This window comes from Mytilus californianus, unplaced genomic scaffold, assembly GCF_021869535.1.
Source record: "Mytilus californianus isolate M0D057914Y unplaced genomic scaffold, xbMytCali1.0.p SCAF_15, whole genome shotgun sequence".
Lineage (NCBI taxonomy): Eukaryota > Metazoa > Mollusca > Bivalvia > Mytilida > Mytilidae > Mytilus > Mytilus californianus.
In genome coordinates, this window is record NW_026262637.1 from 19,309,489 (window position 1) to 19,429,697 (window position 120,209).

Genomic DNA, 120,209 nt, shown 5'->3' on the forward strand with positions numbered 1-120,209 from the left:
GGGGCAAGCTGAAGGACGCCTCCGGGTGCGGGAGTTTCTCGCTGCATTGAAGACCCATTGGTGGCCTTCGGTTGTTGTCTGCTCTATGGTCGGGTTGTTGTCTCTTTGACACATTCCCCATTTCCATTCTCAATTTTATTTGTATTTATGTACATCATAAAAGACTGTGATATCAATTTTCCTAGGAAAAAAAGTCCGTTTAATAATAAAAAAATCACCCCATGATATTTTAATAAAAATGTAAATTATTTCTTTCATTACAAATTTTCCTATATATAAAAATAAAGGACACACACATTTTTACCCAGGAATAGTAATGACCTGGACATGAATTCCTTGATTCTCTGATGAATTCCTAGGAAAATTAGTCTGGGCACATACATTTTATTAAAATATTAATGCATAACTCTTAAACAACATTAAAACATACAATAAAAAATTTAATTGTTAACATGTAAATGATTTCTTTCATTACAAATTTTCTTATTAAAATAAAGGACATATGGACGTTTTTACCTAGCAATATTAATGACCTGGACATGCATTCTTAGGAAAATCAGTCTCGACACATACATTCTATAAAAGATTAATTCACTACTGTTTAACAACATTCAAACATAAGAATTAAAAAAAATCAAAAATTTAATTGTTTATATGTAAATGCTTTCTTTTATTGCACATTTTTCTAGAAAAATCAAGGACATGGACATTTTTATCTAGGAATATTGATGACATGGACAAAATTCATAGGAAAATTTGTCTGGGGACATAAATTACTGACATCGGACCAAATATACTAGTAAATTCTGTAAACATGGACTTTTTATACTAATAATATTTTTCCGCCCGGACAAATTTTACCAGGACCAAATTATCTCTTACAATTCCTCCTAAAAGAAGAACTTTTTTTAAAATAAAAGTGTCATGTAACTTTAACTTCCAATACCAACAAACAACCAAACCAACTAGATGTAGAGATTCTGACACCCCACATACCCTTGATTTATTGATCACAAATGAGGAAGAATTGATATCCAACCTGGAATATATGAGCCCGCTTGGAAAAATTGACCATTGCGTCTTATGTTTTGATTTTATTTGTTATGTAAATATAAAAAGAAGGCATAAAACAATACAATTATATACATATATCGCTCAGAAAATTAGTTTTTACAGAATAACAAACACACCATCAAATTCTTCAAACAATTCACCAAAGAGAAGAAAAATTAATAATGAAAATCATACTTGCAAATCTGAAGGGTTATTTCCCTTTGAACAGAACTATGGTTTAATTAACATAGTACTCTAACATTTCATATATAATTATTAGTAATGTAATTAACTTCAAAATATCTATCTCTTAAAAACCTATAAAACTTATCTTATTATCTTCAAAGTGTCTAACAATGAACAGTAAATTTCAAACTTCATTTATACAGTCCTACTAGTAAATTTCAAACTTTATATATACAGTCCTACAGATCTTATCAGGAAACAGAAAATTTTCAAATAAATCTGTCACTCCAATTATTATCATATGCTAAGATATTTCCCAGATCTAATTAATAATGAAAATCATACTTGTAAATCTAAAGGGTTATTTCCCTTTGAACAGAACTATGGTTTAACATAGTACTCTAACATTACATATATAATAAATTATATTAGTAATGTTATTAACTTCAAAATGTCCAATAATATAGCTTATAATCATCACCACTTAGGAAATAGAAAATTTTCAAATAAATCTGTCACTCCAATTATAATTGTGAGATAAGACATTTACCATATGCTTATAATTACAAGAGAAAAATATTTAAAACTATGATACCAATTTTGGATATTAAAAATGGCAATAACTCAAAAAGGAGAAATACTACAATCGTGAAAATTGAACTTGACCTTCATTTAGTCACGAGGAACAACATATCTAAATTTGAAAAAAAAATCATCACAGCGTTTTCATGTTATTGAAGAGACACTGTTTGGCAGCCGCCCGCCCGCCGTACATCCCCAAATCAATAACCGATATTTCCTTCGAAAATCCGGTTAATAACAAAACAGTATAATCATGGAAACTACAATGATTTTAACGAAGAATTAAACAACCGATAAATAATTAATTGGCATAGCAAACTGAATGCTGAAAATTCCGTTGATACAAATTGGAACTGGTTTTAAACCTTTTTAAAGGACCTTGAACACAGATTTGTACCAGATTTGTGCAAGGGGAAGTTCTTCCTCCTAAACTTTTTTCGTTATATGTCAGTGACTTTGAAATGGAATTCCTACGTAATAGTAATATACCATATATGAAGTACAAGACTTATCATTATTTTTTACTTATGTACGCTGATGACATGATTTTATTTTCTGATTCATGCAGTCATTGGCTTGCAAGATATGTTAGATACACCTTTATTATATACATTGTACTTTTAAATGGAGTTTGACTGTAAGTATTTTCTAAACAAAAAATATGGTATTTAGAAACGGAGGTTTCGTGAAAGACGATGAAATCTGGTATTATGATGGCAATAATATTGACATAGTTGATACATTTTGTTACCTTGGTGTACTGTTAACTTTTAACGATAATTTTGCTATTTTAAAGCTCAAAGACATTTAGCTAAGCAAAGTAGAAAAGCTGAATTTCGTTTAAAGTCGAAGGTTTCATCATTGTATTTGAATGTTTTTACATATTTGAATTTGTTTGATACTTATATAAGTAGTATATTATGTTATGGTTGTGAAATATGGGGCTTCCATAAAGCTCCAAATATTGAAAAAATACAGCTAGATATTTGCAAAATTATTTTAGGTGTCAAACAGTGTACAACAAATGTTATGGTCTATTTCGAATTGGGTCGATATCCTTTGATATATTTTAGAATGTATAAGATAGTGAAGTACTGGTTAAAATTATTATTCACAAGCAACTGTATTTTTAAAAGCTTCTATAGGGAACAACTGTATATTTTTTGTAATAATAGAAGCAGTTGGATTTATCAACTTCAATTGAATACCATTGAAGATGAATTTCATTTTGTATTACAATGTGAATCCTATAGAGATTTAAGGAGACAGTTTATTAGACCTAATTATTATAGGCGTCCATCGTCGTTCAAATTAGTTCAACTTCTCAGCACTGAAAATGTTAAAGATTTGCGTAATTTGTGTAAATTCTTATCTAATGCACTTAATCATAGGACTGAACTGTTAATGGTCAATAATTGATGATTATTTGCTTCTCTGATGTATTATGCCATTTTATGTTATAAATATGAACTTGTATTTATTCTTGTATTGATAAGCATAATGTGCTTAAAGTAATAAAGAATTGAATTGAAATAATACATTAATGTTTCAATGGTTTATAAATGCAATGAAATAATAAAATTAAAGTTTTAAATTATTTTCAGTTAATACTTAACCATGTTTTGGAAACTGTTCGATTTAAAATATAAAAATGTCCCCTAAATACTTAAATTCAGCTGAAAAAAGTTCGTACGCGTTATGACCTGAGATATTCTTCTTCAGTGCAGGCCATGACCTGCATTTTCATTTTAATAGGTTTGACAGGTATCTGAACCCTTAAGCTTAATTTTCAGCCAATCGTTAACCAATTATGCAGTCCCTAAAGAATGTGAAAATGCTCTAGTGAGTACTATTTTCAAAAAAGGGAATAAATCACAAACTAAAAGCTACAGTCTGTAAGTATTACTTGAGTTGTTTGTAAAATTATGGAAAAATCACAGAGAGCATAAAATTAGTCACATGTAACTTAATAAACTATTCTCAAACAAACAGTACGGCTTTATTTCGGGAAAAAAGGGGACAAAATACAAACCCGTAAATTACTGGCCAATATCTTTAACCTGCATATGTTGCAAGCTCATGGAGCATATCATTACAAGTAGTATCATGTCTCATCTAGAAAAACATCATATATTATACGATCTTCAGCATGGCTTCAGAAAATCAAGGTCGTGTGAAACACAGTTAATAGAATTTATTCAAGAACTAGCACAAACAAATAATACCAACACACAAACTGACTTAATCATAATTATGGAATTCGCTAAAGCGTTCGACAAAGTCTCACATCGTCGCCTCCTATACAAGCTCAACTACTATGGTATTGAAAATAACACACTAAATTGGATTCGGGCATTTCTACATGACAGAACACAAACAGTCGTCATCAATGGCATTTCTTCCACCTCAGTACCCGTAACATCTGGTGTACCACAAGGAACAGTATTGGGCCCAATACTGTTCCTCATCTATATAAATGACCTACCTGAATATTTACAACACAGCAAGCTAAGACTCTTTGCAGATGACAGCATAATTTACAGGGAAATAAAAACACAAGATGATTGTCATAAACTGCAACTAGATCTAGACTCAGCAGCACGATGGGAGTCAGATTGGCTCATGGCATTTCACCCTGATAAATGTACCAACCTTACCATCTCACAAAAGAAAAATAACTACCGGCATAATTACATCCTCCACAACCACATTTTCGAATCGGTAACATCTGCAAAATACCTCGGCAAGCATGTAGACAGTATAGTATCAAATGGAAACAGATCACTTGGTTTTTTAAAAAGAAATTTAAAAGTTAAAAACACAGAAATAAAATCAAGGGCATACCAGGCACAAGTAAGACCCAAACTGGAATATAGTTGTAGTGTCTGGGACCCCCATACGAAAGAACAACAGATAAAATTAGAAAAGGTGCAGAGACGAGCTGCTCGTTATGTACACAACAACAGTTACTACGATTACACGAGCAGTGGCACAAACATGCTAAATCAGTTGAAATGGCCACCACTAGCTGAGAGACGCCTAAAAACCCGACTTATTTTATTTTATAAAGTAATACACTGTCTTGTAGCCATTCCATCGCATATTCTTGAACAAACAGACAGCAGAACAAGACAAAACCATACTCAGACATACAGACACATCCAAACTTCCAAGGACACATACAAATGGTCGTACTTCCCGCGAACAATTATTCAATGGAACTTACTACCACAAACTGTTATTGAAACCACCACTGTTGACAGCTTTAAAGATCAGCTAACACCAGCTGTTCTCTCTAGCTTCAAATAAACAAATCCAAACCAAAACATGTACATAAAACGCATATTTTTTAATCACAATCTGTATATAAAAACACTTAAACTGTTATTAAATATTTTTTTATTAATTTATAATAAATTTTTGTCAATCACGCATGCGCAACAACATGTATTCTTCAATATTGTAGCCTTGTTGACCTAAAAGAAGAAGAAGAAGGAAGATCAACTGCTCCACAACTATTAGGAGTAATCGATAAATGGACAGAAGCCTTAGATAATTGATACCAGGTAGACTGCATAATATACAGACTTCATGAACCCTTCGACAAAGTACCACACAGGGCTCATAAAGAAAATTGAAATAAACTGCTTCGCCGAGCGCAGCTGGATACGACCGCAGAGGTCCAACCCTGAACAGTTGGGGCAAACATGGACACAATATTCAAGCTTGATACAGGTCTGAATTTGGATTGAAATTAAATATTTGACACATTATAGGTTTCTGACACAGAATAAATGTGTCAAAGAACTTGAAATTGGTTGTATGATTTGAATTTATATTCAATTGAAGATTTCTTGCTGTTGTGCAATACACTGTGCTGTTGCGCAAGTAACTTAGTAAATCTGTTTTCAGACTATATACAAAGAAATAGCAAAATAAATTGTGACCCCCATTTTTTTTCTTTGGAAAAATGACAATTTCTTAAATCTTGAGTGGGGAAAAATTGCCCCCCCCCCCCCACAAAAAATTTTTTTTTTTTTTTACCCCCCAATATTTGTTTTTACCCCCCACCCCCAAAAAAAATAAATTGCCCTCCCCCCCTTTTTCAAAAAAAAATTAATTTTGAAGAAATTTTCTTTTTGTAAAATGTGGTACAAATTAAGAGACATCCATACACTTAAACACAAGTTATTGTCTGAAAACTAGAAAAATGCTTGTTTTAGACCCTTTTTGGCCCCTAATTCCTGAACGGTTTGGGCAATTACCCCCAAAATGTATCCCAACCTTCTACTTGTGGTATTGAACCTTGTGGTACAATTTCAGAGCAATCAAAATACTTATACACAAGTTATTGTCCTGAAACTAGAAAAATGCTTGTTTTGTCCCCTTTTTGGCCCCTAATTCCTAAACGGTTGGGACCATCACCCCCAAAAACAATCCCAACCAGACCTATCTTTTGTGGTATTGAACCTTTTGGTTAAATTTCATAGAGATCCATACACCCAAACTAAAGTTATTGTCGGGAACCAAATGTCTTCGGACGACGCTGATGCCGACGACGCTGATGCCGACGCCGCCGCCGACGACGACGTGATACCAATATACGACCGCAAAAAATTTTTGCGGTCGTATAAAAATCGGTATAATTAATCATTAATCCAATTTCAGATTGGATTACAGATTTTCTAACATATAGAAAACAAAGAGTTTCAGTGAATGGGGAAACCTCAGACTGGAAGGAGGTAACATCAGGTGTACCCCCAAGGCTCAGTCTTAGGCCACCTGCAGTGGCCGCGATCCGTGGGGGGGGGGGGGGCGGTTTCCGGGGTTTGGACCCCCCTTTTTTTTACGATCAATGCTTTTGAATGGGGACATATGTTTGGAACAGCCCCTGGGTTGGAATCCCCCTTTTAAAAATGGCTGGATCCCCTGACCTGTTATTTGTTCTCAGTCTGGTTGAAATATAGATCTCTGATTTCGTTATCCTCATGTGAGATATATACGAGCACGCGAGCTGTTATAGGTCTGAATTTTAATCAGATTGATTTGTTCTTTATATAAATGACCTACCAGATTGTGTTAAATCAGATGCCTGTTTATTTGCTGATGACACTAAAATTTTCAGGATCATAGAAGATAACAACAGTGACCGAGATATATTACAAATTTGTATGACGCATAAAACAACCTCTTGACGAGTTTGTCATATCAGCAAATAGACGCTGTCCGAATTGGTCAACTAATTTCTGTTTTATTTCTTTTTTAATATTCGAACTTTTGATAACACCCTGTGCATTCCAGACAAAGGAAAATCCTGTATCATCTAATATTTGTTTCAGAGAAGATAACCATTTAAACGAGTATTGACCTTAATTATGTAAGTTATACATTAACTGATACAAAATCCCGGATAATTTGCTACTACCGATTTGCACTAACCTTGACCAAAAGCAAAGTAATTTAGTTTTAATATTAATTATTAACGGAAATCTGCCAGTTTCCCCATAGACCATATAATTTGGTGTTGTTGATCTTACATTCAAGACCCTCTTAAGTGCGCCTTTTCAATCATTTCAACATTCTCATGACCCCATATTTCCGAGCCATAAAGTAAAATTGGAGAGACCATACAATCAAATAGTCGAAATTGCAGATCTGAAGGAATGTTTACATTTCTTAACTTGTAGTATAATGCGTACAGTTCTTTTTGTGACTGTTCAACCAGTTTTTTCTTTGATAGATTAAAATTACAATTGTATCTTATTAATAATCCCAGATAATTATAACTGTCCGTGCATGAGCTGTATAAACTCCTCGCCTCTTAACATAAATCTCAGATTTCTTTGACGCTTCGCCTTCTCAAAAACCATTACTTTTGTCTTATCAATGTTTACATTTAATTTCCAGTTTAATAGCACAGTATTCATCAAACTTATTTTACATTCTTTGTAAATCGTCAGCTGATTCTGCCAGTAATATTGTATCATCAGCATATAATAATCAAAAAATTCTAATATACATGCCAAGTTCACTTAGACAGTATTCATTTACCTTTTCTAAACATGTTATATCATGCTGAATAAAATAGCTTTCAAGATCATTAATGAAAAGAGCAAACAGAAAGGGCGATAAGTTTTCACCTTGTCTAACTATAACTTTGCACGGAAAGAAATTTGAACAACCCAAGTTTTGACTTACACATGATTTGATATTAGAATAGAGGTTATAAATAGAGTTAAATATTTTGCCTGTTATGTTACTAGAAATATGAAGCTTAGGCTTCCGACGTTGTCATAAAGAAGAGTCAGAGGGGACATATAAGATACTGAATGGAAAATAAGACGCAGAAACAAGTACATTTCTAAAAAAAAAACAGAAAATAGACATATAGCACAAGAGTTAATAGTAACAAAATCATTCACCAACGATTCAAAACAAGTAACTTTGAGGAAAAATAGCTTTGCAAATTCGGCCAATAAGAATCGCCGAAATATGGAACAAGCTACCAGATAAAGTTCTAAAAGCCCCATCAATAAACGCATTTAAAAATAGACTGGATAAGCATTTGGGAATTGAAAAAAAAATATTATTCTGATTATCGAGTTGAACTAACCGGAAGCAGCAACAGAAGATATAGAGATCAAAACATAATATATGAGTCTGGTGAAGAGGAACCGTGAGGATCCTGTACCGGAAAACATAATTAAGTAACATTAAGCAAGTAGGTCAATACAGAGGACTTTTATCATTAATAATTTTGAAAACCTCTACTAAGCAACCTTAACAATAGCATACAAACATATTTCATCTCTGGCCAAATGCCTGTTGTTAGTGGAGTCAGGCATCAAGATTCAGTTCTCGGTCCATGGCCTTTTCTAGTTTTCATTAATGACCTCCCAGCAGCAGTAACATTAAAACCCCGCTTGTTTGCAGATGACTGTATTCTTCATAGAACAATAAAAGACAAACAAGATTGTGTCATGTTACAAAATGATATGAACCATTTAGCCAACTACAGGAACGAACTTGGGGAAATGCAATTCCACCCAGAAAAATGTAACTCCCTTACTGTAACAAGATCACAGTCACCATACAAACACAATTACATATGTCATACTGAAAGGCCACATTTAAGAGTCTGTCAACAAATGAAAATACCTTGGTATCACCTTATCCAACAACATGTCATCGAATATCGACATAAATAGCACACTGCAAAAACCCAACAAGCTTTCAGAAACTGCAGGCGCGTCTCCAGCCAATTTAAAGTGGTTCCGCCACTTGCAAGTCATATAAAAAGGGAGGTTCCAACCATTTTTCCCCATACAAAAGCATTAGTTGTCGACTGAACTGAGAGTATTCTATTCTTTGTGTCTTTTGTGCTTCTGTTAGTTGTGATTTGTATCGATCTGTTGAGTTGAGCCATTTTTGGGCCTTTCATAGCTTGCTATATGCGGTATAGGTTTTGCTTATTGTTCGGAAGGCGTACGGTGACCTATAGTTGCTTACTTCTACGCCGTTTGGTCTCTGGTGGAGAGTTTTTTCATTGGCAGTCATACAATATCTTCTTATTTAAGATCTCAGGCTTTTTTAAACGAAATCTAAAAATTAATCAGGAAGAAACAAAAAGTTTGGAATATAAATATATGGTACGATCTACCTTAGAATATTGTTCATCACTCATTTTGGTCCTCGAACACTCAAAAACAGAGAAATAACATAAAAAAGTATAGAAAAGTGCTGCACGCTTCGTTATCAACAGATACACACTACGTTACCAACAGATATATCATAACTGTTACACCAGCGTCACTTCCATGACTGACCATCTTAATTTTAAAATGGAATACCATACCCCTTATTCGGCCCATTCCATTTCATATGGACATTTAATTTTTGTTTTTAAACCAGCACCGTATTACGGTGAGAAGAATTAATATGGGATATTTTTAAGTCACTTTAGATTTTTTTTTTTATTTTTTTTTTTTATTTTTAAAGAGGATATGACAAAAAAAGGCCTTGTGACAACAAAGGCATCGCCACAAATCTGTTGCGTTGGGTAAAAAAATATAAGTAGCATAAATCCAGTTACAAATCATCATCTCCGAGGTTTTAAAACACCCTTTTGTAGTTATTAGTAGTTAGTTTTAGTTATTTAATTTGTACATGTACCTAGTCATACAATTTTACAATAACAGTACTTTATACGTGCTGTCCCTCTAGTCTAATGTTGAAAATGAGAACAGAGGGACAGCCCATTCAAACTATTATTATTGTTTTATACGGACGAAAAAGTCGACAGGATAGATGCACTTTAAACTGACTCTAGAGAAGGCAAGATAACAGATACATCGAGATTCAGACAAGACAATATTTGAAAGAAAAGGGTTTAAGTATTTCAGTGAGTCCCGATTTTGGTTCGAAGCAGGAGCAGTGTATTCTTGCGAAGGAAATTAGGATTTATTCGAAAAATACCTATATGGTCCAAATACTCATATGGTATGGCCTGTTAATAACCAAACGAGTATATACTCATATGGTCATGACCATACGCGTATGGTCCAAATACTCGTATGGTGCGGAACATATATTTATGTATGTTTGGGAAAGATTGACATAGATAACCCTCACTAAGACAAGATGAAATGAATCCTCAAATATGTAATAATTATGTAAGTATGTTTTGTGCGAAATAATCATGATAATTGTTCACGTGACAATTAAAATAAATTGTTGTGCAGTAAAGTCTCACAAAATTAAATATCAGCATTAATTAACCATTTGATTTCGGGGAGTAAGGTTGCCTGGATGCTTTTGACAATTAATATATTGGCCTGATAGCATAATTTTCCCAAAGACAAAATTTAAATGAAAACCATCCAGTATGTAAGAATGATTTGCAGGAAAGTATTGTGTACAAAATCATATAAATAGCTTTACCACAGCTTAATACAAATATCGTCCGAGGATGAAAATTAATATCCCAGTCCAAGCATGTAGATTTATATATAAAAATAAGCAGATGACCCATCATGTGGTATGATTGTCAATGAGATAACTATTCACAAGTGTTCAAATGATGTGGATATTTATGTTTGTTTGGGAAAGCTTAACATATACAACCTTCACTTTGAAAGACAAGATGAAATGAATCTTCACATATGTATATGTTTTGTGCGATAATTGTATACAAAATCAAAAATAGATATTTTCGCAATTTAGCCTCACAAAAATAAATAGCCGACCTAGCAAAACGTGAAGATTAATGTTTTGTCAGTTAAATGCAGTTGTCTAGGCAGAAATCATGTTCAAAGATGGCACTAAATGACAAAAGACTCAACAATGTGTGAAGTATTGTCATAAATTTTACTCCGTCGTCTTCGGTAAACTTTGATTGGAAAATATATCATGTTTAAGCATAGAATCGTCAAAATTGTTTTAGCCTCGCTAAACTCGGCGGTATTTCTTCTATTTTATTGGATTACTCCTCTTTGAAAATCCTGGATCCGCCCCTCACGGTAAGAATTCTTTTGAACTGTGCAGTATATCGGAGGTAATTAATGCACACCTTAGCTGTGCATTATCCAGATTAAAGCACAGTCAGAACAAAGAGATTTTACCTGTCTCATAAGTTCATTCTCAGAAACCATCTCCAACATTTAAACAAAATCTTGCAATAAAGATACAATTAAGGATTATCCTATACATATAAGTATTGTTATAATTTGTAAGTTTCTTTTTTGCCAAACCAAATAAATATTAATGACCACCATGTGGCAACATAATAGAAACATATTGGACGAACATGCAAACAACTCATAACAAAACATTAAAAACAGATGATGGAAAAATGTACGAAGGTAATTTTGAGCTCTTGGTGCTTATCTAATAAAATCAAAGATGGATACCACTGGGGAACATAATTTAACGAATAATTATATTTGTATTGCATTCAAATAGCTCCTTCTTTGAAACTGTCTCAAACAATTAACTAAATTTTGAATAAATGATACAAAGGTGATTATATATAAATTTTGAGTATTTGGTGCCAATCTGAAATCCAAAAGGGTTGTCACCAATGGAAACAGTTAATCAAAGAACTCAATAAGAAAGACATTCAAACCAAAGTATGCACAAATTCTACTAGGGTGGTGAACACCATATTAAACATACATTGAAGATAAGCCCACAAATTCAATAAAAATATCTGTTAAGTTCTGCTAAAAAAGGGAACAAATATAGTAATATCTCCATAATATTAATATTTGTATCATGCATATCGTGCAATCTTCAGTATGAAAGTCACAAAGTACCATGAATCAAACCAAACTATAACTATCCACACTGATCTGTGTCCACACTTGTTAAAGTTAAAAAAAAAACAACAACAAAATAGCATGTATACACGTATTTTGTTGTTTACATCTGGTTCCATGGTCATTTAAAGTTTATTGCAGACGTATGATTCGAGCTTTTGCTACGTTATACATGTACGTGTATATGTTACAGTGAATTTGACAATCTAGATAAGGATAAAGTTAATTCGTTTGTCACCAAATTCAGCAATTTTTTTATTGATAGTGCAAAAAATACTTTTGGTTCCCGAAATGTTACGCGAAAGCGAAAATCTACTAATAAGAAGCCTAAGGGAGATAAACCGTGGTTTAACGAAGAATGTAAATTCGAAAGACAAAACTATCGTAAACTTAAAAGAAAGCTTAAGTTTAGAAAAACAGATAAACTTAAACAAGAGGTTTCAAAAGCAGAGAAACGATATAAAAAAACACTCGATGCGAATAGTAAAAAGTATAGGAAGCAAATTCGTAGTAAGCTTAAATATATGAAAATTGCCGACCCGAAAGAGTATTGGAATCTTTTAAATAGGGGTAAACAGAAAAAGCAACCGAATCTTCCACTTGAGGACTTGTTCACCTTTTTTAAAAAATTGAACCAAACGGGCGAAGAACCCTCTATTCGAGAAATCTTCAATACAGATATATTTGATAATGTTTACATTGATCATTTGAACGATGAAATTAATGCCTAAATTACCAAAGAAGAAATAGCTAAATGCATTAAAACATCTGAAGAACAACAAAGCCTGTGGTGAAGATTATGTAGTAAATGAATTCATTAAATCTACTGCAGATTTATTTCTTCCGATTTCTGAGATGTTATTTAACCTCATATTTGACTCTGGCTTATTGGAAATATAAAACCTATATATAAAGGTAAAGGCAACAAGTTTGATCCAAAAAACTTCCGTCCGATAACCATCTTGAGTTGCCTTGGTAAATTATTTACAGCTATACTTAATGAAAGATTATGTCGCTTTCTGAAGAAACACTCTTGTTGAATGAAAATCAATTTGGATTTCGAAAATCATACTCGACAACTGATAGTCTATTTGCTTTATACTCATTTTTTGAAATTTTGAAAATAGAAATAAAAAGCTGTTCTGCGCATTTGTCGACTTTGATAAGGCGTTCGACACGGTTTGGAGAGAGGCTCTCGTATAAACTACTTTTAAATTGTATTAAAGAGGAAATATATAATGTCATTCTAAATATGTATAAAGATATTAAATCTTGTATTACATATAATAATCAGAAATCAGACTATTTCTCATGTGATATTTGGGTACGGCAAGGTCAGGATTTGTCGCCTTTTCTGTTTGCTTTATTTTTGAATGATTTACAAGATTTTTTAGAAACGGAAAATCTTGAGGGAATTAACGAGATTTCAGATCTACTCGAAGATAAATTGAACATTTACCTGAAACTTTTTTGTGCTCCTTTATGCAGACGACACGGTCCTTATGTCTGAATCAAAAGAAGACTTACAAAAAATATTAAGAGTACTGTAATATATGGAGACTGAAGACAAATGTTAATAAAACTAAAGTCATGGTATTTTCAAAGGGGAAGGCCTAGTGCTGATTTAAAATTTTCTTTAAATGGGGCAGATATAGAGATAGTTCATGAATTCAACTATCTGGGAATAATATTTAGCAGGACCGGCAATTTCGGTAAAGCAATAAAAAAAGCAAGCAGAGAAGGCAACACAAGCAATGTATGAGGTTTTAAAAAGAGGTCGCATTCATAATTTATCAATCGAATGTCAAGTACTACTGTTTAATAAAATGGTATTTTGTAAATTGTTACTTATTATGTTGAAATCATCCACCCCTAACTATATGATTTATGGTGAACTTGGCATTTTTCCTATTCAACTAAATATCAAACTTAAAATGATTGCATATTGGACACGACTTTTATCTGGAAAGGATTCCAAACTGTCTTATTTAGCGTATCAATTATTATACAAATTGTCAAACGACAATCATTTTGAATCGCCGTGGTTAAAGTTTATAAGAAAAGTGTATAATTTATATATATTCATAATTACTCTAAATATCAGCACAACAATGTTAAATCTGCAAATTTGCGGAAGCAAATTTTTGTTCTTCCCTCGCCGGGATTCGAACACATGCTTTTGAGATATCCGGAGACAACGCCACCTGCACTGTGCCCATCGCTCTAGACCACTAGGCCACCTAGACTGAAAACTATTCAGCTTTCGGTGGCCTTGTGTTACCTTTCCTCGTCAGTAGAATGTACAGTACTGTTGTCACAAAGTACATGATATATTAGGCATGAAGATGGAATTGAATGCAGATTAGCTAAATTATGATATCTATCGTTGAGGATCGTAAGATGCAGTCACAGAAATAATTATTTGATAAGTACGTCTAAACAAGTGACAACTCTACGACAGATCCATCCATTGGATCACGAGTGAAGGTCATATACACGGCTGAAAACACACATTATATTCATAATTACTCTAAATATTAGCACAACAATGTTAAATCTGCAAATTTGCGGAAGCAAATTTTTGTTCTTCCCTCGCCGGGATTCGAACTCATACTATTGGCATATCTTGACAACACCGCCTGCACTGTGTCCAGCGCTCTAGACCACTCGGCCACCTAGACTGAATTAAAAATTCAGCTTTCGGTGGCCTAGTGTTACCTTTCCTCGTCAGTAGAATTTAGAGTTGTAACACAGTACATGATATATTAGACATGAAGATGGAGTTGATTGCAGATTAGCTAAATTATCTGTCGAAAAGGATCGTCGTATCACCTTCACTGGAACATCATTTCTTGGATAAGCTAAACAGTGGCAACATGATCATAAAGCTGAAATGAATATGTGTGTAAGTGAGACAGCACCCAATCCAAGGACACAAATAAGAAAAAGACATCTAGAGGTCAACATATAGTCTTGAACGATTAACAGGCGTCTATATATGCTAAATCGTCCCCAGTCTCAGAAAGTTGAGAATAGATCCGTAAATTATCAAAGAATTGCCATCAACATAAAATCCTCTAAATAAGATTAAAACTAGCCAAAGTGATGCCCCCGCACTCCACTCTGAAGTAACTATATTATAACAATGTAGGATCGACTTTCTTTGAGATATTATTATTTCTGGGAGACACAAATGATGACCCGGCAGATGCAAAGTGTTATAATTTAAAATACACAAAGTTGAGCATGGGAGCACATAGGTCTAGGGTTCACTGTCGGAGGAGTTATCCGGTAACGCTATACACCTCTTATGCAAGTAAATTAATACATGTACTCCTAAAATGACAACTTGAAGTTCAACTATCTCCCAAAAGAGAAAATATGAATAAAAATCAAAACCCTGACCACATGCACACCTTCAATATATGTACAAACAGCCAGCAAAGTGAAAACTTCCTAGCATTCAAACTGTAGGAAGTTATCCGGAAACGCTATGCACCTCTTCTGCAAGTATATACTCCAAAAATGACAAAGTTCAACTATCTCTCAAAAGAGCATATATCAATAAAAATCAAAACACTGACCACATGCACACCTTCAATATATGTACAAAGTTGAAACAGCCAGCAAGGTGAAAACTTCCTACCATTCAAACTGTAGGAGTTATCTGGAATAACTATATACCCATAATGGGACGGACGGACGGAAGGACCGTCACGGACGGACAGGGGTAAAACAATATGCTCCAAACTTTTAGTTGCAGGGGAGCATAAAAAAACATATTTGGATCAGACACAAGACAGGCACACAGATTTGTGGAGGGTTTATAACTAGTTGTTTGAAATCTTAATTAATCGGCCTTCACTACCTAGTTCACTTAAAATCTTAATCATTAACCAAACAAAAGGTACAAAACGAACATTATTTTAACAGGTAGTTCTTATGTTGTTCTGTTTCACCATTGTCCCAGGTTAGGGGAGGTTTGCACGCTCACCAGCATATTAAACCCATCAAAGTTTTCGGGATGGGGGGTCAGGAGGATTTTGAAAATGAATAACTTGTACTGGTACGAACTGAAATAAATGACTTGGCATAAAGACAGGATGAAAATAAATATCCTGCAACACATAATGTAAGAAATGTTTGTGTACTCAAGTGAACGCAGCGGAAAATGATAAGCACGCACAGCAACAGATGCAAATGATCGATCCCCAACCCCCAATCAAGGAATATCAAACTAAATTGTCCGGCGTCCCCTAGTTTAATTACATGATTTATGTTAATTGTTTTGTCATAAATCAGGCCGGTAGTTTTTTCGTTTGAATTGTTTCCACGTTTTTTCATTGTCGGGGCCTCTATAGCTGACTATACGGTAAGTTTTTTGCTCGTTGAAGGCCGTGACAGTGATGTATAATTATTGCTTAAATCTACGTCATTTGGACTCTATTGGATAGTAATTGGCAATCATACCATATCTCCTTATTTTTAGATGTAATAAAAAGCAATTACAAATTAAAAAAAAATATAAGAATACCAACAGAATTAATATGACCATTGTCAACTTGTAAGCTTTATAAATTAAAGAACCTTAAGTTTACTGATTACGCCTATACTTACCACCACTTTTTGCATACCACTCGCCCCCAATTATCATAAAGGACCAACACTTAATATATTGATCTATTGGCATAGTTTTTTTTACTCTCACGCAATCTAATTAAAATATAGATCTCTGATTTCGTTATACATATGAGCACGCCAGTTAGATCGGAATTTTCATCTGATTAATTTCCAAAAAAATGCGTTTATTCCAAAAGTAGCTATAGGAGGTACAGAACCTCATCCATATGGGTAAAAATGTGTTTTGGGTTTTTTCGGTTGTGCTCTCCGCCCTATTTAAAATCATGACTCCGCCATGATGAACTATTTTTATAAGTGTCAGACAGTGTATTTAATTTACATCATGATGTTATAAATATTTAGGGATAGTCTTTACTTCTAGTGGTCTTTTTCAGCAGGGGAAAGAAGAGCTATTCAAAAAGTCCTTAAAGGCAAAATTTAAACTACAAAAATCCATGTCAGCTTGTAATCCAAGTATTGATACTGCAATCCATTTATATGATCACACAATAAAACCAATTTTATTATATTGTAGTGAAATCTGGGATACCTTTAAGATTAACTCTGCTGCTTGCAAGAAAAAAAGTGATTATCTATTTGAATTAATTTACATAAATGATTATTTGGAAAAATCACATTTCAGGTATCTAAAATATATTCTTGGTGTAAATAAAAAAATCCTCAAATTTGGCAGTGTTATCAGAGGTTGCAAGATTTCCTCTTTATTTTTCTGTCATTATATCTATGGTAAAATATATACACAGGCTTAACAAATTGGACGATGGGTTACTTTATGATGCTTATGTTTGTAATAAAATTTTAGATGCAGGAAACATTAATTGTTGGTATTCATCTATGAGATATGTCCTTCAATCACTTGATATACAAAATTTGAATACAAAGCTCAATAAATTAATTAAATTTGTAAAATGTAAACTGTGTAACAGTTTTAAAACATTTTGGGGGGTCAAAAGATCTGATACCTTATCACAAGGTAATAGTAAATTAGAAAATTATTTCAACCTCAAGACTGATTTCGTAAAGGAGGCTTATTTATCAATTAAAGATTTTAATATAAGAAGAGCTATATGTAAATTGAGAATAAGTGCACATGATCTTAAAATTGAGAAAGATAGATATAGTAAAAAAATACATAGAGAGAAGTCAGCGTCTATGTCATCACTACCTATCACATGGATCAAATTCTATTGAAGATGAGACCCATTTCACAGTAAGTTGTCCTTTATATAACGAACAGAGAAAATTATTATGGGATAAAGTAAACAGTTTTTGTAATAATTTTAAAGAATTACCCAAGGATAAAAAATATTTCTGGCTGTTCACAAATGAGCATTTACCAACTCTTATGTGCCTAGGCAATTATATAATTAAGTGTTTAGAAATAAGATCCAGGTGGATACAAAATATATAAAATAATATTTAATTTTTATGAAATTATTGTTATAGTTATGTAAGACACATGATGTGTTAGGCTCTGATCCTGTCCATAATATGATAGTATTATACTGTAGGATCTAGTTTTTCTTTTTTCCAATCATATTGTGCTTAATATTGTTGTTAACGATGCCATTTATGGGTTCTTGATTAGATTAATAAAATTCTTATCTTATCTTATATGATAATGTTAGTGCAACATCATAGCTTTTAATAAATCATGTAGAGGGGCTTTACGGAAATTGACCTTATTTTAAGATACCTTTAAGCAGGATAAAAATAACATATTACTATATTATGTCCTCATAAAAATACTGACATGTGATATGCACTCAGGATATGCACACATTAGACATATGATCATCTCATATTTATGGTTAATATCTAACTTGCATTTTGGAAGAATCTCTGAGGGAAGAATAAAGTGGAAAAACGTAGTCTGGTAAGATAATTGACTAATCAACAAACATTATCGATTAGACACTGCATATGTTCGTGTGTTTTAATATGTCATCATTTATAATTATATTTACCTTTTAACAGTTTTCTTTGGTAAAAAAAAAAAACAAGATACTGTATAATGTATAAGAATTTTTTGTATAAAATTTCAGAACAGAAAGGCTTATAAAAAGAAGAAACATTTAACTCTTGTCCTGTATCAAAGTGTAGTAACCCGAAGAATGCAATACGGCCTAATTTCTCAACAATTTCTATCATTTTAAGGGATCTTAAAGGGATAGTCACGGTAGGTATAGTGTCCGGCTAGGATCGTGGTTTTTCGAGTGATTTGATCGGGTTTTTTCGAGTGTGACCACTTTTTTTCGAGTGAATATGAACAAAAATGTAAACAAACAGACTTCCTTTCTAACAAGACGTGATATAGACGCTTGAGTTTAATATACAAGGTTATACAATGTATGTTAGTATTTGATATAAAAAGATATTATTAATCCGACATTATTTTTCGTTAAAAAAGTTAAAATTAGCCTGATAAAATGTTTTTTTTTTTTCAAAATACAGAATAAAGCCATTTTTATACACATACCAATGCAAATGTCGAAGGAAATGCATACATGGAATCTATATATCCTTAGAAATACAGACACTTTACACAAATTCTTGTTATTGCAATGAAAACGACATTTTGAGACTAAATTCATTTCTTTATGTTCGGGTTTTTTCGAGAGCAGTCCGGGCTTTTTTCTCGAGTGATTATACAAATTTCCTATAGCTTAAAATGTTATGTGTCACTGTATTTACGTTTAAAAACTATAAACAAAGGTTTAAATTAAGTGCATTTCAAGGCATGAAACAAATGCATTCGTCAGTTTGAAAATGGTGTAGTAACACTTACATGTTATAAACAAGTATCGTACGTTATTTCTATATATTGTTGTTTGTCATATCTTATAAATTACATGTACAGTATATATTCGTAATGTCAACAATATAGTGTAAGCATAAATGATTTGGATTGAGACGTATTTTTTCTTATCTAAAAAACCCGGACAATCTGTTCAAAAACCCGGACGGTTTCACTGTTGCTCTCCAAAAAAAACGGACAATATTAAAAACTGATTGTTTTTGGTTAAATACAAGGAAATTGGGCTTCTTTGTTACTCAAAACATGTATAGTATTCAAAATAAGATGGTTAGTCATGTAAAAAGCTATTATAATTACGAAATAATAGTTAATTGACCTTTTCGCATGTTTTCTCACTCGAAAAAACCCGATCTACACTCGAAAAAAATGGACAATGGACAGATTCACTCGAAAAACCACGATCCTAGCCGGACACTATACCTACCGTGATAGTAGCTATAGTAGAGTGACATTAACCATAAAACAAGTTGTTTTAAAAAAAAAAAAGACAATACGTGAACCTTAGAACTTTTTTATGCTACTTATTAATTCAACTAAATTAAAAATTATATCTCAGTGCTTTCATGGCCATGTGTGTGGATGATGATATTTTCTTTTCAAATTATTGTAAATCATGACAATATGAGAGTGGTGTTAATTATAAAGTGAGATGAAAATAAAAAGGAAATGTGTCCATGGGACACACATGATGCCCCTGCTTGCATATCATATAAAGTTTTAAAGGGACATAACTGAAGAACGGTAAAAGTGACACTACCCAAATTTGTGGTAATAGGTATTGTGTATAAATTTCATAATATATGGTGTAGGCAAACTTCAGTAAGAGAACGGAAACTTTTATGTTTGTAAAGGGGCATAACTCTAGAACAGTAAACGTTACACAACCAAAATTCTAAGTTGATCTGTGTTTTGTGGTAATAAGCATTGTGTATAAGTCTCATACCATTTGGCTGAGGAAAACTAAATTTAGAGAACGGAAATGAAAAATTCAGCAATTTTCATTTGAAAAGGGGCATACCTCTAGAACGGTTAAAGTGACGCCACCAATTTCGAAAATTGATCTGTATTTTGTGGTAATCAGCATTGTGTATAAGTTTCATAACATTTGTTTGAGGTAAACTTAAGTTAGAGAACGGAAACCAACTCAGTTAAGGGTAAAACGTAATGCCCCCACCGCTACGTAGGGGGCATAAAAAGAAATGGATTCCCAGACGTATACTTTCTTAAAGAATGATAATGATTCAAAACATGGACACATGTACCCTCTTTCAAAAATTCATAAAATAAATCTAGACATAATTAATGAGGCATTGCGAACTGGTCAGATACTGTAGTAGGACTGAGACATTAAATGTTCCTTACCGACCAATTATCAATAATTGTAACTCTCCCACGAGACGCATTGAGAGATTTCTTGATCTAATTATATTGAAGAGGCTAAACTTTTACATTCGAGATACAAAAGATTTCATTAATAAAATTGAGTCACACGAGGTCAAAAAAGCATATAAACGCATGCCAACAAGAATACCTTGCGAGGTAGTAGTTGGGAGACTTTTGAAAAGGGACCCATGCTTAAACAATTTTAAGCAAATAATCCCGAAACACTGATAAAATTCTGAATTATAGGCAACAAACATTTATTTAGCTGGCAAAAACGGTTTAAAGTCTTGAGATTTATTACGTATGTTGGTTGAAGGAACCGCATTTCATAATAATTTTTAATTTTAAAACACAATTTCATAAATTCAGATATATTTATTAAAAGAATGTTGGTCTCAGTATATTATGTATTTTCAATCTTAATTCTTATATTGATATATAATTGCTTAAACAAATACCCGAACGTAAGATCAAATACACTCTTTTTCCATGTTTACAGAATCCATTGTATGCTTATTCAGTGTAAAAATCTTGAGTTAATTGTTTTGTGTATTTGTATTTTTTTCTTTTGCATACTATATTAACATGTTTTTTGAAGACCTCATGAAAGATTAACATGCAATTGTTAAATCTATTTCCTTATTTAAAAAAGTGTATAATATATTTTTTTATTATTAAGAATATGATTATTTCCTGGGAATATTAACAAACAGTCTTTATTTTATTTGTTTTATTTTCAGTTTTTGAAACGGACATTTTTGTTTATCTGATTTGTCAAAATGACATGTGCATACAATTTATTGTTACAAATCAACAAATCCCAAAGCATTCTGTATGTATGTGCCTGTCCCAAGTCAGGAGCCTGTAATTCAGTGGTTGTCGTTTGTTTATGTGTTACATATTTGTTTTTCGTTCATTTTTTGTACATAAATTAGGCCGTTAGTTTTCTCGTTTGAATTGTTTTACATTGTCATTTCGGGGCCTTTTATAGCTGACTGTGCGGTATGGGCTTTGCTCATTGTTGAAGGCCGTACGGTGACCTATAGTTGTTAATTTTTGTGTCATTTGGTCTCTTGTTGAGAGTTGTCTCATTGGCAATCATACCACATCTTCTTTTTTATATATAGAACTCATTATGTAGAAACCACAACACCATTAATATCTGGCACTGATGTTCGATACCATAGGTCGTTAAATCTTGACCATTTAACTTTCACTTGCTTATCAAACGTTGCAACTGTCAACTTCGGTTTGCTCAAGTAAACACTCACGATGCATAAATATAGCTTTAACATACATGTTTGAACGTGATCTATGGATGCATTTAGTTTATTATCATAAATCAGATAAGAGAATAAGCGATTTGTGACAATTTCTTTATTGCGACGTTTTAAATATCTCAGATACCCCCGTATGGAGGTGCTCTTAATTGCAGGAGGCTAATACAGATAAGATGAATAAGTGTTCCGAATGAAGAATAATTAAGCTTCCGAATATTCCTCCATAGACTATATTTCTAACTAATTAATATGCGTGAACCCTCAGGGGTTCACGCAATTAAGTGTTTAATGCACCCACCTAACACACGGCTAAATTACATATCATTCGAAAGCTAATCATCTGTTCTTTCTGTTTTGCCCGGTCGTTAAAAAAATCATACGGTGCAATTCCCGTGAAATCAAGACTAAAGGTCAAGGACGAACACTTTCATAATTTTCAAGATGTCAGCATTATTGCAGATTATGTCCTTTCCAAATTGAAATAATGATCTATACTGTATGCAAATAAGGAAAACTTTTAGAATAGAGTAATAGTCACTTATCATGCGGACTTTGCAGTATTTTAAACGTGTTTTTCATATAGACAGCACCTTTTCCCAGAGATTCCAGTAAAAATGATAAAACTGAGTGAAAACCCCAAAAAATCGAGGTGATTCAACTAGTAATCACCTAACACCAAATAAGATCCTTTATATTTAGTGATAAAGAAGTTTTTTAAAACATCAGTTTACTACAATCGCTTAATGCTAATTGAACAACCAATGATAATTATAGGTTTCATAACGAGTGAGAATGGGATATCGCTTTATATCAACTCGAGTTATTTAATTTCAATATAATATTAGCACATACTCCCCCCTTCTCGTCCAATGGAAAGTCAGTTTTTTCCCTTCTAATTTTCATAGTACATGGCTTTCCATGCACTATAAAATGCTATACATGAATGACTTTTCATTGTAGATAAATTATGAAAGTGAACTTTTAATAACTATTCTAATAAAGTGTACAATCCCCTCAGGCATTTTCTTTAGGAAAACAGCCTTCTGATTAAAGATGAAAGAGAATAGATTTTGAACAGATATATCATGTTATGGAGGGGTATTTGCGAAAAATACCAGTCAAGAGACTGTGAAATTTCACGAGCCGCTAGGCGAGGGAAATTTGGTCCCAAGACTGGTATTTTTCGCAAATACCCCTCCATTACATGATATATCTGTTTAATTACACCGAATAGATTTTGATCGAAACTCTCTGTACAGGTGAAGGGAAATCTTTTTTTTTACTAGTAAGCTGTAATCCAACTTTGAGGATAATTAGAGACTATATCATAGTACCGCGGGAATTATACATACATGTACGTATATACGCGTTAGCGCTGTCTTTATATAACGTCATGGTATCTATGCGTAAACGTCATTGTCATTCCATCATTAAATCGTTCATTTGTGTAGACGTCCTTTCCACTTTATATACACAACGCATACTTCAATATATGATCACGAGATTGGTGCCATGCAGTCGTGTTAGTTGACATTTTTGTTTACAGTTTCAGATTACCTCTATCAATCAATATATTGCTTAATAATGTTGCCTTAGTAATCGGGATAAGGTGAGAAAGGTTCCGAATAATTTTGGCGGGAAGAGGCTCGCGAGGGTAAAAAAGGAATATCCAAAATGGCAAATACCACGGCATAGAGGGGAATTTGAGGCATATTCACCGGCAGTGGTGAAAAACAGGCAAATTCGTTTAAAATGAGGAAAAAAGGTTTGAATTTGCGAAAAATACACTGGCTACCAACCAATCAAAATCCAGCATTCTTATATAAGGTGTAATTAATAAAAAAAAAAACATTTTGAATATTGCAAATGTTTATCATGGTACATATATGGAACAAAACAAAAAAAAAATGAATGGGGGCAAAGGTGTAGGTAAAATAATCTTTTATTTAATTTTTAACATCAGACATAAGAGTCTTTTTTTTTTCTTTCAAGAAAACAATGTCAGACTGCTGATATATAAAGCAAAGTTAACATTTTCGAAAAAAAAAATACATGTACATTCATCAATAGAAAGTAAGCATCTGATGTTGAATGGTCATAATTCAAATATTTATAGAGTGAGTTTTATAATAACCAAAAAATAAACAATATGAAAAAAGCTGATTTATATAACATTATGTGCTATTTATAATAAAAAAAAATAACATATATAAATATGAAATTTTACCTGGAGCAGAAGAAAAACTCAATTCTTTTACAATTTATCCTTTTTGTCCTCACAAAAATTTGTCAGTGCTATTTCATTCCTCCCATTGAAATGACCATTACATATGCTATACATTCCTTTTATTAACCAAGTTACCACTTCATTATAAAAAGTGAATTCTTATTAAGGTTTGAATATTACAATGGGTAAGGATAATTTTGTAACTCGAAAGTGTGAATATGTTCTAAATTGGTCAGACAATACTTGGTCATGTTTTATGAACATCTAAAACCCTAGGCTACGCCTTGGGCTTTAAATCTTCATAAAACATGACCAAGTATTGTCTAACCTATACATAAACGAGCCTTTGGCGAGTTTATAATTACTATTCAAATTAAATAACGAGAGTTGATATCAAGCGATATCAAATTCTCACAAGTTGTTAAACCTATTTCTCTGTTATGGTCAACACTCTCATTATTAAAAATTCCGCGAATCGTTGATCTAGTCTTTTGCACATGCCAGTATGACGTCATATGTCCTTTTCCGGTGTCAAATTTTAACATCAGACATTTTAAGACTTTTTGTACGCTTCAGAATGTAATAAAATTTGACAAAAAGAAGATTGTCGGGTGAAAAGTGTGAGTGTTTTGTATATTATTGACTGAGATTATTGAAGAAATCACAGATGTCCGTTGCCATGGATGAAATGTACATCGTCTTAACCTTTGAAAGTCATCAATGACCTAACGAATAGCCAATGGAAATGCCGTGATATCGTCTTGCTGGATAAGCCAATCAAATTAACGCAGATTTTCGTATCACACTCTGTACAGTGTGATACCAGAAATATCTATTCATGCAAGAAATAGATAAAAGGCCACAACTATAAGAGAACCACTCATACAGTTACCCTAACTACCGCCATCTGCGAAAACATAGTTTATTTACCACTTAGTACGTTAAAACATGAGAAAAACATTTAAAGTAAATAATTCACACGAGTATCATGGTTTTTAAGGTCATTTAGGGGGACGAAACTTAAGATTTGATATTTCAATATGGATTATCACTGCTAGTCTGAAAGAAAAAACTCTTTCGATTTTACTTATTATTTGATTTGTAATTTCATAATCAACATTGAGTGCTATAAAATGAAATTAAAAGACTTTATCTATATAAAGTTAGCCATAAAAAGGAATAAAAATGTAAACACAAATAAATTAAAAATCAATTAATGAAAAGTGAAATTTTAGAAGAATTCTCTTATCTTTGACAACTTTTGTCTTATACAATCAGAAAACTTGTCTTCTTGGCTGTTTCAACTGCATTATGCCGTTTTCATTGTTTAAACTCATAAATTCATCGATGATAGATACAGATGTTAAAACTATCAGATACTAGACATGATTGTAAAAATCACTCGGCCTGTTCGAAGTAAGAAACCTTGTAGGAATACTAAATTTTCAAGAAACTGATAATTAACATTGACTGTCATTCCAAAGCTTAGCTTTCTCGAATTATTGAAATTGAAAAATTATTATGAGACTAAGGTCCCAACTCTCTAAACAAAGTTGATGTATTTGTCGTTCCTTTTGTCATATAGCTCTTAATGTATCCAAGTAGGCTTTAAACTAGCTTTCAGTAACTTCGAGTACTCTGAGATCTATACTTTGTGCTTTTGTGTCTTGTTAGTTGTTTTTTGTGCTTTGTATCGATCTAACGAGTTAATCCCTTTTCAAGTGATTTGTATAGTTTGTTCTTGTTGTGTTGTTAAACCACTGTCCCTGGTTGGCAGAAGGATTGGGCGCCAGCAAACACGTTTAACTCCGCTACATTCTATATGTACCTGTCCCAATTCACGAAATAATAATAATAATAATAATAATAATTATTATTATTATTATTCTTTATTAAAAGAGGGTTGTACAGGAACTTGTATCTGTTATTCAATGGTTTTCGTATGTTACTGTTAAACGTTATGATATTTGTTTTATGTTTAGGTTTTGTACAGTTTGTTCTTGTGTTGTGCTGTTGCCCCATTGTCCATGGTCAGGGGAGGGCTGGGCGCCCGCTAACATGTTTAACACCGCCACATTGTTTATGTGCCTATCCCAAGTCAGAAGCCTGTAATTCAGTGGCTGCTGTTTGTTGCTGTATATCTTATATGTTTTTCATTTATTGTTTTGTACACAAATCATGCCGTTAGTTTTCTCGTTTGAATTGTTTTACATTTGTCATTTCATGGCATTTTATAGTTTACTACATGTATGTGGTATGGGTTTTGCTCATTGTTACAGGCCGTACAGTGACATATAGTTGCTAACTTTTTACGTCATTTGGTCTCTGGTGGATAGTTGTTTCATTGGCAGTCTTATCACATCTTCTTATATTTATATAAATCCATTGTTGTTGGTTCTGAGCGTTCGTGTTAGCGTTTGCCTCGAGTCTGCTCGGAGTTAAAATAAAGTCCCATGTCTTCCTGCTAACTGTTACCATGTGAACCAGCACGTTTGAAATATATGGCTCAGTACAAAGCAGGTTCTGTGTTCATATCACATTATCATGTTATCGTCCTGAATATGAAATTCATTTGCCATTGAATGTTAAACAGCAATCCATGCATCAAGCGTCCATAAGAAGATAAATCATAAAAAAAACACTTTGATGTTGCTGATAAAACTGCATGTAACAAATAAATTTGCACAACTTAAAATGTTGATGAAAGATAGATATATATTTAGTCGACTACGAGTCCAACTTTAGTTGGCTATAGTTTTGCATTTAAATTGTATGGTAGATGTAAAATTGCTTTTTTTCTCGTAACTGCAATAAATGTCTTTAAAGTAAAAAGAAAGCTACGCGAACAATATCAAACAATGAAATTAGGATATCACTATGACCAAAACAAACAAAAAATCAAACAGACAAACAGCAGTCCACAAAACTCTACGGCGAAATGTAAAAGAGAACACTACCCGTTTCAATATTCGAATAAATACTGTTTACATAAGCTTTTAAAACACAAATGCAGGTAAATGGTATGCAAGTTGTTTTATTAAATATGACTTCAAATTAATATAGTGAAAGATTGAATACCTTTTGTGTATAGCCCGAATCCTTGTCCTAGTTTGGCTTGACTTTTTACCCTTTTTGATTTTGTCGTCGACAATTAATTCAACGTTTGTATTATATTTTGGTCTCGAGTATCACCGAAGAGACATAAATTGTCGAAATGCGCATCTGGTGCAATATACTTGGTTGAGCATTAAAATATTTTCCTGTATTAAAACCTATTCATTCTTTTACTATATTACAAGTAATTTGAAGTCATATTTAACAAGATTTAACTTCTGATCACGTTTAACATGTACAACATTTTCTTAAATTCAAAGACGGCAGCGTTATTTCATAATGGTCGATTTTCGCAGATGGCGGTATTTTGGGCAACTGTAAAACCGTCAATATAAGGCTGTTCCAAGAAATATATGCATAAGTTGTATTCTAAAATTATGAAAAAAAATTCCTTGACCTAGAAACCATATATATTTTAAGTTTGGTAATATGAATATCGATCACCTAAGATATATTTTACTTTAGAACATTTTTTTTAATTTTTGGAGGAGTTTATAAGAAATGCAATTTCTATAATTATTGCGCATCTGACTTCTTAGTTTTTGCTTGATTTATAATTATGGTATCCTGTTCTATAAGGTTCATATGATATTTTGAAATATTGTATCAAACAAGAACCAGACAAGAGGCTGTCAGAGTGACAGCAAACCGGATTTCCTGCAGAGGTCGAACCCTGAACAGTTGAGCAAGTATGGACACTACATTTAAGCTTAAAACAGCTCTGAATTTGGATTGTGATTGAATATTTGACACAAAATGAATGTGGTCAAAGAACTGAAAAATTTGAAATTGGACATTTACCTATTATGGTCCAATATCCAAAATCTAAGTACATTGTTAGAATCAGCATATCAAAGAACCCGTAGAATTCAATTTTTGATGAAATCAAAAAAAAGTTTAATTTAGGACCCTTTTGACCTCAATGTGGACCAATTTGATAAAGGAGCCCAAAATCCAAAATCTCTAAATACATGGTTAGAATCAGCATTTCAAAGAACCCCATGAATTCAATTTTTGTTGAAATCAAACAAAGTCAATGCGGTATTATCTAATTAATAATGAAAATAAATACAGGTTTAGATTCAGCATTTCAAAGAACCCTATATATGGAATTTGTTGCGACTGTCATACAAGTGAGAGGTTTAGCGCTATAAAACCAGGTTCAATCCACCATTTTCTACATAAGAAAATGCCTGTACCAAGTCATGAATATGACAGTTAATGTCCATTCGTTTAATGTGTTTGTGGTTTTGATTTTGCCATTTGATTAGGGACTTTCCGTTTTGGATTTTCCTCGGAGTTCAGTATTTTTGTGATTTAACTTTTTAATTTTGGACCAACTTGAAAACTGGGCCCAAAAATACAATATTTAAATACTGGTTTAGATTCAGCATTTGAAAGAACCCTATATATATTTAATTTATGTTGAAATGAAACACAGTTTAATTTTATCCATATACTTATTAATTTTCTGTTCAAAGGGAAATAACTCAAACTGAATAAATGATATATACAACTAGTTCTCTAAAATTAGATATGATTTAACCACTAACAAAAAAGTTCTCTAAAATAAGATATGATGTTATATCTATTTTCAAATTATAATCAATTAAATTAGATATGATTTAACCACTAAAACATTGTTAGAATCAGCATATCAAAGAACACCAAGAATTCAGTTTTTGATGAAATTAAACAAAATTTTAATTTAGGACCTTTTGGACCTCAATGCGGTATTATCTAACTAATAATGAAAATAAATACAGGTTTAGATTCAGCATTTCAAAGAACCCTATGTATATTCAATTTATGTTGAAATCAAACACAGTTTAATTTTGGACCACGATTTGGACCAACTTGAAAACTGGGCCCAAAATCAGAAATCTAAGTAGATGTTTATTAATAGACAATATAAGCTTAGTTTTTAAAGTTCACTTCATAAAAAAAAAAATATATATATAGCATGGCCATTCAGAAAATTAGTTTATACAGAATAACAAACAAACCTACCACAAAATTCTTCAAACAATTTACCAAAGAAAAGAAAAAAAATCCAAAATGTCATTTATCATTAATACAATGTCTTTTAAAAATCTATAAAACTTATCTGTAAGTGTAATCAAACTTTATATATATAATTAACCATTTCTGTTCAAAGGGAAATAACTCAATCACATAATAAGTACCCCTTTTGGCTACTAAAAAGGGCTGTAACTCAACAACGAGAAAAGCTAAAATCGTGAAAATTGAACTTGACCTTCATTCAGTCACAGGAAGCAACATATCTACAATTGAAAAAAAAATCGTCAAAGCGTTTTCATGTTAATGAACGGACACTGTTTGGCAGTCGCCCGCCCACCCGCCAGCCGTACATCACCAAATCAATAACCGAATTTTCCTTCGAAAATCCGGTTAAAAAAGGCATTTTGTTTAATTCTATCAAAATTTTGGAATGTTTATTCTTGACCTTTGACCTTGATTAACGGGAATTGCACCGTACGATTTTTTTACGACCGGGCAAAACAGAACGTACAGATAATTTGCTTTCGAATGATATATGATATAGCCATGTGTTAGGTGGGTGCATTAAAGTCCTTAACTAAGAGTCTTTTTGGAAAATGTCACTCGCCTACTACGAGTTCGACAAATTTATAACCAAGTTTTAAAGCTGCCAAGATCAAAGATATATATTTATCATATATTATATGTTTATAATCTGTATACATATTTACACATGTCACTATAACAAATAATTTACTTACTTATACTAAAAATTCACCATAAGATCTCTGGAATGTTAACATAAACTACAGAAGTGTTAATAATTCATAATTATGCCTTTTCATCTCATTAATTATGCATCGGGTTTATTTCCCGAACTTTCACGACAGAGCGAGTAAAATGACCCAATTTAATCACAATACAGAAATAAAATAAATTCAGCATTAAATTAATTTTTACAACTGATGCATTATCTTCTATTGGCATTTTTTTTTTTGTATCTGCCAATTTCAATAAGAAGTGTACAAATATGATCACTGCTACAAAAATCAGTTAGAACCCACAAATTTTGATAATTATGATAATAAAAATATTCAATTTTAGATTTATCTGTTTTTTTATAAATTTGCATAAACATGATTTTCCCGAGAAAAAAAATTATGTTAAGTAACAGGTAAAATTAAAGTTTCTAAGATTTTTGATGATTCATAATTATCACACTAAGGATCGAATATCTCTTAAATCAATACCTATTTATTCTTGGGTAAGTAAACCAAGTATAAATGCCTTCTGTGTCAATTTTTTTGTTAATCTGAACTTCTGAAGGCATCTTCTACGTGTGTGATAAATTTTGGATTTTCAAATATTTTGACCTTGAGCATCATTGAAGACATTGATTGTCAATCTAATTAAAAATATAGTTCTTAAATTTCGTACATGCTTTGCATTTGCGCCAATTGGCATTTCATTTGCGCCAAAAAAAAACCTAACATTTCCGCACAAACCATATTTCATTTGCTCCAAAATAAAAGATTGCATATCCGCCAAAAAAACAGGTATAAACAGTATAAGTAATAAATATGTATCGAAAATATACTTTTAATAAAATTCTTTTGTTACAACATATTTTTTGTTTGCATGATAAAACATATTCATCATAAATCAAGTAATTAGGTTCTTAAGTCTGATGTGATTCTGGCTTTGTACGTTTTTGCAATTGGGGTACATCTATATATACGACTTGTCTCTATTTTTTAATACATTGGATAATCTATATATGTGGTCATATAACATTTGTCTCTGATTACTTAAAAGCGACGCTCAGCTTTGTATGAGAAATGAGTATGAACCAACACTGACCAAGGGGATACTCAACAAAATTTCTTAAACGAGCCTCGTATTCAGGATTCAAACTTTTCCGTTATATTTTACCTGTAAATAAGCGCAAAAGAAGTATTTTTAAAATTTTTGCCGCAAATGAAATACTGCATTTTGTTTTTAAATTGGCACAAATACAATGCGCCCGTAATAGCACACATGCGTATGTAGTTTCATTTCTGAAGGATTTTATTCACAATTCAGAATTTGACTTACCGATTTTGGAAAGTGCATCCGTAACATAAATTTGAGTGCGGTTCATTTAAATGTCCCGAGAATATCCAAAAAGAATAAAATGCTCCGCTTGGCGCAGCTTGATATGACCGCAGAGATCGAACCCTGAACAGTTGGGGCAAGTATGCACACTACATTCAAGCTTGATGCAGCTCTTGATTTGGATTGTGATCAAAATTTGACACAGCATAGGTTTCTGACAAAGAAAGAATGTGGTCAAAGAGCTGAAAATTTTAAAATTGGACTTTTACCTATTATGGTCCAATATCGAAAATCTAAATACACGCTTAGATTCACCATATCAAAGAACCCCATATATTCAATTTTTATTGAATCTAATTTTGGACCCCGATTAAGACCAACTTGAAAACTTGGACCAAAATCAAAAATCTAAATACATGTTTAGGTTCAGTATATAAAAGAACCCCTTGAATTCATTTTTTGATAAAAATCAAAATGTTTAATTTTGGACTATGTGGACCAATTTGAAAACCGGTCCCTAAATCAAAAATCTAAATACACGCTTAGATTCAGCATATCAAAAAACCCCAAGAACTCATTTTTTTATTTAAATCAAACAAAGTTTAATTTTGGACCCTTTGGGCCTTAATGTGGACCAATTTGAAAGAGGGCCCCAAAATTTAAAAATCTAAATATATGGTTAGATTCGGCATATCAAAGAACACCAATAGTTCAACATTTGATGAAATCAAACAAAGTTTAATTTTAGACCCTTGGACCAATTCAAATACGAGGCCCAAAATTTTAAATCTAAATACACGTTAGATACAGAATATTAAAGAACCACATGAATTCAAGACTTTGAATTAAACCATATTGAAATTGGTCAAGAAATAAGCAATTTATACAAAGTATAAGAAAAGTATTGTAAAAAAATGAAAAAAACAATTCCAAATAGTAATCATTAATAAAAAATCTATAAAACTTACCTTAATGTATTTTTCAAAATATTTAATAATGAACAGTTAATTTCCAACTAAATTTATATATAATTTCTTCTCTAAAATTAGGTTTGATGCTATAACTTTTTTCAACCATGACTCTATTTACAATTTCTATTAATTGTGCAATACAGCTCTGAATTTGGATTGTGATTATATATTTGACATAGCATAGTTTTTGACACAGAATGAATGTGGTCTAAGTACTGAAATAATTTAAAATTGGACATCCAATATCCAAATTTTAAATACATGGTTGGAATCAGCATATCAAAGATCCCAAAAATTCAATTTTTGAAGAAATCCAAAAAAGTTTAATTTTGGACCCTTTGGACCTAAATGTGGACCAATTCGATAACGGGACCCAAAATTCAAAATCTAAGTACACTGTTAGATTCAGCATATCAAAGAACCCCATATAGCCAATTTTTGTTGAAATCAAACAAAGTTTAATTTTGGACCCAAATTTGGACCAACTTGAAAACTGTGCACTAAATCAATTATCTAATTCAATGCTTGTATTCAGCATATCAAAGAACCAAAAAAGAAAAAAAAAAATTTTTTAAATCAAACTAAGTTTAATTTTGGATACTTTGGACCTTAATGTGGACAGTTTGGAAAATGGGACAAAAACCAAAAATCTAAAACACTGTTAGATTATGCACCTCAAAGAACACCAATAATTCAATTTTTGATGAAATGAAACAAAGTTTAATTTTGGACCCTAATTTGGACCAACTATGAAAACTGGGCATAAAATCAAGAAGAGTGCACACGCTGAAATGGCTCGCCTTCTTTACTAATCATTGATATTATGTTGATAGTCCTAAATATAAAGCTTTATTACAACTGTCACATAAACTTAACATTAACCAAGTAAACTAAACATTGACCAATGAACCATGAAAATGAGGTCAAGGTCAGATGAACCATGTTAGGCAGGCATGAACAGCCTTACAATTCTTCCATACAACAAATATAGTTGACCTATTGCTTATAGTTTAAGAAAAACAGACCAAAACACAAAAACTTAACACTGAGCAATGAACCTTGAAAATGAGGTCAAGGTCAAAGAAAACCTGCGTGAATGACATATAGATCATAAAATATTTCCATACACCAAATATAGTTGAACTATTGCATATAGTATTAGAAAAAAAGACCAAAATTAAAAAAACTTAACTTTGACCACTGAACCATGAAAATGAGGTCAAGGTCAGATGACACCTGCCAGCTAGACATGTACACATTACAATCATTCCATACACCAAATATAGTAGACCTATTGCATACAGTGTAAGAAAAACAGACCAAAACACAAAAACTTAACTATAACCACAGAACCATGAAAATAATGTGACCTATAAAAGAATCTTGTTTTATCTTGAAGTGACCACTCTATTTTATTCAGAACCAAATATTTCCTTGTCATTGTAATACACACCCTCAAATGATAAATGAGGTTCCTAAATCCATGATATAGAATCCATTATTTGAAAATGAGGTCAAGGTCAGATGACAATTGCCAGTTGGACATGTACACCTTACAGTCCTTCCATAGACCGAATATACTAGACCTATTGCTTATAGTATCTGAGATATGGACTTGACCACCAAAACTTAACCTTGTTCACTGATCCATGAAATGAGGTCGAGGTCGAGTGAAAACTGTCTGACGGGCATGAGGACCTTGCAAGGTATGCACATACCAAATATAGTTATCCTATTACTTACAATAAGAGAGAATTTAACATAACAAAAAATCTTAACTTTTTTTTCAAGTAGTCACTGAACCATGAGAATGAGGTCAAGGACATTGGACATGTGACTGACGGAAACTTCGTAACATGAGGCATCCATATACAAAGTATGAAGCATCCAGATCTTCCACCTTCTAAAATATAAAGCTTTTAAGAAGTTAGCTAACGCAGCCGCCGCCGCCGGATCACTATCCCTATGTCGAGCTTTCTGCGACAAATGTCGCAGGCTCGACAAAAATCTAAAACACTGTTAAATTGTGCATATCAAAGAACACCAATAATTCAGTTTTTGATGCAAATCAAACAAACTTTAATTTTGGACCCCAATTTGGACCAACTTCAATACTATGCCCAAAATCAAAAATCTAAATACACGCTTAGATTCAGCATATCAAAAAAAAACCAACAATTCAATTTTTTTTAAATCATACAAAGTTTAATTTTGAACCTTTGAACCTTAATGTGGACCAATTTTAAGACAGGACTCAAAATTAAAAATCTAAATACACAATTAGATTCAGCATATCAAAGAACACCAATAATTCAATTTTTTATGAAATCTAACAAAGTTTAATGGGCTCAACTTAAAATTTCTATTAGTAGTGCAATACATCTATAAATTCATAGTCTGATTAAATATTAAATATAGCAGTTTCTGACACAGAATGAATGTGGTCTAAGTACTTAAATAATTTAAAATTAGACATTTGCCAATTATGGTCCAATATCCAAATTCTAAATACATGGTTGGAATCAGCATATCAAAGAACCCCAAGAATTCAATTCTTGAAGAAAACCAACAAAGTTTAATTTTGGACCCTTTGGACCTCAATGTGAACCAATATGATAACAAGACAAAAATTCAAAATCTAAATGCACTTAAATGCATCATATTAAAGAACGCCATATAATCACTTTTTGCTGAAATCAAACGAAATTTAATTTTGGACCCCAATTTCAACCAACTTGAAAACTGTGCCCAAAATCAAAATTTGAATAATATGCTTAGATTCAGCATATCACAGAATCCCAAGAATTATTTTTGTTAAAATCCAACTAAGTTTAATTTTGGATACTTTGGACACTAAGGTGGACCAGTTTAAAAAACGGTCTCCAAAATAAAAAATTTAAAACACTGTCAGATTGCACACATTAAAGAACACCAATAATGAAATCAAACAAAAAAAGTTTAATTTTGGGCCCCAATTTGGACCAACTTTGAAAACCAAGCCCAAAATAAAAAATCTTAAACACTGTTGGATTGGGTGTATTAAATAACACCAATAGTTCAATTTTCGATGAAATCAAACAAAGTTCAATTTTGGATCCCAATTTGAACCAACTTGAATACTGTGCCCAAAATCAAAAATCTAAATACACTCTTAGATTCAGCATATCAAAGAACACCAATAATTCAATTTTTGAAGAAATCAAACTAAGTTTAATTTAGGACCCTTTGAACCTTATTATGGATCAATTCAAAAACAGACCCAAAATCCAAATAATAAATACCCAATTAGATTCAGCATATTACAGAACCCCAAGAATTGAAGACTTTGAATTAAACCCCATTGAAATTGCTAAAGAAATAAGCAATTTATACAAATTATTACAAAAGAATTATGTTTGGCCCCTTTTAACTAAACCGTTACAGTCATAACCCCCTTAAATCAATCCCAAACTTTATTTTATGGTATAACACCTTGCGGCATAATTAAATAGCAAAAGATAGACATCCATACACTTATATTTAAGTTATTGCCTGCAAACCAGAAAAAATAGTTGTTTTTGGACCCTTTTTGACACCTAATTATTACACGATTTGGGCCATGACCCCCTAAAATCAATCCCAACTCTCCTTTTGAAGTATGGAACCTTGTGGTAAAATTCCATAGAGATCCATACTCTTCTTCACAAATAATTGTCCTGCAACATGAAAACTTTGTTTTAACCCCTTTTTGGCCCCTAATTACTAAACAGCTACGACAATAACCCCCAAAACAAATCCAAACCTTCATATTGTGGTATGGAACCTTGTGCTTAAATTTTATAGAGATCCATACACTTATACTCAAGTTATTGTCTGTGAACCAGACAAATAATTGTTTTTCTTAGGACCTTATTGGTCCCTAATTCCTAACAGCTATGACAATAACCCCACAAATTAACCCCAACCTTCCTATTGTGGTGTGGGACCTTGTGCTGAAATTTAATAGAGATAGATTCACTTATACTCAAGTAATTGTCTTAAACCAGACAAATAATTGTTTTTGGCCCCTTTCTGGCCCATAATTACAAAACAGCTACGACAATAACCCCAAAATCATTCCCAACCCTCCTATTGTGGTATGGAACCTTGTGCTAAAATTTCATACAGATCCATACACTTAATATACTCAAGTTATTGTCTGTGAACCAGACAAATAATTGCCAACCAATTTATTTTCTATGAACCAGTAAATCTGACTTTTTTGGCCCCTAATTACAAAACCGCTAGGATTATACCCCCCAAAAACAATCCCAACCATCCTTTAGTGTTATGGAACCATAAAGAGATCCATACACTTATACTCAAGTTATTGTCGCGATCCAAAATGTCTTCGGACGCTGACGCAGACATCGCAATAACATAACGAATGCAAAAACATTTGCGGACGTATAAAAATGTAGTCCTTGTAAGGATTCCATAAACCAAATATAGTTATCTTTTACTCGTGACAAGTGAGTATTTCACATGATAAAATAAAATGCTCCGCGGGGCGCAGCTTGATACGACCGCATAAGTCGAACCCTGAACAGTTAGGGCAAGTATGGACACTACATTCAAGCTTGATACAGCTCTGAATCTGGATTGTTATTAAATATTTGACACATCATAGGTATCTTACACAGAATAAATGTGGTCAAAGAACTGAAAAATTTGAAATTGGTCCAATATACCAAATCTAATTACACGGTTAGAATTCAGCATATCATAGAATCCCCATGAATTAAATTTTTGACAAAATCAAACAAAATTTAGTTTTGTACCCTTTGGACCTCAATGTGGACCAATTTGATAACAGGGTTCTGAAAATCCAAAATCTAAATACAAGGTTAATAGGTTCAGCATATCAAAGAACCCCATATATTCAATTTTTGGACCCTGATTTGAACAGATTCAGCACATTAAAGCACACCAAGAATTAAATCAATTAATTTAATAATGGACAATATGAGCTAAATTTTTAAAGGGTTCGCTTCACCCATAAAAAAATATATAAATATAGCATTCTGAAAAGTAATTTATACAGAATAACAAACAAATCTATCACGAAGTTCTTCAAAAAATTTACAAAAAAAATTACAGTCCTACAGTTATCCCCAAGAAATCGCATCAAAAAGATGATGGATTTAAAATCAGCTTATCAGCCAAACCACTTAGAAAACACAAAATTTTCAAATAGATTTATCACTCGAATTAGAAGTGTGTTATTTGATGAATACCACATGTTTTGTTTTCTTGATAATAGGTGGTAATTGTGCATGAATGAATCAATAGTAAATACACAACACTTATCAATATTCATAAATGACTCCAAACAATGTAAAAAATACCTGACTACAGCTTTTGTCATAGATGGAGATTTCACTTTATGAAAAACTAAGAAATAAAGTAGAAAAGTAATTATTTTCATGCTTATTAGTTGTATTCTTTTACAAACGGGTTGTTTATATAACACTGAAATCTTAATCATGGAAATTAGAATCTGGACGTTGTGATTCAAATAGGGTGGGAGGTGGCTGGTTCCTAATTCAAGACAAAATAAGATTGGTATTTGCTGCTTCTCTGCTAAGCACAAAGCATTAACGAGTAACTGCAAAGACTGGTCAGCTCAGAATTAGAATGTTGTTTCTAATATGACTAAATAATAAAATAACAATATTAGATCCTGAAATATTAATAAGGGGTGTGTGTTTGTGGAGGTGGAAGGGATTCTGCTAGAGCCTTGGTGAAATGTTTTAAAAGAATAAACTGTGAATCCTGATATTTATGGATTTTTTATTAATTTGCAAAAATTTAAATTTTCAACCCCCCTTTTATTTCTTTAGTTAAGTAACTTGAATTGTCTGATACATGTAAGTGCAAAATAACTGAAAAGATGAACTTTGAAAATGCCAATTGTCATACAGATGTGAAACATATATATGTTCAATTGTATAATTCTATCTTACTTTTAAAAATTTTTAAAAGTAAGATAGAATTATACAATTGAAAATATATATGTTCTTATTTGTTAAAACTGGTTGAGATGTTTATGGCAAACAGTTACTTTCTGTTAATTTTTTGTTCATCCCTAACAAAAAGTAATGAAATTCTTTCATGTAAATTATCATTTTTATGTGTATTATATATACACCTGAAATTCTATTTCATGTTTTGCACAAAAATAATGCCATCTATGACCAGTTTTATCACAAAGGATGCAGAAATTTTCACTGTAGCTAGTAAGATATCTTAACCAACCTGTGTAATGTCAATTTTATTGATAAAATTACAAACCTGTGGAATGTCAATTTTATTGATAAAATTACAAATTTGACAAATTTTATTAAATGAATGTTGACAGCCACCTAAGTTTTATGTTGGTTTTATCTCAACAGTAGTTGTCTAAAACTTTTTAATTTGAGGGCTGTGTGTAGCTCTGAAGATTTAGTTAATTACAAATGTAAACATGTAATACAAATTGTGTGTAGTTTTTATAGGAAGATTTTTTTTAAATGATAATAATAATACATGTAATAATTATAATAATTCATTATCTAAAGATGGTTACACAGTTGGCTGTAAAACTAATCTTCCCTGAGGCCCTCATGAAATACATTGAAATAAAACAAACAAAGAATTACAAAATAATCAAAGAAATACACACATTAGCTAATGTGTCAGGAATTAGTACATCACAAACTTTCCTTTATTCATTTTAATATTTAATTTCCATGATGAGTTATAAAAATGTTAGAATAAACAAAATTGTAATTATCTTCATTGTTCATGTCCTGGAGTGGTTTTAGCAGAAACTAGACACAATCTTCCTCCATATTAACAAACTCGGTTTTTTGTTTTAAACATCTGTTTGTTAAGTAATATTATCTGTCCCTTTATCAGCATGAGATGACAGTTTTACAGCTCTACTTAACCATTTTATAATCTAATAATGAACAGTAAATTTCAACCTATATGATCATATATCTATTTTTAACAATGACTACTTATAATAATTTCTATCAATTGTGCAATACAGTTATGTCTAAATATTTGATATAGCATCGTTTCTGACACAGAATGATTGTGGTCTAAGTTCTTAAATGATATGAAATGGGATATTTACCAATTATGGTCCAATACCCAAAATCTAAATACATGGTTGGAATCAGCATATCAAAGAATCTCAAGAATTCAATTTTTGATGAAATCAAACACAGTTTAATTTTGGACCCTTTGGACCTCAATGTGGACCAATTTGAACCCAAAATCAAAGATCTAAATACATGGTTAGAATCAGCATATCAAAGAACCCCATATATTCATTTTTTGTTGAAATCAAACAAAGTTTAATTTTGGACCTCGATTTGAACCAACTTGAAAACTTTGCCCAAAAAAACAAACATCTAAATACACTGTTACTTTGGGCATATCAAAGAACACCAACTATTCATTTTTGTTTAAATCACACAAAGTTTAAGTTTTGACCCTTTGGACCTTAATGTAGGACCTTAAAGTGGACCAGTTTGAAAAACAGACCCAAAATCAAAAATCTAAAACACGGGATTTGGCACATCAAAAAACACCAATAATTTGAATTTTGATGAAATCAAACAAAGTTTAATTTCGGACCCCAATTTGGACCAACTTTGAAAACCGGGCCCAAAATCAAAAATCTAAAACACTGTTAGATTGGGCATATCAAAGAAAACCAATAACTCAATTTTTGATGAAATCGAACAAAGTTTAATTTTGTATGGAAATTTTTTGAAAAATGCTTGTTTTTGACCCTTTTTTGGCCCCTTATGACTAAACAGCTACGACAATTACCCCCAACATAAATCCCAACCTTTCTATTGTGGTAAGGAACCTTGTGGTAAAATTTAATAGAGATCCATGCACTTATACTCATTGTCTGTGACCCAGAAAATAATTGATTTTGTTAGCCCCTTTTTAGCCCCTAATTCCTAAACAGCTACTATAATAACCCCCAAAATAAACCAAACCTTCCTATTGTGGTATGAAACCTTGTGCTAAAACTTAATAGAGATCCATACACTTATACTCAAGTTATTGCCTGCAAACCAAATCTTGGTCTAAGATCTCAATATATAAGAATAGTTAATAGAACATACGCCAAGTGATGGCACATGCTCACTTGGCACAAAGGACCTGATTGGCTAATAAGCAGCTGCGCCATGAGCGCATGATACGCCCGTCGCTTTTTCAATTGATATAAACCAGTCACCAACGTTTCATGAAACTGCTCAAGGCATTTTTGAGTAATTGTCCGAAAACTGGAAAATCCCCCTTTTTTAATGAGTAAAACCCCATAACTCGGAAACGTAAAATCTAAAATTTATTGAATTCGAAAGGGAGCTCACATCAATAGACATAAACAATTCACCAAAATTTCATGAAAACTGCTCAAGGCATTTTTGAGTAATTGTCCGAAAACTGGAAAATCTCCCTTTTTTAATGAATAAAACCCCATAACTCGGAAACGTAAATAAAATTTATGAAAATCGAAAGGGAGCTCACATCAATATATAAAAAAAATTCACAAAAGATTCATGAAAACTGTTGAAAGCAGTTTTGAGTTATTGTCCGAAAACTGGAAAATCCCCCTTTTTATGCCCCAGCCGTAGCGGTGGGGGCATTAAGTTTTACCCTTGTCCGTCTGTACGTACGTACGTACGTCCGTCCGTACGTCCCAAAATTGGTTTCCGTTCTCTAACTTGAGTTTGCCTCAACCAAATATTATGAAACTTATACACAATGCTTATTACTATAACACACAGATCAAGTTTGAATTTTGATGGCGTCACTTTAACCGTTCTAGAGTTATGCCCCTTTATAAATGGAAAAATTGCAAAATTTTTAGTTTCCGTCACTGACTTAAGTTTGCCTCAACCAAATGTTATGAAACTTATACACAATGCTTATTACCATTAAACACAGATCAAGTTTGAATTTTGGTGGCGTCACTTTAACCGTTCTAGAGTAATGCCCCTTTATAAATGGAAAAATTGCAAAATTTTTAGTTTCCGTTCTCTTACTTAAGTTTGCCTCCACCAAATGCTAAGAAACTTATACACAATGCTTATTACCATAAAACACAGATCAAGTTTGAATTTTGGTGGCGTCACTTTAACCGTTCTAGAGTTATGCCTCTTTATAAATGGAATAAAATGCTCCGCAGGGCGCAGCTTGATACGACCGCAGAGGTCGAACCCTGAACAGTTGGGGCAAGTATGGACACAACATTCAAGATTGATACAGCTCTGAATTTGGATTGTGATTAAATGTTTGACACAGCATAGGTTTCTGACACAGAATGAATGTGGTCTAAGAACTTAAAAATTTTAAATTGGACATTCACCTATTATGGTCCAATATCCAAAATCTAAATACATGGTTAGATTCAGCATATCAAAGAACCCCAAGAATTCAATTTTTGATGAAATCAAACAAAGTTTTATTTTAGACCCTTTTGACCTCAATCTGGACAAAGTTGATAACGGGGCCCAAAAATCAAAAATCTAAATACATGGTTAGATTCAGCATATCAAAGAACCCCATATATTCAATTTTTGTTGAAATCAAACAAAGTTTAATTTTGGACCCTGATTTGGACCAACTTGAAAACTGGGCCTATAATCAAAAATCTAAATACATTTTTAGATTCAGCATATCAAAGAACCCTAAAAATTCAATTTTTGTTAAAATCAAACTAAGTTTAATTTTGGACCCTTTGGACCTTAATGTAGACCAATTTGAAAAACGGAACCAAAAATTAAGAATCTAAATACACGGTTAGATTTGGCATATCAAAGAACTCCAATAATTCAATTTTTGATGAAATCAAACAAAGTTAAATTTTGGACCCTTTGGACCTCAATGTGGACCAATTTAAAAACGGGGCCCAAAATCCAAAAACTTAATACACGGTTAGATTCAGCATATTAAAGAACCCCAAGAATTCAAGAATAAAACCCCATTGAAATTGATCAAGAAATAAGCAATTTATACGAAGTATCTTCTTTTGCACAATACTGTGCAATTGAATATTTCTTGCTTTTGCGCAATACTGTACAATTGACAATTTCTTGCTATTGCGCAATATTGTGCTATTGGATATTTCTTGCTATTGCGCAATACTGTACAATTGAAGATTTCTTGCTATTGCGCAATACTGTGCAATTGAAGATTTCTTGCTATTGCACAATACTTATTATATAATAATTTACACATCCTGTTTGGTGTGTATCTCCTACCATATCATTATTATTTGCTTTTAAATATAAATCAGAAATAACCAACTTAAAATGGAAAATTTTAAAAGAAAAAAAAAAGGAAAAAAAGAAAAAAAAAGAAAAAAAAAAATCCCCCCCCAAATTTTTTGAACCCCCTTATGATTCATCACCCCCAAACTCAATCCCAGCCTTCCCTTTGTGGTATGGTACCTTGCAGTACAATTTCAGAGAGATCCATACACTTGAACACAAGTTATTGTCTGGAAACTAAAAAAATGCTTATTTTTGGCCCCTTTTTTGGCCCCCAATTCCTAAACGTTTAGGGCAATTACCCCAAAACTCAATTCCAGCTTTCCCTTTGTGATATGGAACCTTGCAGTACAATTTCAGAAATATCCAAACACTTACACACAAGTTATTGTCATGAAACTAGAAAAATGCTTGTTTTTTGCCCCTTTTTTGGCCCCTAATTCCTAAAATTTTGAAGCAATTACCCCCAAAATCAATTACAGCCTTCCCTTTGTGATATGGAACCTTGTGGTACAATGTCAGAGAGATCCATACACTTACACACAAGTTATTGTCTGGAAGTTACAAAAATGCTTATTTTTGGCCTCTTTTTGGCCCCTAATTCCTTAACTGTTGGTACCATAACCCCCATAAATCAATCCCAACCTTCCTTTCGTGGTATTGAACCTTATGGTAAAATTTCATGGAGATCCATTCACTTAAACTAAAGTTAGAGTGCGAAAACCAATGTGTCTTCGGACGACGCCGGACGACGCCGGACGATGACGACAACGACGACGACGACGACGACGACGATGCCAACGTCATACCAATACACGACCAAAAATTTTTTAATTTTTGCGGTCGTATAAAAATTGCAAAATTTTCAGTTTCCGTTCTCTAAATTAAGTTTGCCTCAACCAAATGTTATGAAACTTATACACAATGCTTATTACCATAAAACACAGATCAAGTTTGAATTTTGGTGGCGTCACTTTAACCGTTCTAGAGTTATGCCTCTTTATAAATGGAATAAAATGCTCCGCAGGGCGCAGCTTGATACGACCGCAGAGGTCGAACCCTGAACAGTTGGGGCAAGTATGGACACAACATTCAAGATTGATACAGCTCTGAATTTGGATTGTGATTAAATGTTTGACACAGCATAGGTTTCTGACACAGAATGAATGTGGTCTAAGAACTTAAAAATTTTAAATTGGACATTCACCTATTATGGTCCAATATCCAAAATCTAAATACATGGTTAGATTCAGCATATCAAAGAACCCCAAGAATTCAATTTTTGATGAAATCAAACAAACTTTAATTTTGAACCCTTTTGACCTCAATGTGGACAAAGTTGATAACAGGGCCCAAAATCAAAAATCTAAATACATGGTTAGATTCAGCATATCAAAGAACCCCATATATTCAATTTTTGTTGAAATCAAACAAAGTTTAATTTTGGACCCTGATTTGGACCAACTTGAAAACTGGGCCTATAATCAAAAATCTAAATACATTTTTAGATTCAGCATATCAAAGAACCCTAAAAATTCAATTTTTGTTAAAATCAAACTAAGTTTAATTTTGGACCCTTTGGACCTTAATGTAGACCAATTTGAAAAACGGAACCAAAAATTAAGAATCTAAATACACGGTTAGATTTGGCATATCAAAGAACCCCAATAATTCAATTTTTGATGAAATCAAACAAAGTTAAATTTTGGACCCTTTGGACCTCAATGTGGACCAATTTAAAAACGGGGCCCAAAATCCAAAAACTTAATACACGGTTAGATTCAGCATATTAAAGAACCCCAAGAATTCAAGAATAAAACCCCATTGAAATTGATCAAGAAATAAGCAATTTATACGAAGTATCTTCTTTTGCACAATACTGTGCAATTGAATATTTCTTGCTTTTGCGCAATACTGTACAATTGACAATTTCTTGCTATTGCGCAATATTGTGCTATTGGATATTTCTTGCTATTGCGCAATACTGTACAATTGAAGATTTCTTGCTATTGCGCAATACTGTGCAATTGAAGATTTCTTGCTATTGCACAATACTTATTATATAATAATTTACACATCCTGTTTGGTGTGTATCTCCTACCATATCATTATTATTTGCTTTTAAATATAAATCAGAAATAACCAACTTAAAATGGAAAATTTTAAAAGAAAAAAAAAAGGAAAAAAAGAAAAAAAAAGAAAAAAAAAAATCCCCCCCCAAATTTTTTGAACCCCCTTATGATTCATCACCCCCAAACTCAATCCCAGCCTTCCCTTTGTGGTATGGTACCTTGCAGTACAATTTCAGAGAGATCCATACACTTGAACACAAGTTATTGTCTGGAAACTAAAAAAATGCTTATTTTTGGCCCCTTTTTTGGCCCCCAATTCCTAAACGTTTAGGGCAATTACCCCAAAACTCAATTCCAGCTTTCCCTTTGTGATATGGAACCTTGCAGTACAATTTCAGAAATATCCAAACACTTACACACAAGTTATTGTCATGAAACTAGAAAAATGCTTGTTTTTTGCCCCTTTTTTGGCCCCTAATTCCTAAAATTTTGAAGCAATTACCCCCAAAATCAATTACAGCCTTCCCTTTGTGATATGGAACCTTGTGGTACAATGTCAGAGAGATCCATACACTTACACACAAGTTATTGTCTGGAAGTTACAAAAATGCTTATTTTTGGCCTCTTTTTGGCCCCTAATTCCTTAACTGTTGGTACCATAACCCCCATAAATCAATCCCAACCTTCCTTTCGTGGTATTGAACCTTATGGTAAAATTTCATGGAGATCCATTCACTTAAACTAAAGTTAGAGTGCGAAAACCAATGTGTCTTCGGACGACGCCGGACGACGCCGGACGATGACGACAACGACGACGACGACGACGACGACGATGCCAACGTCATACCAATACACGACCAAAAATTTTTTAATTTTTGCGGTCGTATAAAAATTGCAAAATTTTCAGTTTCCGTTCTCTAAATTAAGTTTGCCTCAACCAAATGTTATGAAACTTATACACAATGCTTATTACCACAAAACACAGATCAAGTTTGAATTTTGGTGGCGTCACTTTAACCGTTCTAGAGTTATGCCCCTTTATAAATGTAAAAATTGGAAAATTTTTATTTTCTTCTAAATATCAAGTAATTTTTAAAATTGGAGTTATCTTCCTTTGTCCATGATTATAGTTGAATCAACTACAATCAATGCTTTATACAATGCAATGTTTAATTTTGACTTCCACTGATAAAACACAGATCAAGTTGAATTTGGGTAGTGTCACTTTAATCATTATTGAGTTATGCCCCTTTATAAATCGAAAGATTGCAAAATTTTTAGTTTCCATTCTGTAACTTAAGTTTGCCCCAACCAAACATTATGAAACCTATACACTATATTCATACCACAAAACTAAAACCAAGTACAAAGTTTTTGTTTCCGTTTTTTAACTTTAGTTTGCCTCAACCAAATGTTATGAAACTTATACACAATGCTTATTACTACATAATACAGATTAAGTACAAAATTTGGTGGCTACACTTTTACCATTCTTGAGTTATGTCCCTTTATAAACATAAAAATTGCTAAATTTTTCGTTTCCGTTCTCTAACTTAAGTTTGTCTCAACCAAATGTTATAAAACTTATACACAACCGTTCTAGAGTTATGCGTGTTTACAAATAGAAAAATTGCTGAATTTTTAGTTTCTGTTCTCTACTTAAGTTAGCATCAACCAAATGTTATGAGACTTACACACAAAGCTTATTACCACAAAACTCAGATCAAATTCAAATTTGGGTAGCGTCACTTTTACCGTTCTTCAGTTATGTCCCTTTATAACTATATGATATGCAAGCGGGGGCATTATCTGTGTCTACATGTGGACACTATCCACATTTTTTAATAAATAAAACCCCATAACTCGGAAACGTAAAATCTAATATTTATAAAAATCGAAAGGGAGCTCACATCAATAGATATAAACAATTCACCAAAGTTTCATGAAAACTGTTCAATTTACAAAGCATTTTTGAGTTATTGTCCGAAAACTGGAAAATCCCCCTTTTAATGAATAAAACCCCATAACTCGGAAACGTAAAATCCAAAATTTATAAAAATCGAAAGGGAGCTCACGTCAATAGATATAGGTAGCAATAAACAGTTAGGAAAAAATATTAAAATTTTCCCTCATAAATTTTACCATCCCCTTTTCATTGCCTTCTTGCAGTATTAAGCTTACTGTTTGTGTCATATATGTGCATAAGTATGTAATCAGAATCTTCCATAGATTTCATATCCAGTATATAAAATGGTAAAATACAATTTCTTTTTAGTGTATCCATGGCAACAATCTGCATTTTTTTGTTATAAAATATAGCAAAAAGGGGGGAAAAGATGTCACATATTTCCCCAAAATTTGACCAAAAGTAGAATTTCAATCATTTCAAGTAATACCTTTTCTGAAACTGTTTACATATATCTTTCAATAAATCAAATATAAATCATATGTACTTCCCCATTTCCATTCTCAATTTTATTTCGTCTCATTTTTTTGTAAAAGTGCGTCAAAATCTTCGTGTAGAAAAAAAAGTGTTTGTAAACATTACATTAATCTCTGGACCGATGACCGGTCTAGCTATGAAAATACGGAGAGTCAAACAGAAAATAGCCCATAAAACATGTAAAAAATAATCTTAATGTTCTTATAAACCACCTTTGAAGGCTAAATTAGTACTCAGCTGTCTAAAAATGAATTTTATTACACAATAACTTTCATATTTGAAAAATCCACCGGGGCCAAAATGCGAAACCAAAACTCCTAACTGTGTATTGCTACTATAAACAATTCACCAAAGTTTAATGCAAATTGGTTAAAGCGTTTTTGAGTTATTGTCCGACATGTTGACGACGGACGGACGGACGGACGGACAACGGTATACCATAATACGTCCCGTAAACGGGAGTATAAAAAGGGTGCTTTCTGATACCATAAAAGTGCATGTAGTTTTCTGTTCCATTTGTATACTTTTTTGGTTTATCAAGTACAATGTTTTATGGTGTGAGCAAATTGTCTTAAAATTGTGCAGTCTTTTCCTATACGTAATAGTGTCATTCTATAAATGTATGCATGTACATGTACACGATATATGAGATATTCAACATTAACTACAAATATGACAAAAAGAAACTCACCCTTTATTGATTTAGGTTCATGCACTTTATCTTTCACAAATGAGTCGTGTATGAAACAGCATTCCATTTATCTGGTTTACTGTCCGAATAATGACATAGGAACTCTCTGAAAACTATTTATTGACCTTATGAAACGCTCAAAATGTACAAAAAGGTCATGTAACTAATGAGCCCAAATCTCCAATTAGCTCTTCTCCTTCTGTGATACACATGTATGTGATCATCATGTAGGACATAACTTTTAAACATTGATAGAAACTATATTAATTGGTTAAATATAAATGTGTCTTTTTTACCAGGATTTTTTTTAAAGTGACACAACCTCTTCTGCACCCTTGAATCAGCCACTGGCTAACAAAGATTTCTGAGTGTCTGTCGGTTTGTTATCAGAATACAACTATTATTGTGTATTAAATAAAGACGGCTATGATATTTTTGCTTCAGGCAGACATTTATTGCTACAATATAATTATTTAGAAAGTATTTTTATATCATTTACTGACATATCTATTCCTTTAATGGCCAAATACATATATATATATCACAATCCAATCACAAAAAGGGAACTGCGGTGAATATCCATAAAATCATAGTTGTTTCTCAGTTTAAACAAATTAAAAAATAACTGTTTTTGTTATACTGTAATTTTTTTTGCATTCATATGCTTTGATAACTTTACAGGTAAAACTGGTAGGGTCTTAGAACTTGCAATACACATTAAATTAAAGAGTTAATTAATCCATATACATTTTCTGCTGAAAGTTGCTTTGCCAGTTGATAAAGATGCTAAAGCTGAGCCTGAACTTGACCTTTTCACAAAATTTTTCATTTACCAAACTTCTGTGTCAGGTTCCTTTCCACAAGTCTGGTTCTGTAGACAAGGAAAGAATGTGACATGTCAACAGGATCAGCCCCTGAAATGTCAATTTAAATATTAAAACAATGTTCAAAACACTGCTGACTGCATTTTAAAGCCTGTACAATGCATCTGTGCATATTTTCAAGAGAACAGTAATTAGAAAGATGTGAAGCACAAAGCCTATTCAAGATCAAGTTTATTTATTACTATTATTGTGAACCAAATGAAACTCTCCCACAGAGCCATCTCCTCTTGGTGAAGGTATATAAACTTTTGTCAGTTCAATTGTCCCATTGAAAAATACAATAGCTATTGTTCTCTGTGTAGTTTATTCGCTTCATAAATATATATATAGCATTCTGAAAATTAATTTATACAGAATAACAAACAAACCTACCACGAAGTTTTTCAAACAATGAAAAAAAAAATTAAAAAAAAAACAATTTCCGAAATATCATTCATCATTAATTCAATGTCTTTAAAAAATCTATAAAAATGATCTCCAATTAGTTTTCAAAATATATAATAATGAATAGTAAATTTCAAACTATATTTATACATATTTTCTAAAATTAGAATATTAGATGCTATATCTATTTTTAACTATGAATCAACTAAGAATGTCTATTAATTGTGCAATACAGCTCTGAATTTGGATTGTGATTAAATATTTGACACAGCATAGGTTTCTGACACAGAATGGATGTTTTCTAAGAACTTTACAATTTGAAATTGGTCTTTTACCTATTATGGTTTAATATCCAAAATCTAAATACATGGTTAGATTCAGCATATTAAAGAACCCAAAGAATTTAAGACTTTGAATTAAACCCCATTGAAATTGACCAAATGTGTACTTGCAGAGATGTTCCGAAAAAGTCCGGGAAAATATCACTTCCCTTTAACAAAAGTTCGGGAAAAAGTAACTTCCCCTGAATATAAACAGTAAACTTCCGGGCACGTAAATTTGAATTTAGTGAAACTTTAGTAGTGAAAATCTTTTTATTATATGCTTGAGATGGACTAAAAATGTTACGAACAGTAGCAATTTGATAAATAGAAACGACTTCTGCGATCGGACTGCGAGAAAGGCATGTTTTCCATAAAAATCGATGGGGAATCCAGGTAGGTCAATTTAATTATTTATCTATAGCACGCAAGATGGCGTCGAGTTAGTTGCCTTTTTGTTTCTTAGTGTGGATAGTAAAATGGGGGTTTGTCTCAAAGTTGGTAAAATCACTCGAAACTAGGTGAGACATGCGCAGTAGTGATAGATATGTAGTATAAATATAGAAAATTGAATATTTTAATCAACAACAAAAAAATAAAAAAAAAATTCTGTATCATATACCCAAGCGCCTGTGAAAAAAATCATTGCAGTCGTATAAAAACAAGTATGATATAGGCCTACAACAACAAACGAAAACCACTGAATTAGAGGCTCCTGACTTGGGATAGGCACATACAGAATGTGGTGGGGTTAAACATGTTTGTTGGCGCCAAACCCTCTCCATGACCTAGGACAGTGGTGCAACAGTACACCACAATGCATTGTATTTCGTTGTGTCTATTGGACAGTTTCTCATGCCGTATGTTTACATTTTGCATTTAAATAATTACTATGCAAATGATTTCTGACGTCAGAATTCTAGTGGTATCGACTTGTTTAATGGAAATGTGTCTGTGCAAATAAATATTGACTATAATTGTCTATGTTGATAGTAGTAGAGAAATGAGAGTTCTGCCACACTTTCACTTTCGATCATTTTTTTCAACAAAATTGAAAATGAAAGTAGGTCATCCATCTATTTATAGAATAAGTAAGAAACCGGTTCCAACCAGTTTTCATAAAATAAACCCTAGTGAGAGTTCTACCCCACTATGTAGAAATGTGCTTTTTCAAATAGGAGTGAGAGGTGTTGAAATTGAAAAAAAAAGAATAGGTATAGTAAGTAATTATGTCTAACATAGTATACGCTGTAATGAGTGCAATGATGGTTAATTCAGTGGCGGATCCAGAACTTTTCATAAGGGGGGGGGGGGGGGGGGGGGGCGCTGACTGACCTAAGGGGGGGCCCGCTCCAGTCATGCTTCAGTGATTCCCTATATAATCAACCAAATTTTTCCAACGAAAGGGCGGGCCGGGCCCCCCAGCCCCCCCCCCCCCCCCCCCCTGGATCCGCCTATGTTAATTTGGGATCAGTATTAACTAATATGGTAGACGTCATACAGCATGACATAAGGCACACTTTAGGTCCATTAAGTGACCGAATAATTGATACCTTCGAAGTCATTAAGTCTAATCTCGAAGAAGACGTTAGGTTTGATATTGAATGTACGATTGAAAATTGTAAACTTCACATGGCAGTTAACCAACTGAATGAGATTTTATATCAAAGCTGGTTTACTGCTCCGGCCATGAATGAGATGGTCAACGTGTTGTTGGGTGATTACGAGGAAGAGGACATCGAAGATGTGCAATTATACCACATGGTTAGAACGGTATTTCATTTGTTCGACAATTAATAATTCACGTTAATTCATATTTAAACATTTTTTAAAATCATCAAATTGATAAAAAAAAAAAAAAAAAAAAAAAAAAAAAAAACACCATAAAGACGTGTGAATGTTAAGTATTAAGAATATGATGGCTACTTTCATTGATCTGAATGCTTTTGAGACAAAGGTTGAAGAACAAGATGAACAAACCATAAAATGGAGAGACCTTCCCATTGGGGTGGTGTATCAAATAATAGAAATGACTAGAGTAATTGGTAAATTTGGTAAGAGTAGTATACTTACCTTGAAAACTAGGGAAGGGGACATGACAAGGGTGTGGCCATGGGCTTGCAGTGGGTTTAACAGAGAAAAGGAACCCTTGGAAGGTGCCTTTGTAAGAAGTATAGGGATTAAAATCAGTCAAAAAAACTAAACAAGAGTATTTTTCATACGACTTGGTTAGAATGTAAGTAGGAATGAATACCCATTCATTTTTTTAATCTAGGTAACACTAGATTATAAAAATATTGGTGAAAATTGAAAAAAACATTATAAAGACATGTGTTGGTAAAGGTTAAGTATGGCTGCTATGAAGATTCTAAACACTTCTGAGTGGTTGTTAGAAAGTGATGATTTTTGTAATACGTTTAAATATGATTCAACATTTTTTCACCATTTCGATTCCAAACTCTTAAAAGAATTTTACGAATACCCTAGTTACCAAATTTTTGAGTGGTTAGTTTACATTTACTTTTACTATTATACACCATCTTCACTTAAAGTGTTAACACGTGCTTTATTAGCGTTAGATTTAGGCATTTTAAATGATGTGTATTCTACACTACATTTTAAAAATAGCTTAAAACAGCTCATTAGATTATACCATGTCGTTACGAACAGGTTAGAGTTTGAGAAAGGATCTCACATGGTTGAAATGCATTGAAATGGTAATGGACATGGTTGTTGAATTTGAGAAAGGATCTCACATGGTTGAAAGCATTGATGAATATAGTGATAGTGAGGAACTTTACAAAACAAGTGTGTGTAAGACCAATTCATTTTTAATCTAGCAAATACAAGATTAAAAAAATATTGGTGTGTGTTACCTGTTTTTCTTAGGGAGTAGTAAGTGTTGTTTTTCAGTGTAGTAAGAGTCTAAGCATGTAACAATACCTGTAAACTCTAGGTCACTAATGTCATCATCATCCAAAGCTTTACTCACTGCATCTTCGATCTTAGATTTAGAGGTTCTAATGAGTTGTACGGTATCTTTATGTTTTTTACAGTTTTTATGAATACGTTTGGATAATACCGTTAACGTACCCATCATTCCTAACGAATTAACGACCACTAGTGAACTTAAAGGAATGCTCCAATTCCTGTTGCAGCAGTGCTGAGTGCACTGGTTGTACAAATAACGTTTAGAACAGAACAGGTTCCTAATGCGACAGAAAGTACCTTGTCTAGTTTATTGTATGTTTTTACAATGTTGGTGTATTTAAGAATCTCTACCTCTAGAAGGTGTTCAACGGATCCAATTTTGTCTCCCCGATACGTTTGTTTGTTAGAGTCAACATCATTCATTTATTTATAACAACCAACCTAGAAAAGGAACTTGACTTAAAGGACTATTGGGACCTAAAAGCAAACCACTACCCTGTTTATAATTTATATTATAAAATTTACCTCCATGTTTTATATACAACCCATCAGGTGTTAGGGAGTTGACCCGGGGTAAGGTATAAATCATTACCTTGTTTTTTACAAAATGCAAACATTACCTCCACGTTTAAGGTAGAGATCAGAACCAACAGCTTTACTTATAGCATCACTACCTAACCCACTCAAAGCACCTACACCTAAAGCGGGAAGTACTGTTTTAGCTAACATGGGAAGAGCTTGCATGGCTAATACGGCTAACATTCCCCAAAAAACACCTTCTTTTTGCATTTTTGTTTGAGTTGTTTTACACTCAACTCCAAGACCATACCACCTTTACCACTTTTTAACAGCTTGTCGATCTTTTGTATTTGTCGCTGAGTGAGCAACATCTTATCGTTCCCCTTTAAATTAGCATGCGAAAAAAAGTAATATTAACGGGACAACCATTCTTGACTGCTTTCTGTAATTTATGGGCTTGACCTTGTGTCAAATTCAAACCATGTGTATGATAGTTCATTTATTTATACCTAACGAAGATTTCTTTTTTTAGGGAACTGGTTTAATTCCCTGAAAAAGCAAAACCGTTTTTTTACTTAGGTTTTTCACTACTGCATACTCGTGTTGAAGGGGTTTTAACAGTAAAGCACGTTGCATGTAATACGTTTTAGTCACGAACAGTTTTTTAAATTCATCATACCCCATGGGTCCTCCAAACACACTTACCACCGACCGATGACTAGCACGACAAGGTAAGGGTTCATAACTGAGTTGTTTAAACATGTCTAACACTAACGCTTTACTTTTAACAAACGTGTAATTATGCGTATTGTCTTCAATGAAGGCTAAACAACATTCAAACACACAAAACGGTCGGGGAAGCACTACGTACTTTTGATGATCTACCATGTAATCCATTACTGTAATGTTACTCCAATACTTACAATACGTGATGATGTTTGTCTACGGGACAAAACACTGAGTCAACGTCAGAGTTTAATTTACAAACACAACAATAACATCTCTTGTTGTATTCCATATTAAATCATTAGCTTTTTTAGCTTTAAGGTGGTTTATATCTCACGAAGATGAAAACGTAAGCTTAAATGTTCACCTCTCAGATCGATGGGAGTTCCATCTGGATCCGTCAGAGTAGTACTCTTGCGATTGATGGTGTTCAGTGTGACTGGTAAATAAACCAAGTTTTTAGGAGTTTGAATGATTTTCATACTGGGGGATACATTTGGGAAGAAACTGTAGATGGTGGGTTGTTGTGATCCATTGACATAGCTACCACTGATGATATCACTATTGACGAGAATGCTGTTGATGCTGATGATGTTGACAATGGTCTCACCCTCTGTGTAACCGTTTGTAGCTCGATCGTATGTGTAGATTTCTTTGTTAAAGCCCAACACTGTATTGATGCTATTGTCAACATTAAACTCGACTTGATAGTTTCTAGCTAAAGTAAGTGTTGCCCTCAGTGTGCTGTGATTAGCACCGATCTGGATTTTGGTGAAGTGTTTGTTGAGTTGTAGATTCCTTTGTAACACGTTGTTGATGTTTTCGATAGAGTAAGAGCCAGTGTTTAACGCAACAGTAAACCAGGTGGCACCATTATCATTAGAATAACGAAAGGTATTGTTCCCTGCATGAATATTTGGGAAAGAGTAGTAAGTCTCCAGGTTGACCAGAGCCATTTCATGACTCTTTCCATTTTTTAAGTGAATGGGTGGATTGAACCTGGTATCGATTTTGTTATTATTAACCGACACGATGAAAGAGAAACATTCCCTAGGTGCTGTATTTTCAACGATGCGTTGTAACAAGTGATGATCCATTTATCTATAGAACACAACGTTCATCTTTTGTCCATCAGACTCAAACTGTAGTAGTCTATCTGAGATCACCACTGCAAAGGCTTCGGTGTTCGCTGGAACATTGTGTCCGAATGCTGCCCTGATTTGAATGTCAACCACAGACTCTCTCAACTTTTCAGACTGGTGACTCACATCGATGACGAACAAAGGGTATAGGTCTATCAAGTCAGAAGGGTTGATGTTACTATTGCTAACGAGATGATCCATGTTGAATTTTTTTTTATGAAAGTCGGCGACTTCCCTGTACATCCTAGAGGGTGTTAAAGTCTACGGCTGGATAACGTTGAGCATTCAGGGTGACATGGATATTTTGTAATCGACAGTGATCAAACACGGCTGCGTTATGTTCTTGATTGTTAGTTTTATCGGTTTGGAAGGCAACGATGATGTATCTAGGCTTCTCCCGTCCACTCTTGGCAGAGAGTCGCCAAGTGAATTCTCTACTTTGGGGAACAGATATAGAATCGCACTGCCTCATGTCATCAGAGGGGACCACATGAGGAACGAATCAGGATAGTTTACGTAATACTATCTTTGCTGGATCTACCCTGCTGCTCTTAACACTGCGTTCGCCTCAGAGTCTTGCACGAGTGTGAGTTCGTGTTTGAATCCATACACAATCTTATCATAATCCCCTGCGATACCAAAGATGTGTTTTAAAAGGATGGCGAATGAAAACATTCCTTTGGTTGTAGGTTTTGCGATGATGTAAACACGTCTAGCTGCAAAACAAGTGTTATCAGCCTCGGCGTCAGTCGTAGTATTTTTATACCACAATTGGTTGAGACCTCGCGATTTACTAAAGTCGTCGGGATACGTCAACAACCCCAAGATAGTAGTCGCTATTCCTGGATCATTAAGGTATTCAATCTGCTGACCGGATTGTTTATAACCGATGCTTTTGAAGAGATACATGATACTATTGTTGAAAAGGGAGACCAGATCTGCATCGGCATACGCTGTGTAGTCGTTTTTATTTAGGTCGTCTTTCCACCAAAAGATAACTCTCAGCCGGATGAACAAAAAATCTTGGGTTTCAATGTTGATTCTTATTTCAGAACCTGAAGTGTTTAAGGACGCTCCAGTTTGAGGTTCGTATTTATGGACTTGATATTCCTGAATACTTTCATCAGAAGACAAACTTTCTGTGATACTAAGTATATCATTCATTTATTTATAACGTTTGACGAAGTTGTGAATGGTTGCAATACCACTGCATGAAATGATGTTGTTCAAACGGGCTTGAGGAGTCTTTTTGCTTTTAGAGAATGAGATGATGTTATTCAAACGGGCTTGTTTTTGGTTTCCTACGAATCACATGATCCACAGCTTTGGTAGCTCCTTTTTCCATACCTTTTAATGCTGCATTGGTGGCAACAGTTATGGCTTTACTTCCTAGAGTGTTTGCGGTAGAAGAGATAAACACGCGTCCAGCTAAATTAGCGATCGTGTCAAACAGACCCCTGCCACCAACCTCATATTTACGTTTGTATCCTTTCTTAATGATTAACATTTATTTATAGGAGTTTACGATTAATCTCTTTATACTTCTTACTGTTAATGAAACCACCCTTTTTCATAGCATCAAGGATGGCTACGATCTCATTGCGTACACCACTGTTCCCAGCATGATTAGAGGCAATACATAACTCTAATCCATCGAGGAGTTGGTTAAAATCTGAAGGTAGAAATATGGGTTGTTGCAGTCTACTACCAAATTTATCTTTCTTGTACATGTCTGACACAATGGCTTTCCATTTGAGACTTTTGTTTGATTTAGGTCCGGACGCTGGATCATAATTTTTATACATTGCATTTGTATCTTTTAAGATAGCTTTATAGGCATCTAAGTTGTCCTGTTCATATGTTTCTGGACGTTTCTTCACCATGAGTTCCCACAACCCTAGTGTTCCTTTGTATGGTACTCCATCCACATGAATGTCATCTCCTTCAAAGGTAACGGGTGCATTCCCGATGTTATACTATTGTTGTCTTCATATCTTAGTCCGAAAATGTGGTCAGCATCCTTTGGCGATAAACTGAGTTGTAAATACTTTTGTGCTCCAGGACCAACGTTAATAATGTTTGTAGGTGGTTCGATAGGTAATGGATCGGCAAACTCGGGAGGTGGAGGAGGCAATGCAGGTAGTGGTAGGATCGCTGGGAGATCTTCAATCGTCTTGGTGATTTTAGAAGCCGCTTTCTCTTGTGCTTCTACGACGGGTTTAAAAACTTGTTAAGATCACGACTCAATCCTTGTTTATTCAGTCGTTCTTGTAAGTTGCTAGCTTGATTGTTACGCTTGACATCGTGTAACTCCTTAGCAAGAGCTTCACGTTGTTTAGGATCAATAATGTTAATAAACGTCTTTATTTAGAGCGTTGAATGTTGAACGCTATTGAGCGTTGAACGTTGAACGTTGTTGAGCGCTGAACGTTGTTGAGCGTTGAACGTTGTTTAGCGTTTGAATAGTCGTTGAAACAATGGAGGTAATGCATATACTATTTCCCTCTTTTTAACATTCAAGTGTCTAAGGCATAGTTTTTTCCAGGGTTGACATGCATTGATGTCCTCTGATCGTCGTTGAAGTGCATTGTGGTTGTTGAGGTGGGTGTTTTGACTTGTGAAAGGTTTTACCTAAATTCCAACACTCAAAGTCATCACCATTACTAAATCGATTGTAGATTTGTTCAACATCACATGTTAAACATTCTTTTACCCTGTCTTCAACCAGTACAAAGTTATGGTCACACACATCATCATTGTTACTACTACTACTACTGCTACTACTACTACTACTAAACAGTTCAAGGTAAGGTTCAAAATCTTCAGGTATATTATCCATTCTTTATTATCAAACGACATAGAAGTCTGTTAATTTAGATCTGCATTTCCCATTTTCCTTAGGGCTAGTTAGGTCGAGGGTCACACATCCGTAAGGCTCTTTCCAACACTGATTACGGAATGTTTTAAATTCTTGAAATGTGAGGTCTAAGCAATGATCACGATGAATGTGTTGAAGATTTTTAGCGTCTTGTGGAAATAAGCAAATGAAGTTACTATTTTCCCGAATCGTTTGACGTGGAAGTTTAAAATAATTTTGACATAGGTAGAAACAATCCACGTTGTTATGTCGACTACGTACATAGTAATCTTCACACATGTTTTGTTTACTTAACATCAAATCATCAAACACCATTAAGGTTTTACGATGGGAATCCAGTTGTCGAGGGTCTGGTACATCGTCTCCTTGTTCATAAAAGAAGGCCTCGATACCACTAGGATGTTGAGGTGGGAGTTAGTCTTTTACAACATCGATTAAAGAGTGAGGACATTTTCCTTTCACGAATAACAAAGATCGTATGTATTTTTTAGTGAATCCCTTTTCCAATGCGTGTTGCAACAGTTGATAGATGGGTTGATGAAGTGATTTTCCAAACACGTGCAAGCAATCATAATCTAACCAGTCCTCTTTAAGGAGAAAGTTGTTGAGTAATGTTGTCTGACTTGCCAATAATCAGTCCTCGAATCGAACGCTGTGGAACGCTGTGGAAGAAGGAAGTGATTCTTTCTGTTCAAAATCGTTTCATTGTATGAGATGTCTTCAACGTCCATTTATTTAAATAAATGACACTCTATTGGAAATGTCAAAGAATGACAGAAACGAAATGTCTCTTCGAAGAGACGACTAGCAACGGACGACGACGAAAAGGTGGAATCTGCGCCGTGTGTGGATCAAAGAAATCCCAGTTTGTAAGGTCTACCGGTAAAGGTTCTATGAACAAACTCATTAACCATCTACCCGTAGAAATGCATCTTCCAGAACATCAATTTACGGGACCTGGGACTAAGTTACATCAACGACTCAATGCAGATAAAACACCTAAATCTTGGTCGAAACCTATCAATCGAATTGATGAAGCTGTCTATCGTCATGACCTCTGTTATGCTCGACATAAAGATACACCGACACATAATTCCGTGTGTGCTAAAAATATGCTCTTACAATTAGACTCCATTAACAATCAAACTATGAGAGAGAAAATGGATCGTGGTATCGTTAAACCTCTCATCGGTACTTAAAGACGATTTGGTTTGGGTCATAAAAAAAAGTTCTTTGGACAGATCAATTAGCAGAAGAATTACATAAACCCGTTCGACGTAGATTCAAGAAAAGACGTGTGATCGCTGGAGGTGTGGATGAGATTTGGACTGCCGATCTCGTTGATATGAGTTCTTTTTCTCGCGATAACAAAGGATTTAAATTCATTCTAAGCATCATCGATGTTTTCTAAATACGGATGACTCATACCTCTCAAAAACAAGAAAGGGTTGACGGTCAAAGATGCCTTCCAAGCGGTCTTCACATCATCATCACGACTTCCTCAAAAGTTATGGACAGATAAAGGTACTGAATTTTTTAACAACGAGGTGAAGGGGTTACTTCGAAAGCACATTGAACTGTACTCTACCGAGAATGAAGAAAAGTTGAGTGTCGTTGAACGTTGGAACCGTACCATTAAAGAAAAAATGTTTATTAATAAAGGGAAACTCCGCAAAAAAATGAAAATTGATATTTTGTTCTTTAAGCATAAAAAACCACATGTTCATAAATAAAAAACTTTTATTCTCTATGAAAAGAGATCAAAATCGATTTTTGAAATTCACTATCAGTTCTCGACATATCGCCATCTTGTCGGCATGTTCGATCTAAAAAGTCACGTGATATCTATAAACCACAAAGACCAAAATGAACCTGGGATTTACCGACCGTGCGTTAAAAACTCCCATCATCAAACGGGTATTACCGTAGATGATCATTCAGTGTGAAAATGTCTTGTCAAGCGTACGGTTGTTCTGTCCGACAAGGTTATGACAAAAGTCGAAATAGTTTTCCCAACCCAACAAAAAAAGAAAAAAAAGTATCAGACATGTTTGTACAACCTTAAACTAACAGCAAATAGTTACATCTAAAGCAAGCACAAGTTGATGTGTGAAGACCATTTTGAACAATCTTGTTTCGAGGGAGATTTGATGGTAATTATACTTTTTTTAATAACAAAATAACCTAGCAGTTCTGATAGCTATAGTTATCAAATCCTTATATGATAAGATCTCGTTGATTAAAAAAATATAGATTTGATGAGGAAGAAAAGTTTCAATTAAAAGAAAGACAAATGCAGTGTTCTTGTAGCAATCCCTGATTTACAAAAGATTCATTAGTATGCCTCTTTTATATAAAGTGCATTGATTTATATAAAGAATAGTTCCGTATTTAGACAAGATAATTTTTCAAATTAATAAAGTTATACGATAAATAACATTTTTAAATTATGATATTTAACGGATAATGACGGGGAGCAATGTTAGGAAGAGGTTTTAGCTAAGACAAAATATGTTGATATAGTATAATATTCCCAGGTTATAGAAATGTAAATATCGAAATATTGGACATCTCAATTTTTTATCAAAAGTGTTTTTTAACTCATCTTTTAACTATATTAAATTGATACGGGATCAATTCGGAACAGTCACTTAGTAAAGACACTTTACAGTTAAATGTGTGACCCTATGTGGTATGTTTGGAAAAAAAACGTATAGTTTTTTTTCTTTTTAAATTTTATTTACGTTATCTTACTATATATATATTGGCTTCCTCCCGAATTGATAATAGGTATGTCAGAATTATTGATAGAGCGACACATTCAGTTAGTTATCCCAAGGACGTATATTAGATACACGTCCTTGGTTATTCCAGTGACATCCTGTCGTCTAAAAATTCCTATTACACAATATATTATACAGGTTCATGCATGGCTTCTTAATTGAGGTACCCGGCGTGCACAGGTAAAATTTATTGAACCACATATATTTGTGTTCGACGTTATTTATCTTGTGCGTGTTTGAAATTATAATTCCACCTGTTAATGAATGATGTTCTGATAATAATATTATCCACTATTTTTGCTGATAATAAGTCTAAAAATTTTATAAACATGACCTTTAAAAAATTTGTGAAATAAATACTGTTTTGTCATGATTCTGGACCCTTCTTTTGAAAAAAAAATTCTTCAATATAAGCTTTTGACGATTGGCAAACATGCAGTATAAAGTAATGCAGCACTTATAGTCAGTATCAAATATTTATTTATTGAAGATAAGAGAGCTCCTTCTATGTCTAATGTCTCTATCTTTATACGGATTAGAACGACAGGGGAAACAGTCACTGTAAAGGAACGGAGATAGAGTGGCATAGTGAAAAAAAAATAACCGATTAGAGAAAAATATACTATATAGAGAATGATCGACGAAAAGGGTAATAGTAATTGTAAAGGAAAAGAGATAAAGAGAGGCATAGTAAAAAAATGTTTGCTAGACAAAGTTACTGCTCGCTTTGATATTTTTATACAAAATCATACATCGTGTTCCAAATTGCTATTCACGTGCGCTAACTTGATGTGTTAAGTTTCTGCATAGCGTGGTTAAAAAAAATTATGTATCCCATTTGTTATATCGTAGTGCCACTGTGTTTCTTTGTTCAATTGATTTAGTTTGTTAATGATTATGTAAATAAGAATAAATCTGTATAAAAACTTCATACCCGTCTAGCTATTGCCTGTAGGCGTTTGATTATTGAATTTGTTACATTTAATATATATATAGAATCTTTATACATCTTAAAGTAAAAGATGTGTGTCTGAGTCAAACGACATGAGAAGCCTGTATACTAGTACGACTCGAGTATAGCATGTAAAAATCCTACTCAATATGGTTGTATTGGAAATCTTTTCATACAGTTAGATAACTCATAGTCAGACATTTATGTAATATTTGCCACATGACGCTCATATTTCTTTCTACCATCATCATCTTATTCATTAAATATTGCTGTAAACATCGATGGTTCACTACCAAACCAAATGGGAGTAATATACCTTTTAGAGCTTCTCCGTGGTATACACTCGTCAAAAATATATAAACGAAATTCGTTATTGAAGTGAATCTACATCTCACAAACACAATTTTTGAGTGAACACCCACCAAACCAATACAAAATGGCAAGATATAACCATGCAGGCATTTAGTTTTCGTCAGACACAAGATAAATAATCACTCTCATAAACGTATATATAATTTATGCATGCAGTTTCAAATATCAAGAACAAGCGGTCGATGTCTATAGATCATTGTTAAGTCGGTTTATTAACTGTTCAGAGTCAGACATGTCACTTGTACATTCTTGGCCTTCATATACCCCATCCGACGATGGGAACTCTTTTCTGATAGTGTTGACAACATAACCTTGTATGGTGATTCTGTTTATCTATACCAGTGGTTGGCTTCTCCTGCCCAAAAAACAAACTAACGAAAAGCTACTAGTCTGCTTTGTCTGTTAGAAAGAACCTCTGGCGCTCATCCTCAATGGCGCTTATACGTCAGGAAACTTACAAGTCTACTAGTAAGGATTGTTACAAGAACAACGAGGTTGGGCGAACTGACGACTGTTCTAAAATCGTCAATATCAGTTATATATTACTAAGATATGCATTTTATTACAACTACTGTATTACTAATTTGGATTAATGATGGCTATCCTGTTCAGCATTGCACAAAATTATAATAGAATATAAAAAAAAATTGTTAAAAAAAATCCTCAAGCAAAATAATGTATTAGCTTAGATTTATAATGTATGTATATCCATTAATGAAATAAACAATAAATTTTACAAATAAGTCGTTTAAGTGATTGGCAGATTAATTTAATTATCAAAGAATGAAATGTTAAAAAGAAAATTAAAAAAAATCACGCATGTTGTACTGTTGTATTTTTTTTTCAATAAAAAAACTTAAAAATTAATAGAGTTTTACGATTGTTAGCATTTTAACATAGCCAGATTTAAATTCTAGTTAAAGAATTCCGGTAAAGTAAAACAGATGTGCAATTATTATCAATTGGGAAATGAAACGTTTAATTTTTAAGATTTAAAGTACTATTCTTTTAACTTCATATTTTAATTTTATGCAAATTGCATAGAACATAATCGAAAATTGTTCCACTGTAATATTGTTTACACTTCCGGAATTAAAAAAATTGAATGTTTATTTTCAATCAATTTATACAATTTAGTTATTGTTTCTCTATTGTCATCGGATATTTCATCTTGGTGTATTAAACACGCTATACTCTTTCTGTTAATCCATTCAAAATGACAACAAACACACCTGTGTACGCTTGAATTCACACCTGTGTACGCCTGAGGCTAAATTGCTGCAAGGTAAAGTTCAAACGAATGCTCCTCAAATCGAAAAATAAACAATGAATTTACAAAATAATATACACACTCTGTTCACATATATTTTGCATTGAAATGGTTATCAAAGTTATAACGGTAAATAAAACGTAAAACAAATTCAGTTCAATATCAGTAAAAATGTTCAATAGATATTTTATGAAACAATCTCAACAAAAATTTATGAAATTAATTCGAAAATATTTATATTTAGATAATTTCACATAGGAAGTTTTATTCAACCAATACAAAACGGTACACGCATATTCATTTTCTTTCATTCTTATATTGTGGTTATTAACTACGACCAACGATCATCTGTGCGCTTTTAATTATGTAAAATTTCGATAAGCAATTAAACTTTTAACAGATTTTATTTTTTCCCAGGATTCAACAAATCGGGTTAAAACGTCACAACCCACTCACGAAGGTCAACCAAAAAAGTTACAAATACTTGATTTTCTCCGTTATTAGAAGGAATATAAATTTAAAACTTTGTGAATGTGTTTTTTATGTTAAGATGAACATATTTAGATTATAAGTAAAAAATCGCGGACTTTCCTTTTGAATAATTTTCGGCTAATTCTACGCGCATTTACAACGATGTGTTGGATGATCTCGTGCATCAGTACAATACGTCTAAACATAGATCTATTAAAATGACTCCTATCGCTGCAAGTCAAAAAGAACATGAAAACAAGGTGTACTGGAAATTGTATGGTAACCTTCTTCCATTGAAACGGGGTAAATTTAAAGTAGGGGATACAGTTCGAATCACTAAAAATAAAGGCGTGTTTGAAAAGGGATACACCCCTAGGTGGACCGAAGAAGTCTTTACGGTGTCCCACGTGTTAAACACGCAAACCAAACGTATCGTATCAAGGATAAACCTTTTTGTTCTTGAGTCCCAAGAACAAAAAGGTTAACTCTTCCCCTTTAAGAACGTTTCGCCAATCGAAGGTATATCCTTAAATCGTTTATATCTTATTTGTTTTTCTCTCCCATCGCCAACGAACGTTCCACAAATGTATCGATTCTTGACATGGTAATACTTTGCATGAGTAACAAACGTTTTTCCAATTCATCGATTTTATTGTTGTAGGATAGTTTTAAACTCATTTACATTTCCATCGAATTCTTGTTGCAGTCTAGTTTCAAACGTATCCACTTTTTTAAAAAGTTTTTGATGGTTGCATCATATTCTTTTTCCATTTGTTTGATATCCGTTTTTATTTGCTCACACTCGGATTGTAATTGTAATTCTAGTTGTCTCGTATTGTATTTCACTTGCTGCATGACCCATTGTTTCGTTGCAGCATCCATACCGTGACTCGGAGATTTATAGTTAGTGATACGATTGTTGTACATGTTCAGATCTTCGAGAAAACTATACGTATTGATGTCTTCATGTCCATACATTCCAAATTTATCTGCCATTTTATTTATATCATGGTGGTTAGGTTTAAACATCTGAGCTATGTCTATTCCAGATACCGAACCACTCACAGTGTTATGGTTTAATCTCCCAGCAGGATGTTTCAATTGCATAAACATCCTTATACCATCCAAGTCTTCTTTGGTTTGCTCTTCCATCGCCAACATGCGATCCACCAATACATCGATTTTTTGTTGTGTGGAGGTTTTAATCTTACACACTTTCTTTTTGCAGGGTGGTATTAGACTCTAACCATTTTTTTCTCGAGTTCTTTGATTGCTGGATCATATCCTATTTCTATCCGTTTACACTCAGATTGTAATGCTTCGGTTTTACTCGTCACGTCTTTCACTTGTTGCATGACCCATCGTTTCGTTGTAGCATCCGCACCTTGACTCTGATGTTTTAAGTTGGTAATACGACTATCGTTCATGCTTAAGTCTTCCAGCAATTGACTCCTATTGATGTCTCTCTTTCCATAAAATCCAAATTTGTCTGTCATTTATTTATAGCACCAATGAAAACACGACGTCATCAAAAGATTGACATTCCGACAAACATTTCAACACATACAAACAAAAGTGTCCACTCACAACTGTTTCTCTTATCTGTAGTTCATCGGTGTTGTAGTAGATCTTAGGTTTTAAGTAATTTACCATTTCGTTAGGGGTGGTAATCCATAAGAATCAAAGTACACTTTGGTTGTTGTATTCTTAAACCAACACGTCCAATGGTTTCCAGGACCCTTAATGCTATCGTGGTTTAAAATAACACATTCTTCACTGTGTGGTTGGGGTGGTAAGGTATCCAGCATGAATACACCTCTAAAATGGGGAATGTTAAGACTATGAACTGCTTTTTCTAACTCAAACTTGTCAACCATTGTTTTATTTATAGCATCCAATGGAAAACACGACTTCATCAAAGGTTGACCTTCCGACAACAATTTCAACACATACAAACAAAAGTGTCAACAGACCACTGTTCCTCTCATCTGAAGTTCATCGCTGTTGTAGTCGATGTTAGGTTTTAAGTAATTTACCATTTCGTCGGGGGTGGAAGTCCGTAAGAGTCGAAATACACTTTGCTAGTTGTCGTTTTATACCAACACGTCCAATGGGTTCCCGGTCCCCTTAAGGTATCGTGAATCTGATTTAAAATACCACACTCTTTATGTTGAGGGTGACTGGGTAACGTATCTCGCATAAAAACACCTCTAAAATGTGAAATCTTAAGAGACTTAACTGCTTTTTCCAACTCACTGTTGGACAGAGGTGTGTTGGGAAGTACAATGTTGTGAAGGCGTATCATTTATTTGTCTAGTTTCTAAACGCGCTTGAAGTCTTTTTTTAATATCAGCTAATTTATACTTATGCTCATTGTAGTAGTAGTAGTAACTACATGCTTCTTTTTTCTTATTTTTTTGTTTTGACACGAAATGGGTTTAGATACTGAAGGCATTATTACTTTTACCAACACACGTCTCTAAGGTATTTTTTTCGATTTTGTAATTGTTGTTGTTCTAAGCAAAGAACCTCAATAATCGTTTTTTACTTTTACCAAGACATCTTCAACACAACAATTTGTGTCCACTTGTATGACACAAGGATGAAGTGTTACTAAATTGTCATACGCTGTCATAAGTATCTGCAAATATTCTTTCGAAACGTTTTTCTCTGCTGTTCTTCCACGATTCATAATCCGATTAAAAATAACGTCTTGTGGAGCTGTTAATAGAATAAGCACACCGGGTTTACGCGTCCACAAATTATAGTAATAATCTAACAGGTTAAACGATCCATCTACCATTATTTCTTTTAATTGTTCTACGAAAATCTGTCGACTACACCATAACCCCCGTTCTTCTATGATCATTGAATGTGTTATATTCCAGACGGGTCGAATTAATTCCTTTTGCGCGAGTAAAATTTGATACTGTAATGCAAATGCATACTCTACCTTCGGCTGTTGTCTGCTCTTTGGTCGGGTTGTTGTCTCTTTGACATGTTCCCCATTTCCATTCTCAATTTTATCTAAAACACCTGTTTTCTTATGACCAATTTCAGTGTAAAATTCTTCTAAAAGCGTATACTGGTTCTGGAAGACACACATGTTTTGTTTCTTTTGCTAACGAATCTAACAATGTACTTTTACCAATTCCAATGGGTCCATCAATGGGTACTAAAAAATTCATGTTGTTTGCTTACTAAGTTGGACCTCCTTAATTTTATAATGTCCATGTGCCAGGGTGTTGATACCATTGGGTAAGATGTATCGTTTGTCATCATCAGCTGAAAGAGCTTTTTTACGACACTCAAGTGTATAGATTTGATGTCCAAGACTTCTAAACATATTCATGGTTCGGTAACTATCTTTGTATCTAGACATGTCTTGTAGTCGGCGAATGTGAGTCCGGATTTCACATTACTAGTACTCTTTTTCACCCCTTTAGCTCTCTTTGATTCGGTGTCACCCACCTTGAAAGCATACAACTTTGCACGTAACCCTACAAACAAACTCATTGGTTTACCACCACATTCATCTTTAAACATCCCAAGAACTTTAAGGTTTAATGCTGTATTTATTCCAGATGAATGATTCTTAGGGTAATTCGATGTATCAAACCACTGACGTCCATGTTCGTTCATGTCTTTGTAAACATCTGAAGTTTCCACATTACAAATAATGCTGTATGTATCTGTGTAACAGATGGTCGCTTTGTCTTTGTATGTTGGCTTCAGGTATTTGTAAACAAAGTCTGTCATTAATTTTTTGGATAAGTCAAGAATCGAAAATCCTTAATAGATCGGTTTGTCAAATACTGTTTTTGTTTTTCGCATGTGAAAAGCTGCTAGGTGTTCACTAAAAATAACCCGACGATCAAAGTTTGGTTTAGCAATGAGTTTTAGCGCTTGTTTTTCATTGTTAACCAACCGAACATCCACTCTGTTTCTAATGTTCTCCATTGTCTTGCCAAACACCAAGTTGTTCATAATTTAAAGAAATCTCTTTCAAAATCCGTCTTGGTATTGGCTCGATAGGTGGTGTTCAAGTCGATATATTTTTTCATCCATGGACTTTGGTTAAACTTAATCACTCGGTGAATCTTCTTCAGCTTATGTCCAATTTCGAGGTATTGTTTCAGGTTAACATAGTGTACTACATACTTCTCTTTATCTCCAAGGTTTGGCACTAGTTTCTCATTTTGTTCAACTGTAAAGTTTCCGGAGCCAGTGGGTAGTCATTGTGATAGTCGTAAAGCTCTTTGTGATACTCCAAATCTACCTCCAACACATATCCTTGATCGTCTTCAGCAGTGTGGGTCTCCAGGGCTGGAATCTCATCGGGAGTGATCCACGTGAACCCAACGGTGGGTAAGTGCTTACTCATAGCCCATCCATACAAGTTGTTGGCGTCCACGTACATCAAGAGATTCGTTGGTTTGCTATCATCATACCCTTCAATGTATGAATTGTTAGCTTTGGCATAGCGTTGAGTTGCGATGGTGACTCCTACCCTAATCCCTTGTTCATACATCAAAAGCATATCCGGATCTGTCAGAAGCTCAAGCTTTATACCGGTAATCTTCAATAGTGCATCATAAGAAAGACCCGGTGCTGTTAAATACCAAGCGGGGTCGAGTTGATAAATCTTCAAACAAAGATCTCTGAATTTCTCAAACACGTCGCATAGTAGGCATAGTCTTGCTCACATCCTCATTAGTGAGGGTATTGTAAAACTTTTTCTTAGATGGTAACTTAGTGGTCTGAAACTTCTCGAAACTATCCATATAAGCATAGGGGTATATACCTTTTTGCAAAAGCAATTCTACATTCACATGTTGTGTTGATGATGCGTCCAGGGGTATATCATACCCTTCATCCATAACTTTGTTAGTAAATGTAATATTACATCCCATCACCTTTTTTACTTCTGCAGAACATTTCTCAAGTAACTCTGGTAGCATTTCTTCTGGTACATCCTTTTGGTAAACCATGAGTCCATCAAACACAAGAGCACCTACTTCTATGTTTGTTTTATAAGTAGTCAAAAGCAATCATTAATGCTCTGTTTTCTAATAAACACATAATGGAATTAACGGTAGTTCCTCCAATGTTTTATTCTTTCTTATCTTTCTTTTTTTTAGATTGTTTAGCTAATTTATGTAAGTCTGGTCGTAAAGCAATGATGGATTCAGTCATGTGTTTAATCTCATTACAGTAAGATTTGTACCATTCAGGATCATCCTTGTTTTGTGCTACTCGTCTACCATCAATGATGGCTAAAGTGTCTTGTTTACATTCATCACGTGTTTTACCTGTGTGTTTCATTAAAATAGCTATAAGTACTCTTCTCGATGTTCAATATAAGCATCTTATCATTTACATTCGATTCCATTGTCATGACAAAACCATGACAGTGAAGTTGGATGAGCATTTTTCATGTCAATGTCATACATGATGTCTGAACACAAGGTGTGTCTGATTTTCCGACTCATGTTTTGAATACCTATTTTTCACTAGTCCAGTATCTACCAAAACTATTTCTCTGATAATATCTCATTACACATTCTCCTCGCCCTTGACAAGTAATCCTTCATTAATGTTAATTGTGCATCATTCTTTTCCAACTTAACCCCGTTAATGCATCGACTTCCCAATTCAAAATCATCTGGATGGGACACAATGTATTCCATTTTACGTTTACCAATAACTTCACGTAGTTGAATGACTCTATTGTTTTCTGAGGTAGATGGGTAAACCTTGTACAATTCAGGATCTAGCGGTAGGTCACCAAACACTTTTTCCATATTTTTTAAATCCTCACAAGGGGTTGCTTTTACTATTTTTTCTAAACTCGTACTCATAAATTTAAAGCTGTCTACAAATCTCAAATGTTGGTACAGTGGTTTCATGTTACCATCCTTTGATTTGTATTTACTTACTTGAATCCTTTTGGTGAATGAAATGTATTTTTCATCGGTGTTGGGAATACATGTAATTAGTCCTTCTGTTACACCTAAATTTTTAATGAAAAGGTGACTGTCATACCCAGCTGGATTATGAAAATACACGGGTATAAACTTTGGTACTTTGTTCTTCAAGTTACACTCGTTGTGTGCTCCACCTGTATACTTACCGGTGAAGAGACAGTGATCTCTGACTTTGTCCTCTCCTAAAGCGTTGTCACAGAGCCAGCACTGTGTTGCAGGCTTAAAATCACTCTTATCATCCGTCGTCATCACCATCGGTTTTTTGAAGTCATTCTCGGAGTAAATGGCTTTGATATCTTTCTCAAGTCTTTCAACAAAAATCTGCGCCACATCTTCTCCTTCTTTTTGCATAGTGTAAAGTACCGGCTCCTTAGTAAAGACACTTTCATCAAAGCATTTAATGTAATAACAAAATCCCGATGGTATATGCTTTTGATACACTTTGGTGTGTGGTTTGTCTGCAACGGTTTCCTCTGGTTTGGATTCTACTTTTTCGGTAAAGCACTCAAAGTCTGCCTAAACCGAGAAAGGAACTTTCGTCGATCTGGTGTGCTTCTCAAAGCTTTGGTAGGCTCCTTTACCGGGCATCTCGATCTTAACTGCCTTGTGGTTAACGCAATATATACTCTTTATGTTTCTTCTTTGCTGTGTAAGTGGCATAAACACCTGTAGCAAAATTTAAATCTACCGCTATTGGCAAAAAAAAATAGAGAATGGAGTGCTGAAATATGAGGAATACAGAATGGGGTGCTGATATATAAAGAATAGAGAATGGGGTGCTGAAATATAAAACCCCCTTATAAAGAATAGAGAATAATCATGTCAATCATGGGCAAAATAAGAGAATGGGGTGCTGAAATTTAGAATTTAGAAATAAAGGATCCCCATCCAGACCCTGATATAATATGTAGGACCCCCATCCAGACCCTGATATAATATGTATGATTATTTTTAAAAAAATCTAAATGTGTCTGTGATAACTATATATAGATTACAAATTGTAAATTTTAAGAATTAGAATATCATTCCGCGAACACGGTAAAAATAAGACCAATGAAATAACGCCTCTAAATTTTGTTGAATTCTTCCTGCTTTAAATACACGATCAACACACCAAGGTAAGTTAAAATCTCAATTTCTTCATATTTATAAAGAAGCCTCATTTTATGTACCGGTACTAAAGCAATCTAGACAGTGTCATGAAATACTGATTTTTCATAATAACACGTCAAGTAAATGTACGACATGCCTATTTGTCAGTATTTCTGTGATATCCTGCTATAGTACTATTCAGTTGCTATGAATGGGTTGAAAGAAGACAAGTTTGCTCCTGCAAAGATACGGAAATGACATCACGAAATGTTCTATAGCATCAATCGGTATTTATTCACTAAACACTGATTTACTTCCTAAACAACTAATATTAAAGTGTTAAGATCTATTAAACTTCATGCATAAAGAAATAACTTTGTTACACAAATGAACCCGTCGTGACCCCCACCATGCAATAAAATCCCTTTTGAGGCCAATTAAAACTAGAGGCTCTAAAGTGCATGTGTCGCTCATCTGCATCTTCAACAATGGCCATTTTTGGTAAAAATCATCATGAAAGGGCAATAACTCTATAAAAGTTAGACTGACTATTTCAGTCATGTTGACATATTGTAGATCTTGTCCTACTGATCATTTTTGCTATTTCAAGTTTTTATCTTCATTTGTATCGATCATACTTTTCACGATAGTAGGCAAAAACTAAAAAAAATGGTGAAAATCTCATTTAAACGGCAATAACTCCATTAAAGAGTCGAATTAAGATTTAAGCCGTGATGGCTTATTTGTAGATCTTGTCTTGCTGATCATTTTTGCTGTTGAAAGTTTCTATTTATCTATTATAATTGTCAAGTTTAAAGGCCAAAATGCCCAAATATTGGTAAAAATCGTCATTAAAGAGCAATAACTCCAATAACGAGTCCCCTGACGATTTCAGCCAATTGAATTTTTTGTAGATATAGTCTTGCTGATTATTTTTTTTAAATAAAGTTTCGCTCTATCTATTATATAAATAAGAAGATGTGGTACGAGTGCCAATGAGACAACTCTCCATCCAAGTCACAATGTATAAAAAGTTAACAATTATAGGCCAAAGTACGGCCTTCAACACGGAGCCTTGGCTCACACCGAACAGCAAGCTATAAAGGCCCAAAATGACTAGTGTAAAACAATTCAAACAGGAAAACCAACGGTCTAATCTATATAAAAAACGAGAAACGAGAAACACCTATGAACCACACCAACAAACGGCAACCACTGAACAACAGGCTCCTGACTTAGGACATGTGCATAAAAATGCAGCGGGTTTAAACGTTTTAACAGGCGCCAACCTTCACCCTAACCAGAGACAGTTATTTTTAGATTATGGTCAATTTTTCTGCACAAGCGAGGATAAGGTATATAAAATGACTGTAACTTTATTTAAACTTAAGACAAATTATCTATGAATGCTTGCAATTGCAAAATTTAACATAGAAAGCAATAAAACTATGAATTAGTGGTTTTATTCCTAATACAACTGCACACCAAATATCATTGACATACCATAAATGGTTCCCCTTCAACTGACATAATCGGAAACGATGGCTATGTGTTGACGAAGACAAATGCGATAAGCCTAAGGTGTCAAACCACCAATTCAAAACCCCTATATTTTAACCATTTCTTTCAATTTTCACAACTCTCTTAATATTTTACATTTATTTTAATAACATGAAAACCAGGTTTATATTATAAGTTATACATGTGTCACCTTTCTTCATTCCAATTTTGAACCAATGTAGGCCTAAACACGTACACGAATGAGTCTTCACTGTTAAGTATAAAAATATTCTTTCACATGGATGTTCTTGTATGTGGGTTCAAGTCCAACTTGGTGACTCGTAGATACGCATTGTTATTTGTGCCTATTTTAAACAAACTGTATAGATCATCTTCCTTTTATATTTGTCGTGTGATTTTTTTTTTCCTAGCCATCTCTTTAAAAACGCGTGTCTGCCTTTCACCAACCACCAAACGTGTTTCCAAGAGTCAATTTGTCGTTAAAGAGCCGATCGAGTGCATTCCTACGCTCATGTCACATTATTATCTTTTCATTTGCGCACGTTACATCCATAGTAAGGGGACGACCATTTTCTGATGATTTTGAAAATGTATATCCTGGCCTGGAAAGAACTAAAAATAAACAATCTTGCCCAAGACTGGATGAAAATAAAATATTCTGCAACACAAGATGCAGGAAATGATTGTGTACAAAAGTGAAATTAATCAAAGCCGAGGAAAAACAATAAGCATGCGTAGCAACAGATAAAAATGAATATTCAATCCGCAAAAAATCATACTACCTCCCCCAAAAATACCCGTGAAATCGTCTCCTAAAGATCAATATATATATATATATATATATATCTCACCGGCCAGTGGTGTAATATGTCCGTCTTTATATAATAGACTACTTTCGAGTTATGTCCTTCACCGGAAAAGTTCGTCAATTATGCGTGCCTTTATGACGTCATTTACCAGATAGAAGGGATCGGTGTCTTCTGGCTATTCCTACATTTTATATTTTACTATTCTGGCTATTCCTACATGGGAGATTATGGGAAGAACAATAGATGTTGTTATTGCAAAATATGTTGTTTTAGTTATTAGTGTCTAATTAGGTCACAGGTAACTTTACCTGTGGAAATTAAATAAATATAATTATTTATATGAAATTTATGTAAAAAAAAATGGTTGTCTTTTTTTGTTTGTTTGAAAACATGTATCAAGTGTTATAAGTAAGTGTTTCTTATATGGAATTTCTTGAAAATAAGATCATTTAAAAGAAAAGGTAGTAAAAGCATTACGTAGTCTGGAAAATAAAATTATTTAAAAGAACAAGTAGTAAAAGCATTTAGACTAAAAGTCTGGAAAAGAAACTATTTGAAAGAAAAGGTAGTTAAAGCATTTGATAGTAACCTTCACTTTCAACTTTAGCTTCAAAGATTTAATTAATTTCATTATTTGAAGAAAAAAATATGATTTTTTAAACAAAAACAGAAGGTTTCCAAAAAAGGGAAAATACAGAGAAATAGATGACAGACTTTATGACGCCTTTAATCTAAATCCATTGGATGTTGGACGTGTACTGATTGATATTTTAGTCTTAGATGCATGATTTTTTTATTAGTTGTTATTGGCTTTGAAATAGCTGTCAGTAACTGCGAGTACTCTCAGATCTGTACTTAGTGTCATTTTGTTGTGGGGATGTATAAGTACCCGTCCACGTCCACTCTGTGTTTTTGTTAGATGTATTTCTATTTGTATCCATCTGATGAGTTAAACCTTTTTCAACCGATTTTTATAGTTTGTTCTTATGTTGTACTGTTACACCACTGTCCCATCCCAGGGGAGGGTTGGCGCCTTCAAACGAGTTTAACCCCGCCACATTCTGTATGTTCCGTACGTCGACCTAAAATTGTTAATTTCTGTGTCATTTGGTCTCTTGTGGAGAGTTGTCTCATTTGCAATCATACCACATCTTCTAATTTTTATATTCGAACACTAAAAACAAGGTTACAGAATGATAAACTTACGCGAGTCCAGTATAGGGATGCTGCTTCTCATCTACTGCACATTGATTAAGACTTTGTATTCCCGTGTGTGTTCAATTTAGTGCAATGTTTGACTATGTTAGTGTCTGTTTTAATGTCAATTTAGTGTACTTTTCGGTGCTTTGTTTGAATGAATAATTACAACCATTTTAATATATTTATATTTTAAATGATATTATTTACTTGTATATATTAATATTTTCACCTAAATAAATTCAATTGCTTGTGAATGACCTTGTGCCTATGATTTCATATTGTGCTTGTGAATATTATTTACACAAAATGTGCTATGAAACTGTTAAATAAAATATTGTAATAGAAACTATTCTTTTTCTTTATTTTTCACAAAATTTACCTGGATTTACCTTGGTTCATTAGTTTAGTGTTGTTACAACACAATCCTACATAATCCCATTGTTTACATAAAAATTCTGGAAACTCCAACATAAAATTTTACTATTTTACCTATAAAATTCAAAATGTAGGAATAGCCAGAATGAACCAAGGGATCGCCTGTATCCCTGCACTATTAAAGTTCAGCAAGCGTCTTCGTGATCGTCATTATGCAGGAAATAATGTTTGTTCCGTAGGTACTTAATCACAATTCCCTAACGACAGCAGTGCTGATTATCAATTATAAGAATTTAATTTGTCGAATAATTCGTGCAATATAGCATCATATTTGTTCAACCGCTTGCTCAACATGGGAAGGAAGTGACGATGCCCCTAAACGCACGAATGATGTTCATTAAAACCAAAGTTTTTGACGGAAATGCAACGAACTCGAAAGTAGTCTATTGGTTCCTAACTTGGGTCTGTTCAACAGACGACCACTGCAAGTTCTTTTATACCGGGAAAATATACGTATTATCGCAAGGTACCTACAATTCGTCTATTTGAGGGGAGGGGGAATGGTTTTTTTTAATTAAAGATATATTGTCACAGTTGATTCTAAATTTCGTTTAAAAAATAAATTTCTTCCAAGGGGGGTTTTTTTTTCTTTTGAAAAGTGCTTAAAAAACATATATGTATTTACGTAGACAGAACTGAACAACATATGAGTCAATGGACAAATATGTTCTGTTTCGATTTAAAACTTGTACAAAAAATAAATGTCGAAATTCTGAAACGGAAAATAGAACTCAAGAAATCTCCTACAGTGCCCTCTTGATTGAAATATATTTTTGTAATATCTTTCTCAAAATATGACATTCAAAGTCCTCCTTACTTCTTTTTTAATTATAGCCGGTCTACACGGAAAATCTATTTTTTGTGTATGGAAATTTTGAAGATTAAAATATCTATTTTATATCATTAACAGCTTATTTCTTGAATTTCAAAAACATTTTCCGTTTTTCTTAAGATATTACAAGTTGATGTCGTTCAAACTTTAGTCCACGTATCCTGTTCTAATAATAAAGGGGACAGAGCCGGATGGGCATGAAAGAAAAAACACGAAATAGTCCATATGTACTATAAATAGGACTACGTCAGTATAATATTAGTCTATTTAAAGACTGCAGAAAACCAAACGACGAATAAAGATGTATAAACTGGAAAATCCTAGACGGGAATTTCCACCTGTGTTACTTAATATAGTTTAGGAGTTGACGTGTAGAAATAAATAGATTCACTAACGCAAAATCCCTGAACTGGCATTTGTAAAATATTTCCTCTTGTAGCATAAATTTATTTGTTGAGTGAAGCCTTAATTTGCTCATATGCCAAGTGGCTCATATTACAGGGGCGAAGCAGCCGGGGTCTTCTCCCACACTTTCAAAAAGTTAGGGGAGGGGGGCTATTTTCACGTTAAAATCTGAAAGGGGGTCAAACTTTTGTCTTTACTCCCACTCTTTGGAAACAAAAAATATTGAAAACCTAAAAGAGAACAGTTACTAACTAGGAATATATATTAGACCGTAAATAAAAGGTTGGTTGTTTTTTTTGGGGAAAATTGCCCCAAACTTTTCAATCTACACATATTAAATATAAATAAGATCTCAAATTGTGGCTTTTTGGACAGGATTTGCAGTAATTTAATTTCTTAACATGTATCGATTTGAAGTGAATAAAACGGAACTAAAACTTACCTTCATGAGAATAACTTAAAAATCCCAAAAGATTTTTTTTTAAAAGAAACTAACCTTTTTAAAGCCGTATTTTATCGTTCCAATACACATTGTACAAGAGAACTTCCCAAGAGCCGTGCATCAGTAATGTCGTTGGTAATGTCGTTCATATATAAAATTATATATATATTTTTTTTTGAATTCTCAAAACGTTCGTGTGTCATATGTAAAAACTGTTATTGACCAATGAAATTTTGTATTATACTGCACACCACGGGGGTTCGTTTATCCGAAATGCTCTGTCATCAATCGGGGGTCATGTTTTATACACAGCAAAATTAGGGGCCAAAAAGGGGCCAAAACAATACTTTTTTAATACTTTGTATACATTGTTTAATACTTCACCAATTTCAATGGGGTTTAATTCATAGTCTTGAATTCTTGTGGTTCTTTAATATGCTGAATCTAACCGTGTATGTAGATTTTTTATTTTTGGGCCCAGATTTCACATTGGTCCACATTTAATTTTTCACGGTCCAAAATTAACCTTTGTTAAATTTTAACAAAAATTGAATTCTAAGTGTTCTTTAATATGCCTAATTCTAACCTGTATTTAGATTGTTAATGTTGGGTCCCGTTTTCTAATTTGTTCCCATTAAGGTCCAAATCGGGGTTCAAAATTAAACTTTGTTTGATTTGAACATAAATTGAATTCTTGGGGTTCTTTGATATGCTGAATCTATACGTGAATTTAGATTGTTAATTTTGGGCCTTGTTTTCAAGTTGGTCCACATTAAGGTCCAAAGGGTCCAAAATCAAACGTTGTTTTATTTCAACAAAAACTGAATTCTTGGGGTTCTTTGATATGCTGAATCTAACTGTGTACTTAGATTTTTGATTTTGGGCCCGGTTTTCAAATTGGTCCGCAGGTTAAACTTTGTTTGATTTTAACAAAAAATGAATTCTTGGGGGTCTTTGATATGCTGAATTAAAACATGTCTTTATATTTTTGATATATGGTCCAGTTTTCAAGTTGGTCCAAGTCAGGGTCCAAAATTAAACTTTGTTAGATTTCAACAAAAATTGAATATATTTTTTTTTATATGCCTAATCTAACCGTTTATTTAGATTTTGGATTTTGGACCCTGTTATCAAATTGGTCCACATTGAGGTCCAAGGGTCCAAAATTAAACTTTGTTAGATGACAACAAAAATTGAATATTTTTTTTATATGCCTAATCTAACCGTTTATTTAGATTTTGGATTTTGGGCCCTGTTATCAAATTGGTCCATATTGAGGTCCAAGGGTCCAAAATTAAACTTTGTTTTATTTCAACAAAAAATTAATTCTTGGGGTTCTTTGATATGCTGAATCTAACCGTGAACTTAGATTTTTGATTTCGGGCCCGGTTTTCAAATTGGTCCACAGAGTCCAAAATTAAACTTATTTTGATTTTAACAAAAATTGAATTCTTGGGGGTCTTTGATATGCTGAATCTAAACATGTCTTTAGAATTTTGATTCATGGGCCCAGTTTTAGAGTTGGTCCAAATCGGGGTCCAAAATTAAACTTTGTTTGATTTCAACAAAAATTGAATATATGTTTTTTTCAAATGCCTAATCTAACCGTATTTTTAGATTTTGGATTTTGGGCCCTGTTATCTAATTGGTCCACATTGAGGTCCAAAGATCCAAAATTAAACTTTGATTGATTTCATCAAAAATTGAGTTATTGGGGTTCTTTCATTTGCTGAATCTAACCATATATTTAGATTTTGGATATTTGACCATAATAGGAAAATGTCCAATTTAAAAAAAATAAAACATTTGAGTCGAGAACTATTTATGAAGGCAATTGATTTTGACATTTGCAGAAAGGACTGCAGTCAACAGTGTTTAGCTAAAGATGAACCAATTTTGATTTTCATCGTCAAAATGTTTTATGATCGTAATTTCGTTCTTATTGGCTTTAGTACATGCTCATTTGAACAGTTCACCAAGTATCACTTGAAGAATATAATCATACTGTTTCAACAGCTTATTCATTTTCAGGTTGGCTTTACACTAAATCCATCAAAATGATATTTTTTCACTCCGTTTTTGATTCATTATTATCAGAGAATCAAAACTAAAGTCGATTAGAAGTTTAATAAATCTAACGTTGTTATAACACATCGACGGTAACCGTAGACACACATATTATTGTTTTGTTTGTAATATTAATCTGTACCAAAACCAACCTTGCATTCCGGCAATTAGTATCCAATTAACGTAACAATAGTTTTATTGTTATTGATACGTTTTTAACGTAATAGTAGCCAGTGCCTTTTTTGTTTTTATCAATTCAGTACGTCGTGGTGCGCTGTAACACATGAAACTTAGGCCTATTTACATGCCTCCAACATGGCGAGAGTAACAGACGGATGATGCCTTTAGTTTCATTGTAAATAATAATGCTTACCGTTTTATATGTTTTATAACTATTCAACTTCATAATATTTGAACTGGCTTTGCAAGTTTTTTTTTATCCGAGCGCCACCAAAGAGTCTTATGTAGAATCAATGGTAAACCAGGAAAACCCATATCCTCCGCAGAAAAATAATAAAATAGCCTTTCAAGACGTCTGCTAGTCCAAATAATTATGACGTCATGAAAGGCTATTTTAATTCTTAACAAAAAAATAACACAGCCTTTCAAGACGTCATAATAATTTGGAATAATACATTGCGCCACATAATTATTTTATTTTCAATGGCGAAAATGGAAGCCATTGGCATGGACGCTGTAAATTTAGTTCTTAAAAACCAATAAATTTATCCACATACCATCATTACGTTTACCAATCTTGCATGACAATTGTATTTTAAAAGACAAATATATCTACTAGCTATTAAGCATCGTGTAATGTACTTTTATGTCTTTTGTCAACCAAGACTATTGTCTGATAGGTTGTCAGGGTGAATTTTCAAAAGTTTAAAACATTCTAATTAAATATTTCATGGAAGGGTAGACTAAAATTCTTCACAGGTTGAAGATGAATAACCCTAGATAATGTTTTGAAGTTATGCATTTTTAAGATCCACTTGTAATGTCATCAAGGGTTTTCAGTAGAGATTTAAGGGGTGTTAGTGCACAGTGTGTCCGGGTTTTTTTTTTATAGTTCATTTCATGAATGAAATAAGTTATATGATTATTTTTAATTGGAACATGAGTGAACAAAATAAAATAGAATACAAGTAAGAAATACAACTTAAATTTTAACATTTGTAGTAGCACGAAACTTTTGTTGTTGTTATTCAAACACACCTACTCTGTTCATTAGAAAGGTATTTCTCTTGACCCATATACTTTATTTCTTGGTATTGTGAATTTTTAGTGTAATTATATCAACACGTAGCCTGAATATATAAAAATAATGGAATCTGAAGCTAGATGATGTATCAAATAACTGCTTGATAAGTTTTCAAGATAAAATCGTCAACTCAGACACGCCTGAACGTAAAAAGGTGCAACCAACTTTCATATTTCGTTGAGATAATGATTATTGGCCATTTATTAGCATTTTTTTCCAAAACACTGTAGGCGGGGGCAGTGATGCAAATCAATGCTTTAAAAAGGTTAAACTTTTATTTTTCTGTGGAATTTTTTTCAGTGCAATCTATTCTTGTGCACAAAAAAGATCCACATGTATTTGCACCTACCATAATCTACTGTTTTGTGAAAATTTGTCTTTTCTTATAAAGTTTACAAATATCTTGAAGCTCCATACAATAATTTAACAATACACACATATATAACATGCAAAAAATCCTAACTAATGCACCTACATTAAACTTTTAAAGCCCATAGAAACAGTTGTAAACAATTCAAATATATCAACTTGACCATTTATACCCTTCTCTAATAAAGAGTTCCGTGTTTTTTGTTTAAAATTAAACTGGATATCAGCCTGGTAATAATGTAAGCAATGTGTCATAGGAAATTTACGAGAAAGTGCACAAATTTAAAAGTCCTCTATAGTATACTATCGTTTAATAACATAAATCAATATTGTATATAGTTTAAATCACAAATTTGTTATTTTCATTGCAAGAAATAATTATTTTCTGTTTAATTTGGAGTAAAATTTAATAAATAGTTCATGTATGCAACAGTATATTTGTAATCATCAGATGTCAATGGAATATCGTACATGTATAACTAAAGAAGAAGACTCGGTGGAAAAATCTTAATTTTTGAATTTAGCAAAAATATTTAAAAGTACATTTGTTAAGGTCAATAGTACATGTAGTAATTTTTGGTTACAACTTTTCCAGAAAATCAACATCTTCCAAGGGATCAAACTCATAAACAATCCTGTATTCAGAAAAGTTGCTAACCAAAAGTTTGCCTTTTATGTAATCATTTGCACTTTGCAATATTTTCCTTTGAATAGAAAAAAAACTTTTTTTTGTACAGTAAAATTATATCCTACTTGGGGTATATATATCCCAAAAAGGATATTAAAAATTAAAAACCATTTGGGAAAACATCCATCTGTATTAGCCTGGTATTTTTTATGAGTTTTTTTTTTTTATATACCCCTGTTTTAAATAAGTGTTAGGCCGTGTTCACACCAAAATTTGCATACTGTAAACATGTTTACAATAAGTTTCATGTAATGAACAATGGTTTCACAAATTCACATCAAGTTTGTTCTCATTTGTACATCGGTTTTAATTACCTGAACATGAGATTTTTTCACACCATATATATAGTTCCCAATTGTTCTCATGTCTGTAACATATGCACAATTGAACTGTAAAAAATTTGGTTACATCTTAATTAAGAGCATCTTTTTAAGAATAATAGTCATTACTTTTTTCAATTTACTGGCCAGTTTTGTCTTTTTTATTAAGTAAGAGTATTGATACAATATCAGAATGATTGACAACTGTCATTATCAAAGAACAATTAACAAAAGGGTGGGACAATAATTATACCCCACACAACGGGTTGAGGAGGGTATAATGTTTTTGACCCGTCCGTCAGTCCTGTTTTTTGTCATCGCAACTCCTCTCAAACCACACAACAGAATTTCAGGAAACCTGTTTAGATAATAAGGACATACTATGTAGTTGTGCATATCGACAGGAAATTGCGATTCAATTTTTTTTCTAGGAGTTACACCCCTTTGAACTTATTTACTTTAATGTACTACTGCAAAAGTTTGTCATCGCAACTCCTCTGATACCACACAACAGAATTTCGTGAAAGCTTTTTAGATAATAAGGACATACTATGTAGATGTGCATATCGACAGGAAATTACAGTTCAATTTTTTTTCTAGGAGTTACGCCCCTTTGAACTTATTTGCTTCAATGTACTACTGCAACAGTTTGTCATCGCAACTCCTCTGATACCACACAACAGAATTTCATGAAACCTTTTTAGATAATAAGGACATACTATGTAGATGTGCATATCGACAGGAAATTACGATTCAATTTTTTTTCTAGGAGTTATGCCCCTTTGAACTTATTTGCTTCAATGTACTACTGCAACAGTTTGTCATCGCAACTCCTCTGATACCACACAACAGAATTTCATGAAACCTTTTTAGATAATAAGGACATACTATGTAGATGTGCATATCGACAGGAAATTACGGTTACATTTTTTTTCTAGGAGTTACGCCCCTTTGAACTTATTTGCTTCTAAGTACTACTGCAACAGTTTGTCATCGCAACTCCTCTGATACCACACAACAGAATTTCATGAAACTTTGTAGATAATAAGGACATACTATGTAGATGTGCATATCGACAGGAAATTACGGTTCAATTTTTTTTCTAGGAGTTACGCCCCTTTGAACTTATTTGCTTCAATGTACTTCTGCAACAGTTTGCCATTGCAACTCCTCTGAAACCACACAACATAATTTCATGAAACTTTGTAGATAATAAGGACATACTATGTAGATGTGCATATTGACAGGAAATTATGATTCAATTTTTTTTTCTTATACAATCTTTTTTTCTTACACATATTTTATTTCTCCAATGACAATGTGGGGACGTGGGGTATGTGAGCGCGCTCACTAAGGTTCTTTAATTGGAATTGTATATAGACCCCTCCTCTTCAATGCCAATCAAAATTGACCAAATTACATAACTATTGAGTTTATACATAACATGACAGACCACTCAATACACAATAACTTGACCTCATTAGTATCAGATAGATGTTTGATCTATATAGGTCAGTGTCATAAGGTGGTCTCTGTCTTCATGTGTAATGGATGGTTAACATAAATATTAAATGTGCATTTCTTTAATAAAATTGAATACAGATGATAAATTTTAATCATCTACCTATATTTATAACTTTTGATTTACACTGCATTAAACAAAAATTAAATAAATGATAAATGTAAATTTCGGGAGATGAAAAAAGAGCTTAAGTTTCAAGTCTCTTTATCCAATGAGAGACTACAATAATTATTTTTTATTAGGTAATTTCTTCTGTTTTAAAAAATATAAATATTAAGTTGCAATTTAAAAGAAGTTATTATGCAAATTAGTGACCAACCTACCGTTACATTGACTTCTATTAAGCTATATTATGCACTGTAGAATTGCTTATCTTTCTAAAAAATCTGCAGTAATGTAACTTGCAAATATGCAATAGTGCTATAGAAACTTTTTCTTGTCTACCACCACTGCTATGGAAGAGTAAAATATGATTAAAATTATACACACAATTCTTCCAATCTTTCCATCAGTGATTTCAGATCACTTTGATTATCAATGGGAATGTGATACGGTTTAGATTAAGTGTTGAGTATACTTACACCACAGCAAGTTAAGCTAAATGTGAACATGACCTTACAGTGCTAATGTGACTCTTAGTGTTCATTTATCTCATTACAGTCCAAAATCTTTTAGGTTCCTTGTTGGGGAAAGAATAGCTGCGTTTACACCTAAATAATTTCTCTGAGTTTAGACAAATGTGTGCAGTTTAAATAGATTTCAGGCCTATTGTCCCCAAAGGGCCAAGTGAGCTTTTCTCGTCACTTGATGTCCGTCTTCCGTCGTCCTCCACCATCATCTGTTAACTTTTACAAAAATCTTCTCCTCTAAAACTATAAGACCAAATTTAACCAAACTTGGCCACAATCATCATTGGAGTATCTAGTTTTAAAAATGTGTCCGATGACCCCTCCTGCCAACCAAGATGGCCGATATGGCTAAAAAAAAAAATAGAAGTAAAATGCAAGTTTTGTCTATTATTTTGAAAACCATTATAAAAATCTGACAAGCAAAAATGTTCAAAAGGTTGAGCTCTACCAATAATTGTTTATTGACCTCAAAACTGTCGGGTGACTTTTTATGGGAGTTGTTGCCCTTAAATGACAAATTTTACATTTTTTTTTCATTTTTGCCTATTATTTTAAAAACTATAATAGATAGATAGAAACTAAAATAATCAATAATGATCAGCAAGACAAGATCTAAATTAAAGACAGTATGGATGAAATTTTACGACGACTCCTTATTGGAGTTATTGCCCTTTAATGACAATTTTTACCAATTCTTTGCATTTATAATAGATAAATAGAAACTTTAAATAACAAAAATGATCAGCAAGGCAAGATTCACAAACAAGTCAAATTTTGCCAAATGTAGTAAGTAGACTGTCACTCTTCATAGGAGTGACTGTTCTTTAATGAGGATTTTTTTTACCCTCTTTTGTGTTTTGAGCTAAAACTAAAGAAAATAAAGAGAAACTAAATAGACAAAATTATCAGCAATACAAGATCAACAAAAAAAAGATTTTTGTCATGAATTTTATTCTTGTCTACAATGTTGGAGAGAGTCCATTGTTGAATATGCACATAGACCTAGGTGAGCAACACAGGCACTTCAGAGCTCTAGTTTTTTTTTCATGCAGAAGGTGAATAAAATAAACTATAAGTTGGGTAAAATCTCTCCTCAGATTTGTTTGTATGGCATGATTTAATTTGGTTAGTTATATTAGAAAAATCAACCAGTTTCCCCTCAAACATAGCTGTCAAGGGAAATAACTGTAACAATGATGTTGAAAAATATCTATTTGATTATTTTAAAATGAATGGTTATTCAATTCATTTATAGGCACTAATTAGTTAATGAGATATTTTGTTCATTGTTACATGTAGTTAGTTATGTAGTTATGTATGAATGTTGTCAAAGATTACTGGTATACACAGTTTGCACCCTTAGCCACTAGGCTGATGCCCCAGACTAGTTAGTATCTGCAAAACTTAGTGTAGACAGATAAGAAAAATGTCGGAATATTGGTCTTCAGACTAGTAGATGGAAAAGATTTTGGTGCAGACTGTACACTAAAACCTGTATCAAATAAAACTATGTAATGTCCTTATTCTAACTTCTTACTCATCATTTGTAAAGCACAAATTGATTTATACAAGTCAAGGATAAAACACGATTAATTCGACCAAGGACTAGTACGTGTAAATGGACTTCTGCCATTACAAGCTTATAAATAGAAACTTTGTAAATATACAGCACAATCATTTCAAATGAAAAGCTTAAATATTGATATTTTGTACTGAACAGGCTATGAGTCTATGACACCTAATGAATAATTACACAATTAAGGTAGAACAATAACACAAATCAATGTTCACAATCAACAGTTGCTTCTTTTGTTTTTTTTTCAAAAGTATAGCGTTTTCCTGAAAGCTACTGATGGTCATGAAATATTATTTACAAATTAAAGTACATGTATGTATCCTCACATAAATGTTTTTGCTGTTATTTCTGTTATTTGATATGAAAGTGCCAGAATTTTTCTGTAAAAATGGTGCTGTAAGATGTCATAGATTTTTGGGCTATTATTGAGCCTTTTTATGTACCTACCATTAATGGGAAGTACAGGATTTAATGTTCTTCAAGATTACAAGTTGGTCAGGAATAATATAGTTTTTATTTGAAATGGGTAGGGATAAGTTCAAACATTATTCTGCCATGAGCCCCTCACACACTACTCACACTTATGTCACTATATCACACAATTAAGAAAACATAAAAGATAATTCAAACGAAACTTTTACCGTTAATGTTAAATACATTCATACATGTATGATAATTCCCTGATTATCCAGTATATATATACTGAAAGCAGTTTGATTAGAAAGTGTTAAATTTTAACATTTGTTGCAGTATTTCCTAAACTTATTTCATATAGTTCTACCAGAGAATTCAAAAGACCTTTTAAAAATCTAAGCTATGATAACTTCTCAAACAGTATATCTTAAGCCATGATTACTTCTCAGACAGTGTATCTTAAGGGTACCATAAGGAGTGCAAGATTTATTCCTGCTGCTGGTTTTTGTCTCGTGACAACCAAGGAGAAAAAGCGAGACTTAGGCATGCTGATTCCTTCGGTAGCAGCATCAACAATGTAATAGTTTGTGATTAGGTCAGGTTTATGGGGAACCACTATTGATAGGTCAATGATATTTGGTATGCAGATGTATAAGCATAGGCACATGTAATTTCCATGGAGATTCTTTGGCTCCCCCTCAGTCATGGTTCATTGAATTTGAATGTTTTGCATTATTTACATGTTAAAGTTTGTGATTAGATCAGTTTAAGATGAACGACTAATGTTAAGTCAATGATATTCAATATGCAGTTATTTTGGCATTTGCAAGTCTCATTTCCATGGAGATTTTATGGCCCTACCCCCCCATGTTCTCCCCAGATATTTCATTTAGCATCCTGGTAAACGGGAAATTGAAATACCATCTTGTTTCTAAAAATTATAGCATCACATCCATAACATAATCTATAAGAAAACCAATTCAGATAGCATCACATTTAAGATTATAGCATCACAGTACCATGATGCTAAAAGGCCCTGGGGAGAACACTGCCCCCTCATTATGGTTCATTGACTTTGAAATTTTTACATAGTTTACAAGTTAAAGTTTGTGTAAAGGTTAGTTTAAGGGAACCACTTATGATAAGTCAGTGGTATTCAGTATGCAGTTTTATAAGCATCAGCATTTCACATTTCCCTGGACCTTCAGTCATGGTTCTTTGACTTTGAATGATTTGCATAATTTACATGTTTAAATATTGCAATTTTAATTTCAACCTTTCCATTATACCATCAAAAATACAAAACACGAGACATATCTCTGTGTCAATAGTTTACTTTGATATTAAAACTGTTTTATCATGTTCATATGTTCTTCAGATCAGGGATAAGAAGAGGATAGTATATCGATCAGGAATACAAAGAGGATAGCATATAGATCAGGGATAAGAAAAGGATAGCATATAGATTAGGAATAAGAAGCAGATAGGATATAGATCAGGAATAAGAAGAGGATAGCATATGAATCAGGAATAAGAAGAGGATAGCATATAACCAGGAATAAGAAGCGGATAGGATATATAGATCAGGAATAACCAGGAATAAGAAGCTGATACCATATAGATCAGGAATAAGAAGAGGATAGCATATAATCAGCAATAAGAAGAGGATAGCATATAACCAGGAATTGGAAGAGAATAGCATATGAATCAGGATTAAGAAGTGGATAGCATATTGATTAGAAATAAGAAGAAGATAGCATATGAATCAGGAATAAGAAGAGGATAGGATATAGATCAGGAGTAAGAAGCAGATAGGATATAGATCAGGAATAAATAGAGGATGACATATAGATCAGGAATAAGAAAAGGATAGCATATAGGTCAGAAATAAGAAGAGAATAGCATATAACCAGAAATAAGAATAGGATAGCATATAACCAGGAATAAGAAGAGGATAGCATATAACCAGGAATAAGAATAGGATAGCATATAACCAGGAATAAGAAGAGGATAGCATTAACAAATAATTACAAGAAGGGAATCACATTTGTAGGTTATGATTAACAAGGGGATATTACATAAATAGATCAGAAAAAGGAAAGGATATAATAGGAAAAGGATAACTTAGATATAACTTAAATAAGAAAAGAATGACAAGAAGAAATTGAAAAAGAAAAGAACAGCCATAGAAGTAGGACTATATTAACAGAAGGGAAGGATCAGAGGAGAGTGTGCAACATAAGATATTTAAAAAACATATTTAAACTAATAGGTAATAGAAGACTGCACCAGTTCATAATTTAACGAAAGACAATAGATTTTAGACAGTATACATGGTATATACCTTTTAAGAGGCCAAAGAAGCAGCACACATTTGTTATTGAGAAGAAAAATTAGCTCAAAATCTTAAAATTTGTAGTCTTCTCATTTTGAGATAATGTGACACACTTATTTATTTGCATAAAAACAAATTATGACCAAGGATAAAGGTTTAGGAATTTTGTTGTTATATGATTTAAAAAGCAGTTCAGTAGTTCAATTGAACTCAAAGGATGAAAGCCTTAAGTCTATCCCTGTAAGAGAAATGGAAATAAAGTTGAAAGAATTAATACATGAAATATGCGAAGATAGGTTTGCAGAATTAGGAGCCAATACTTTTGTACTGATAGTTGGTATTGACTTGGAAAAGACAGATCCACTAGAAGCATTACATTTCAGTTCACAAAATTACATATTTATTGGATATATGCAAAAAGGAATGGATAAGTCAGATATTATATTAAAGTACTTTGGTGCTGTACCATCTGATTGTTCCAAAAAGGTGGCAGCATTTAAACAATTTATACAAAAATCTACTGCTGAAAGTTCCATAGCAAGCGATGTAGGTATAAACAAGGAATGTTTAGCTTTTCTAGAAAACACTGCATGTACAGTTGCTGAATGGATAAACTCACTAAGAAATCAACATCTACCTTCAGTCGAAGTTATTTGCAGTATATTGCTAAAGCTACTCCAGAGGGAAAATATTTTAAGCATTCAATTTTTTAAAGTAATTGAATTTATAAAAGATTTATCTTCTTGCTCTTGTTATATCAGTACAATATGTAAAGCTGCCATTTTGAAACTTTTACAAGTATATGAATTTCCTATAAAAGAAAATGAAAAACATTGTGCAACCTTTTTGCATGTTTTGTCAGCTAACAGACTAGAAGAATTGGTAAATATCTATTTTTATAGATATAAATTATTAAGACCCTTGATTGCTAATCCTACTATTTTATTGGAGAAATCAAAAGTAACATTAGATGCAGTTGAATATTGGAAAAACCATACAATCAGATCAATTGTCAGGAATGGAGATCTTAGGACTTGTGAAGTTGCAGAATGTTGCAAATTTTTTGATATAATTTGTCTGATATTGGATTGTGACAACTTCAGTACAAATATGCGTACCTTAAAGCAACACTGTAAAATATTACATAGATCAAATATAGAATGTGTTTTCTGTGATATATATGGATTAAAAGAATTACTGAGCAACTTTAACATTGGAGATAATTTCTTATCAAACAGCATTGCTGCCTTAAATGGTATTCACCATAACCAGAAGATAAACTTGTCAGAATTGAGACGAAATAGTAACGTTCTTTTAGTTAAATATTTAAGAACAATGAAACATTCTGAGTATAAGGCTGTTGCTTTAAAAGTTTTAGATACATATACGTTATACAGAAACTCTTTCCCTATAGAATCTGAGACGAAAATACCTTTAGATGCAGGAATAAAGAATGTTTGTCCAAGTGAAATGCGTAGGAGTATTCTTGAAATTGAAAGTGTAGATTTACTGCTTTTAACCTATCTTGACAAACATATTCAACTACAACAACATGACCAATGGAATATTTTGGAATCTGTTGTACTACAGTTATTTTTATACAACAATAATCTGTGTACCAGTGCCATTACAAAATATATCAAATCAAGAGACATTATTAAGATTATGATGGATACAGAAATAAATGAGTTACCCTATGACATATTGACAAAGCACACATTTTTACCAATATTACTTATATTGCTTGAAATCCAGGATAAAAAAGAAGAAAAACAGAGATTATTACAATGGATCAATAGTTGTGATGCTAAATATCAATTGATTATAAATCTTCTTGTACATGAACAAACTATAGAAATGACCAATTGGAGCACATTTCCCCAAAATTTATCTCTTGAAGAAGTCTTGACAACAAACAGTAATTTAAAGGAACAGAATTTTTTAAGATTTGTTGAACCTGTTGAAAGAAAGTGTCATGAACTTGTTATAAAAAGTTGTCATGAACATGATGAAAGAATTTGTCAGGACATTGTTGAAAGAAGTTGTCATAAAGTTGTTGAAAGAAATAATATATTAAAAAAGACGAAAGATATCATAAGAAAAGGACACCAGAGTTGTCTTGAATTTTTAGAAATTAATACTAGGGAGAACCTATACAAAAGCTTTGCTAAAGCTATTCATGAACACATTTGTAAAGACAAAGAATTACAGTATTCTAGTGAGTGTTGTTCTAACCATCAGCACAATTCAACACATAAACTCTTATGTCCTAGTAAAAAGTTTTGTGTTCAAATTGATGATGTTTTATTTGGTTTTGTAAATAAGAACTTATTTACAAGGCATAACAACTGTAGATGCCATGGGAACTTGTGTTATGATGAGACATGCAATATACATTTACAACATAGAAATAAACCAAAATTATTTTTATTTGAAGAGGATGCTGTTTCAAATATCACGAAGCATATTTTGCTTAAAGACATTCAAAGTGGAAATATAAATAAACATATATCTCTTGTCAAAGATGGTAGGGTGACTGAGTGTCAGTTAACTTTTACAGAAAGGTGCTATATAGTGTTAGGAATTAGTCATATCTTAAATCAAACCATGCTAGTGGTGCTGAAAACTATAATGACAAAGAACAATTGTAAGCAAGAAACTGGAACAAGGAAACAAACTGTAGCAAACCTATGCTTATTGTTTGGTTTAGTTACATGTAAGCAAATATTTAAAATAAGTGGGAAGGGGGAAGATAATGTCTGTATACAATTTTCTGAGAAGTTTCAGAAATCATTATCTATTCATGGAAATGGGAAACTAGAGAATATTATGCAAAAGGACAAATTAATGGATTTATTTGATATATTGCAAACAGACAAGTCTAAATGTATTAAGAGTGAACTATATAATATTATTAACCATAACAGCATATTTAGAAATGATGAAATAACAGTATTCCCAGTTAGTAAAAATGTAATGTCTAATGAGATATTGAGAGTTGGATCATTGAACAATTTTCCCTCTGAAAACAGCCCAAGTCTGATCAAGCTTGCTAAATATGGATTTTATTATGAAGGAAAAGGACGAGAAGTTACCTGTTTTTCATGTGGAGTTAAACACGAAGATTGGTCTTATCGATCTAATCCTTTGGAAGTACATAGACAAATATCTCCATATTGTGAATATTTGAAGACATTTAGACCCTCTATAGACATTATAGAGGGTGACTGCCGTCAAAATGCTACCCCAAGAATGCAAACTACTGAGATTTCACATGTGAATGGTATAGGTAGGTATATTTAGATTTGTTCATTCATATCTTGTTAAAAATATCTTTGGAGAAAAACATATCTAAGACCTCTTTTCATTACTTAGAATACACAATGTTTTTATACGACCGCAAAAAAATTTTGCAGTCGTATATTGGTATGACGTTGGCGTCGTCGTCGTCCAAAGACACATTGGTTTTCGCACTCTAACTTTAGTTAAAGTGAATAGATCTCTATGAAATTTTACCATAAGGTCCAATACCACAAAAGGAAGGTTGGGATTGATTTTGTGGGTTATGGTACCAATAGTTAAGGAATTAGGGGCCAAAAATAAGCATTTTTGTAACTCCAAGACATAACTTGTGTGTTAGTGTATGGATCTCTCTAACATTGTACCACAAGGTTCCATATCACAAAGGGAATGCTTGGATTGATTTTGGGGGTAATTGCCTCAAAATTTTAGGAATTAGGGGCTAAAAAAGGGGCAAAAAACAAGCATTTTTCTAGTTTCATGACAATAACTTGTGTGTAAGTCTATGGATCTTTCTGAAATTGTACTACAAGGTTTCATATCACAAAGGGAAAGCTGGAATTGAGTTTGGGGGTAATTGCCCATAATGTTTAGAAATAAGGGACCAAAAAGGGGCCAAAAATAAGCATTTTTCTAGTTTCCAGACAATAACTTGCGTTCAAGTGTATGGATCTCTCTGAAATTGTACCACAAGGTTCCATATCACAAAGGGAATGCTTGGATTGATTTTGGGGGTAATTGCCTCAAAATTTTAGGAATTAGGGGCCAAAAAAGTGGCAAAAAACAATCATTTTTCTAGTTTCATGACAATAACTTGTGTGTAAGTCTATGGATCTTTCTGAAATTGTACTACAAGGTTCCATATCACAAAGGGAAAGCTGGAATTGAGTTTGGGGGTAATTGCCCAAAACATTTAGGAAAAAGGGGCCAAAAATAAGCATTTTTCTAGTTTCCAGACAATAACTTGTGTTCAAGTGTATGGATCTCTGAAATTGTACGGCAAGGTACCATACCTCAAAGGGAAGTCTGGGATTGATTTTGGGGGTAATTGCCTCAAAATTTTAGAAATTAGGGACCAAAAAGGGGCAAAAAACAAGCCTTTTTCTAGTTTCAGGACAATAACTTGTGTGTAAGTGTATGGATTTTTATGAAATTGTACTACAAGGTTCCATATCACGAAGGGAAAGCTGGGTTTCAGTTTGGGTGTAATTGCCCTAAATGTTTAGGAATTTGGGGCCAAAAAACAAGCATTTTTCTAGTTTCCAAATGTGTTCAAGTGTATGGATCTCTCTGAAATTGTACTGCAAGGTACCATACCACAGAGGGAAGGCTGGGATTGAGTTTGGGGGTGATGAATCATAAGGGGTTCAAAAAATTTGGGGGGATTTTTTTTTCCTTTTTTTTTCTTTAAAATTTTCCATTTTAAATTGGTTATTACTGATTTATATATAAAAGCAAATAATAATGATGTGGTTTGAATAGGTAAATTAAAATTTTTTAAGTTCTTAGACCACATTCATTCTGTGTCAGAAACCTATGCTGTGGCTTATATTTAATCACAATCCAAATTCAGTGCTGTATCAAGCTTGAATGTTGTGTCCATACTTGCCCCAACTGTTCAGGGTTCGACCTCTGCGGTCGTATCAAGTTCTGGCCAGCGGAGCATTTTATTACAATATGAATCATAAAAATTGAGATCATAGCTCCATGCCTCAGAGGCATTTGTGGAAAACCCTAATTTCACTATGAAATTAAAATTTTGATCATGTGTTGATAGTTGAAGCATGTAAATTTGGAAATTTTAGAGGGTGAAAAAATTGTAGTCCAAACAAATGAAGGATAACTAGAATTTCAAACTATTTTGCCAGATAAATATTTGAAAAGTATAGGGTGTAATGAACCAATAGTATACATGATATATGGAAAGTCTGAGGAAATTACAAAAATATTAACCTAATAATAAGGAAATTAAGTGGGAACAAATGTTTAGGACAACAATGTGTTATAAGGCCCCTATTTCTAGCTAAAATTTCAAATTAAGATGTAATGCCTAATAATGGCTTATATCTCTGTGTATCAAATGTTCGGAAATGGGCCTCTTTTGAGGCAAAAAATGTATGTACATTTATAAGCATTCTTTTTATGATGTCAGACTTTGCAGAATTTGAATTTCCATTGGTCATGTTGGTTTTTAGGACTGGCAAAATAAATTGCATGCATCAATTTTTTTTATACATAAACACGAACATGACTAACACTTTTGATTTTGTCATTTTCAAATGAAAGTGTGCAAAACTCTTAATTCAATCTTGTAATGTTACATTATTTTTATGAATATTACAGGTGCAGACTCAGTCCGTACTTGTACAGATGCTCATGGAATGACACCTACACTTCTTATTTCTTCATCTCCGATGACAGTTGCGGTCCAATCTGTTGATAGTGGACTTTTTGGGTCATCACTTTCGCATAGTAGTAATAACCTTGTAACTAGTAATTCAACTTCTTCATCTAGTATAAGTCAACGAAGTAGTCATGCTAGCACAGGTAGTGGATTTGGTAGTAGTGGTAGTCGACAAAGTAGTCATGCTAGCACAGATAGTGGATTTGGTAGTAGTGGTAGTCTTTCATCAAACCAATCATCATCTTCAAGTAATACTTCAAATCTGACAGTACCACAGCTTCCACCATTAATAGAAGGACCTGAACACAGCATACAGAGAGTTTCAGGACCTGCATCCAGAGACAGCCCAGTTCCACAAAACAACAGGAAGAACACACCAAAGGAAAAATACCCAGAATATATTCCTATAGAGAGGAGAAGAGCCACATACAAGAACTGGCCACCAAACTTGGACTTTCTTCACCCACTTGATCTGTCAGAATGTGGATTTTTTTATTCAAGTATGAACATATCTATTTGATTAGTATTTCCATATTAAATTCATTATTTTAAAACTTAAATAAATCATCAAAGAATAGTTTCTTTGCAAGACCTTGCAAGTCTTATGTTACGAGATTCAATTTACTTCTTTTAAAGGAAATGACTGCCACAATTAAGAACTTATTTTAAAAAAGAGTATAGCTTTGAAAAAAAATTCAGCTGTTTAAACAATTAAGAGAGAAATGAAGTAATCTGCATGTACTATGGAATTTCAGTATAGTGAGAAGCTTCCTTATTGTTAAAGAAGACTTGATACTATAAAATATTTAATTCTTATTCATATAGTATGGTACTTCATAAAACCCCCCCAAAATTTTTAGCAAAATGGTAAGAAAAATCATTGTCTCATTGGCGATCATACCACATCTTCTTTTTTATAAATACAAAAAAATAAATTAGTCAGTGGTACAAGTACTAAGATTAAAGGGTAAAACCACCACAACTGAATGCACCCTAAACAAAAAGATAAAAGAAAGAAATTAGCAGCCCAATATTTTGGAATCAAGGTCTTTGCAGAATATGGTGAGGGAATAAGATAAAGATACCCAAAACAAAATGCAGACAGAACTGCTTATAGCTAAGAAATGATACCTATTAAACTTAGTGTTTGTAATACTTGTACCATTAGTAGTTTATTGATGTTTGCACTTTTTTACTTATAGATTTCGGTGACTGTGTCCGATGTTTTCACTGTGGTATTGGTAAGTTTATTTCTTATTTAACTTATAGAAAACTTGTACTTTTGAAAATAATACTTAGTAAAACCTGATTTAATTGAACCTTTATGGAGCTGCAGTTTTTATTCAGATTTATTTTTTTGAAAGGTTAAAGCAAGCTCAAGATGAATAGGAGAGTTATCTGTATAAAAACTAAGGAAAATTTCAAGTATCATATATCCTCAAACAATATATCTTTTCAAATATAAAAAGTTAGTTTATACAGTACACAGATTTTACAATAAAATGTTGTTTACTGTTTAATATAGGTACATTAGCATACAAAAACTTTTTATCAATAATGATATTTAACTAATTTGTAGGATATATTTTGTATCTGAATTGACATGACCTGCTGCAAATAAAACAATATTCTTTTCTTAGGTCTTCGTAATTGGGAATCTGATGACAATCCATGGGTAGAGCATGCTCGTTGGTCAAGTAAATGTCCATACTTACTACAGAAGAAAGGACAAGAATTTATTGATAGTGTCCTTACTGTACTTGGAATTCAGACGGTATGTATTTGATGCATGATCTATACATGACAATTTAGTATAGAAAAATGTTGTTTCAATGAAAATGAATAAAATAAAATACAACATACATGTATTTTATATTAGATTTACACAAGATATTCTACTGACTTCATGACAAACTATAGAGATAGGAAGTTCATAAGACTTAATCAACAGAATTTTTTTTAATCACTCAGTCAAGGGTAATACTCGTACACATGTTTTTTTTTAAATATTTGCATACAGGTAAATTATTTTGGAGGTAGAGTTATATCCCTTAGACATTAAGATTATTTTTTGAATTTTTATAAGTTAAAAGTCATGTTTTCTTCTTTTCTTTAATTTCTCTTGACTACATTTCTATATCAGTCAAGGGTGTAACTTGAATAAGTTATTAGAGAAAAATAACATACATGTGTTATTACAGATACTTTCTCGTAATCTGTAGTAACATATGTTTGTTATCAGTTAAATGTACCATAAAAAAATTTATTTTCAGTGGGCACTTGGGAATTCTTGAAACTTGCGCAGTAACTTAATACATAACCTTGAAAACTAATTTTCCAATTCAATTAATACATTTTTGATTAACCATGGTAAATCAATGAGACAAGGCTTTTAAGTGATAACTTAGCTGTAATAACAAGGCTTAGTTATTACAGGCATTTAACTTATTACATGAGACACTTGGGAATGACTAGGAAGCTTGCGCAGAACCTCATTACATGCTCTTATCATTATTTATTACAATAAATTAAAATACATTGTGATATATGGAGGAGAAAAGGCTTTGAAGAGATGTAGAGAAGCTGTAATAACACCCTTTAGTTATTACAGGCATATTTTTTCTGTAATAACGTGTGTGTTATGCATGAATGGCAAACTATGGGCTGTTATATCTTTCTAAAGTTTAATATACATAAAGACAATTTTAATATCAATAGAACTAGTACACAATTTAACAAAATAAAGGATGTATAATGTCCCTTTGAAACATGTAACATACATATGTTATCACAGATTTTTGATTTTTTAGCCCTCAATAACAAATGTATGTTATTTTTCTCTAATAACTTATTTAAGTTAGACCCTTGACTGTATATCAGATTGTTTAGAATTGTCTGTCATATAAAGTTTTCTTTACTTTTCATTAAAGTGTAATTTCATGGACAATGGACAATAAAAATCTAATTTGTCTGTCATTATACAAGCCCCCTGAAAGCATTTTGTCAAGGCCTTGCACATTCACTTAACATCTGTGCACAGTATATTACTTTGTTATTTTCTTGAGTCAAGGCCTTGCACATTCACTTAACATCTGTGCACAGTATATTACTTTGTTATTTTCTTGAGATAAAGGGTTAAACCCTTCAATATTAAAAATATATAAGCAAACCAGAATTTTGCTTATAAAACTTAAGAATATAAAAAATAACTTGTATAAGTAAATTTTTGGTGAAGATGAAGGGGAGATTATTCAAACCTTGAACAAAAAATTAAAATCATACAAATTTAGGTATACAAGTAAGTATCACTTAAATCTTCAAGTAAAGAAACATGACTTGTATATATTATACCCCTGACTGACTGTAAAATCTTCAAGTAAAGAAACATGACTTGTATATATTATACCCCTGACTAACTGTAAAATGGGGATGCATGGGCATGATGGGTGTTATATTTTTGTTGTCTTATATTCTGTAGATGAATCAACCACTTGAAGTAGATAAGGACTTAAGTTTAATGTAGCTGTATGGATGTGTTGTAACAACATGTACTTCAAACTACAAAATGTCCATTGAAGGGACATGTAATGCTTTCAAATTCAGTTGTTTTAGAGTTATTAAGTCTTGTGGGTTTTTTATTATGGCAAGTGTTAAGCTAATGTTCAAAGGTAATATGACATGAACCAGTATGAAACTAAGAAATTATTCCATCCTATTATTATCTTATCGACACAGAACACAATGTGCTTTGAAAAAAGCTACATTACAAATTATCAAGATGTTTTGCATAAAACTGTTATTGTATGTTTTCAAATCTTTGTTATCAGAAATTTATGTGTAATCTTTTTCACAGGATTCAGAAATTGAAATGCAAACAGCTAATGCAGGAACAGAACAGACATCACAAGTATCTTCTGGATATGGGACAGGTAATTATTACTGTGTATATTCTCTCAATTCCAGCAGGAGGAATGTCTGAGTAATGTCCTCTGTAACATTGAAAATACCTTTGGACTGTGTTGATTTGTTAAAACCTCTGCCCTTACATTATAATATTTTGCCAAAGCTAGATCAAGTGAATTTAATTTAGTAAGGTCATTCTTTCAGTATATTACAACAACAGATTTTCTTCAAGGGCCACCAGGGAAAAAAAGATTTCGAGAACTCGAGAGTTACTATTTTTGAGTTGTTACAAAAATATTGATAATGCCATCTTCAGAAGAATTTTTGTTGCTATTTTAGTCATGGGTATGTAGGTATGTAGATTATAAAATAGATATACAAATATTGTAAAGCAAAAGCAAAAAGAAATCTTTGAAAAGTATTATTTATCACTTTATTTACAGACAAAGGAATTTAAGTCGTATAGTGATTCCCCTGATAATATTAGAAAGCAGGATAATAATTCTGCTTTTTGCAGGCCCCATATGCCCTTTCATCCTGTATGTCTTAAAATCCTTTGTTGGTTTACCCTTTTACCCTTTTAATTCAATGTCCTCTGCCTTTTCCAGAATCTTGTGGCAATCTTTATTATATTTCCTCAGAATGGTAGAATTTAAAAGATATTTTGTATTTCAGCATCTTCAAATGATGTGAGAGACCCTATTTGTCACCCAGCAGCACAGTATATCATTAGAGAGAATATATTTGGTGACAACAAAGAAAAACAAGTGAAAAAGACTATGAATCAATTGTTGCAGCTTCATGGTAAGTATTGACATTTCAAAGTTAACACTCATCCCTCCCACAAGTCCTCTTGACATCCATCTCCCTCTGTCCCCTGTTATCAAGTCCTGGTCTTTCACCATGCTGCCCTTTCCAGAAAACCCCTTTCCAAAATAGAAATCTTGATAAGAAAAGTATTGGTATTTATAGAGATACCAATAAAATTGATATTTGAAATAAAAGTTGTGCAAACAGTTGTTGACTTCACAACTGAAATTGCAATTCTGTTTGAATTGCACGTGTGTTACCTTAACCTGTTACTTTTGCTACTGGACATTGATTTTGGTACTGCAAATTGCATGATTTATTAAAGTTGGCAGATGATTAGATGTAAGTAGATGATTTTCCAATTTGTATCAAGCAAAGTAAGCCATACTGAAACCAGACAATAAAAAAACCCATCATCATTCTCTTATTAATTAAAACAATAAAAAAAAATCATACAAACCCTAGTCAACAAAAATTTAGAATACCATTTAGAAATTGAAAACTGAGCCATGACCACATACATTTCATTATAAATGCATACATAAATGATTTTCTAAACATACTGTGTTACTTGAACTAAAAGTAAGTACAGTAATAAGAAAGAAAACTTACAGAAGTTTTAGATAAGCATAATTATTAACTTAAAATCTGAAAAATTTCCAATGAATTGTTTTTCACCAGACCAATATAACTTTTTTCTGTAGAATGGGATGATGTAACAAATGACATGTTGGTCAATGCACTGTTCGAGAGTAAAGATGTTATGGAAAACTTAGACACAAACACAAATTCAGTAAATTTATCCGAATCTGCAGTATCAAATTCATCAGGGTCTAAAACTTCAAATACTCAAAGTACAGGAACAGAAGATAAAAACAAAGAGGAAGATAGCAAGAAGTCAACAGGTAAGTTGCATTACTGGCAGACTAAATAAGTTTTTCTACAACATGTCTTTTATATTATTGAAGATAATGGCAATAACAAGGCTATTATTGATGAAAACTGTTTCAATATCTAATTTAAGATTTCCTTGATTAATTCATTCTAGGTAAGACTTAATGGTACTCATGATAGTCTGCAGATTTTGTGTTTCAGATAGTCAAAGATGTATTAAAATCAAAAAGAGGAGATATATATATATATGGTGTATTAATCCATGACACAAAGTCTGTACATGCATTTGCTAAAGCTTAATCCTAAGAGACAGCTCTTTTATTTCTGTTCTTCATCTCAAAGTCTAATAAGGTGCATACATTTTGCCTTATAATAAGGGCTGAGAGGTTATCCACCATTTTAATTTTGTAAAAGTGATTAAGACTTCATGACAATTAAAATAGGAACTCAAATTCACTTCATGCAAAACAGACTGTTATCTATGCATTAATATTTTGGATATACAGCCAAATTTTATAACTGTGAATTTATCAATTTAGAAAAATAGGTACACACGAAGAAAGTACAAATTCTTTATATATATATACATAAATTTAAAGTTAATAACTTGTATATAACAAACATCATGCTTATAGAAAATAATTTTTAGATCTGTGCAAATTAAACATGGTACATTCATAATATCAATACAGATAATTGCAGATACAGTAAAATAAATTAGAGTGAAATTTAAATAGTTTGTTTTCCATAGCCTGATTGACATCCCCTTGTACTTTGATCTTTATTACTTAATCAGGCTACTGTAGGCCCAAGTATTTAGAAGTTGGGCATTTGCAGCACAAAACATTTGAAAGCTAAATTTATATTTCTATGCAGATTTGGCAGGTTTTATTTTTATTTTTCAGAAGAGAACCCTGAAAAAATTCAAAAGGAAAATGAGGAATTGAAGGAATTGTATACATGTAAAATATGTTTAGATGAGAGAGTAGGCATAACATTTGTACCGTGTGGGCACCTTGTTACGTGCAAAACTTGTTCTCCAAAAATTCGTAGGTGTCCATTATGTCGTACTTTTATTCGTGGAACTATTAAAACGACTATTTAGTTTTAAAAAATCATATTTTTGTGCTAAAATGACAGCAAAGACAAAAAATTAAATCTGTAGTTTGATGAAAATTCAAGCAATATTCAAAGTTTTATTTTATGTAAGTATAATTGATTATATGCTAATTATTTATAAATTTGTTTGTATAGTCACCTTTTACAATAAAATCCCTTTTTCTTGAGCTTGTGTAGTGAAAGGAGGTATGAGTCGTTTTTTTTGCCAATGGATAAAAATGCACTTGTTCTGCCCAAATTTGCATCTAGCTTTTATTTCTTGTTGTTCTGTGCACTTACCCTCGTTAAGTGTTTATTTTTGAACTATGCAGTTGTTTGGTGACTTAGTCACTTAAATTTGAGAGTTGTAATTACTTGTCTGATATTTCAGTTTGTCCCTGGAATGTGTAGCCTGATCATCATGTGATTACATTTAATTGTGTTTGTAACATGATATTTAGACATTCTATCTTTTGCGTTTATTTGTGATATATTGTCTAGAACAGCATCATACTAATGATACTACATATGTTCATGTTAAATCCTCTATAATTTACAAATGACATGTAAATTTTTTCTTTGTATCATTTGTGTTGTTTTATTATTATGACAGAAAGAATTTTGTTGTTCATTCAAACTGTTTTTCATGTGTTTTGTATCTCATCATGTTTAAATTAATGACATTGTATATTTCTTAATTTACAAACAAAGAAAATAATCTTTTGTTAATATTAAAATAAGTTTAATCAAAGTTGTCAATCACTTGTGAATATGATGGCCATTTGCTATATTATTGTTGTACTTACAGTTTGACAAACCCTGGTAGAATATTTTCTAAAACATTTTCATCTAATTGTCATTACTTGACATATTAATTTGAAGATTCTTTACACACACACACAAAAATGCTTAATTTCTATCTAAAGAGGTTTCAAATTCTTTTTTTTTAATTATTAGTCTGAATAGATAGAAATGTGGGGTATATGTCAATGAGACCGAGACCTAACAACACATAGTTAAGACATCAAAAGGACAACAAACAGTCTTAAAAAAATAAAATGTATCAACCTCTACATTGTACTGAGTAGGGTTATTTTAATTTTTATACGACCGCAAACAAATTTTTGTGGTCGTATATTGGTATGACGTTGGCGTCGACGTCGGCGTCGTCCGAAGACACATTGGTTTTCGCACTCTAACTTTAGTTTAAGTGAATGGATCTCTATGAAATTTTACCACAAGGTTCAATACCACAACAGGAAGGTTGGGATTGATTTTGGGGGTTATGGTACCAACAGTAAAGGAATTAGGGGCCAAAAATAAGCATTTTTGTAACTTCCAGACATAACTTGTGTGTTAGTGTATGGATATCTCTGACATTGTACGACAAGGTTCCATATCACAAAAGGAATGCTGGGATTGATTTTGGGGGTAATTGCCTCAAAATTTTAGGAATTAGGGGCAAAAAAAGGGGCAAAAAACAAGCATTTTTCTAGTTTCATGACAATAACCTGTGTGTAAGTGTATGGATGTTTCTGAAATTGTACTACAAGGTTCCATATCACAAAGGGAAAGCTGGAATTGAGTTTGGGGGTAATTGCCGAAATGTTTAGGAATTGGGGGCCAAAAAAGGGGCCAAAAATAAGCATTTTTCTAGTTTCCAGACAATAACTTGTGTTCAAGTGTATGGATCTCTCTGAAATTGTACTGCAAGGTACCATACCACAAAGGGAAGGCTGGGATTGATGATGGGGGTAATTGCCTCAATATTATAGGAATTAGGGGCCAAAAAGGGGCAAAAAACAAGCATTTTTCTAGTTTAAGGACAATAACTTGTGTGTAAGTGTATGGATCTTTCTGAAATTGTACTACAAGGTTCCATATCACAAAGGGAAAGCTGGGTTTGAGTTTGGGGGTAATTGCCTCAAACGTTTAGGAATTAGGGGCCAAAAAACACATTTTTCTAGTTTCCAGACAATAACTTGTGTTCAAGTGTATGGATCTCTCTGAAATTGTACTGCAAGGCACCATACCACAAAGGGAAGGCTGGGATTGAGTTTGGGGGTGATGAATCATAAGGGGGTTCAAAAAATTTGGGGGGGGGGATTTTTTTTTTTTTTCCTTTTTTTTCTTTTTTTCCTTTTTTTTCTTTTAAAATTTTCCATTTTAAGTTGGTTATTTCTGATTTATATTTAAAAGCAAATAATAATGATATGGTAGGAGATACACACCAAACAGGATGTGTAAATTATTATATAATAAGTATTGTGCAATAGCAAGAAATTTTCAATTGCACAGTATTGCACAATAGCAAGAAATCTTCAATTGCGCAATAGCAAGAAATCTTCAATTGCACAGTATTGCGCAATAGCAAGAAATATCCAATAGCACAATATTGCGCAATAGCAAGAAATTGTCAATTGTACAGTATTGCGCAATAGGAAGAAATATTTAATTGCACAGTATTGTGCAAAAGAAGATACTTCGTATAAATTGCTTATTTCTTGACCAATTTCAATGGGGTTTTATTCTTGAATTCTTGGGGTTCTTTAATATGCTGAATCTAACCGTGTATTAAGTTTTTGGATTTTGGGCCCCGTTTTTAAATTGGTCCACATTGAGGTCCAAAGGGTCCAAAATTAAACTTTGTTTGATTTCATCAAAAATTGAATTATTGGGGTTCTTTGATATGCCGAATCTAACCGTGTATTTAGATTCTTAATTTTTGGTTCCGTTTTCAAATTGGTCTACATTAAGGTCCAAAGGGTCCAAAATTAAACTTAGTTTGATTTTAACAAAAACTGAATTCTTAGGGTTCTTTGATATGCTGAATCTAAACATGTATTTAGATTTTTGATTATGGGTCAATTTGGTCCAAATCGGGGTTCAAAATTAAACTTTGTTTGATTCAACAAAAATTGAATATATAGGGGTTCTTTGATATGCTGAATCTAACCATGTATTTAGAGTTTTGATTTTTGGGCCCCGTTATCAACTTTGTCCACATTGAGGTCAAAAGGGTCCAAAATTAAACTTTGTTTGATTTCATCAAAAATTGAATTCTTGGGGTTCTTTGATATGCTGAATCTAACCATGTATTTAGATTTTGGATATTGGACCATAATAGGTGAATGTCCAATTTAAAATTTTTAAGTTCTTAGACCACATTCATTCTGTGTCAGAAACCTATGCTGTGTCAAATATTTAATCACAATCCAAATGCAAAGCTGTATCAAGCTTGAATGTTGTGTCCATACTTGCCCCAACTGTTCAGGGTTCGACCTCTGCGGTCGTATCAAGCTGCGCCCTGCAGAGCATTTTATTCTGTATATGATAATTTAAAGATTGCTTTTCGTTCAAACCTTGGTTATATAAACATCATGATGATAGGAACAGTGGATACCTATTTTGTGTAATCAAATCCTCCTACAGTTTTCATTCCAGTTCCCTGAAACCTAAAAGAAAAATTGCTCACATATTGAACTGGTGCAATTGCTATTAAGGAATTGATTGAAGAATATTTTCATATTCTACCATACTTTGGAACTTATATTTAAGCTAAATATACATAAGACAGTACCAATTTTGTGTAATAAACTTCTCCTACAGTTTTTAATCCTCATCGATTAACTTCTCAGAAAGCTTATTCATCTAAAACTTCACAGAAAATTAACACATATTCAAATTATACCAACTGCCTCAGTGGTCTTGTGATAGCGTTTTTACAGGAGGTCGTTGGTTTGAACCCTTGCCAGGTAAAACGGAAGACTAAAATTGGTATTTGCTGCTTCTCCGCTAAACACGCTGCATTAAGCATTTTAAGGAGTAAGAGCATAGACTGGTTGGCTCGGAGTCAGAATAATGTGTACGGGAAAGGTAACCTGTCTTCCTGGGGACTGTTATCTTGTGAACTAGCATGTTAATCATCCGGCTCAGCATGCGAGCCTAGTACAATGCAGGGATAATATTCATATCACATTAACATGTTTTCGTCCTGAATATTCATTTAATTTGCCACTGGTCGTTAAACAGCCAGTTATCATCATCATCATCAAACTATACACCTGTTGTTGTGGAATTGTTTGAGTAATTTTTTCCCCAAGTTGTCCAGACTTAAAATTCGATGACCCTTAAGGAATTTTAGTCTAAAATGCTGATTTTTTGCTGCAAGACATATGGATTACAATCTGACGGCGGAGTAACTATTTGTTTCCATCATTATATTTCAGATGGTAAAAAATCTGCCTGCTTCATATTGTATATACGAATGCATGGGTAGTGTCACTTTTACCGTTCTTCAGTTATGTCCCTTTATATGATATGCAAGCGGGGGCATCATCTTTGTCCCATGGACACATTCCCCATTTATTTTCAATAATTCTGTCATATTAGAAGCAACATCTTTTTTTTTGCCCCCATCGTAGTGGAGGGGGCATTAAGTTTTACCCTTGTCCGTCTGTACGTCTGTACGTCCCAAATTGGTTTCCATTTTCTAACTTTAGTTTGCCTAAACCAAATGCTATGAAACTTATACACAATGCTTATTACCACAAAACACAGATCAAGTTTGGATTTTGGTGGTGTCACTTTTACCATTCTTGAGTTATGCCACTTTACAAATGGTAAAGTTGCTGAATTTTTCGTTTCCGTTCTCTAACTTAAGTTTTCCTCAACCAAATATTATGAAACTTATACATAATGCTTATTACCACAAAACTCAGATCAAGTTCGAAGTTGGGTAGTTTCACTTATACTGTTCTTGAGTTATGTCTCTTTATAGAATGTAACTATTTGAAACATCACAGACATGATTTAAGAAAACTGCAATATTTTTTTTCCAAAAATTTATATTATGAGTCAGAAAACAGGAAACAGGAAATTTTGTTCAGAGGTCATGCAAAATAACAAAGTTTTTTGTTGATACTTCCCAAAATATATACTTAATAAGTTTCAATTTTTTAAAATATAACTTGATAAAAATATTGATATGCAAGTCAAATTTTCTTTTTTTTCTCTGTGAAATGAACACTTTCATATATTCTTGCAAACAACCTATACACATACACACTATTTATTTTTTGTTTTGTTTATTATACATCAGGTATTTAGATGTCTGTATAGCAAATAATTCTTATCCAAAATGAGATTGAGACTTTCCATATTGTCCCTATGGCCATGTTATTGCAGTGGACTACAACTTCAAGACTGAGATGATATAAAGTTTCTTAAAAAGGACCAATATATACTTTGTAGTCCACCATAAAAAACAAATTGGAAAAAGTGAAGACGGGTAACTATGTCAGGTAAAGGTTTTTTTTTTTTCTATTGTAAATATTGGTGCAAATTAGAGAAATCTGATGAAAATCACTTGATTCTTATATCAATAAATGTATGAATATTTGTACGGTATATCAAATTTAGAAAATAATTAAGAAATTAATAAAAGGGTCAATAACATGTTCATTTCTACAATTAGAAACCGTTTTGGGTTCTTAACAGCTGATAATGCAGCCAACAAAAAAGCAGTTGTATGACATAAATATTGCATGGAAGTTCTTAGGAGTGAAACTATAATTTCTTTTACATCCAAGGCTATACCCTCCACGGAGAGTCAAATAGTAATCAATCATACCATTACAACATCTCAGTTTTATTAAGGCCTTGTCTGAAAATTTAAAGGTACCTACTATGTATTAGCTATCTAAACTTTACAAAATCCTCTCAGCTTCTAGTAAGTGTTCATATCTAATCTTTCTAGCCTTCCATATGACCTCATTTTCATGGTTCAATGACTGCCTAAAAAATCTCTTATAGTTTTTGGCTATGTGAATTTCTCGCTTATTTTGAGTAATAGGCAAATAATATTTAGTATATGGGATCCTTGCAAGGTCTACATGTCGGTTAAACATGGTTCAAGTGACCTTGACCTCATTTCATTGATCAGTGATCAAGGTTAAAGTAATGTGATTAGGTCAGTTTCTCAGAAACTATAATCAGTCAACTATATCTGGTGTATGGAATAATTGTAAGGTGTACATATCCAACTGGCAGGTTTCATCTGACCTTGACCTTATTTTCGTTTTTCATTGGTCAATAATAAGTTTTTGTGTTTTGGTCTGTGTCTCAAATACTATAAGCAATAGGTCATCTATATTTGGTGTATGGTATGATTGTAAGGTGTGTATGTCTGTCTGGTATGGTCCTTTTCTCGGATAGTAAAAGCTATTGTTCAACTTAGTTTGATGAATGGGACGACTGTAAGGTGTACATATCTGTCTGGCAGGATTTGTCTGACCATGACCTTATTTTCATGCTTTTCACCAGGGGAGATATGGTACTGGTCTCTGTCAGTCTGTCCATCCAAAACACATCAATAGTATTCAATACTCCGAGATCCTTTGACATACAGCTTTCATACTTGGTACGATTATTTTTCTTCATATTCTCTTGACCATGCCTTATGGTCAGTTTGATTTGACAATTTTTACAGGAGTAATTCTATTCCAACAATGACAACTTTTGAAGTAACTCCTCAGAGACTGTTTAACAGAAAGCTGTCATACTTGGTAGGATTGTTTGCCATCATATGTAGTTGACCCTGTTGTACCACAAGATCTACAAATAATGCAACATAACCGAAATAGTTAATCAACTCCTTATTGGATTTATTGTCCTTTCATGATAAATTTTACCATTTTTTTGCGTTTTTTTTACTACCGTAAAATTTTTGCGGTCATATATTGGTATGGCGTATTGGTCATTGTCGTTGTCGTCGTTCGAAGACACACTGGTTTTCGCACAATTACTTTAGTTTAAGTGAATGGATCTCTATGAAATTTTACCATAAGGTTCAATACCACAAAAGTAAGGTTGGGATTGATTTTGGGGGTTATGGTACCAACAGTTAAGGAATTAGGGGCCAAAAAGGGGCCAAAAATAAGCATTTTTGTAACTTCCAGACAATAACTTGTGTGTTAGTGTATGGATCTCTCTGACATTGTACCACAAGGTTCCATATTACAAAGGGAATGCTGGGATTGATTTTGGGGGTAATTGCCTCAAAATGTTAGGAATTAGTGGCTCAAAAAGGGGCAAAAAACAAGCATTTTTTTAGTTTCATGACAATAACTTGTGTGTAAGTGTATGGATCTTTCTGAAATTGTACTACAAGGTTCCATATCACAAAGGCAAAGCTGGGTTTGAGTTTGGGGGTAATTGCCCTAAACGTTTAGGAATTTGGGGCCAAAAAGGGGCCAAAAAACACATTTTTCTAGTTTCCAGACAATAACTTGTGTTCAAGTGTATGGATCTCTCTGAAATTGTACTGCAAGGTACCATACCACAAAGGGAAGGCTGGGATTGAGTTTGGGGGTGATGAATCATAAGGGAGTTCAAAAAATTTGGGGGGGGATTTTTTTTTTTTTACTTTTTTTTCTTTTTTTCCTTTTTTTTTTCTTTTAAAATTTTCCATTTTAAGTTGGTTATTTCTGATTTATATTTAAAAGCAAATAATAATGATATGGTAGGAGATACACACCAAACAGGATGTGTAAATTATTATATAATAAGTATTGTGCAATAGCAAGAAATTTTCAATTGCACAGTATTGCACAATAGCAAGAAATCTTCAATTGCACAGTATTGCGCAATAGCAAGAAATCTTCAATTGCACAGTATTGCGCAATAGCAAGAAATATCCAATAGCACAATATTGCGCAATAGCAAGAAATTGTCAATTGTACAGTATTGCGCAATAGCAAGAAATATTCAATTGCACAGTATTGTGCAAAAGAAGATACTTCGTATAAATAACTTATTTCTTGACCAATTTCAATGGGGTTTTATTCTTGAATTCTTTGGGTTCTTTAATATGCTGAATCTAACCATGTATTAAGTTTTTTTGATTTTGGGCCCCGTTTTTAAATTGGTCCACATTGAGGTCCAAAGGGTCCAAAATTAAACTTTGTTTGATTTCATCAAAAATTGAATTATTGGGGTTCTTTGATATGCCGAATCTAACCGTGTATTTAGATTCTTAATTTTTGGTTCCGTTTTCAAATTGGTCTACATTAAGGTCCAAAGAGTCCAAAATTAAACTTAGTTTGATTTTAACAAAAATTAAATTTTTAGGGTTCTTTGATATGCTGAATCTAAACATGTATTTAGATTTTTGATAATGGGCCCAGTTTTCAAGTTGGTCCAAATCGGGGTCCAAAATTAAACTTTGTTTGATTTCAACAAAAATTGAATATAAAGGGTTCTTTGATATGCTGAATCTAACCATGTATTTAGATTTTTGATTTTTGGGCCCCGTTATCAACTTTGTCCACATTGAGGTCAAAAGGGTCCAAAATTAAAGGTTTCTGACACAGAATGAATGTGGTCTAAGAACTTAAAAAATTTAAATTGGACATTCACCTATTATGGTCCAATATCCAAAATCTAAATACATGGTTAGATTCAGCATATCAAAGAACCCCAATAATTCAATTATTTCATCAATAATTGAATTATTGGGGTTCTTTGATATGCTGAATCTAACCATGTATTTAGATTTTGGATATTGGACCATAATAGGTGAATGTCCAATTTAAAATTTTTAAGTTCTTAGACCACATTCATTCTGTGTCAGAAACCAATGCTGTGTCAAATATTTAATCACAATCCAAATTCAGAGCTGTATCAAGCTTGAATGTTGTGTCCATACAAAATTTGAATTCTTAGGGTTCTTTGATATGCTGAATCTAAACATGTATTTAGATTTTTGATTATGGGCCCAGTTTTCAAGTTGGTCCAAATCGGGGTCCAAAATTAAACTTTGTTTGATTTCAACAAAAATTGAATATATGGGGTTCTTTGATATGCTGAATCTAACCATGTATTTAGAGTTTTGATTTTTGGGCCCCGTTATCAACTTTGTCCACATTGAGGTCAAAAGGGTCCAAAATTAAACTTTGTTTGATTTCATCAAAAATTGAATTCTTGTGGTTCTTTGATATGCTGAATCTAACCATGTATTTAGATTTTGGATATTGGACCATAATAGGTGAATGTCCAATTTAAAATTTTTAAGTTCTTAGACCACATTCATTCTGTGTCAGAAACCTATGCTGTGTCAAATATTTAATCACAATCCAAATTCAGAGCTGTATCAAGCTTGAATGTTGTGTCTATACTTGCCCCAACTGTTCAGGGTTCGACCTCTGCAGTCGTATCAAGCTGCGCCCTGCGGAGCATTTTATTAGAAGTTACTATTAAAAGTGCTGATTAAGGAATATTAATTTTAGACATGATTATGTATGTCATTTTCTATTTTAAGACTTTTATGATGTATTTAAATGGGTAATTATGGTTGCAAACTCCATTGGAAATTTGAATTGAGATAATGACCATATCTTGAGGGAAAGAATTTTATTTTTTGGAAAAAGGGGGGGGGGATTTTTTTTTTCTCATTTCAGATTTCAGAAATTAAAAAGAAAATTTCTTCAAATATTTTTTTTTTGCAAAAAAAAGGAGGGGGAGGGGGTAAAAAAAAATTTTTTGGGGGTTGGGGGGGTCAATTCGCAACAGCATAGTGTATTGCACAAAAGCAAAAAAAAAGGGGGGTAAATTTTTTTTTAACTTTTTATTTTGGGGAAGGGGTATAATTCGCAACAGCATAGTGTATTGCACAAGAGAAAAGAATTGAATATAAATTCAAATCATATAACCAATTCTATGTTCTTTGACTACAGTTATTCTGTGTCAGCAACCTATTATGTGTCAAATATTTAATTACAATCTAAATTCAGACCTGTGAATATTGTGTCCATTTTTGCCCCAACTGTTCAGGGTTGGACCTCTGCGGTCGTATCCAGCTGCGCTCGGCAAAGCAATTTATTGTGTGCTGGTCTGTTTTCATATGAACGCTAAAAATTTTTAGGGTCGTATATTGCTATTACGTCGGTGTCGTCGTCATCGTTCGAAGACATTTGGTTTCCGGACCATAACTTTAGTTTAGGTGTATGGATCTCTATGAAATTTAAGATAAAGGTTCAAAACCACAAAAGGAAGGTTGGGATTGTTTTAGGGGGTGATGGTCCCCACTGTTTAGGAATTAGGGGCAGAAAAGGGGCCCAAAACAAGCATTTTTCTAGTTTCAGGACAATAACTTATGTATAAGTATTTTGATTGCTCTGAAATTGTACCACAAGGTTCAAGTCCACAAGTAGAAGGTTGGGATTCATTTTGGGGGTAATTGCCCAAACCGTTCAGGAATTAGGGGCCAAAAAGGGTCTAAAACAAGCATGTTTCTAGTTTTCAGACAATAAATTGTGTTTAAGTGTATTGATGTCTCTTAAAATTGTACCACATTTTACAAAACGAAATTTCTTCAAATGTTATTTTTTTTGGAAAAAGGGGGCAGGGGCAGTTAAAAATAAATTTTGGATGGATAAAAAAAAAAAAAAATTTAGGTGGGGGGGGGGCAATTTTTTCTTCAAGATTTAAGAAATTGTCAATTTTCCATAGAAAAATTGGGGGTCACAATTTATTTTGCTAATTCTTTGTATATAGTCTGAAAACAGATTTACTAAGTATTGCGCAACAGCACAGTGTATTGCACAAAAGCAAGAAATCTTCAATTGAATATAAATTCAAATCATATAACCAATTTCAAGTTCTTTGACAACATTTATTCTGTGTCAGAAACCTATAATGTGTCGAATATTTGATTACAATCCAAATTCAGACCTGTATCAAGCTTGATAATTGTGTCCATTTTTGCACCAACTGTTCAGGGTTGGACCTCTGCGGTCGTATCCAGCTGCGCTCAGCGAAGCAATTTATTCTAAAACTATATGCAGCAGGTCAACTATATTTTATGTATGGAAATATTTTACGATGGACATGTCAGTCTGGTAGGTTTTATTTGACCTTGACCTCATTTTCATGGTTCATTGCTCAATGTTAAGTTTTGGTGTTTTGGTCTGTTTTTCTAATACTGTATGCAAAAGGTCAACTATATTTGGTGTATGGAAATATTTTACGATGTACATGTCAGTCTGGCAGGTTTTATTTGACCTTGACCTCATTTTCATGGTTCATTGCTCAACGTTCAGTTTTCATGGTTAACTTTGTTTTTTAGATACTATAAGCAATAGGTCAACTATATTTGATGCATGGAATGATTTTAAGGTGTACATGTCTGTCTGGCATGGTCCATCTGACCTTGACTTCACTTTCATGGTTCATTGGTCAATATAGAATTTCCATGGTTTGGTCTGTTTCTTTTATACTATAAGCAATAGGTCATCTATATTCTGTGTATGGAATGATTGTATTAAAGGTGTACATGTATTTCCAGCTTGGTTTATCTGACCTTGACCTCCTTTTCTTGGATCGTAAATGTTAATGTGATACTTGTAGTAAAACTTTATATGTAGGACTATCAACATAAAATCAAAAGTCAGTATAGTAGGCGAGACATTTCAGTGTGTGCACTCTTGTGTGTTTTGGTCTGTTTTTCTAATACTGTATGCAATAGGTTAACTATATTTGGTGTATGGAAATATTTTACAATGTACATGTCAGTCTGGCAGGTTTTATTTGACCTTGACCTCATTTTCACGGTTCATTGCTCAATGTTAAGTTTTTGTGTTTTGGTCTGTTTTTCTAATACTGTATGCAGTAAGTCAACTATATTTGGTGTATGGAAATATTTTACAATGTACATGTCAGTCTGGCAGGTTTTATTTGACCTTAAACTCAATTTCACAGTTCATTGCTCATTGTTAAGTTTTTGTGTTTTGGTCTGTTTTTCTAATACTGTATGCAGTAGGTCAACTATATTTGGTGTATGGAAATATTTTACGATGTAAATGTCAGTCTGGCAGATTTTATTTGACCTTGACCTCATTTTCATTGTTCATTGCTTATGTTAAGTTTTTTTGTTTTGGTCTGTTTTTCTTAAACTTTAAGCAATAGGTCAACTATATTTGGTGTATGGAATGATTGTAAGGTGTATATGTCTGTCTGGCAGGTATCATCTGACCTTCACCTCATTTTCATGGTTCATTGGTCAATGTTCATTTTTCCTTGTTAACTTTGCTTCTCAGATACTATAAGCAATAGGTCAACTATATTTGGTGTATGGAATGATTGTAAGGTGTACATGACTGTCTGGCAGGGTTCATCTGACCTTGACTTCATTTTCATGGTTCATTGGTCAAAAAGAATTTCCATGGTTTGGTCTGTTTCTTTTATACTATAAGCAATAGGTCATCTATATTCTGTGTATGGAATGATTGTATTAAAGGTGTACATGTATTTCCGGCTTGGTTTACCTGACATTGACCTCATTTTCTTGGATCATAAATGTTAATGCGATACTTGTAGTAAAAGTTTATATGTAGGACTATCAACATAAAATCAATGGTCAGTATAGTAGGCGAGACATTTCAGCGTGTGCACACTTGTTATACCAGTGCATAATTTTTGTGGCCGTATAATGGTATGATGTTGTTGTCGTCCGAAGACATTTGGTTTCCAGACAATAACTTCAGTATAAGGATATGGATCTTTATGAAATTGTACTACAAGGTTCAATGCCACAAAAGGAAGGTTTGGATTAATTTTGGGGGTTATAGTTCTAACTGTATAGGAATAAGAGGCCAAAAAGGGGTCAAAAAGAAGCATTTGTCTTTTTTTGGGACAATAACTTGTGTATAAGTGCAAATATCTCTACGAAAATGTACTACAATGTTCCATACCACAAAAGGAAGGTTGGGATTGGTTTTGGGGGTTATGGCCCAACTCACAAGAAATAAAGGGTAAAAAACAAGGATTTTCTGGTTTCCAGACAATAACTTGAGTATCAATCTATGGATCTCTATTAAGTTGTACCACAAGGTTCCATACCAAAAAAGGAAGGTTGGGATTGATTATTGGGGTTATGGCCCTGACCATTTATACTTTGTATAAATTACTTATTTCTTGACCAATTTCAATGGGGTTTAATATAAGTCTTGAATTCTTGGGGTTCTTTAATACCGGTAAGCTGAATCTAAATGTGTACTCAGATTTTGAAATTTTGGGTCGGGTTTTTAAATTGATCCACAATGAGGTAGTAGGGTCCAAAATTAAACTTAATTTGTTTGATTTCGAAGTGATCCACATTAAGGTCCAAAGGGTTCAAAATTAAACTTTGTTTGATTTCAACAAAATTTGAATTCTTGGGGTTCTTTAATATGCTGAATCTACTCATGTATTTAGATTTTTAACCGGATTTTCGAAGTAAAATCGGTTATTGATTTGGGGATGTATGGCGGGTGGGCTGTCGGGGGCGGGCGGCTGCCAAACAGTGTCCGTTAATTTACATGAAAACGCTTTAAAGAAATTTTTTCAAATTTAGATATGTTGTTTCCTGTGACTAAATGAAGGTCAAGTTCAATTTTCACGATTTTAGCTTTTCTCGTTGTTCAGTTATAGCCCTTTTCCAAGAATTCAATTTTTGATGATCCATTTCTGTACAAAGGGAAATAAAAGATTTTTAAAAGACATTGTATTAATGATAAATGACATTTTGGATTTTTTTTTCTTTTCTTTGGTAAATTGTTTGAAGAATTTTGTAGTAGGTTTGTTTGTTATTCTGTATAAACTAATTTTCTGAATGCTATATATATGATAATTTTTTATGAAGTGAACTCCTTTGATAAGATAATAATCTATTTTTATTAAAGGATATATTTCATTACATTTAAAGTTGTTGACATTGATAGATAATTTGCAGATCTATATTAGTTTGTGACAAATGAAAGAAAAAATATTTGGAACTATTAATTATATTTGATTATAATTTGAAAATAGATATACATTGTGTTACATAATATCTAATTTTAGAGAACTATTTTTAGTGATTAAATCATATCTAATGTTAGAGTACTATGTTAAACCATATTTCTGTTCAACAGGAAATAACTCAAACTTATTCCATGAACCAGTAAAGATAACATCAGATTTTCTCTATAACTATTTTTTTTTAAGTCATGTGTGTTATGAAGGTAGATGTCACAGTTGTTATGTGGTATTTTATTTTCGTTGTGTGTGTTAATGTTTAATTTTTACATGATCCTGTTTGGGGTTCAGATTTGCAAATATCATTTTCATTAATAATTAGATAGTAATCTATTTTAAATATTCAATCACAATCCAAATTCAGAGCTGTTTAAAGCTTAAATGTTGTGTCCATACTTGCTCAACTGTTCAGGGTTCGACCTCTGCAGGAAAATCTGGTTTGCTGTCACTTGACAGCCTCTTGTTGATTTTGGACCTGCCTTTCAAATTGGTCTACAGTAAGGTCCAAAGGGTCCAAAATTAAACTTCGTTAGATTTTAACAAAATTTGAATTTTTGGGGTTGTTTGATATGCTGAATCTAAACATGTTTTTAGATTTTGATTTTGGGCTCAGTTTTCAAGTTGGTTCAAGTTGAGGTCCAAAATTAAACTTTGTTTGATTTAAAAGAAAAATTTAATATATGCAGTTCTTTAATATGCTTAATCTAACCTTTTATTTTGATTTTCCATTTTATCAAATTGGTCCATATTGAGGTCTAAAGGGTCCAAAATTAAACTTTTTGTTTGATTTCATCAAAAATTGAATTATTGGGGTTCTTTGATATGCTGTATCTAACCATGTATTTAGATTTTGGATATTGGACCATAGGTAAATGTCCAATTTCAAATTTTTAAGTTCTTTGACCACATTCGTTCTGTGTCAGAAACCTATGCTGTGTTCAATATTTAATCACAATCCAAATTCAGAGCTGTATCAAGCTTGAAGGTGTCCAAACTGTTCAGGGTTCTACCTCTGTAGTCGTATCAAGCTATGCCCTGCGGAGCATTTTATATTTTAGTATAACATCTTGTGAACATAATTTCACTTCGACTGTTTCACCGAAAGCACTCATACTTGGTAGGAATTGTTTGGTATCATATGCATTTGGCCAAATTGTACCTCCATTTTGATTTGACTATTTTTTATGCCCCTGCTGTAGCGGGGGGGGGGGGGGGCATTAAGTTTTACCCTTGTCCGTCTGTACGTACGTATGTACGTCCATCCGTACGTCCCAAAATTGGTTTCCATTCTCTAACTTGAGTTTGCCTCAACCAAATGTTATGAAACTTATACACAACACTTATTACCACAAAACAGAGATCAAGTTTGAATTTTGGTGGCGTCACTTTAACCGTTCTAGAGTTATGCCCCTTTATAAATGGAAAAATTGCAAAATTTTTAGTTTCCGTTCTCTAACCTAAGTTTGCCTCAACCAAATGTTATGAAACTTATACACAATGCTTATTACCACAAAACACAGATCAAGTTTGAATTTTGGTGGCGTCACTTTAACTGTTCTAGAATTGTGCCCTTTATAAATGGAAAAATTGCGAAATTTTTATTTTCTTCTAAATATCAAGTAATTTTTTATACGCCCATTTACGGGACATATTATGGTATACCGTTGTCTGTCTGTCCATCGTCAACATGTCGAACATTAACTCAAAAACGCTTTAACCAATTTGCATAAAACTTTGGTGAATTGTTTATATCTATTGACGTGAGCTCTCTTTCGTTTTTTATAAATTTTAGATTTTACGTTTCTGAGTTATGGGGTTTTATTCATTAAAAAAAGGGGTATTTTCCAGTTTTTCGGACAATAACTCAAGAATGTTTTCACCAACTTGCAAGAAATTGTGGTGAATTGTTTATATCCATTGACATGAGCTCCCGGTCGATTTTTATAAATTTTACATTTTACGTTTCTGAGTTATGGGGTTTTATTCATTAAAAAAAGGGGGATTTTCCAGTTTTCAGACAATAACTCAAGAATGCTTTCACCAACTTGCAAGAAATTGTGGTGAATTGTTTATATCTATTGACATGAGCTCCCTTTCGATTTTTATATATCTTAGATTATACGTTTCCGAGTTACAGGGTTTTATTCATAAAAAAAGGGGGATTTTCCTGGTTTCAGACAAAAAAATCAAAAATTCTTTCAGCAGTCCTTATGAAACTTTGATGAATTGTTTATATCTATTGATGTAAGCTCCGTTTAGAATTTTATAAATTTTTCATTTATCATTTCTCAGTTATAGGGTTTTATTCATTAAAAAAGGGGGGATTTTCCAGTTTTCGGACAATAACTTCAGCAGTTCTTATGAAACTTTGGTGAATTGTTTATATCTATTGATGTAAGCTCTGTTTAGAATTTTATAAATTTTTCATTTATCAGTTCTGAGTTATGGGGTTTTATTCATTAAAAAAGGGGGGATTTTCCAGTTTTCGGACAAAAACTAAAAAATGCTGTCAGCAATTCTCATGAAACTTAGGTGAATTGTTTATATCTATTGATGTAAGCTGACTCCCTTTACATTTTCATAAATTTCTAATATGACATTGAGAATTAATTGAACTTTATTTGTTTATAGTCTGACAACAGATTTACTAAGTATTGCGCAACAGCACAGTGTATTGCACAACAGCAAGAAATCTTTAATTGAATATAAATTCAATTCATATAAACAATTTCAAGTTCTTTGACTACATTTATTCAGAAACCTATAATATATCAAATATTTAATTACAATCCAAATTTAGACCTGTATCAAGCTTGAATATTGTGTCCATTTTTGCCCCAACTGTTCAGGGTTGGACCTCTGCGGGCGTATCCAGCTGCGCTCAGTGAAGCAGTTTATTAAAATTGGAGTTATCTTCCTTTGTCCATGATTAAAGTTGAATCAATGTTTTATACAATGCAATTACTAATTTTGACTTCCACTGATAAAACTGCCCCTTTATAAATCGAAAGATTGCAAAATTTTTAGTTTCCATTCTGTAACTTAAGTTTGCCCCAACAAAACATTATGAAACCTATACACAATATTCATTACCACAAAACTAAGATCAAGTACAAATTTTTTGTTTCCGTTTTCTAACTTAGTTTGCCTCAACCAAATGTTATGAAACTTATACACAATGCTTATTACTTCATAGTACAGATTAAGTACGAAATTTGTTGGCGACACTTTTACTATTCTTGAGTTATGTCCCTTTATAAACATAAAAATTGTTGAATTTTTTAGTTTGTCTCAACCAAATGTTATAAAACTTATACACAACCGTTCTAAAGTTATGCGTGTTTACAAATAGAAAAATTGCTGAATTTTTAGTTTCTGATCAAATTTGGGTAGCGTCACTTTTACCGTTCTTCAGTTATGTCCCTTTATTACTATATGATATGCAAGCGGGGGCATCATCTGTGTCCACATGTGGACACTATCCACATTTTTTCAGGAGTTATGGGACTTTGGCTATTTTAAAAGTATTGTGACAACAGCACCTTTTGAACACAACTCCTTAGACGTTTAACAGAAAGCTCTCAGACTTGGTATGATTGTTTTTCATCATGTGTAATTGGCCATACTGTACTGCCATTTTGAATCCACCAATTTTGCAGGAGTTATGAGGCGTTGGACTATATTTTAAAGTACTGTGGACACCTTGTGAACACAACTCCTCTGAGACCATTTGACATAAACTCTTATACTTGGTCACTATTACTTTTGTTTGCCATAATGTATATGTGTGTATTTGACCATATTGTACCATTTACAGCATTATTTGAATGATGTTTGCTTGTCTGGCACATTGGTTTGAAGGACTGTGTGTGAGTTTATACTGTATGAATTAACATGGGACACCAATTTTTTTTGTTGCAAAATAGAATCAGACATCACCTTTTCTTCACTTACATAACCATGGGACTTCAAGTTTTTTTATAGTTCATAGTTTTTTGCACTGGTCCCATGCCTTGAGAAATTTTGACCAGTACCTTATTTTGATTCGACCATTTTCACAGGAGTTATGGGACTATTTGCTACGGCGGGGGCATTAAGTTTTACCCTTGTCTGTCCGTACGTCCTGAAATTGGTTACTGTTCTCTAACTTTAGTTTGCCTAAACCAAATGTTATGAAACTTATACACAATACTTATTACCACAAAACACAGATCAAGTTCGAATTTTGGTGGCGTCACTTTTACCATTCTTGAGTTATGCCCTTTACAAAAGAGAAAAATTGCTGAATTTTTTGTTTCCATCCTCTAACTTAAGTTTGCCTCAACCAAATGCTATGAAACTCATACACAATGCTTATTACCACAAAACGCAGATCAAATACGAAATTGGGTAGCGTCTACTTTACTGTTTTTGAGTTATGTCCCTTTATAAGGTTATATGCAAGCGGGGCATCATAAGACACATTACCCATTTATTTAGAGTATTGAAATAGAAGTCACCATATGAATGCATCTCGTCTGAAACCATTTGATAGAAAACTCTGATACTTGCCATCATGTGTGAAATTAATTACATTATACCGTCATTTTTATTTGACCATTTTCATGGGAGTTATGGATCTTTTACCATATTTTAACTTTCATACCACAATGACACATTGTGACACACGTGACACAATTTAATTCCTCATTTATACAGCACTGGAGACATTTCGCTATGACGTAGCATCTTGTTATAATTCATTGGGTACCAATAGTTGGGGCTTTCTTGTGTTTAGGTAAACAACAAATTTAGATATTCAATGAAGTATAAATTTTTATGAATGGTCGCCCATGAGCAAAACCCATACTCTATAGCCAGCTATAAAAGGCTCCAACATGACAAAATGTGAACTAATGAAACGGAAAAAAAAACAACAGCTTATTTATGACAAAACAAAAAACAAAAAAAACCAAATATAACAGACAGTAACCAAAGACAACCACTGAATAACAGGCTTCTGAATACAATACAATACAATACAATGAAAGTCCCAACTATGTATTGGCCTCCGAAGCTACACAAAACACCTTACAAATATAGATTCATTTCGTCTTCAAGCCATTGTTCCACTACTAAATTGTCTATTCTTCTTACCAGTACACTTGGTACAATCAAAAACCTGATAATAAATTGTTCAAATAAGGCCTTCGAAAATAGTGGAATTAATTACTTTTGGAGTGTCAAGAACTCGTTGGAAGTACTTGATAAATTACATGTATATATTGGGGATTTTGAATCTGTTCAAAGTTTTGATTTTTCTACCCTATATACCACATTGCCTCACATTCTCATTAAGAAAAAATTCACACACCTAATTAAATGGGCATTTAAAAAGTCAGAATGTGAATATATATGTTCAAACTCTTTTAGGTCATTTTTTAGTAGCAATAAACAAAAAAACTATGTCAATTGGACATGCTTTGATACTATATATGCCCTTGAATTTTTACTAGATAACATTTTTGTTCGCTTTGGAGATTCCGTATATCGTCAGGTTATCGGAATTCCAATGGGGACTAACTGTGCACCACTTATTGCGGACCTTTTTTTGTATTGCTATGAGTTACAATTTATGACAAAAATCAGCAAAGACCCATCGAAACAACATCTGATACACAAATTTAATAATACTTTTAGATATTTGGATGATATTTTGGCTCTCAAAAATGACGACTTAAGTATGTATACTAAAGAAATTTATCCTGTTGAACTTACTTTAAATAAAGCTAATACTAACAATGACCACTGCCCTTTCCTCGATCTTGATATCTATATCATTAATGGAAAGCTTAATACTAAAATATATGATAAAAGAGATGATTTTTCATTTCCTATCGTTAATTATCCATTTTTAGATGGTGACGTTCCCTTGTCACCATCTTACGGTGTTTATATATCTCAACTTGTACGATTCGCTCGTGTATGTAACAATGTTTTAGATTTTAACGAGAGAAATTTATGTATTACTGAAAAATTATTACACCAGGGTTTTCGATATCACAAACTAGTCAAAACATTTACTAAATTTTATCATCGGTATAAGGACATCATTCGTAAATATAGCTCAACATGCAGACTTCTCATACGTTCAGGTATTTCACATCCAATTTTTTATGGAAATATTCTTTATAAAGCACAAAAATGTCAGTATTCACCTCTGAAGCTAACAAAACCTTTAAATAGACTTATTAAGAAGGGATATAGTTACGATAC

The 120,209-nt window shown here is 32.9% G+C and overlaps 1 protein-coding gene across 3 annotated transcripts; it reads left to right on the top strand.

The window, feature by feature from the left end:
* The first annotated feature begins 18,584 nt into the window (after window positions 1-18,584).
* On the top strand, window positions 18,585-100,872 carry LOC127725587 (uncharacterized). Of its 3 annotated transcripts, XM_052232672.1 has the most exons (10): window positions 70,822-70,910; window positions 86,756-91,001; window positions 93,356-93,559; window positions 93,611-93,916; window positions 94,619-94,657; window positions 95,057-95,190; window positions 97,270-97,345; window positions 97,995-98,123; window positions 98,834-99,034; window positions 99,929-100,872. In XM_052232672.1, the coding sequence occupies exons 2-10, from the start codon at window positions 87,851-87,853 to the stop codon at window positions 100,126-100,128; spliced, it is 4,440 nt and encodes a 1,479-aa protein (XP_052088632.1). In that variant the 5' UTR covers window positions 70,822-70,910; window positions 86,756-87,850; the 3' UTR covers window positions 100,129-100,872. The 3 variants fall into 3 exon arrangements, with proteins under 3 accessions (XP_052088631.1, XP_052088632.1, XP_052088630.1); XM_052232671.1 differs by lacking the exon at window positions 70,822-70,910 and adding an exon at window positions 18,585-18,654 and having other exon boundaries at window positions 93,356-93,916; XM_052232670.1 differs by having other exon boundaries at window positions 93,356-93,916.
* Window positions 100,873-120,209: the final 19,337 nt, after the last annotated feature.

Coding starts and splice junctions, on each gene's coding strand:
- LOC127725587 (XM_052232671.1), top strand. CDS start 87,851: ATGACCAAGGATAAAGGTTTAGGAATTTTGTTGTTATATGATTTAAAA. Junction 93,917..94,618: donor ATGTGGATTTTTTTATTCAA/GTATGAACATAT, acceptor TTTTACTTATAG/ATTTCGGTGACTGTGTCCGA. Junction 94,658..95,056: donor ATGTTTTCACTGTGGTATTG/GTAAGTTTATTT, acceptor TTCTTTTCTTAG/GTCTTCGTAATTGGGAATCT.